General features: G+C 40.1%; 4 protein-coding genes across 4 annotated transcripts in view; all 4 read right to left on the bottom strand.

The window, feature by feature from the left end:
• sema5a (sema domain, seven thrombospondin repeats (type 1 and type 1-like), transmembrane domain (TM) and short cytoplasmic domain, (semaphorin) 5A) overlaps window positions 1–13,306 on the bottom strand; it is a 145,860-nt gene extending 132,554 nt beyond the window's left edge. Inside the window, exon 1 of the mRNA XM_080515431.1 lies at window positions 12,919–13,306. The gene's annotated coding sequence lies outside the window, so the exon portion shown is untranslated. The remainder of the gene's footprint in view (window positions 1–12,918) is intronic.
• Window positions 13,307–33,805: 20,499 nt separating this feature from the next.
• Window positions 33,806–46,299, bottom strand: LOC308143784 (uncharacterized protein). The gene is made up of 5 exons (XM_080514701.1): window positions 45,986–46,299; window positions 44,636–44,738; window positions 44,368–44,527; window positions 39,081–39,213; window positions 33,806–36,480 (listed from the first exon to the last, which is right to left on the bottom strand). Exons 2-5 carry the CDS (start codon window positions 44,653–44,655, stop codon window positions 36,260–36,262), a joined length of 534 nt encoding a protein of 177 aa, XP_080370827.1. The 5' UTR covers window positions 44,656–44,738; window positions 45,986–46,299; the 3' UTR covers window positions 33,806–36,259.
• A 293-nt stretch (window positions 46,300–46,592) lies between these two features.
• timm21 (translocase of inner mitochondrial membrane 21) lies at window positions 46,593–50,121 on the bottom strand. The gene is made up of 6 exons (XM_080514703.1): window positions 49,759–50,121; window positions 49,278–49,340; window positions 49,071–49,168; window positions 48,862–48,935; window positions 47,773–47,878; window positions 46,593–47,430 (listed from the first exon to the last, which is right to left on the bottom strand). Exons 1-6 carry the CDS (start codon window positions 50,027–50,029, stop codon window positions 47,308–47,310), a joined length of 735 nt encoding a protein of 244 aa, XP_080370829.1. The 5' UTR covers window positions 50,030–50,121; the 3' UTR covers window positions 46,593–47,307.
• A 5,429-nt stretch (window positions 50,122–55,550) lies between these two features.
• Window positions 55,551–135,216, bottom strand: neto1l (neuropilin (NRP) and tolloid (TLL)-like 1, like; the record flags this gene model as incomplete). Its single annotated transcript, XM_080514687.1, has 11 exons — window positions 55,551–55,611; window positions 56,527–57,154; window positions 61,018–61,131; window positions 67,854–67,999; window positions 69,694–69,776; window positions 76,507–76,634; window positions 76,914–76,955; window positions 133,017–133,265; window positions 134,201–134,335; window positions 134,421–134,477; window positions 135,189–135,216. The coding sequence occupies 11 exons, from the start codon at window positions 135,214–135,216 to the stop codon at window positions 55,551–55,553; spliced, it is 1,671 nt and encodes a 556-aa protein (XP_080370813.1).
• Between the last annotated feature and the right edge of the window lie 8,963 nt (window positions 135,217–144,179).

Here is a 144,179-nt window from a genome sequence, read left to right as displayed (position 1 = left end):
CCATAGACTGACTGGTAGTGTGTTTAATATAAATTGCAGCAATATGATTGTAAAGGTCCATCAGTGTGTGACGTGCTGGGAGACAATAAATACAATCTCCACTCCTGACACAAAGGACACACTGTGAAATAAACTACTTCTGACAAAAAAAACAAAAAAAAACCATAAAATAATAACCACCTTTAACAACTCGGGCTTTAAGGTATAGAAAAAATGCTACAAAGGAGGATGCTGAAATAGAGTGAGAAGAGCCCTGAAGTGCTCTGTTTGTGACATGCTTTTACCCGGACTCATTCAGGAAAACAACCACTATTGTAAAGGGGGAATTACCTGTAAAAACTTCCCCTCTGCTACCACATCCTTCAAACCATAGAGCGTCTGGATGTGGGCCTCATTCTGGAAGCAGCGTGTAAATAAACATAAACAGCACTAGGTGTAAACGAGCCTTGCGTAGAGGGGGGAAAATAAGGTGGGTGAGTCGTCTCTTCAGCTGGCCCAGACTGTTAATGCCTGCACTTTTGCTATTAGACGGGACCTCCTGGCTGCCTCATACAATTACGCTATTCTTCTGGGGCTGTGAGTGTAGGTGTCTGCGTTGTGGAGGTGATAAAACAGCAGAAAGCACATAAATAATGACTTAATGATCCCCTCCACCCTGAGCCATAATGATGACGATGGAGTTTTCCATCCCGGGACACTAGTGGGGGCGGGAGGAGCAATCCACATGTGGCCTGCAGGTGTGCTTCACTTTCTAACCCAACAAGTCACCGAGGCTATGTCCACCCAAACGTTGTTAATCCTTTCAGTTTCTCACGATCGCTCCACATCCAGCTTTCAATTTATGCTTCCCCGTGCGAGCATTTATCGTGTTGCGAGTAGAAATATGTATCTCTTTCTTTTTTCAAGAGACTAATACAGCTGGGGTGTCTGCATTATTCATCCCTACAAGTTCTTCAGTACAGGGAGAGTCAGAGCGAGTGTGTGTGTGTGTGTGTGTGTGTGTGTGTGTGCGTGCGTGCGTGCGTAAATGTGGAAGAAAAGAAAAAGAGAGACAGGTAATTTTGAGTGACGGGCTGCGTGGAACCGAATTAAGACGTGCAGCTAAATTATAGCTCTGTCACTGAGGCAGAAATAACAGTATGGTTTTACGTAATTGTTTCTTTAGGTCCGTACAACCACTGCAGCTTTATAACAATAGCGGCAAATCATGAGATTATACTCTGTAATTAACATCCCTTACCTCCTTACCGATAATCATGCTGTGAGGCTAAATACGGATGCATATGTGTTGGAAACCTTTGAGTGCTTTGAGCTGAAGGTGTTATTAATTGTTTTGCCAAACACTTAATTGACTTTTGCAACTCCTGGAAAAGCAACAGCAAAAACTCTGAATGTCACTGATTCCCGCATTCAGAGATGAAAAAGAAAATTAAGTGGCAACAAAATGACTGTGATCGAGTAATTGCAATAATTGCTTCAGGTAAGAATGGATAAACCACAGATATGGAGAGAAAAGTCACACACAGAGCATGCACGCACAGAAATACTGAAAATATACTTCAAAAGTTTTTAAAAGCAGGTCAGGAAGAAACATAGAACTGGGAAGAGAAAGTCTTTATTATGAAAAAATGAGGTCTGGTGTTGTGGAGTGGTAGTCATTATGGGTGTGGAGAAGACAATTATAGGTTATAGTGCCTTTTTTTTTTTTTTTTTAACTTCGACTGATACATCTTATTGTGTGCAGACAAGACCGACTACTGCTGCTGTTGTTTTATATCTATAATACCAAAAACTGCCCATAAATTAAAAATAAGGGTTTTTAAGTGTCCTTGAGAAAGTTATGGCATCCAACCCTGCTGCACCCCAACCTTTCCATGTATATATATATAATATATATATATATATATATATATATATATAAAAGCCAAGTGAAAAGGGTTATTTCCCTCTGAGGATGAATATAGTATTATCTGACCATTATGGTTTCCAGAGCAGAGTGAAGAGGAGGATGTTGGGAGTTGCAATGGAGATGAAGAGGAAGAAAAAAAAAGTGATTACCTCAGAGAACAACCTTTGCATCTCTAGCTGTAAATGTAAAGTTTCTGTAACACCCACAAAGACATTAGAAAAACCTGGGAAAAAAAAACAAAAAAAAAACGAAACAATCTTTACATGCACAATTACCTCCTGAGTATCAGCTGCTTGATGGTCTCTAGCAGCAGTTTCCGCTACACATTGTGCAATGCAACTCCTTTTCGTGTGCTTTTCTAAAGTCAATAAAAAGATGTCGACCCTGCAGGAAAGAGTCCCCTTTTGGCCTTAACTGTTGCAGTGAAGGGAGTACTTTTCTACCCAGAGAGCCTTTGGGGAACAGCGTGGAGCACAAAATAGATCAGGATGCTCGGCGGCCCCAGCTTCATAAGGGCAGAGGTCTATTTTTAATGACAACAAGAGCACGGTAACAAAGTGTTGTGGTAGGGCAAGTCCAGAGGAAATTTATCCTCTGCGTAGGAGTTCCCTCGCTCACTGCGCCGGTCTGAAGAGTTCTGCAGAGGCTTAAGTCAAAAACAACTGCTAAGATTGCCTGAATCCATTTTATCCTCCATTTAAAATGACATGCCACAGCTGATCCCAGCTTATCCCCATTAAAAGAAAGCCAACCCCCTGCTATGTCGTGATAAACCATGAAACTGTGTTTACGTCCATGTTTGGATCTTTCTTAAATATCTGTTTGTAAGGGCAGCAGAAGAGTCGGGGTCGGGGTAAAGGTCAGGTCTGGGCAGACTGAGGTCAACAACCAGAAGACACATCTCTGAGAAAGTGAAACTAGATCCTTTCTTTTCATTGACTCTGCAGCCTCCTGACCTCCAGAGGTCTGACATAAGCACCTGGACAGCTTGTGAAATGAACTACAGAGCTATTATTTTTGCATTAAATCTGTACACAGGGTTATTTTGGTTGCTTCCTTTACTGGCTCCAGCTTCTTATTCTTAGGGATTTATTTTTTTATTTAATTTTCTTTGCCTCTGACAGCCACTGTTTCTCTGTGGAGTCTCAGCCTACATTGCATGATGCTGCAGGGCGTAAAACTCATCTCCTACGTACAACACTCACGCGCGCACGTACACACAAACACACACTCACCTGAAAATGTGTGTACTCTAGGATGTGTATTTTTCTGAGCTTTGGTGTTTCTTTGTATTTGAGTTCTCTTTTCTATGCAAGAGCAAGGAAGAAGAGGAAAATAACACATCCCTACGCAGAAAATGTTTATACAATCCACTTCAGTCCCAACGGGGCAGCTCGGCGGGAGAAGCGCAGGCAGAGAGTCAGCACAACTCTTCAACGTAACTCCTTTCTCCGGGGAACTCAGCAACACAATAGTGCCAGGGCAGGAGAATAGAAACATTTTCTTGTTTCATGAACAGCATAATCAGACCGCTATATTAACCAACCAAACACTATGTGGAAAAATGGTCACTCCTGGCAGAATTACTCCTTTGTCTTCTGCAGCAACCAATCTCTTTATCGGCGAAGCCCAGTACCTGGCCAGACTTAATGTTCTATAACAAAACATCTGTCAAAACCAAACTCCTGGTTGTACAATAGTCTTCAACTCCAAATGACCACTTCCTCTCATGCACAAGGCTCAAAAGAATTTTACTTCACTTGAGAATACTGTAAATCAACAAAATGAGGTGCTTAGTGCTGGCACACAGCCACACAGATGCTAACTGAGGGGTCATTCTTCTCAATAGTTTACTCAAGGAAGAATGAAATGTTGTTCAGAAGGAATAATAAGTGATTTGTTATTCGCTGCTAGCGGTTTAGATCAGACCACACATCCTGCGTGTGGTTCCACCTTTAGAAACTGAGGCAGCATTGTGTCTGTGGCTGTGGCGAGACTACACATTCACATCAGAGCCCAGCACAGACTGCTAAAGGGCATGACTCATGAGAGCTGCGTGTCTGCACAATGTGCAGCTTTTCATTGGTTTGGAAAATAATGGATGCATGTGAAAGGGCATTTTACCAAAGTGACTTTTGCTTTCTTGCTTCTTGTGGGCTCTCCACAGCCAATGAAATCACAGGCCTTTCAAAAACATGTTATTGCACTTGCTGCATTATTCATTCCCAGACACCAACACTGACGGACACCAGATACATTATGATGAGCATGGTGGTTTTCCTCCATCTAATGACTTCATATTGATGCTCAGATTTATGCATGCTTTCAGGAGAATATAAACTATGACAGAAAAATATTTCAAATGAATTTTCGTGTATAAAAAATAGGCAGAAGTGCTTCCTAATGATGCACAGGACTGCATCCACCTCTACTATAATTCACTATGCATTGTACTTCAGTGGATTAATAAAGGTAAGGGTAATGAAATGATGAAAAAGGCATCTACAATGACTGTGTTTATTGTAAATAAAGTAGCATAGCTTGATAGAGAATAGGTTCTTCCCAAATGATGCACTTGTGGTGAAGATCTGGGGAAGTTGACTCCATGGGGGGTAACAAGCTGTGGTGGCGTCTATGTAGTTTTTTTGAGGAGCGACAGAAGTAAATGTCTCTTTGAAATGGCCACAAACAAAAAGCCATAATGAAGCATCAGTTCTATAATCTGAGCGCTGTGATGTAAGCGACTCATGTTTATTCGTGTCCAATCTCAATTTGCAGTGTAGCTAAATGCAAACTGTTAAGTAAACATCGTCAAAGTACGATGCTATGTTAAGAGTAGAGTGGATCAGGGGTACAAAGTAGCATTAGAAAAAAAAAAGAATATCTGAAAGTTGAATGTGTGTAAATTAACTTCTAGTAGTCACAAACATTTCATTGTCAATGGGGAGTTTTTGAGGAGATTGTTGTGAATGAGCTAACTGAAGATGTTAACTTGAAGATTTGAGGATCTTTTTTTTTAGAAGCAAACAGTGCATGTCCCTTTCATTTCTGTTGAAAAAAGAAAAAAGAAAAAAAATTCTGAGCCTAACTTTCCTCTTCCTTCTTCTCATTTGTCTCTTTTCTGTCAGCCCTTTTCCCACCCTGTATCAGTCCTTCATCTTTTCCTCTCATGCTGCTTTTGCTGTCTTCTCTCCTCCCAGTCTTGTGCCGTCCTGTCTGCCTGTTTCTCTGTCTGTCCCCCTCGCAGGGCCTCCAACACTGACAGATGAATCCAGTCGTCTGACGCATCCGGAGAGCGACGAGCAGGACTGCTGCCCTTAGAGAGAAGCCCCACCTTGTACATTTAACAGTTCCCCTCACACCTGACCTATTCATCAGCTCATGTATCACCTCTTCTATCTTTCTCTCATCTGTTTTCATTCTTTTGCTTTTTATACTTCCATTCAGAAAACAGGCACCTCCCTTCTTTGTCTGCAGACCTCAAAATCTTATCTTTTCACCTCTATCAGTGTCGTCCAATCTCCCTTTCTCTCCTCATATCTCTCCTCTAATCTCCCTCTGTATCTCGCTTCCATTTTTTTTTCTTTACGCATGGCCAAACTACAAGAAGAGGGCTGCTTTATCTCTAAGATGTTATCTCGAACTTTCACATAAGGTCGCATAAAAAGAATAGTGCGCTCTGTAATTTTGTTTTCTCATTCATCTACAGAGGGAAGCATCCTCTCGCAACTTCAAGATTCTTTTTTCGAGGATATTTCTCTGATTAGCCCTTCGTAATGATTTCAAAGTAAAGATAAATGTTTTCATTTGCTGAAGATTAAAGGATTTTCTGTATTTAGATCCACTCACTGATCAAATTAGAGCTTCTCTGGCTGTTTTGCGGCGTTGCGATAGATGGAGCTCGGATAGTTCTAAACGCATCACATCAAAAGGGTTTCTTATCGTATAATGATATGCTCCACAAAGATAAGATGCAACGATGCAATTCCCATGAGGAGAAACAAAAAAGTCAAACCCAAGAGAGACTTAAACTGCATTACTACATCCTGCTGTTGTTAAAAAAAACAAACAAAAAACCCACGAAACAGTGCATGACATAAATAAATAGAGAAAAACTGCACCACCATGCACCTGCTTTAGTAATGGGTGGCTACTAATTTAGCTGAGACTATTCATAGCAGTGAAAGTCAAAAGTCTCACAGGAGGCAGTCCAGTTTCACTCTCACCTCAGATGTACAGGCTGCAGCCAGGAAGAAGAAACTCCAACAAAAAAGAAATATACGAGCCGAGTGCAGCTATCAAATGATCCTCTCATTCATGCTTCAAAGTCATTCATCTTCCAGAGAAATACAGCCGGGTGACAGTCCGGAGAGGAGGAAAGTGTGTGCTTCCTTCGATGTGTGTGTGCGCTTCAGCATGTGTGTTTTGATGACAACTCATGACTCATTTCACCCTTCAAATGGCCCCATGGCACTCAATCAGTCAACAAACAAAGACGAGCAGAGAGTCTTCACTCGTTCTTCCTCAAAGTCTCATTTTGAAATCCTCTTTGCACTTCTTTTCCCCTGACTCATTACACCTACCCAATCCGCTCCTCTCCTGCTTCCCTCAGCTTGCTCTTTTCTGTTAAAGCCACGACGTACCAATATGGAAAAAGTACAACCAAGTGCAAACTTAAATAAGTTTACAATAATCGCTTCTCCTGTTGGTACAAAAGTTTGGATCCATCTCTGTTTAACCTTTCAAACATCCTGTCGGTGTGATCCTTGGTGAAAAAGAGGCTTTTGGGATTATTTAATCGTGACCTAAATACGGTCTCGGTCTTCTTCCCGTTCTAGCATTGTGGTTAAAAGACAGATTCCTCTGCTATTTGAGAGGGTTTGAGGTTGCAGTTGGGAGAGGGGCAGAGCTAATGTAGTATATCCGCGCTGGCGACTGAAGGCTGGTTTCGAGCTGCTAATTCCCTGTGACGCGTGGACATGATGTTTTACTCAAACCACAGACATTCGTTCTTGGATAGAAGCACCATAAATAATGATGCATCCAGGATCGCATATCGCTTGCCAGCACTTCCCAGCCAAACTCTGAACTCAAATTATTTCCTACACCTGCCCCTTACGCTGTTTCTGCTGTTTTGCATGCTGTGTGGAATTACCACCGCTTCCACCGCCTGTTTTACATGGATACGTCTGATTAGAAATTTGTGTGCGTGTGAGTGTGTGTGTGTGTGTGTGTGTGTGTGTGTGTGTACATAATCCACTTCTACATAAGCACTGTAACCTTATATCATGTCTTTATTTTGTATGTGTATACCGGTACACAGCATGCGATTGCTGCCTGGATGGGGGTAGTGGTGGGTGTTGCACCCCTTTACGGTCTTTCGTCCCCCCCCCCCCCCATCTGCTCAATTATTTTTATCACAGGGGTGATAAAATCCTCTCCCTCCCCAACATAGTGAGTAAAGCGACTTTACCAGCTGACTGCACAAAACACATCGGAAAAAATCTCAGTAAAGCACGGCTGCCAATTCTCACGCGCTGAGAGTGAAACTCATCTCCAAACTCCCACGCCACATGGGTTTTGTCTCACACAGTTTAGTAATTTTTGGATGATGCCAGACTTTATAATGTATTTCACTTTAAAATATGTTGTTCTTAATTGCTATTGGGATCCATTGGCAAAAGATAACAATTTGCAAGTCAGAATCTTTCATTTTAACAAAACAACTCCTAGAAAATGTTCTTGTATAGAAAAGCTACTTTTGTGTTACAGTTAAGAAATTGCAATGTAACCTTTTTAGGATTTCATTTGATGGTTTACATTACAATTACATTGTTCCCTGTGAGAGGCCTTTCTGTGTGGAGCTTTGTTGTTTTCCTGATTGGGTTTCTGGTCTGGGTACTCCGGTTTCCACCAAAGGTTCAGCAACTTGTGTTTGAGATGACGTAGTGTTTTAAAGGCCCTGTTTCCACAACAACGTTTTAAGAGAAAACTCATGGTTTTCACCTTTTTGTTTCAGAAAATGTTTGCATTTACATGGAAATGTACGTTGTTTTCAGTGTTCCTGTTTTCAGTGAAGATGAAGATTATCTTTTTCAAAATGATAATTTTCATGTTGGGCCACTAGTGGATCCTGTTGGTTGATGTTGTAATAAAACCAGAAAGTTTTTGCAGCTTTTTACATGACTATGGAGTCAGAACATTTATCAGAAATGTTGCATTTTTCACCATTCCCATGGCATATTCAAAAAGATCCGCCTTGGAAGCTGTTGCCAGTGCCATTGTTGTGTAAATTGCACCCAAAATGCAACACATTTTAATTGGAAAATGCTGTTGTGTAAACAGGCTTAAAATTCCAAGGAGTGAATGTGAGTGTGCGTAGTTGCGTGTTTTAAGAGTGTGTCCTGCTGTTGCCTCCAGTCAGCTGGGATCGGCTCCCCCACCGCACAATCAATAACCAGCAGTAATTCTTTTATTTTTTTTCTTTCAAAAATCACAAAGTAGGGGGCAAAGTACAAATTGCTCTGTATGTTTTCACTTTTACTGAGCTCTTTCAAGTTGTGATGCGACATAAGCGACATTTATTGCAGAAAACACATTCAGAGTAAATGCCTTTCAGAATAACAGCGTCATCCTTTCACAGCTGACCTTGGTGATACGAAATGTAGCTCGGCTATGTCTGTACGGCAGCGGCGTAGCCATCAAGTAGGCTTTTGTGCAGCTAACAAAAGATGCTATGAACTTGCAATGTGCATCCCACTTTGGAGCTTTCGGCTGATCACTGAGGCAACCACTGTAACGCGTTGGCCTTTAAAGAGCAGAAGTGGTCTGGATGATAAACTTCATTTTGTCAACATTTATTACTTGCCTCGTGACAGACAAGCCTTCAAATCGCCTCCGGGAAATCTTGGAGTAGCCATAGCAACATTACACCATCTCCCTAAATGACTGACAATGGGTGAAATGAAAAGAAAACAATGTTTGCTTACACCCGGGCAACTTTCTCTTGTGTGTCAGGAGAGGTCAGAAAGGTGTGTGGACATGCAGCCTCTGGCACGAATGGCAAGAAGAGTAAATATTTTATACATTACTTGTAGATTTTACACTGTAAAAATGCTGATTTCTTTCACAAATCAACATGAGAATGTTTTTTATTTTTTTATCAACACATCAAAAAGCATTCATACCTGTAAGAATGTATATCTCTAACTGAAGACATGGTGAGATAATGACAGAATGTGATGAAAGTGAGAGCTGTGATTGGAACTAACAGCTTTCCTGTGCTTTATGTCATTCATTCAGCAAGAAGTATCATACAGATCCCACCATTATAAACTACATAAAATTCACTCAGGCTATGACTTTAAATATAACCAGTGTGGTAATATACAGGCTTTATCTTAACGTATTTGTCAGCCTTGTCTAAAGCTTTAATATAATAGTTTGCCAGGTTTTGATGCTCAGTCACAGAATGTAGTAGTTGCTTCAAATTGGACCATTTAGACTGAAATAAATATCAGTAAAACTCCTTCTTTGTAGGTTCCACATGTACGACTGCATTTGCAACACTCACAGCTTGGCAAAGAATAATTTTAAACTGACAATCACAGATTTCTACTCTATTTTCTGCCTGCAAAGAAAATACATTCTTTTGTGGCATAGAAAAAATAAATTCTGAGGATCTAATGAGCACTTCCTGAATATGTGGCAACGTTATATTGCATATTTTACTAATTGGTCTATTCTCTGCCCTGGATCATTAAATTATCGATGTGATTACGTGTGTGATTAGAGCAGAGCAAATACTTTTCCGATTTTGTAGTTTGTTTTTTCTGTAGTTTTTTTTTTTTTTATCATTATGTTTTTATTTTACTCTTGACTAATTGTGAAATTTGATAAAGTAGACATATCCATCGAGGCTATACAATAATAAAAAGAAAAACATATTGAATGAATGACATGTGGGATAGCTCCACTCTTGGATCTCCGACAGTCTTGAATTCATAGAAGTAATAAAGGATGAGATAATGGCCAAGTGGTTGTGATGTATAAATAGCCTGTGGTTGGGTGACGACGAAGCACAGCAGGAAGGAGAAACAAACCACTTCAGCTATTGTTTGAGTCTCCAAGTTTCCTTGCAGAAGAGCAATTTATCATCTACAGAGGAGAATTTGTAAAATCAGGGCTCCCATGCACTCCTTAGCCAATAAACCCAGATCTTTTGTGAGGCCGTGTGTACAGAGGCAAACTCTCCCAAAGCCCCATCTTGCTGGTGTCAGATAAATAAGTAACCAAAGGGTCTTAAAGAGCACCGAGGGGCCAGAGGGTAATGGCTGTTTAGTTTACACGTGCATGATAATGCCTTTCACTTTCACTCCTGACGGGGCTCGACCCCCGGGGGAACGTCGATTCACAAAGGTCGACAACAATGGCTCTGTCATTCAGCCGGTTTCCATGGCAACCACACCGCCCGCCGAGGCCACCGGGGGTCATTTTCATCACGGAGATCTCTTGGCTGGGACTAATTGCTGTGTTTGTGCTGGAGTTCTGTGTCAGCGCTTGGGCAAATTCCCAACAGGACACATTTATCAATCACGCTAATCATATGCTGCTCTGGACAAGATCTGTGGAGAGATTTTTGACTACAGGTTTTCTTGTATCTGCTGCTCACCTGTTAATGACGCTCTCATGACTAACTATTTATTAATGAATCTACTGGGTTTGGAGTGTGTTTACATTTCTATCATGTCTTCTGAAGTTTCAGATCACTTTCCCAAAGTCCATAAAGAGTTGTCTATATTTCACAATACCTTCAACTAGGAAAACGAACAGGTATCTGGCTCTCAATAACCACTTAATTTCAGCTTTAAAGCTCTTTTTCCAAAGTTTTCCTTCAGCAGTTCAGCTCCAATATGCCAATATTCCTTTTTGCCAAAAGGCATCGTGTCCCATGATTTCTTGATTCAGCACTTTGGCATCTTCACTATCACCCTTCTATTTTGTATTTCTTTTCTCCTCTCTTTTCTCTGGGGGATTTTAGTGGCTGACGTTTAATAAAAGGCCTGGACCCTGCGAGTCTGAAGTAATTCCACCATCTGGATTGGGGGTCACTTATTTCCAGTGGTAAGCACAGTGTGACAGTGCAGAAGAGCCACACCATCCTCGTGGGGCTCAGGCCGTGAGATCAGAAGAAGCTGACTGTGTTTATCAAAAAAGCAGCTTTCATGTCTCGAAAGCCAGTCGAACCAAAACAACTGCAAACCCCTTGAATACCAATGTAAAAGGGAAAAAGAAAAATCTACCCGCTCTGAGAACTTCTGATCAAATATTTGCATGTTGTCGAAGATGCTTCTCGCCTCTGGCTTAACAAAAACAACAGTGAAGGAGTGACTGTGTTAATAATCTTGTCCACTTAATCGTACACTAATCAGGTTGATCACAGTTGGAGATTAGCATTCATCCAAACTTGCTGCAAGGACACAGCCATGGGGAGAGGCTGTGAATTAATCAAGTACCTGAAACTCATTTATTATCTCCTCACAATCCATGTATTGCAAGGTTGGCACAGATAATCATGCTACAATTGTAGTAATTTAAATCTGCTTATTCTAATTATCTTTATTGTACTCAGTAACAAGTGCAGTGGAAACTGTCAATGTGGCTTTTAAGGAGGAGTTCTGGCTGCTCACAATTTGTTGGATAAGTGAAACTCACATTCAACTAAAGACAACAACTTTGGGGGTCATTTTAGGGGCGAAAACATCAAGGACCCCGCAAAGGAAGGACAAATCTGAAGTTTTGGGTTCAGCTGAACGGTTTCAAAAAAAGAGGAGTTATACAAAGAAATCTGTCTTTTGTTAAAGCATTAGATTTTACATTAGATTTTCTCCTGTTTGGGTCCTCTGGTTTGCAATGATTGTCACCCTCTTATCCCTCTCTCTCTTTCTGGCTGTACAGCTAAAAGTTCATGATCCCCTCTTACTACCCCTCATCAAATCTGCAGGGTGTGGATGAGCTTTCTATCTAATGTCACTTGTTTGCTGCGCTTTCTCTGCCATATCCTTTTATCTCCTCTAACTCCAACTGGTACAAGCAGAATGACGCTACTTCTGAGTCTGGATTTGCGGGTTTCTGCGAGTAAAAGGGAGTTTTTCCCACCGAAGGCAGGGTTTGCTCATGTGGAAACGTTGGATTTTGCCTTAATAATTTTGTTAAATATATTGTATAATGTAACTGGCAACATTTAAAGGCATCTATTTAAGATTTTAATTCTTCTTTGAAAATATTTCTGATTTCAGAAAACGTTATTAAACATGAATGTTTTAGCTGTTGTTTATTTTCTAAATAGTATGTTCAAGTTTTCAATCAGTTACACTAGAAAGAAATAAAAATAGACTCTACTCCAAAAAAATATTATATTTGGAAAAAAATGCTTAACCAGAAGCCAGAACAATGCACACATTTCCAAACTTGCACAATCACTGTGAAGCCACTGATAATTTCGATATTATACGCTAATTTCCACTAAATTACATTCATATTTTCTAAGCTTCTCTCATAATATACTTTCTGCACGAAATTCTGGAAAACTGATCTACTACAGGCAATAAAAAAATACTGTTAAGAGATATTACAAAGAGGAAAGAAATGTATTGCTCATAAAGATTTGACGAACGCCTCAAGGTACCCGGTGATGGTTGCACTCTGCCAGCACCACCAAGTGGCCACACATCGCAAATCAGCAGGCAAAAACTTCTAAAACTGACTATTTGCTATATTGGGCATTTTTTTCTGGAACAGTGCGGGCCTCTTGTTTGATGCTGAGATATTATGCAGCTTCTTTTTTTTAACGCATGATCACAAATGTATGTTTGCGTAAAATTGGGCACATTACAGCGCACGTGCCATAGATTTCTAATCAAACGCAAACAAATGAGAGAAATGGCTCCAGAAGTGAGTGACAAATCTAAATTATATTAATGTAAGTAATAATAACAGTTTGTTCTCACCAAGTGAGGTGTCCAACTCCCGTTCATCTAGCAAGGAGCGAAGCTGCGTGTCTTGTCCCGGAGAGAAGAAGTGGTGCGCAAATACACAAAATAAAAGATGAGCCGGGGATGAAATATCCTCGCGTCTGTTGTTGTCTCTCGCCTGCGTAAAACTCCCTTTGTCTCTTTGTAGAGATTCCTCCGTGCTCAGTTTCGTCCCTCCGGAGACCCGTGTGCTATTTCTGCCCCATGGAGAAGCGCTCTGTGCCGGTGGCTCCTCGGCGCACGGTCTGTAACCGGACACCGCACTGTCGCTTCGCCGCTGACAGTGTGCCTCCGCTCTTTTTGGGGTGGTGCGTAGAAAGAAAGATAGAAAAAAAATAAATAAAAAAGACACTTCACAAACAGAACTTTCCTTCAACTCAGTGACAGACAGGAGAGAGCCCGGACTGAGCTGCGGGCTGGTGATGCGTCCAGCGCGGCTCGCGCTCAGATACAGCTGCGCAGCGTGCGAGCTGCTGGGTTTTGAATGGCTCAGGACTGCGCCCCCACTTTGCGCGTTCGCTCCAGCGGCGAGCAGAGACGTGGCAGCGGCGCACAGCTGTCCTGCAGGTGGAGGAGAGGAGAGGAGAGGAGCCCACTGAGCGCCAGAGCTACAAGTGGGAAGAAAAACATTTTGGACAGCCTGAGCTGTGTTGACATCTTTGCCTTGATGGTGCTCCAGTCATCCCGGGGTGAAAAGTATCCAGAAGCTTACAGAGGGATCAGAATTCATTCTAGATGATGAAGAGAACTCGCAACCGAAAATTGTATTCATTGGTAGATAATCCTGGGTGTCTTAAACTATATTTAGACTTACGATTACATATAGGAAGATAGTGAAAAAGAGTAATTTGACTGAATTTGATTAGTTTACAGCGACAATTATTATATTTATTATTAGAAAATATATTAAAGGTATCACAGTGTTGCAGTTTCAGGAACACAGTTGTCCCATGGCAATAACAATGCCAGGTTTCACTTTTGAGGACTTTCTGTGTGAAATTTGCATGTTCTTCCTGTGCAGTGTTGGTAGAGCGGATTGTCTCTCAGTTGGAAGGTTACGGGTTTGATTCTCAATCACCAGTTCACAGGTCAAAGTGCCCATAAGCAAAACACTGAGCCCGAACTGCTTCCTATGGATGGACTGATTGCCTGAGCTCTCTCCATTGGTGTGTGAATGTGGGTGTGAATGGGTGAATGTGATCAACAGTGCAAAGCACTTTGGGGACAGCTCAAGTTGAAAGGTACGTAAATAAAATCCACAAAACACTAACAAAGCAAAAACAAAACAGGTAATAAAAGTAAATGGGTAAATTTAGGTTTACCCTGACTGTTGTTTTCTCAGTGATAGACTGGCAACTTCAGTACCCTGCCTTTTCCCATTGTCTGTTATCAGCTCCCCACAAATCTTAGGTGGATAAAGATCTAAACCGTATGAAAGATGGGTAACAGGAGAATAAGTCTGTGGATGCCACAAAACAGACTTTGTCATGTTTCCATGTTATAGCTAATCATTTTTAGTTTTTGTTGGGATTCATGGACAATAAAAAGTGACCCCAGGGGAGGTCCACCCTGCCACCCTTCATCCTTTTAAAACCATCTATATATTCCTTTATTGACAGATTGTAGATATGATGTCCTTTTCATCTCCAACCAGTAACATCTTATGGTATGCAATATATTTTAAGGACACTTCAACGAATGACAGGCAGAGATAATGTATGTTTTGAATGCTGTCACACATTTACATCAGAGCCCAGCTGTCCAATATTGTGGTTGAAGTGCTATTAAGCTGCTTTCCTCATGCAGCCAAAACCCCTTTTTCCATTCATCCTTATAGAAAGAGAACATATACCATGCCTGATATGCAGTAAGTGCTGGCATGAGGGAGAAACAGAAGAGAGGAAGCACAGCAGAGAATGACAGTACTGTGTTTCTGCAGCTTTGTGTATTTTATTCGTGACATCGTCAGTTCAATTACCTATTTATCCCCTGGTGAATGAGCGCAGGCTCTATCAAGCTGCGAAAGCCCAAAGTGCCGTACACAGCTTTAGGGCTGTGAGAGAAGGTATGTCTGTCTTTTTGACAGACACATAGTGGAGTCAACAACAGCCTGTTAATACGCCTCTTCATTAAGCAGGAACGTGCCTTGGTGAATGCCTCTGCTCCTGTATGCCCACATCTACATTCAAATCAGGTAATTTTCATAAAAAAAATGTCGCTACCCACGATGGGGAGGAAGTAAAGCTGAGATTTACATTTCAAGTGGCCTCCGTGCAAATCTGGGAACTGCGTGGGTAACCTTTTCCTTTCTCTTGCTGTGCAGGGACATGCAAAGAGAGCTGATCTGTTTCCTTAAAATATCATAACAGATTGGCTAAAGATAAAAAGGGAAATGGAGGTGCTCAATAAATATAAAGAAGAACCTTAGAGACACAATAAACTGCGTTGTGATGTTTGAAATAAGACTCAGTCAAGCAGCAATTCTAAAATATAAACTGCAGTTTCATCCATTAAAAGTGCTGTGACCTCCAGAACTTCTCTTTTTTTTTTTTTTTTCCTCCTCGCTTCAGGAATTTCAGACTCTCTTTCACTCTGCATGGTCTGCTCTCTCACACAATAGATGTTTTACTCCCTCACGGCCAAAAGCAAACCCACAGAGCTCCAGCTGAACTTCAGAGTGAGGCTTTAGCTGCATAAGCTGCACAGGGTGGGCCAATTTTATCACTTGAAACAAAGCAGTGTCTTTGGACAGGCCATCAGCCTCAGTGATGGATGGTTGTGACAACATTAGTTCATGACAGGAGTCCCAGTGCTGAATAAATGAAAACCAGGGCAGCATTCAGGTCTCCTCTGGTGTGTTTGTGGACATTTGTGCGACTACCTGTGAAGTTTCAAACAGAGTCTCCGTTATTTCCTCTCGCCATATAAAGATGACGGTGAAGTGAACTTGTGTCTGTCTGTAAATTGATTCATCTTGTAGCTTTTAGTAGAAATGGACTTTGAGTTTATTCAGTGCAGTGACCAACTACTATTTTCAAAGTAATGTCAAGATGAAAAAGACTGAAGGCCAGCTTTTATCAGTATAGAAAAATGGCTTTCCAGATGGGCCAAAGTAATCATTTGAGAATGTCCTCCTGCTCTCTTCATTTTATGTGAATTTGTAATAGATTGTGTGCATATTGGTATACAGCGGTGAAGGACGATACTATCAGCAGGCCAAGCACTTCCTCTGGTGCCAAACCTCGGTTGACTGCAGCCGAGTCCCCAAAATCCCTCTGTCAAATAGACCATCTGTCACACGGTTTCTCTACCGTTTCAAGTCCCCATTCTGCTCACACCTTGCAAACATGACCAGCCAACCAGACAACCACTGGGACATACAAAATGGACCCCCTCACAGACACATTAATGCTACATTTACACATACTGTGACCGTGACACTGGAACGCTCACGTGCTCACAGACACATTGCTGAATGACTGTGCAATGGAGTGACTCAGGTTAGGAATTTCACGGAGGTGGGAGTACAGGTGAGTGAGAGAATGGAAAGGTGTTTTGGTCATTTCCCAGAAGAGGAGCCAGCAAATTAAAGGGGGGACATGACTATGGAAAGATAGCAAAGGTGAGAGAGAAAGAGAGAAAAGCTGGCCAGCTGTGAAAGACTGCAGTCATTCTTCAATCTGAGCCCCATACCTGCCGACTCAATGAGCCATCCCACGCTGCAGCAGGGCCAAAGCCATGTGATTTCTCAGGCTTACTCAGCCTTACTGTGCCCCTGCAGCAGCAGCATCCAGGGCCTTGTAGTGCCAGGACTCCACAAAGTCTACTTCTCCGGACACGCTCCAGGACAGGACAGATTGGCAAATGATGCCGTAACTGTCACAGTGTCAGAGGAAGTATGTGAAGGTGTCAGACTCAGTAAAATTATTGAGAGGTTGGATTTTCTATAGGGTGCAAATTCATTCACTGAAGATTAGAAAAATAGTTTCTCTGACACTTTGACTAATTACACCCTGTTAATCATTCTGACCTCGTGCAAACCGCAGTATACTGAATTTTAACGTCTACACTTGCATCATTAATCCTACAGTTAGGCCAGAGAGCAACCTCGATTGGTTTACACTGTAGAGTGACTAGTTAACCTTAAACATATGTTTTAGGACTGTCGGAGGAACCAGAATATCTGGGAAAAAACTAATTCACAGAGGAAGAACACACTCGCTTCCAAACTTACAACAGCGTATGACCCTAACTAAACCGAATGAAACAGCGACTGTGTAACAACATAAACAATTTGTCTGTTATTGTGCTGGAGCTCCCGTTAATTGGTCGGGATGCATTCTCACCCGCATGTTGGGTCATGAACTATGTGTCAAGTCAGAAAGAATGAGAGCGTGAATCCAAGAGGTTAAAATGAGTTTTCTCCACAGGATGGCGGGACAGACACACTCCTCGTGCTGAGCGTGAAGAGCTCAATCATCCCAGAGTGACTCAAAGTTAAAACATGAATCCTCCACATGGTGAGGAGCAAGTTAAGGTTGACTGGACATCGGACAGCTGCCGATCGCCTCCACAGGACCTCAGGGAAGTTGCAGAAGAAAGTGGATGTCTGGAATTCTATTCTGTCCATGCTGCCACTGAAATAAAATATGGATGGATGGATGGATGGACCCAAGAGTGCTGACCTAAAAAAAAACAAGGAAATCAAACTTTTTCACAGTATCTATAATCAGGCTGTACATTTACTTTTTAATTTGCTTATGGATAAAAAGTGTTTGTCATATACTGTGCTTTACCATGCAGATGACAACTGAACTTCCACGAACAGCTTCACAAAAACTTTGGGAAGCCTGTTGGCTTTAATCTTGTTTTAAAGGAAGTGACACCTGGTAAAGTAGTCTGCTCTAAGCACTGAACGTTATACTGCCTGTTCACTTATAACATCATTATAAAAGTTTACTCTATCTGGATCTTATTCTTGTTGGTCTTTCCACTTTTCACCCAGCCGCAATATAAAGTAAAGGTATGATAGAGTGTGTAAGGAGCCTGATCCTTCTAAAGGTTGTGAATGAATGGACTGAGTGAAATAATGAAATGCAGCACCAGAGTCCAGGGGGGTCATCTTTCTCGCTTTCTGCCTAGATTCTGGCTGGCTGTATTTGTCTTTGTCCTCCCCTCTATGGCCCATGATGGATAGCAAAAAGAATATGGCTGATGGTGAAAGTTTTTTTTTTTTTTTCATCTGTTCTTCTTTTAATAGTGACTTCCTTTTTCCCACCGATCACCGTTAGCAAAGTGGCAAAGTTAAGGGCTGGAGAGATGAACTCTGTGAAATTCAATCATGGGAATTGAAGGTTTGGAGGCGTGAGGTCTTGGCCCCATGGGCAGTTTAGCGATTGCTTCAGATTAATTAATGTCACAATGGAGAGGGCGAGGCTGTAGAGAACAATTATGTATGTGACTGCTGGGCACGATGTTCGCCATTCATAGTAAAGAGTACCGTCTGGTGATTTCTGTCTCTCTGTTAGGAAGATATTTTATTCCCAGTCAGTAATTTTCAAAACCCAAAAGCAATTTAAGTGAAGATAGAGTAGGCAAAAGCTACCCATGGCTAAATGGATAGAAAAATAAAGCCACTTATGTAAGTACTCAAGGCCCATATAATCCAGAGAAGCCACAGTGGGGAAAACTACCGCCATCTCCTGTGCATTGTAATCTTCTGAAGGGAGGCTCAGAGTTAAAAGAGGAATTGTACTCAATTGATGAATTCAGATTTCATTTGTGAAGCCTGGAACCATGGAGCTGCCGCGTATGTCTGTAAAAAGCAAACATTTTACATTTCCTACAGGGTGTGGATTCAAGTGTAAAAAATATCTTTCAAAAGTGGATCTTCGACTACTGAAGCAGTGCGGCCAGCTTGAACTGCACTCCTGTCTGCAGAAAACTCATCCGACAGTCACAGCCTCTTCCTCACCTTTTCTGATGCATTTTTAATGGAGGTTTACATCGACTATGTCCCATCTCCTTTTAAGCAGACAAATAAAAAACACCCTGCTCATTTTGGCCACGGTGGACCACAGTAATTATTCACCAACACTGACCAAACTGTCTCAAGAAAAGTGGAGTAAAGCCTCCCATTTCTAACTCAACAGAAGCAATTTGTTTCTTTCAACGCCATCTTGTGTTTCAGGGTGACTTCGCTGGCCTCTCACGGTATGGTTCCGTCTCTTCTCTCAGAGCACACATCCCATCTGAGCCTGCAACTTCACTGACCGAGGGTGCAAGGATTGGGCGTGCTGATGTGAGACAGATGAACACCACATGTGCACAGCTATACATGTAAGACAAGGGGCGCTGGAATTGATGTGTCTTTGTGTTTCTGACAAAGACACACTACAACTTTGCATGGACAAGTGCATAAAGCTTGTGTATTTGCGTGACCTGTGATGCAGCTCAAGCAGAAGTGGACAGTAAAGCCAGCGCTGGTCTCTTTGGTGCAGAGCTCGATAAACTTTGATTTATGAGTGCATTTCAGGTCTGTAAATAAATTTGCAGAAACTAAGATGGTTTTCAGTTTGCTAGACTCATGCCTGCTCACAGATGAAGAAACTCAATAACTTTGGAAGAAATGTTTAATGTGAACTGAAATATGTATGTGGGGACACTTTCACCTCACAGCAAAATATATCTCTGACTCGATACTGGACTTGCGCATACATTGACTTTCTTTAGTTAATCTCCTTTTCTCCCACAGTGTAAAATCATGCACTATGGTGCACTAAGTTATCTGTTTGTGCATATTCGTTTATTATGTTAGTTTACACTGACTTTCACAAACTGCCCATCAAAACAGCTGAAATAACAAACAACACCTCCAACTCAAACCTGCATTAAGTGATAATAATCAAAATCATTACTGGGATATTATTGTTTCCTAATATTCTCAGTGGCAAAGCTCCAGCTTTTTACAGTTTTCTTTGTAATGAACCCGCAATATTGTAGAAGAACTCATTAGAAAGGAGGCACCATTGGAAATACAGACATCCATCATCTCTACACCTCTCCTGCAGGGGCCAGCTCCAAAGGACTGTAACATACTACTCGTGCTTCTCATGAGAAACGAGCTTTGTTGACAGGGGAAGGGGAGCACGGGTTATTGTTTTTGCCCCATGTTGGACAACTTAATTAATTTCAATTACTGGCAGGCCTCTGGTTTTCGGTGAGAAGCCAGAGCCGCGCCGTGTGGGAGGAGGTAGAGTCTAGTCTATATCTTTGCATTTATCAAAGAAGATAACTAGTTGATGAGTTTGCTGGGAGTGTGCTTAGCCAGACGTCTCTCTGACATTCTCTTCAGAGCTGCTCTGCCTACTGATGAAGAAAGTGAGCTTGAGAGAGTGTAACTATCTTCACGTGGCAGAGCTGAACACATAAGAGTGTCATTATGAGATGGAAGCACCTGCTTGTTTTGCTTGAGACCACTTGGAAAAACGTAAGAATCTCTTTTGCTTTCTCTTTGAACATGGCCTACCTCCAGAGTCCCTTTCACCTTTTCCCATATTGGAGCCAATGCTTTTGGACAAGATGAAAGCAAATGGCTGAGCACTTCAGTTAGGGCATGACAGACAAACAATATGGAGACTGCTCATGTGAAGTAAATGCCTCTAAAAGCAAGAATCCTAAGGCGAACAGCATTGCAAGAGGTTGTAATGGTGGAGAGGCTGCATGGTTTTACACAAAATTTAAAGCATGAACCTCATCACCAGCAAGGAAGTTCAATCCATCTTCGATACTGCTTGATTGAACTCAGGGTCGCTGGGTGCTCGAGACGATCCCAGCTGACTGCTGATGAAGGCAGGTTCCACCCCGGACAGATCACTGGTTCATTATAGGACAGATGCAGAAAGAAAGACAATCACACTGACATGCAGGCAATTTTAGATCGCCTATTACCTTCTATTGCATCTGTTGTGGGAGGAAACTAGAGTAACTGGAGAAAACCCATCACATCACAGCACGACGAGAACAAGCAAACTTTTTTGCAACCAGTCAGCCAAGCCCTGACCCAAACCGGAGATATTTGCACTGGAAAACAAGAGCGCTAACCTCTATAGCCCCCTCGCCAAGTGAGAGGTGTGACTGAGGTAGAGAAGGTAGAGAATTGCAAATATTCCCATTGCTGTATTTGAGTAGTATTCTGGAGTATCTGCAGTTTAGTATGTTTTCTGAACGTCACATTTTACTCATACCTGAGTACACTTTGGACTATGTAATGTACTTTGCATAGAAAATGCATAATTTTCATATGCATGATAGATTTGATAGAGTTTAATGTCTGATGTTGACAATGCAGTCAAATACAGTTAAAAAGTAATCAATACAATATCGTCTGAGAAAAGTACTTGGCGGCATAGAAGCTTTAAGTTGATTATCTTTCTAACAATAGTACTTTTTCTTGTTTTACTTACAGTAAAAAAAAAAACTACAATAATCTTTTCCCCATGGTTGTGACTGTGTTATGGTGGATATTAAAGGAGCCCAATTAATTCATTTGTGTCTATTAGTAAATGAGGACACACAGTTACATTGGATATTAAAAAAAATTTTTTTAAATAGAAGGCCATGGAAATGGAAGCAAACTGTTCTGTTTCAATTCTGAATCTTGAGACCTTTCTTTTTCTTTTTTTTTTTTTTTTATTAAAAGCAAATTTAAGTTCCAGTTATTCGAGCCATACATTATATATAGTTAGACATTTGTAGATTGCGGTTTGCCCTATAAATTCCTATTTCCCCGAGGGCTGTGAGATATAGTGGATGAAATTCACAAGGGAGTTTCCAATATATCTCAAAACACTTGCAGGAGCTTGCAATTTCCTTGTGTGAGTTGCGGGGTCTTTGAAACATTCCCTTCGAATTTATGTTTTTGGGTTGTTGGTTTTTTTCCCCCCAAAAAAACTCTTTTAGTCATTGCTGATGTCTGAAACCCATCTGGAACCCTTTTTTCAGTGTACTTTTCATGATTTAGAAAGTGCTGGAAAATAAAGATTTCAGCATGTCAGTTTGATCCTCATCCAGCAGCTTCTTCACTTCGGTTTGCTTGACGTCTGATGAAAAAAAAAATCATCACTGGAGTAGAGAGAAACCTCGTATTGATATTGTTGAGAATTCTGAATTGTCTTGCATAACTGTCCCACGACTCTAGCATGATAATAGTGCATCCATTGCAAGATAGTCACAAGAGCCAACACCCTAGATTTTGGTTTGGTTAATGTCGAACGAGTGTCGACTATGTACCTACATATTTTGAGCAACTATCACACCCCGCGCATGCATTTCACCACAGGTCTGTAGAACCCTGTTGTGACATACAAGAAGTACAAATTCAGAGTGATTACAAGTGAAATTTGTCACTATTTGATGTATTTTCCGCTTGAAGTTGTCCCAGTACCGTCAAATAGGGGTATTGAAGACGTTGTAGAAAAACAAACCCAGTTGGGAGTTTTCAGAGGCTGGCCCACAGTTCATCATTTAGTGGAAATAAATAACCAGAACTATTGGAGCTTCATTCAATGTGAGGTTATTTACAAACCTGTGTATCAGAGACAAAGTTTAGTTGTCAAGAACATGTTTGCTCTACAGTGAAAGTCAGAGAAGATAATATTGACATCTGTGGGCTCAATTCACATGATACCCAACTATCTGTGTAATACGCCATGAAAATCTAATGTTTGTTGTGTGTTGAGATACTTCAGGCTGCACAAAACAACATCGACAGACTGAGACACGCCCTCGATATGGCTGGAAGTGTCTAACATTTCAACCATCTCTTCACTTTTATAGTCAAATCTAATTTTGATCCTGGAGGGGGTTCAGTGGTATCAGTCAGTCAAGGTACCCATTGTGATTGACTGATTGGTATGTTAATGATGATGTTGCATCATTTTTGCAGCTCACACCGGCTCAACCAGATTTTATGTTGCAATATTCAAAATGACATCTTGAGCCGTTTTCCAGAACAACAACAGATTCAGCAGCAATTAGTCACACAACAGTTTCCTCAGCACCCAACAGTGTTCAAACCATAATGACAGTGGTCCCATATGCAGGATAGTTTCACTGATGCCAGGAGATAAATACCATTCTGGTCTCTTTAACAAGAGGTCACATAGCTTATGAACTTTCCAAAGATATCATATTTCCATATGAATCATGCAAGAGAAAGCTCAGTGAATATTACATGCTGTTTGCAACAGATTTAAAGGATTAAATATTTATTTTCTCGCGATTCATTATTAATTCAGGTGTTCATCAAATGTCTGGAAGAGTCAACAGGAGAAGTGAAGCCTTTCTCTGTTTTTCAATATATTTTGTGTGTGTGTGTGTGTGTGTGTGTGTGTGTGTGTGTGTGTGTGTGTGTGTGTGTGTGTGTGTGTGTGTGTGTGTGTGTGTGTGTGTGTGTGTGTGTGTGTGTGTGTGTTCTATGTTTATTTCTGTAGTTTGGAAAACTTAATTTGCGACAAGACTGCAGCAAAAATGCAGCACTAGAAAAGAGGACACCAGTGTTTAAGAGACTGAATCTGATCAAAACTGTGTGTATGTTGGGTTTTTTTTAAGCTGGCCTTAATTTGTTTTTACAGTATCTCCAGGGGTCAATAAAATAATGACAGAGCACTTTGACAATTCATGTGTACATTTTCTCATTCTATCCAACTTCGGGTTGTGGGGTGCTGAATCTGATCCTAGCTGACAAGTTAGAGTTACCTCAAATGCCTGTTTTTGGACAATGTTTATGGTCCATTTAATTCAATAGTGTATTTGTGAGTAATCTGGAGGTGGGAAAGGTACCATTGCCATTGCCTCCCACGTGGGTTCTTCGGGCTGTGCCTGATACGTGGGCCACCCTGTCAGCTCTCGCAATGCAGTCACTTTACTGGACTGTTGTGGTCAAGAGGGAGCTGTTTACTCGTCAGTCGACATGCCTACCCTCACTTATGGTCATGGCCAAAATAACGAGATTGCAGATGCAAGTGTGAAATATCTCTGCAGGGTGGAAGGCTTCATGCTTCACGAGAGAGTGAGGAGCTCAACCATCTGGGAGAGACTCAAAGTCCAGATACACCTCCTCATTGAGAGGAGCCAGTTGAGGTGGTCCAGGCATCCGATTAGTATGCCTCCTGGTCGCCTCCCAAGAGGTTTACCTGGCTCCTCTGACTGGGTGTAGACACCAAGGTTTATAGAGATTATATGATGCGGCTGACCATTCCCTCTCACCATTTCAGTTAAACGCATTTTTTGATTGCAACTATAAAGAACAAGTTATAATGACGTTAACAACAGAACAGAAAAAAATAACATCTGCATAACAAATATACTAATACAAATTTTCCCACTATTGGTTGATACACGACATGGTGACTGAATATATGCTTGTATGTCTATGGAGCAGCAAAATGCTAAATATATTTCAATCCTGTCCTTGAAAATCTTCCTCCAGGAAAGCCACTGATTTCCCGAGTGTGACCTCCTGGTTGGAACGGGCAGCAACAGGAATGAACAGCCCGGCAAAGCTTTGCGGAGCTTTGTCGAGCCAAGCGCACACTTCTCGCTCCAACAATGCATTCATTAGCATAATAGCTGCAGAGAGTCCCATCAATCCCTTAATTGATTGGTTAATTGCTCAGAATCCCTCAACTGTACTCCAATGACCAACTGGTGTCGCCTTAGGGATTGTGGGATTTGTGTCAACATTTCCCCATGTCATCTCATTCATTCCCTCTTCCTGCTACTTTTCTATAGAGCGTGAAGCATGAGATTGGATTTACAGTGTAATGGAATAAAGCACATTGTTTCTCATCTGAGAGAGAAAAGGATAAAAGAGAAAAGAGCAGATATAACCCCCAACTTGCCCAGCTGGAAGGTTGATCAAAGGCCTTGCATACAGGAAGGCAGATTTGCTTCTGCCTGTGTTTTTCCCCTCTTTCACTCCTTTGCTAAGTTTACTTTCCCCAAAACAGTGTTTTGGCTTCATTGTGATGTCGCTATCGATTTGCTTTGTTGTATTATGCTGACTTCGTGCAGGAGGAGTAGGAGTGAATTAAAGAGGTCATCAGGCGATCAAAGGCTCTGATATGACAGGTGCCGTGTGTTTTCAAGAATCCTGTAATGCAATTTGTGTAGAAAATAGACTTGATGAAATTCACACTCTGTGGTTCGTGTCATTGTTGAGGCAGAAATGATAAAGATTATTCAGCAATTCATGCCATCTAAATGCAAAACTTAATCAGGAGGAAAAAATTTGCTGCCATTTTTTTTCTGAGATCTACAGAAGGTCCATTTTTCTTTTTGACTCCTACCCTTTCATTTCTATTCTCTGACTTTCATCAGTGAATAGAGTGCCATTATCAGTTAATTAACTCTTATCTGCTCTGCTGTTACAATGATAACACTTTCCAATGCCACAGAATCATCTCCTGAAGTCACAATGTCGTGGCTACCATCTATTAGCAAAACTTTATTCATGTTTTCATACGTACAAGGTAAAGGGAATATTATTTGTTCCGGTTGAAACAATGAGATTGGAAGGTCAGGAACGATGTAATTAGTCGGGATCCTGATGAAACTGTCTCTGGCACTGGCACACACTCAATTTATGCTCTTGACTTTTCCGCAGCTCTTTATTGATGCAGAAGCTAATCGCTATCTAGTTATAGTGTACAGTACTTGGATGGAGCCTGCAGGTGCCTCGTTCATGAAATAATGTAATAATAACAATTGAAATTAGCATTTTAATTGGTTTGTAATGGGTAGCGCTTCTGTCCATACCAGTGTAAATGAGGCAGAGACTAAACGTAGTCTTTTATCTGCTTCTTTGTGTAAGAAAACACGGAGCAGTCCATCTAAACTCAAAAGGCTGGTGTACATCTAAGCAGACAGAAGAAGAAATAGTAAATGGACTTTACTTTTATCCTATAATCTCCTGAGCAGTCTCAATGTGCTTTCTACAATGTGTTACATTCACACAATCACACCGTCATGCAGGTTGCTCCCATTGAGACTGACATGAGGTTCAGTATCGGGCTCAAAAGCACATGGGGAGAAGCAAACTGCCAACATTGGGATTTTAAGATTTGATGCTACAGTCACTCTTCACATGGGCCTTTGTACAGACTGTTCAGACTCAATTAGGCTAAAGCAACCCCCCCCCCCCCCCCCCCCACACACACACACACACACACACACACACACACACACACACACACACACACACACACACACACTATGAGAGTATTTTACACCTAAAACAAGAAGATGATTTGCCTTAAAAAAAATAAAATGGTTCAGACTTGTTCATTTTGTGTCTTGCCTGTTTCCCTATGTTGGGATCGGCTTCAGCCCTCCGTGACCAGATTGTGATGAAAATATGTGGAAGGCTTCAAGAAGACATGAGGCAAAGAACAACTTCAGTTTGTCAGTTTGGTAACTTTAATTTTCAACATATTTACCCCAAATTGAATCTCTCTACATACATACAGTATGTTATTATAGAGTAGGGATAATAACTTCTATAATCCACCGAGGCTTGCAAAATGAACCACAGACTCAAAGCTTACACCCACATACTGTCTAATGCGATATTCTAAATATATGTAAAAGGGTCGTCCAAACAAAGGCAGGTGCTGACGAATCATATCGTTTCATCTAACATCTTATTAGACAAAACCTCACACATCAGCATAGTTGGCCAACATGTCACATCAAAGACGGCGTGGGAGTGGACCCGTCCATCCTAATTAGCATCTTAGAGCGCCGATCTGTGAGTGACCAGTGGGGCGCAACACACACACACACACACACACACACACACACACACACACACACACACACACACACACACACACACACACACACACACACACACACACACACACACACACACACACACACACACACACACACACACACACACACACACACACACACCTTTAGCACAACTCAGATTCCCTGCTGTTTTTATACACTTGATCCAAATATCCCTGGCAAACGAAGCACGGAAAATCTTGGCACATTTAAACTCATTAAAATACATGCAAGCTGATGTGTAAATGCTCACAACACAAAGCCCAGCTGTACTTCCGCGATATTCCAACACACACAAAATCCGGGGATATTCCTGGTGATGGTAGAACGAGCAGTCTTGGCAGATAAAGTTGAATTCTGCATAGTCAATGTGAACGACTTTGACTGCCTGTCATCTCCGGTGGACTCATACTTCAAGACTGTAAGTTGTTTCTCTGAAGGGGCTCCAGTTACTCAGCAAGTATAGTTTGGCTCAAACATCAGGATTCAATTAAAATGTAAATTCTCAGTAAGCTGATAAACGGGAACAACACTTCCTCTGGCGCCAGACAGGAGGTGTCATTTTACGCCGGGACTTGGATTTGGTTGTTTGGGACAGCAGGTGAGCAATGAGGCCCAGCAGGCAAATGGCGAAATTAACATAAGGTTGAAGGGCAGCAAGATTCAGACCATTCAGATGGGATTGACAGACTGGTCTGGTCTCTGCAGTTTCCTTCACTGCCTGTCTTGTTTCCTGTGCAAAACAAATCCTCGGCGTACGCTGCAGGTTTTTTCTGAGCTCTATTGACAGCTCCCAGAAAAACTCAATCTTGTCTGTACCTGCTCGTTTTTAGTTTTTCCACAAACTACACAAGTGAAGAGACACAGTTTGCAGGGAACTGACACACTTCTTCGACACTGTAGCTTCAGCAAAAAAAAATAAATAAAAAAGAAGCCAGCAATGCACATCACGTCAAATCCAATATGCTGAAGGGCAAATGCAACACTTTGGAACACTGAATCCTGATAAGAATTACTACTTCTGCAAGCCAGATAGATGTTTCCAAACAGTTTCTGCTCGAGCTCTCAGCTGATTTTTGACAGTGCTGAAGGTGCAGCAGTGGGCTAGATGAATGGATTGCTTCATGGGCCAATGCTAGAGAATGCTGCAGGTCCTCCAGGAGTGGAGGATTTCTAATTTTCACCTTTCATTGTTCAGATGAAGTCAGTGGTGGGTATAAGTCACAAACTCAGTTGCCTGGCTGACAACTTTCCATTTGGCGACATTTTCTGGGATTAAAAATGCAAAAACTCACCAGCTCCAGTTACCAACAAATTACCTCTGGGACTGCACATGCTTGCGTGAGTCTCTGCCATTTCGTGGGACCAAATAAGTACAGGAGCCATCAAAAACAGGCCGCAAAGGAAATTAATGATTATTATATCCAGTGGGTATAACAAATTCTTCAAATTAAACAACTTGACTGCCATGCCATTATCCCCTGACATATACGTGCTGACACCTGGTGCTCATCCCTCCTTCCCGACATTCAGAGGTCCACACTTATCCTGTCATCACGCAAACACAGGGGCAGGCATGTCACTGCCCTCGAGATTGTATCTGTGGTGGCCGGTGAAGGAGAGATGATGAACCTGCTTATCACACTTTCAACACTTGATAAAGATGAAAGCTGGTGCAGCCAGCAGTGTTTTAGGGTGCGGAGTGGAGCAGACGCACACTCTGAACACGCCTGAATCTTCGTCTGGGTTCACATCGCCTGCTTAGATAAAAGCAGAGTGTGTCTCCTTGTTCTAATCAGTGCCCTATTTACAACAACAACAACAACAAAAGCTGTAAGTAGCGTGAGCGGGCCCTCGCACACCCACGCATGTTGGCAGCCCATATTTTTGTGCCATAATTCATCCTGCTAGGTAAAACTATTGATTTTACATGGATTTTGTCAAAGTGGCGCTGTGGAGACCTTTTGCCCTGCCCATGTCTGAAACCAATAAAATAGATACACTTTAACAAGGCCTGATTCTTTTAGCCAGATTTCGTCTTCGTGAGGGCAAACCCTTGATTTTACATGAACTTTTCAACATTTCCAGGTGGCGCTGTGGGGCCAAGTTGCCCCGCCTACGTCTGACACCAATGAAATACATACATTTTAAAGAGGCCTGATTTATGTTCCAAATTTCATCCTCCTATGCCAAACCATTGATTTTTGAAGAATTTTTCAGGGTTTGTAGGTGGCGCTGTGGGTCCATTTTGCCCTGCCAGGCCATGTCTGAAAACATGTGATTTGATATTTTGCTCATGTCTTTTTCTTTAAATCGCTATTTCATTTTCTTGTTTTCCATTTACTGAAATTTCCATTCACCCACAATAATCGTGTATTCTTGAGACTATGTCAGTGCAGTATTAGACGGATGAACGGACAGATTGATATGGGCAGAGACAGAGCATGAGATCAGGTCAGAGAGAAATAAAGAAAAACAGACTAAAGGAAAAGGGTTGGCAGACTACTTTTTACCTCATCCATTGTAGTTGTAACGTCTCAGTTTCACATTCAAGCAACACCATTATTTTGTGGGAATAACAAGGCAGGAAAATACCTCTCAAACGGCTATTAGGTGTTGTGCTCTATTATGAAATCATCAATTATGCAATCTGAAATACAACCGGGAACAATATTAAATGCAGTAAAATGAAGTCGTGGAACAGAAAAAAAAATATTAGATAGTAATATTAGAAGTGAATTTATCTATGTTCCCAAAAAGCTAAAAGAATGATTTAGTTCCAAAATGACCTTAACTGGAGACAAAGTAGGTTACTGTCTGGACTCATGATCCAACCAGCTTCTATATAACTTAAAGCAAGTTCGGACAGGACAGACAAAAATATGACGATCATTCGACTGTGGAAGGAAAAACGCACGCACAGGAGGAACATGGAAAAAAAAAAAAAAAGCAAAAACCTCCAAGCCGGTCCTCAAACAGAGGTCAACCTGCTGTGAGGCGACAGTGCTAACCACTTCTCCACCGTGCATCTGAAATAATGTTTAAAAAAAAGATCAGCTAAGGTTGATATAAACTTTACGCCACTTGGTATCACCAAAACATTCTAATGAAAGCAGATCTTCATTGTTTTCTGTGTAGTGAAAAGATGTTCCAGCTGTAATTAACAACTTTAAAAAAGAAAAAAGAAAAAAGGACATTACCATAAAAAGCAACGAAGGTGTTCAGACTGAGAACGGAGGAAATCCGTTAGCTGTTAAATGACCTGAAAAACTCATTTGCGTCCCCTCTCTTGTGGCTGTTATGACACACTGCCGCTGCAGTGGGATGTGAGTTTGGATTTGAGGCGCGATGTGAATTCAAACTGTCTAAAATCACACTTTTGGTTGGACCCTACGGTAAGGGTATGCTCACATGAAACTTTTTTTTGAGGTGGTAAATCAATAACAGGAGTATTTCTGACATCTTATCTGTCCTCGGCCAGGTCTGGAACGTGCTTCAGAAGCTGTGGTTTTCCCCTCCATGGTTACTGCATCCATACATACCAGGCTGAGAGGCTTGTCACCTGATAGCCACAGCACCTCTTTTCACAGCTTGGATGTGTAATACATCTTTGACAGTCAGCAGTGGGTAATTGAGCCATCTATTCAGTTGCTCAAATGGCCTTCAAGACCTCAATAATCTTGAAAAGCGGCGGAGTGAATATCCTTGAGAATAGTGTTTTGGGCTATATCCATTATACAGATGTTTATACCAAGATGTAATGATTAGTAAAGCCGTAAACATGATGGATCGTTGCCCGTTTCCTAAAATGCAAAGATTTCCCCTGAAAGCATCAATTACTCAAAGCAAAACCAGTACGTGACAAACACATGGTGCTTATCTAACATTATTTACAACCAACACAAGACAGACTCTCAGCCATGAATATAAGAATCAATGAAAAAATAAACTGTATTTTTTTGTTGACAGATTTCAGTTGAGAAACATTTTATACACACCAACTGCTTCTGAAAATACATTTCCTTTTGCTGCATGTATCAGATTGGCATTAAATACTACGTTTCTTCTGACAAAAAAAAAAAGAGACTGTAATATAGAATGAATTCATTTTTCAATAACTCCAGCCAGGCTCATTTGTATGCAGCTTTGAGATGCAGCAGCTGAGAGGCTAAGATATAAAAAATGAATGTCCTTGAGCATACATTCCACAAGAGGGACTCAACAATTGATCTTGATCGAGCCCAATTATTTTTTCCATCAAAAGTGTAAAAGTTCGGAACAAAAGTCAATGCCATTTTCTGTCACTTAAATCTGTGATAAAAATGCATCAATCTGGACTGCGGTGATGTCAGCCAGCAGCACTGCTCCTTTGTTTGATACTAAGCAACAGGTGCAAGGGACGTTTGAGGAATAGCAGCCAATGGTGCAAGCCTGCTCTCTGGTGGCACGATACAGACTCACAGGTGTTTTTTAATTTTTTTTTTTTTTTATATCTCCATATCAAAACAGTGCTCATTTTGTCAAATTGAGGCTTGATTGCTTTAGGGGACAGTTATCATATCCCCTTGTCAAACCTTATGTGCAGACTGAGGCTTCAGATGTCGGGATAAAACAAATTAAGCATGTATCTTCGGAAATGAATCTTTTGCAAGAGTTAAATGTCTGCAAGTGTGCGTGCATCACTGTAGTGTGGCGCAGCAAGAAGACACTTTCATAGACGAGCATAAATTAGGAGTTACTCACACACAGACTCACAAAAATCAAATGCACATGATTTCAAATATGCCAGACTGCTGGGACATTTTATTGACTGCAGATGGACTTGAGAAGCCATGTTTTTATAGCAGTGGGAGTGTCCTCTATTAATAAGTGCCTGGCTCACACTGGAATCACTTGAAAAGGGATTTTTTTTTTAAACAGCATAAAAAGAGGATGCGATAACTTTTAAACAATTGTTTTGAGGGTTTTTATTGCTAAAAGACACTTTTTTTTTTAAAGCTAGTATCAGGATAATGAAAAACATATCTGTGAATAGGAGGGTGTACATGAGAGTAAGGCCAGCTGTGTTGAATAGCTTAGAGAGGATAGTGCTGAATTAAATCCATGAGGTTGAAGTGGAGGTGGCAGAGCTGAGGATGTTGATGTTTTCACTGGGAGTGAGCAGAATGGACAGCGTTAAGTAGGAGAACATTGAGGGTCACAGCTCATGTTGGAAGGAAAGGGAGAGAGAAAAGGTGTAGATTGGTTTGGTCAGGTATGTGAAAGAGATGATAGCTTTGTTGGGGAAAAAGATGCTGAGGCTGGAGCTGCCTGAAAGGAGAAGAACAGACGTGAGGAGGATCATGACTCACATTTTAGAAAACATGTGCTTTGAATGAACGAGTCATGATAACGATTCTCAAATGCCTGACATTTCTTTTGAAACACTTGTGTTGTAACACATGTGACACATGATCCAAAACTGCAGGGCGATGGTCCCTCTGGTCCTGGAAGTGCTTAGGTTGGACTGGGCGTGCGCTTCATTGTCATTTTGCAGGGGAATGAGGTGTGAAGAGGAACGTGTGAGGAGTCAGAGGGGGACAAAAGGCAGACATACTTGAAAACACGTAAACCTCTGAAACCAAAAAAAAAACAACCCCAAAACGTCACACCACTGATCCGTTTCACTCATGCCTTACTTGTTTTCACCAGGAATCGGTTAAAACCCAAAGGCTGTTTTGACACACACTCTGCATTCTGACAAATACAGCCGACCACTTCTAATGTTAATTATAGGTTCACCTATGATAGCCTCTTTACAGGCCCAACAGCTGGCCAGCATGAGAGAGGACCGGTTGGTCATATGTTTGAGCCTTCACATTGAGTAAACACTATGACACAGTCTCTTTGAGGAGGAAAGTAATCTCTTCTGAGACAAAACACAATGAAGAAGTGGTTATATCTGATGATCTGGATATGCTTAATAGACAAATTATTGTCTGTAAAGTGAGCATAGGTGTGAGAGGAAGACTTTGTTTCCCTCTGTCTCACTATGGTCTGTGATGGACTTACATGTCCAGGGGTGTACTCCCGCTACCATACGTTTACAAATGCTCCCAGCTCCCAGTGACTAAGTGCTCCACTGAATGGGGAAGGAAACTACAGCCCATGTAGAGTATCAATGGACATTGTGTGGGCACAAAAACCAAAGGAGTACAGAAATGAGACTTGCAGCAGTGCGCCCTGAGAGCGTGTGCCACCTACTCTAGTTTCCTTTACCAGCCTCGCACAATGCTTTCAATTGGCATTCAGCACATGAATACCCATTTATTTCTAACAAGGAGCCTCACTGACTCTATTATGCAACTGAACAAAAAATTAAGGATGACATAATTTATTCATGATAATAAATTTGTAATGAGAATATGATTACTAATCTATCCATACAGGAAAATAACATCCACCCTCTATTAATGCTCTTATCCAAGATGGAGTTACGGGGGGGCTTGAACTCATCCCAGGAGAAGAGTTCATCAGCATTAACTGGAAAAGTTTCGACTCAACAAAAACAAACAAAACATAAATGAAGAAATGTTTTCCTGTGCGAATGTGCTCGCCACTGCTGTACCGTACCTCCTCATCAGTAGCAGGAGCAATTTAAAGAGTTTCTACATCTAGATTTACAATTCTACCAAAGTTGTATAAAGCAACTCAGTTCCCTTGCATGCAAGACCAGTTGATTAATGTTGGAGAAAGTAATCCTTTCCTTCCTCAGGGGAGGTCGAGTTTTGCACATTCAGATGAGACACTGGCCCTGAACGACTGCTGGAATCCAGTAGAATGATCTCTACTACTTTTTTTTACGATAAGTAAGAAGTTCAGAATTGGTCATTTCAATTTCAAGAAAGTTTTTTTTTCTTTCTTTTACCTGCACTTTTACCTAGAAATAACCTGCCAGCGAGAGCTAACTTTGTGTATGTATTTATGCTTTTCTGCAGCAAACTGGTAAACACAAAGAGGATTCATGCAATATTATATAACAACAGTTTAATACAGAAGATGTATTTATCGCGATCCAGAAAAAAAAGAAGAAGTAATTCCCACCAATCCACAAAGCTACAAAGTGGAGATATTCTGATATGTTGACTACTGTAGGAATGAACAGGAAGTGAACAAACGGGACAAACAGTACAGAAGCAGCCTGTAACACTGTGGTCTGGGAAGTCCATCATCATCATCATCATCATGCCGCTGCTATGTTAGTGATGCGACTTCAAACTTACATTCGATTTGCTTCATGCAGCTTCTCTGCTGCGTCTCTCAGATTGTAAAACCACAGGGACAATTTGGTAAAAGGCATCAGTGACGGACGATTTGTCATCACAATATAAAGAATCACCATTAAAGCACAGCATATATAAACACCGCCCCGCCCCCCCCCCTTTTTTTTTTTCATACTCGTTATAAAACCCAGAAGACATTTATACAGCATTCAGTTCTCTCTCGCTCTCTCGTTTCCCCACATGGTTAGAAACAACACTGATTATAGCGCTGCTTAAACAAACGAGGGGAATGGATTAATTGGGTGCATCTTCTTACAGTGTTTTTTCCAGGTTATGTTCAATGCGATGAGAGAAAAAGCACATTAAAAAAAATTCCCAAAGGGGAAACTATACAATACAAAAAAAAAAAAAACAGAAAATTGGCCGACTTCTGCCAGCTGGTGGCAGATTAACAAAGATTACAAAGAACAGAAAATGTTGTTGTTGCATTTTTGGTTAGTCTTCATCTTGCAACTGTTATGGAAAATAAAAAAAAGCATGAATAACTGAGTTTTGTTTGACCGCAGAAGCCACATAAAATGCAAGTTCAGCTCAAGAGGAGTCTTTGCTCCTAGCCCTGAAAGGTTTTTTTCCACGATTGTTACTTTTTATTTATTTATTTTTTGTTTTTACAAGATTTAACCAAATCAAGCTAAATCTTAAAATGCAAGGCAACAAATCAGATTATCTCACAGCTGGAATTACTCCATAAAAAATATATAGTTTCAAAGCATCTTTAAGCAGCATCCAATTCCGGTGTTAATCGACATCATTTCTTGTCTGCTGTTCATTTATTTCATCCATTTGTTCCTTTACGGACGTCCGCACTCACTTCCATCCACAGATTGCGGCGTCTCGTGAATCGCTGAATGTCTCAGTAAACCCTCAACGCTATATTCAAACATAACCAGTTGCGATGATGGGTTAATTGTCCAAGACAATTAGTTCACCCATTATCACATTGTACTCAAGTGTAGTGAAAGTGATTCACTGAGTACTCTGCCTTAAGTTGAGCAAATTCATAATTGATAGCAAGGTGCCCCGGAATGTAATTAGATTGTTTACACTATAAATATCATATCCAAGCCAGAAACTGCAGTAATGAGGTCAAAACAAAGTCGATACACACGCTCGGTAAAGAGTGCTGGAGAAGTTTGCACTTCAACATTGAAGCGAGTTTTTGCAATCGAGGGAAGAAACTTTATATTTCAGACCTACGTTTCAATGCGAAATTACAAATTAGATATCCAAATAAATATCCAAGGGCTTTATACGGACCTATGAAATAAAAATTTGCACACAGTGTGAAAACATTATAGTTGAAATTGTGTTCAGTAACCACCAGATTCAATCTCATGCTGAATATTAAAAACCCTGAAAAGACGTGAAGGGAAGTGAAGCTGCCAAGAGGATTCGGCCACATTGAAGGAGCTGCAGTACATGATGGCAAGCGCTGAGTTTAGCAATTGATTTGAATTATTTTGATGGTCATAATAGCGGAGATACAAGAGGCCAAAAACTTGACTCCAATTGACATGATTATAAAGTGTTTTTTTGTTGTTTTTTTTAAATGATGTTGAAGAAGTTAAGATGAAATGTATTTTGCTTTAAATCCCCCACAACCGGCCCAATCTACATGGATGCGCAACACTTCGGCTCACTGTGCCATCTCAGACGTCACGCTGCAAACGGGCAGGAACAAAAACTGTCAACCCGACTAGTTTCCTCAATCCTGCTCCTAAAATTAATCTGCAGAAGGAAGTGGCTGCAGATGTACGGTAAGAGACAATTTCACATAATGTATTACATCTGAAAGTGTTTCTTTAATCAGTAGGTGACTGATTCTCTTGGAGCAGAGAGGTCAAGGTTGCCGTGGTAATCCATGCAGGGAGGCAGGCTCTGCCGTCCTGACTGAGGCACACAGGGGCCTGGTTGTCACCCCTTATTGCTAAGCTCACCAGATGACCATTTCTTTGACCAATAAAAAGTAGAAAAACTTGATACTTGAAAAAAAACAACAAAAAAAACCCCACCCCGATAAACACACACGCGCCGACATAAGCGCACACACAAAAACATGGTCTCGTGACGAGAGTCAGGCTGGCAACGATCACTGAGGTTGGATGTAGAAAGGCAGTGCATGGAAAAGGCAAACTGGCTGATTAAGTGGACCTGCTCTCGGACTGGCGCTCGCTGTGGCCGAGCGGGCCTTCTTGGTGACTGACCCGCGCTGGGGGAGAAGGGGTGTAAGGGGGCGGGGCCTCGTTTACGCTAATGGAGTCTCCTCCCTCCGATATAAGAGGAGTGTGATGGGACGTACGAGGGGCATCGGCTTCGTCGCCTTGAGCACACTCGCTGTAGGGAGGGGGCTTCAGATCGTCTTCTGGAAGGGAAGCAGAAAACAATCGGTTCTGTGAAGATGTCATTTCAGAGATAAACATAAATATTGGAAATCATGTAAAAATCTGTGAGGTCTATTTTTTTTCTTCTTCCAAATGCCCAGCAAAAACTTTCTCATAACCTTTCTCTTCTAGAACGGACATGTGGGATAAATCAATCAACCGGCAGTATGGGGAGATTGTCAAGGTCCTGCCAATGGAGCATTTAAGTCCAAGACGACAAGGAAATGAGAAGCTGTGTGATAAGTTGTGGGTAGCTATCCTAAATCACCTCTCAAATGGCATAGCAGACCTGGCACACAAAAGGTACTTTGAAATAAAGTGGCATCCCTGCAATTCGGTCTTGAAGGTACCATCTTTTTTCTGCCCAAACAATGCATTTTGTCATGTAACACCCATATTCTGAGAGCTTTTCCCCCCCACCTTTACCTCGTCTGTATGCGAGGACTTGTCAGGGTTGTATTTTCTGTAATGTTTGTTTTGTTTTCATGTTTGTCATAAAAGTTCATTTAGTTTATTAAAATATTGTTTAAAGCATATTATAATATCAAAATCTAAATTCATGCCTCTGTAATTTTTACATTCCTAATTTAAATTACTTTCTAATGCCATAATACCACAAGCACAATAATGTTTGATGAGTTTTCTCTCACATGATATTTTATGAACAACTGTGCATTTCTATGATGCTGTGAAAGGAAAAGCTTTTTTCAGAAACATCTGCAGACAAAGCAGTGGCTATATCCAATTTACAGCCTACTCGTTGTGAGTCAGCCACACATCAAATGATCAGTTTTATTTGCACAAAAGAATAGAGCCACAATGACATCAGCGACATGTTAGCAAATGAAAAGCGCCATCATGTTTGTATGGCTCCAAAATCAACCTTTACCGCCTTCATTTTTTCAGCACAATTATATTAGTTCTATTACAGCATCTCTGAAAACCCTGCTGATGTCTGCGCTAGGAAAAAGTATCCGATGTGCGGGCGAGATGTAAGCTGCAGCACTGTCTAATAACGTTAGTGGTAAAATGTCACCATTTCCATCGTCTATAACCACATCCTGCTGTCACAGCGAAGGTGCACTTCAGATCAAATAAGATGTCTTTTGCAAGCGAGAACGCTTTGAGACTTGACAAAGGCAGCAGCCACCTCAGTCTGTGCCCTTTTTATGAACCAATAAAGCAATATAAAGAAATAGCAGATCTCTCGATAGTCAATATAAATATTAGGAGGGCAGACCGTCTGGAGAGCACATCAAAAGAAAAAGAAAGAACATCTGATTGATTCAAGGTAGAACTCGAAATAAGAAAAGTGACAATATGAAATAAGGGCATTCAACAAGTGGAAAAGACCTAAAGCATGAGAAAATGGGCCAATGGTTTATGAACTTATAAAGAACCCATTTTCCCCCCTCACTATTTTTGCTACGAAGTGCATATGAGTTAACTCTCGCCTTAAGCATCACATGAGCTATAGATATAGGACTGTGGTATACCAACAGCCCCCCGAGGTGGAGGCTTTCATTTTGATTAAGGTCTGATATAATTTACTCTGACTTCATAAAGGAAACAAAGCAGCTTGTGTGCACATAAGCATGCATGTTAATGCGGTTAAAAAAAAGACACGAGAGACTAAATACGCCCCCCGCACTTGTAAACTGGGCTTCTTTCAACTTCCTTTCTGTTCAGAGCTCTGACGCAGAGTCAAAGTGCGTGTTCATCTCCTACGTTATGCACCTACACATCACTGCGAGAGCAGGTACAGAAATGCAGCAACGGAAACTCAAAGAGCTGTGATAGGTCAACGATACTCTCCGTCTTCTCAACATTTCTCACAAGCCTCCAGTCGACACTGTTCAGCAGAAGAGGAAGAGGCAGTTTGTTCTCTTCCCCTTTTCAGTAACATACAGGGGGGGAAAAAAAACCAAAGAATTTTCCCACACAGTTCCATGCACTACACCACACAACAAATGAACCTATGTAAATGCAACACCAGCAGAGTATTTACGAGCTCGATGAGCTGAACTTCCCTACCATTATGTCAAACACAGTGCAACTGAGGAGATGTAAAGCTTGACAGAATTCGTGTCAAGCTGTTGTGAAGTTGTCAGTACACCAGATGTGAAACGGAACTTTTAGAATCAGTGATATAAGAATTTACAAGTTAAGCTCTCGCATCAAATAAATGTCTGACATAAAACTCATTCATATTTGATGTTACATGGCAATATGGGAACACACAATGATTTGTTTTGGTTTTTGTTTGGACTCTGAATTAATTTCATCCAATCTGTCCAAGATGGTAGCCATGGGGAAAGGGCTGAAGTTAGAAAGGAAACCTAAACTGGAGATGCTCTCAAAAATCGACTGTGACAATTTGAGGTGTTCAACAGCCTGAAAGACCACTGACGTCAGGATTAGAGTGTTGACGGATCAGTGCGAGAACAACACATGTCTACGAAACATAAAGGCAGTTAGGGATGAACAAGTAAAAGAGGGAAAGTTAAGAGAAGGAAGTAGGCTTCCTGGCCCGGACTAAGATCAGTTTGATGAGTAACAAAGCAAAACGTGTTCGCGGTACCTCCAGAGACGGCCTCGTATGGGGGCGGCATGTCCAGGTGGGAAAAGGACGCAGCTGGCGGCAGGGCCGTGGAGGGCTCCTCTATGGACAGATCATCCTGGACACCATACCAACTCGGCCATACAGATGTTTGCTACAAAGAAAGCAAAATGTGCAGTGACTCAAAGATGATAATAATAACAACAATAATAATATATTTTAAATTGCCTTTGGAGCACCCAAGGTCAAAAACAAAATCAACATAATAAGAAAAAAAAACCTGGCAAAAAGGAAAGAAAAACAATATATACAGAAAAGCAGCAGCACAAAAAAAATGTGAACACACAGTTGTGCAAACACATACAAAAATTCAAATAAGAGAAATCTACAAAGTACACACAACTAACACTATTAAAATACCGACTTGGCTGGTTTTACTGTACACACATGGACATGACAGTTCTGCTGGTTGTACGACACTCGATTCCTGCATCTGCTCCTTTAAAAAAAACTTAATTCAGGCTATTTGCTTTAGGCCAATATAGGCAAACAAGTGTAAATACAACACGGAACAAACAAAAAGCAACGAGGGATGAGACGTGTGTTACCGTCAAGACGGACTGTCACACCCCTTTTTATGAGTTCCCGAACATCCAGTCAACCTCATGAGCTATTGACACAATCTCCGTCAAGCTCTCCGAGATGTTTGCTCGTCCATCGCAATAATAAAGTCGCAGTCCGTTTTTCATTTCGGCAGTATGAAATATTCAATTCTTTGAAAAAAAAAACTGATCTGAAGACATTGGAATAATGTCACATCAACGGAATGGCAAAATGATTTTGTAAATTTAATCCAATGGTTTGCAGGCTCTTTGTGTGCACACCTCTCGGATCACTTGGATGATCACAACTCCCTGAAAATGATGTAATCAAAAACATGACTCGAAAAAACAAAAAAAAAACAACCCAAAAACCTGGACGTTGCTTCGGTATTAATAGGCGGGTTGATGAATAATGCAACCCACACGGTGACAAGCACACATGGGCGCACTGACAAATCAGACTTAGTTTTGTCAACAGACGTGAGAGAAAAACTAGATGAAGACATGAACCATCTGGATTTTTCTCTGAGGCTCTGGGAAAACTCTGTGCTTTAATGAACAATCAGCTCCAAGTGGTGCCAAGTGCAGTGCGAGTGTCTCTTCCAGGTTGACGCACAGACAGTCGTCACCGACGCGTTCAACCCAGCATTGTTTACGTTGTTCAATAGAAAGCTCGTGAATGTGCAGGCCTTGAAATGAAGTGTTGGCGGATGTCTAATGGACACATTTCTATGTAGAAGCAAAACCCCACCCTCATGTCTGTGTCAGGGTCTGTTACTGTATTTCTAAACATTATTAGTAATTCTTTATGCCCACACAAATGTAACATGCACTTCAGAGCCACAGCATTAAGCAATCTAATTTACTTCGGCGTTTACACACGAGTACAATGACCTGCTTGCAGTTAAAGCGAGCATCAAAATGGAGAATAAAGGTGATTTCAGGGACTTTGAACGCCACGTGGTTTTGGTGCCAGATGACCCAGTTTGAGTATTTCACAAACTCTTCATCTATCAGAGGCCCAACAGGAGAACTTATCAGACTTAACAGAGAGCAGCAGAAGTTTCCCCACTAAACGTTTGCCATTTTTAAAACGATGACAAACATATAATCATTCAAATAAGTAAATGTTACAAGGCATAAAGTAGAAGATTTTTTTTAAGTGGTTTTTTGTTTGTTTCTGGAGTCGCCGTTTCTGCTGCTACACTCATCACTGGGTTGGAAATTGGTCAAAACAAGTTGGAAAAAGGGATGCAGCCTGCTGCGTATCAGTGGTTCACACAGATGGTGATGGTGTAATGATGTGGGAGATATTTTCTTGGCACACCATGGACCTTTTGTGTTGTTGCTGACCATGTCTATCCTTTAATGACCACGGTGTAACAAGTTTCCTATTGCTGCTTCCAGCAGGAGAACGCACTGTATTGCAAAGCTTCAATCATCCCAACGTGGTTTCTTGAAATATGATGACAATAGCTTTACAGGATTGAACAAGTCTCCACAGTTGCCAAGGATCCACGCAACAAATCAACTTTGGTGGAAAAATATATTCATATCATGGATGAGCAGCTGGAAAATCTACAGCGACTGTGAGAGGCGGACAATAGGAACGATGATCTCAAAGGACATCAACATTTTGTGGATGAAAGCAAAGCGTGTTCTAATCCAGCATGACCAATGTGCATCCGATGTGGCGGCAGGTGAGAGTATATGTCAAAAGGAATAGGAGACATTTTTTCCAACATCTTTCAGCAATTCCTTTCTGATCGTCTCCGTCTCACTTCACCTCCTGTCTTCTCCATGTCCACTTCCACTCATTCCATAAATCTTATCAAGTCGTTCCATTCTCTTCACGCTTGGCAGCTCCAGCTTCAATATATCTTGTAGTTCTCCTCAGCACATGTACAAAACATCTCAACCTGGCCTCTCGAGCTTTCTCTCTGATCTCTTCATTTTTAAGTCTGCCAATGCTTCTCACACCCCAAGACAAGCTCAGCGACGTTAGACAGGCCATTGTTACCATCATTGCCCATCGCAATGCTGTCTTGTGAGGCTTCCAGTTCACTCTTATCCCTCCGTCACATCAGCCCCGACCCTCATCTCCATTCACTCCAGCCTGCCTGCACTCTCTCCTTCACCTCTTTTGCACTTGACTCAACTATTCATTTCCTCCACTCGTTACTGAGTCACCTTTCCATTGCCTCCCCTCTTGTACACACACTGCTTGGCTTATATACATTTGTTCCACACCTGTATGGAATTTAAAAAAGTGCAGCCGTGTTGAACCGACGTGTTCAATGTGTCCCGACTGAAATGTTGCTAAACTTGCTCAGATAGACTTAGACATTGGCACAATGACTTGCATTGCACACGTCACTTTTAAAATTATACGCTAAGTTAGCTTTGTGGTGTAAAGAAGGCCCGTACAGATGGAGTGGATCAGCGAAGATCAACGTGATGACCTTGCAGACAGACGTCTTAATGAACTCTAATTTGCCATCTTGTTGTTGTGGATGTTGTATGAGATGATGAGGAATGAGGCCACACAGACAGAGCATGGCAAATTCAAGGTAATTACTGCAGCAATACCTGCAAATAGATTGTGAAGATACAGAACTGTGATATGTTTGAGCAAACTCAAACAGGATCCTTGAATCAAACACATGCTGTACTGTAAACATTACTGAAGTGTCTAGTTACCATCTTAAAACAAAAAAAAAGAAAAGCCAGAGAAGTAAGTGGACCGAAACCAATCAAAACAAAGTCTTGTATCCCATAAATTATTAACTATATTAATTTCTATTCACGACAATCTATCAAATGTTTTTTTTTTCCTCATGGTTATACTGGTAGCTGTGAATAAGTCAGTGCACAAGCAAGTGATACTACATCATTTGAGCCCAGGAGCCACATTGTCTTGGCATTTCACCAGAAAATGTTCAGGGTACCGGGTTATGGATGACCGGGCAGCCAACATGCTGCACATTCCATTAAAATCTAAACAGGGAGCATTATCCACTCAAAATGGCACAGGGGGCAAAGGGGAGAGAAAGAAACAAAAGAAGAAAAATGGAGGCAGAGTGCTGAGAAATGGGCTTAAGACTTGTGAAACAAGGAGACAGTTTTTAAGAAAAGAAAAAAAAAAAAAGAAGATAAAAAGTATACTTTAACCAGCTAAAAAGGATTGGGGTGTCGATTTATTACAAATGTAGCATTTAAAGTTATGAGAAAGGCGGCTTTAAGCTGGACTGTATCGTCTCCTCAAATCAGATAAATAGTTTGAAAAGCATACAGGATGTCACAACCGGTCCGGGGAAATCCAAGACCTTTTCAGCTGCACTACCCGATTAATATGGTTTCTTATAAATTGGGCATTTCCTGTTGCACAAATAGTCTAAAGAGAGATAAAAATATTACTGTCTGTGCCTCGTACATGGCGCTACCACAGCGACAGAAAATAGCTCAAAGTTTGCAGAAGAAAAGTTTAAATGGCACCTTTTGAAGCAGAAAAATGAGTTTCTACCTCTGACATTAATGCAGCACTTTTTGAACAAGCTCTGAAGCAGTAGATGAAATGGGCAGGAAAGAAACCCATTTTATATAATTCACTAAATATTTTGGGAAGGTTCTGAGTCATGGAGATTGCTTCCAGGTGTTTTAGAGGCAGTAAAGTTTAAAGACCCGGAGGGAAGCACAAATATGATGTTTGAATGTGTGGCTTAAGCTCGAAAACTGCAAAAAACTAATGATGAGAGGGAACATCACTATTCTGGATACATAATTGAAGACGATTACAAAATGACACTTACAAGGCATTTAAAGGGAGTAAAACAAATGTTGCATTTTAGTGCCTGCCAATTCCTAAATGAGTACGAACTGCACGTGCTAAGAGCCTGCGAACTGAACAAAAAGATATCTATGAAGGTCATGCTCAGCTCAAACAAACCACAAACGTATCACAATCTCAAGCAAGTGAAGCTCCAGAAGAGGCTGTGGTTCTCCTCTATATATTTCATGACTTACATGAGACGAGTTAATCAAGTCGATACTGACATTTCTTTGGGAAACACAAGGCTACTTCAGATCTCCCAAAATAAAGACGACCTTGAAAAAAGGGACACATTGGCGCCTGTAAAACCAGACGTCCGTGCCTTCTTGTCTCTGGTTCTTACTTGCGATATTTGCACAGCAAAGTACTCACATGCATGGAAAGAATTTTACAAGAAATAACGGTGCACTCACAGCGTTGCCCACGTGTGACCTGCAATGCCCGACCTGTGTCAGTGAGGTCAAACACAACGGAAAGACACAAGCTCCGGCAAACCATAGAGCTGAATGCATCAAGACACGACCACAAAGTTATTCACTATGTTAGTAAAAGTGAAACGTAGCCTACTAGAGTAAATGTGAAGGACTAAAAATCAGACGCAAAAACTCCCCACCAAAAAAACCCCCAAAAAACACAGCACAGCCATGACCTGACTCAACTGTCTCTTTTCACTCAGGGTAACACCAACAAGTCTCCCAGCTAACGTAAAGAGACCTTCTTAATAACAAAAGCCCTTGAATCTGTGTACACTCATGCGCAACAATAATAAAGATATACCCTGGAGGGAAAAAACCACTTCAGCAGCTGACAGCCACATTATACATTACGGATGCAAGACACTTTAGTGTTTTTGGTGCATGCAGGGATCAGCACTTACGCTCTGTCTCTCACACATCTGATGAAGATAGGCCCTTCCTCCTACAATCACTATCTGGGCATTGCGTGGGTTGCTCAGGTATGCTGCCAGCTGCCTCTGTCTTGACCGGTACCAGCACACATAGAAGAATATCTTTATGATGATGAAGATGATGACAACTCTGTAAAGGGGGGAGGACAATAAAAATTAGATGAAACCATGAGATTGTGCATTGGTTTAAAACAACTCATACAAGAGGTTGCAATTTTGAAACTTGAGTTATACTCACATGTACCAGTACAGCTCCATTTCTATGAGATGTCAGTCACTGGGAAGAGAGTCTCATAGCTAAGGAATAACTTCTTGATTCCTGGCCAAAAACACAGCTTCACCTAAAAACAGAAAATAGTTCCCATCAACAATATATTTTACAATGCTTTTAATCATTACTCATTTAAACAAATTAAAGAACAGACAAATGTCTTAAATGAAGCAATATAAACTCTTGAATGTTGCATATCGGACATGAGAAGCACACACTCCATTTTAGGTTTTAACATTCACATCTACAAATAAATGCCACTCACTGAGATGTAAGATTGGACAGAACAGTGCATGTGTGTCACACACAGGTTTCTATGTATGGTTGTTTTCTGAGTTTGAGCGTATTGCTAATTAGCTGTGGGCTGAGAATGAACTTGAAACATTTCTGTCTCTATAATTCCTTGGGAGTAAAAGCAAGAGTAGCATGCTCTTTGCAACCGGCAGCTATTATAAACTGTAAAGACTGTATTATTCCTATTGGAAGACATACATTTTCATGGAATGTATTTAATAGAAAATTGCCAGCAACAATAAGGGTCACTTCACTGTTTCACAAATCTGCCAAGTTCTGGCTTATTATATAATAAGAGACATGTGATCATTAAGAAGAGCTGTTACAAAGTTGTTATTTTCCTGAACTTTGTGAATATAGTATCTATTTGGTATTGATGGTTTCTGACTGAATGCTTTCGATTTATTTAATGTGTTTCGTTCAGTTCTTTTCCTTGTTAACCCTGAATCATATGACCCCACTTGGGCTAACCTTGCGTCATTTCAGCTTTGTTTCTGTTAAGTAGTAAACATTTGTATCAATCAAAAACAATAAATAAATGAATACTATAAATGAAATCAAGTTCCCCTTTAAAACTTCAACGTAAACCTCCAGAGAATGTTGGGTATGTGACACTCAGGGAGAGAGATTCATCTTGAAATTGTATGATGGTTTTTAAAGTACTTTTTCAAAAGAAAAAAAAAGACGCAAATTGCTAATAAAACTCTTTAATCTAGCCTCGATCTAGCCACGACTTGATCCAACTTCTTAGTAGTTGGGCGCAGCAATGTTGTGAAAAACAGAATAAATATGAAGGCAGATCAAATGAACAAAGAATAGGAATATTGTGTGGAAATCGTTTTGGAAACACTAATTATCTTATTCTGATTCAGACAATATTTCGGAGCACTGAACCATCAGACCTCGAAAAAAAACCCACTTTCTCTAACTTAGAACAGATGGCAAGTAAAGCACGGCAGCAAATTCGTTATATTACCATCACGTTTCACATAAACAAATATAGCAAAGAGGTGGTGAACTTACTTATATGCGACAGAAGTGTGTTCTGGATTAGCTGGCCAGGTGATCCATTTCCCCCTTTTTTTTTACTCCAGGTGTCTGCTGAGGCTAGCTCGGCTAAGCTAACATGTAGCAGGCCACAACAACAAGAACCGCTACACCATTTACACCCGCCGCTAACTCGACACCAGCGATAGCGGGAAAGCTTTACCAACCCACCTTATTGGTATCGTATTCAACCTCAGTGGACAACCACTTAATGGGCTCCCCTCAGAGGTTACAATGAGGAAATAAGTAAAGCAGCCCTGGAGAGTTTTAGCAAACTGAGCTAGCTCATCTCTGTTGTTCACACAGTGGGCGGTGCTCATGGCTTGTGCTGCCTTCACGGGTAATTGTAAACATGGCGACTTCCTTCAACACAATTCAAAACGCGGCATGTCAGAGTTGAAATATAATAAAATCAATCAAACTTATGTTTTACTCATATCTCTCAAAAGCAAGGTTTACAAAAAAAAAACCCCAACTACGTTCGTTTTTCAGGTTTTTTTAATTAATTTATAATTTCCCGAGGGGTCCTGAAGATACCAAAAGTTCAAAAGACAATTTAAACAACCAAAATAAAGTACATCAATATTTTACGCATAAAATATGCATCAGAAAAATAAAACAAAACGCTAATTCAAGAAAAAAGTTCTTCCTAACATTCCATTTAAATCTAGTGTATTGAAAAATCTGGTTTCTTGATTAGATCAATCAAAGACATTTGATAAAAAAAATAAACATTAAAAATAGTTTCCCAAAGAGTCACAATTTATATTTTTATAAAACCAGTATGAAATGCATGACAAACGATCAACATTGCAATGGTTTGCTTCCATCTAGTGGACTTTGTATAGTAATGCACGACATTAATCCAAGAGTCAAACAAGCCTTGTGTATCCAGGAAAAAAAGTGTAGTCTATGAAAAAACTTTTAAAGCCAGAAAAATATGCCCCTCAACTAAAAGAAACTGAACAAACGACGACAGAAAACATCCTCAAATGATGGACAGATGCTGTTTCTAATTGAACGTGTTCCTCTGCAGATGACAAAAATGTATTTTTTATTGTCATTTATAATCATCCCCAATATTTTCCCAGTAAACAAACAAGCAAACAAAACCAATTTCAACCACAGAAGAGATAGAATTCACAAATTAACAGTTTATATGTCATTTGATTGCTGAGCACGACACTGTGGCTTCAAAGTCCATCTCAGCTATAATTGTTTCCACATGACATTGGGATGGAATTGAAATATTGTATTCCTCATTTGCTCAGTACTCCTGAAATGTATGGCAGGTGGTGTCACAGAAGAGAAACATCTGACAATCGTTTTGATCGGTTGTCTTCGACAACGATGCTCCTTCTGGGATAGATGTCCATCTCCACAAATATGTAACGAAACTCATATTTGCCAGTTTCGGGATTCTGTAAAATCAAACGATTGATTAACAGTCATCTCAATTTAACAGACAATGACACAGTAGCTTTTAAATCTGTATTTGCATTTTATTCCTGTTTATGTTTTTACTGAAACTGTGAAGCGCTTTGTGACCTTGGTCTGTGAAAGGCACTGTATAAATAAAGTTTACTTACTTACTTACTAGCTACATGGTATCTATGGCACACAAAGGTACTTATAGGTTTTAAAAATATTTCACATTTACGATGACTAAAATGGTTTTATTTGGACAAAGCTGCTTCAACGGGCATCTTGAATTTTCAATTATTGAAAAAAAATAAGCATTTTGAATTGGGACATATACTCACCTCCTTTGACTCTGAATGCACAATTCCTTTGAGGCCCGGCTCAGAGCCTTCAATGTAAAACTTAAGTCTCATGTGCTTCAGTCCGTCCTTCAGGTATTCCAAATGACTAAGGAATAAATAGACAAATAAATACACAAATCAGATTAAAAAAATCGATCATATCAACAACAGAGAATTACGCAACACAGGAAAGGAATGTTTGTGGTAATTCAGTAGCTACACAGGGCTGGCTTGTTACAGTAGTCAAAGGGAAGGGGATTGTGGCCTCTTCAAGCACTTTTTTCGTACCAAAAATGATTCAAACCAGGGAATGTAGTGATTACCAGTTACCTCATAGTGAGGGGGTCATCAGATCAAGTTTTAGGGGACTTTCTGAGTGGAATTTGTATGTTGTCCTTGTACTCCAGTTTCCACCCAGCATTTGAGACTGATTAGTGGTTCTTGATTGGCAGCAGCTTTAAATGCAAGTGTGTGTGGTTGTCTGTCTCTCTGTGTTCACCCTGTGAGGAATGGGTGACCCTTCCTGCACCAATACTCAAATGGTATCAGCTCTCAATCTCTGCAGTTAAATGAAGCAGTACTGAAGATAGACTGATGGGATTCAAATTGTCAATGTTTTAGATCAATGAGAAACAGTGACACTTAGTGGTAGAATTGAAGTATAGCCGTTGGTTCAGTGAACAATCTTAGGACATTTATGAAATAGAACCCGAGTAAAGCTGTGTGTTTGGTGGCATCAATGGTTGTCACTGATGCTACTTCTGTTTGTTTGTGCAATACCATGAACCTAAATGGTGGACAATATAATTAATGACAGGTTTTACTCACCAAAAGCAAGACAACGTTATAGATACCATATACAGTTTGGGAAATTAGCCAGAGATCACTCTAGCCATTTTGCTCCATTTGGGTACATTTACAGTTTTATTCTTTAACATGAGTTAAGGTGAGATTTCTTAGTAGCAGTTTAAGTTAAGAGTTTTAGCTATTTATTTGTCATTTGTAGTTAGGAACGACATGTGTTATGTCAATACACAGCACTTGAATGAACTGATACAAGCTGTTTGGCGATCTCTGCAAAGTGCTCACCTGACTTGCTGCCTCCTTCCTCGACGTGTCGTCTCGCCATAACACTTCAATGGCTCTCCAAATGCACCAATCACCTACATTTTAAATAAAAATAAATGTTGAAAAAAACCTTCTAGATTTGTACTTTCACATAGAATCCGTTACACAACAAGTTATACAGTTCCAAGAATATGTTTTTACATTAAAAACCCATTTCATGTCATTCTCACCTCTGGATGTGACTTGACTTTATCAAAAGCTTTACTGTAGACTTTATTTGGACTTGTGGAAGAGAACAGCTCCTGGAACACCACGTATAAAAGCGCCCCTAACAAACACAAAATGAGCACTCATATTTACTATTGGACTTGAGGAAATTATAAATGGGCAGGTTAGTAATGGCAGCTCTGTTCTTGAAATCTTCCAGCTAGACTCACCTGTCACTCCGAAACCAATGAGCACAACTATTAAGTAGGTGAAATCTTTGCCAGCTTCTTTCACTGCAAGGCAGAGATGGTTGTTATTGGACAGTCTGTCAACTGCAACAGCTTAACGACTAAATAAATAACACGCTTTTGGAAAGTCTTTTTTTTTTTAAAGGTTTCTTTCGGGACAATTTTGAAATCGTAGATTGATTGAGTTACTGAAATCATTTTTGACCTGATTTGTTTGATTAATGTATTTTATTACCTTCACAGTCATTAGATAGATAGATAGATAGATAGATAGATAGATAGATAGATAGATAGATAGATAGATAGATAGATAGATAGATAGATAGATAGATAGATAGATAGATAGATAGATAGATAGATAGATAGATAGATAGATAGGCATTAGATTTTATTTCAACTCAATGTTGCAGAGTTGCATTGCCAATAATGTCATTACGCAGTGAGGCGTGTTTGTTTTGCTCACCCTTTTGCGCCGCTGAAATCTTGGGGCTCCCACTTTGATACCTGGACACAGACTTGTCTCCCTCCTCGGGGCTGCTCTTCTGATTTCTGGCTGTGCAGTGCACCGAAAAGCCCCGCAGCCTGAGGACAGGTGAAGGAAGGGCCTCCCTGAAGAGCAGCCGTGGTGTGACCGCCCTGTTCGGACTCAGAGTGAGTTTACATGTGTGCACGGAGAGGACTGAGGCTGTGTGGAGTCTTCTGTGCAAGACTTTCAAAAGCTGCGTGTAAGCCATGACTGAAGCGGCACGAAAACGCAATACCTGCACTATCGAGCGGTACAAACGTGTAAAAGTCAGTTAATGACCTACATAAATACACAATATACGACACCAACCTAGTTTACAACAGGGCAGTGCGTCAAATCGTGTGCGCTTGTGAGGCGCATGGTTATGACGTCATGCGCTGTAAAAGCGCACCCGTTTTATTATAAGTGTGGATTTCGATACAAATAGACCAAAATATGAAACGTTAATTGATTACGTTGTGTATGTACCTGCATGCCCTATTTCAACTCTATCATTAAAGAGAAAAACTGAATTTGTACGTGAAACATAAATGTATTGGAGTGCATTTCAAAAGTTTGCTTTTAATTCAGTAAACAAGTAATTTTTTTTAAATTGCACTTCTAAATCGAAATCAGACTGTTTTGCCACTTTTGCATGTTTGTAGTATTCAACACAATTCTTTTATTACCTGTTCTTTATTAAGAATATGATATAGTTTACCGTGATCCGTTAAGATGGTGTCAATAGTTACAAAGAACTTTCAAACATGCACATTTGTGCATTTGAACACAGATGTTTTAAATTTTTATCTTAATCAAGAATTTAAGTATTTGTATAGGCTTTTCCAAAATCGGTTTGAAGTAATGAGTATTTAATGAAAAAAACTGTTTGAGGTTCTGTATTTTTATACCACCAGACATGGTTTAATTTCCAAATTGAAAAGATACCTTTTAAAATTGTACTAAAACCCATTCCCATATTGTTGCTGATCCCATTCAGGGTGGTATTTGATGTAACCTGCACAGAACACAGGGGATATCAGTGACTTGTTTTGTTCAAAATCTGGTAAACCCCCCTTAAAAACAACTTTTAAAAAAATGTTAAGAAAACTTAATTTATCGGTTTTCTATGTACAATATGTTTTTGAAGTCTGGCATCACTTTCAGCCTTTTCCATCAATATGGTAAAATGTTCATTTCATCACAGAAAACTTGAATACCTTTATAAATTCATGTAATCAAACATTAAGCGATATGCAATCTCAATGTAGAAAGCTTATATTTTATATTTGTCTATTTGTGATGCTATTGTTATTTGCCATGATCTTAAACAGCTGTAAAAACATCACACATAGAAATGAGATGGAAATAAAACTTTACATTACACAAAACACTGTGAGAAAGACAGTGACACTACATAATGCTCTCTTGTATTTCTTCCCATGTCTATTTCCCCTCTGTCAATTAGTTAGCATCCCGAATCTAATTCAAACATTCCCAGAAGCAGTACTGATGACGAGATAATAGAACAGAAAATTAGATCACAATAAAATCAGTAAACATTAGTTTATTGAAAACATTCGGTCCAGCATTATCTTAATGTGTTATCAAATGAAAATGCAAATGGTTGAAAAGAACACCACAATGTAATGTGATATGACAAGGAGGAAGACAGAAAAACAAGTACATTAAAGCATTAGAAAAATGACATTAAACAAAGGTTAGTTGATGAGCCAGTAGAATCATGTTTGCACCCAATAATGCTGTTTAACATCACTTTATTTCATACATCCTGTTTGGTTGTTTTCTCACCCGGTCCTTTCAGTTAGTGTTTTGATACAAAAAACAACCTGATACTCTACTGTAAAGACATGACATCGAAATAGGAACTATGAGAAATCAACTGCTGAAATATGCAGTTCCGTCATTTGATCATCACATGTAAATGATTTAAAAAACCTGATTTTCTTTTTCTTTTCTCCACAAACATCTTTACATTAAAGGTACCGTACCCCCCCCCTCCCCCCCACACCCAAAACAAACAAAAAAAAAAAAAAAAACCCAACAAACCCCCCCCCCCCCAAAAAAACCCAAAACCCTTCAGTCCTGTGTCTGAAATTATTGGAACTCCATGGCTCATCAATCCCAGCCAGGAAAATACACCTCTGTAGTCCAAAGCAAAGGAGAAAAAAAAAAGAAGACTAGATGCATACATCATAAACCTTTTTTTTTTCTTTTAAATAGAAATTCCTCATCACAACACTCTACATTTGTAAAGTTGCTGATGGCAACAGTTCAATCAAGATGCACATGGGAGAGAAGAAACCTCAGCTCCGAATGCTGTCAAACTCGGCAAGATGCAGTTGCAGAGTGATGCATCTGTCTGATGTATCTGCAGAGAAATGAAAACACTATTACTTCAGGTCCGCTGTGGGCCCTGCGCTCTTATCCGGATCTGCCTGGGCTGCGTGCGATTGGATTGATTCAGACTTACTTAATTAGTAGGGTGTCCACCTCCATCTACAAATTGGCAGATGAGTTTGTGACTTTGTGTGAAGGTTTAGTTAAGAGAGAGTGAAGAAGAGAGAGACAGAAGGCAAAAGAGCAATGAGTATATGTGGCAGCTGTGCTCCGCATTCTTCTAAAACGAGCGTTTCGTGAAACGGAGACAACACGTGTACAGAAAAGAAAACGTCTTTTATTGAGAATTTTGCAGGTATATATGTCTGCGTATGACTGTGCATATGGAAGAAAAAGAGTGAAGCAGTAAATAATACACACAACACTGAACACAGAAAAAAAAATGCACACACAGATGAAAAATACCAATAAAACTGTAAGAGTAACTATAAAACAATAGACAATGATAGAGTGTAAGATAAGGAATATTCAGGAACATGTGATTATAATGTGTTGGCGTCTTTGTGCTCAGAGGTGCTGATCCCTCACTTTCCACACAACGCAGACAGTCATTGCTACTTACATCGATCAGCCATAACATTATGACCACCGATGGGTCACGTGAATACCACTGACTTTCTCTGTCATCAAATCACCTGCTGTTCGGTAGCATGCACTAATGCAGGAAAAAGCACTAAAAGCAGGAACATTTTCTGAAAATTGATGTGATGGCTAATCGATCAATTCAGAGCATCTCAAAAACTGCGGCTCTTGGTGGGTGTTTCCATTCTGCAGCGACATCTGTTAAAAGAGATTCAAGGATGAAAAACCAGTTAAGCAGTAACAAGGTCACATGTGGGGAATGACGGCCCGTGTTATTGTTATTGAAAATAAGCTGCTGTCGCCCTAATTTCTGCAGACATGTTAATGTCAGTTTATTTTTGGGAACCAAAAATAGACCTACGTAATATTAGGTGGTTGGTCTTAATGCTATGGCTGGTCAGTGTATACAAAACAGACTGTCAACCGTGGATGGTATTAGAATTCAAAGCTGTCCCTTCACATCTGCAGTTTATGTGCAATAAATGCAATTTGGAGTAAAAGAAATATTGTTTAACTTTATTGAAAAATTAAACAAGTTTAAAATTATTAAATTGTTCTGCTTCATGAAACATACACTTTTGGTTTGGATATCCCACTGAAGTGTATCAGATGCAACAAACAGAGCATTAAAATAATCTTTAATTGTGAGATATTGATGATGTATGTGTGTGTGTGTGTGTGTGTGTGTGTGTGTCATGTTTGAGGAGAAACGAAACAAAAATGGGAGAAAATGTGAAGACTAACTGTTATTTTATCTTATAAAGCATCAGTAAAATCAGCCCTGAAAGGTAATTTGAGTAATTGTAAAAACTGTCATTGCTTGAGTTTGCTTTCGTAAAAAAGTCTGTTTTAATACAAAGATATTAAGCTCAGACGGTAAAAGAGAGTTAGAAGTCAAACAGACCTGTTTGCCAAAAAAGGCAAGCACGCTGTTAAAATAAAAATGCCTGTCAAAAAGTTAGTCATCATATTCAAAAGGGAGTTTTAAGTTTAAAAGAATGAGTTGGAAATTTAGTTGCATAATGCTCCTTAATGGTTTAGCTACGCAACAACATGCAATGCAATTAATTAACTTTGAAGAAGCTTTTAAGAACCACATCTTATGCTCATGACTAATGCATTAGTAGATGGGAGGCTTTTATTTTTAATATTGGTATTAGTGTTTTAATGGAAATAGAAGAAGCATGCACAAGCCATACAACTTGGCCTTGAATTGTTATGTAAATAAAAAACACTTCTGTTTACTCCAACAGAAGTAAAATCAATTTAGTTAGTAATTAGTGGCAATTAATTCCAATTTACTGCAAAATAAATAATCACTAGATTTGACAAACTGCAAGAGTCTATAGTTTGCTACTAAAATCATATGTTTGCTACAAAACTGAGAAACACATGCTACAAAAAAAACAAACAACAACCTGAAGATGTAAGGTCACATTAATTTTGTTATTAGTGGAGAATCTATGATAATGATAGATATGTTTCTAGTGTCCACACTTCAACCACGGATATCATGGAGGTCCACATCGTAAGTAGAGCACAGAGCTGACTCATTTACAAAACCTTCTCACTTCACAGCATTGACGCTGGAGTATTTTCATAGAGTCCTTTGTGTTCATGTGTGCACATGAATACACAATCAGTATCCTTTCACCAAAGCGTCCCTTCATCATCATCATCATCATCATCAGCATCATGCTGGTGTAAATCTCCGCTCCGCTTTTTCATATGTCAGTGATGCCCGTTCGTACTGATCCAGGATTGCACTATTCTCAAGAAGTCTACATGATGGAGACAATGCAACATAATGTAGAATATAAGCAGACACACACAGTTCAGGACAGCACATTTTTCACACTCAAAGACAAAACAATGGGTAGCACTTTATGTGACTGCTCCATTCCATGCAGGCATGAAGCTGCAGGCATCACATTGTATACCTCTGTCCTGCTTAATTAATTGATTTTTTTTATACCAAAGTCCGCTTTAAATTATCAAGACAATATCAAAAAATTACAAAAGTGATCATAATACAAATCTGTGAATCTCATTTGTTAATCTGTATTGTGCTTTTTGCACCTTCAAGAATGCATACAATTGGAGCATATACACATGAAATGTTACACACAGGCAAAAAACACTTTATAATTACGTAACCAAACATGAAATCAAATACTACAACTGACAAAGATCATGCAAATCTACAGTGGACATCTGAATAAGTGTGTGATCAGTAAAGATGATGTTTATTTGACTGTAGGCAAATATGCTGCAGTCATTTCTGTCCTTTTATGTGGACTGGACATCACTCATTTTCTTTACATTATCCATTTAAATGATTAGCTGTAGTCCTACTAGGAGAAATGTGGAAGTGTTAGACATATCAACTGATAACAGCCTCAATTAAAGATGATTAAACAAGTCCATGCCAATGAATATCCACTGAGTGATATAATGTATGTCTTCACAGGAAGAGGACATACAATCAATCTGCATCACAAAAAGTTCAAACAAGATCACGAAGAAGGCAAGATGGCCGCAAGCAAGTAAACCATCTTGGTGGAAATGAACAATTAAAGAAAAAAACAAAATCATAAATATATGAAGAATAAATCTGTGCAAAAATCACAGAAAAGGGAAAAAAAAGAACTCACATAAAAAATATACTGACTGGGCAAATGATGACTACACAACAACATATAGAGATGTTGATTGTTGGATAAGGGTGCTTACCTTGAGATTGTCTCTTAGACCCTAGTTGTGTTGTACTCTGATTCATGTTTGCTCAATGAGCCAATGAGGCAGAACCTGAAATGTCATGGCTCTTTCATTTAATATCAAACTCCTTTTGCATAGAGAGGTCAGAATGCATAATGTGCTGTACGTAAAAGCAATAAACTTCATTAGCGCGTTGATAGCTTTTAACTGCCTTGCATGCAGACTTGTAGAAAAATAACACAGTTAAGGATCGGCAAAGTGGTGCGTCGAAAGTGCATGCACGTAAATTCTGCGTTTTAAAAGTGTTCTCTGCAAAAATGTGCTCCGATATTGTCACGTTGACTTTTTTTTGTAAACATGTACGGTTGCTTCTCAAGCAATCAAGGTGCAAATAGACAGTGAAATAGTTTTTTTTTTGTTATAGAAAATGTTCATGCCACAATGTTCAGCTACTGTTCATAGAATATCGGTCAAACATTTTCAGTATCACAGTTATAAATACATATTCTCTTCTAACGATTTGCATTCATGTCAATAAAATAAGTCATCTCTATGAGGCACCAATTCAAGCCCTTGTGTTAACAGTCAAAACTGGCCTGTCACAGGATTAACAACTGCTAAAAAAGAGGTCTGGATGAGCTTAAAGATCTGTCACAAACCTCAGAGAACAGCAGAGTTTATCGCAGCTGAGCTACAATTCACCATATATAGAAAGCGAGCTGGGGGATATTTGTTCAAATACTTGCATGCGAGACGGAGACGTGTTTTTCTGTTGTAATTTAGCCCTTTGTGGAATTGATTAAATGGTACAAAAAACAGGGAATAACAAGGATCAATGCAAAAATGAAGGTTATTGTAATCTTAAAAAAATAATGTGAGCAAGAACAAAGCTAAAATAAGAGGAACACAAAAAGAAATGTAAATATCCCACACACATTTCAAACATCCCCACTGTTAACTCGTGAGTTGCTGTTTCGCCCTCATCAGAAATCAATGGATACTGACCGCTGTACTGCCTTTTCGTGGCGTGAAAGCCGGTGGCTGGTGGTGGGAACTTCTTCCAGGTCGTCGTCCAGGTCGCATCCATTGTCCGCTGCTTCTTGTGAGTAGCTGTGCTTCATGACCAGGATGCTCCTGCGGTTTCCCGCCGATGGCAGCAAAGGCCGTACCGCCATGGGCGGCTGCGGAAGGTCTGTGAGCAGAGTGGCGGCCGCCGCATCGCGGGCGCTCAAGTTCCCGCGGCTCCCGCGTCCACTGAGAGACAGCTGGGATATGTGTGCGGAGCCGGGGTTGGAGGAGGAGCCACAGTGGTGGTCGTGGACGCAGCGTGAGGAGGCACGGCGGAGGGCATGGTAGTTCTCAAAGTCCTCCGCCAAGTCGACTAAATCTGCTGAGGCTGCTGTGGGTGTGGTGGCACTCCGTAAAGTACACAGCTCGTAGTGCGGGGGTTCAAAGACCTCCTGGAACATGGTGGGGTCAAAGTCCTCGCGCCGCAAGATGTACTTTTTGCGTGGCTGCTTGATCTGGACGATGACGGAGACGATGAGGAGGATGAGGACAATGCAGCAGGTCACACCAATGATGGTCCCATTTGTGTTGTTCAGGTTGTCGAGGATGTTGGTTTTCCTTTTCTCTGCACAAAAACAGAGATGTGGCAGAACAAACAGATAATTTAACCAACTACAAAGAGTGAACAATGTGAAAGCAGATCCAGACTAAATGCTACCACTTTCAGATTGAGCCATTACCCTTAACGCTCACACATTGGAGTTAGAAGAGGTACACTTTACTCACTCATTGCGTTGTTTGTTCTGAAACACAAACATTTTGTTTTACCGTTTGATTTTTCCTCAGTCTTATCATGACTTCATGAATGAAATGATAATTTTCGTACTTGCTGCTCAAGCTGTAATGTGGTTCAGGTCATAAAAAAAGGAACTGCAAGTTCCAATATTACATTTAACAGTGGCCAAAGTTGTTAATTCAGGTATGAAACTACTATTCAGGAAAGAAAATGTTTAGGATACAAACTGACCAGTACTCATACATTCAGGCCAGGTTCCCTACTTTGCAAATGAAACATTTAAAATATCAACACCTTCAATATGTCATATTGGATTTATTTTTTTTGTGTAATATTGGAAGTGTATCTGAGATTTTACTGAAGCTGATTAGTTTGAGAGACCCTGAAATGTATTGAGTGTATAATACATCATAAAGTTACATTAGTCAAAACACCTTGTGTTCATGAATAAAAGCAATAATTAGAGTGTAAAAATGGTATTTTAGTTAAATATGCAGGATTCAGGGTGTGAGGTACAAAATATTTGTGCAAATGAACAAAAAGAACACAAACGTTCGTAAACATGTGGAAGAAACAGATGATGATTGTGTCTGACACTCAAAACAACACCACTGATTTGACACCTTTGCGATCATGAATTTGAAATATTGGTCGTGTGCTCCACATCATGCAAAATATTGAGAGGCGTTCATAATAATAGATTCATGTACAACACAGTGAGAATTATAACGGCTGAACATGTTCATGTTGTTTAAGCTCGTGCTCGTTTTTCACATATTTGAAAACGAGGCGTAAACGTCTCGGCATTAAGCAGAGATCCTGCTGTTATTGTGGTGAGATGCATTTATAGTTATGTGCAGACTTTATTATGATATATGTTCTATGCTGCACTGCTTCTGCTCTTCACATCTTTTCTGAAACTCTACTGTTGGTCACTTTTTTGTGACAGGTCCCAGATGCCTTTTGCTCATTTTAGCCAAAATCAGATTTCCTGTAATGCTCTGATATGTTGGAGAATTCCCTCCAACACATCCAATTCCAATGCCAATACAAACTATGCCATTTGCAGCAGATTGTTTTCATGTAAACAGAATAATGCATACAAAACCTGAATTGCGCAAATCCTGTTTGCACGTGATGTCACTAATAATGTTAGTTAATCACCCACAAAACTGAAATTATGTATGCTAATTGAAAGTATAAACCTTCATTTTGCGTGACTATTCAGATCTGCCTTATCATAAAAAATACAATTAAAACCAAATATTTTAATAACATGTGCCCTTCCATTAAGATATAATGAAACTGCATAAAATGTGTATTTTTCCAGCTGACAAAACTCAACATTAGTTGATAAAAACCTGCCCTCTTTCAAATTTAAAGGAATATTTAATTTGTATTTTGGAAATATTTCATCCAATTAATCCAAAATCAGATGTGTTTAGTGTTAGAGTGGGAATGTGAGCATACCCACAAGATCAGGCATTTTCTCTGGAGCAGCCCAAAGGGAGAGAAATCGTGCCTCATGTGCGAAGAAATGCCCTAACAAATGGACCTTATCATGTACAAGATTAAGGCCGTGACTTCTATTAGCCACCAAACAGATGGACACTCAGGTCACGCTGAGTCAAAGCCATACTCTATTTATCACAGGAGAATCTCCAAAGAACTGTACCGACAAACAGTGTGCATCCAGCCAATCAGAGAGGAGATCTGTGACATTTAGACACCGGATGAAGTCATCCTGCAGCTTCAGTGACAGTAAATGGTTACATTTAGACGTGCAGAGGAGAAAGGAATGAAACTTGACATTTTACCACTAACGAGGACAAATGTGGGCACCGTGCATTACTAGAGAGGCGCACGAGAGGAAGACAGAGCAGCACACTGGGGAACATGGCCTCTTCTTGCTGAGTTCTGCACAATTTCAAAATCAAATTGTTGGGTGGAAAGGTATCTTCATCTATGTGAGAGATAGTTCATGCAGCAATTTCCCTAATTGGGGCCATCTGTCAGCGGCTCTGCTTAAAGCTTCGAAGAGTAATGGTGCACAAACACAATACACAAGCTTATTTTCTGTACAATTCATCTGTTTGAGAGTGAATTCTTTGTTTTAAAACTCACAGAACAGAATTGAACTCACACAATAACTAATTAAAAAAAACAATAGTATTTTCAAGTAAAACTAACATCTTCGCTGACCGGTGCCATGGTGTAACGATTAAAAAACCCCAACAAATTGTCATGTGGGAGTTTTACACAGTTTGTAGAGGAGTCTTCAGAGTGAGAGGACGCCTAAGCTTTTTTTTTTGTTTTTTAATTTTCAGCACAAAATAGTCGTTTTTGGATGAATGTTGGCCCAAATGTTTTTTTTCAGATTCTATTCTATTCTATTCATCTGTCGTAAATATCAAACGTCCATTGCACTTTCACTAAAATCACTACTAAAATGTGCTTTTAGAACAATATTGGCTTTTATCTCCCATTTGCACCCTTTTATCATAACCTTTTCACAAAAATAATAAAAAGAATTCTGCTGATACCCAGAATTTCTCCTGCTGTGGACTTGAAGCTCCCTGGTCTCACAGTACTTTGAAAACCACTGGTAAAAATGACATCCTACCTGTTTTGCAATATCGTTACAGGCAAGGAAATTTCAAAGAACACATGGTTTGATAACAAGGAATACGACCCAGCAAATTATAATTATTTGGATGTAGACTTAAACGCACATGTTTATGTGAGAGAGTATCATTTTGAAGTGACAGTGATGTAGTTGACCGTAGCAGGATGCACAGGATCAGCGAATGGCTCAAGCTGCTTCTACATTCAGAGAGGAGTTAAGAGGCTGAGGCACAGGAAAAGCAAGAAGTGTCAGTATCTCAAAATCAGGGAGCGCAAGGGACTGTTTCTGCCTCAAGGCATGTAAACAGGGTTAAAAAAAAAACAAAAAACCCAAAATAAATAAATTAAAAAAATATATAATAAAAGACACTTTCAACAAGCTTTTCTACAAGTTTGCTCTTCTGAGGCATACATTTAAACCAAATGTGTTAATTTGACAATACATTTGAAAGTTTATATCCATTACCTCTTACCTCTTATCAGGTCTTACCTGATATTATCATATCAATATTATCATAATGTAAAACAAGTTTTAGATCTTAGCGTGACAGTGTGGAAGTGCCAAACTGAGATGTTTTTAAACTCAAAGAAATTATCACACTGTACATTGAGGAAACCCTGAGTATTTGGAATACACATTTTATTTTCTGTTGATAAAACATTCAAATAATTATATTTATGTATTCAGAAATATTCAAAGTGAAAGGAGGAGTAGACTGAGGAACAGGAAATATTCAATATAGTTGGATTTCTTTTTTTTTTTTTTTTTAGGAGACCAAACTATATTTTATTATATAAAATGCCTGGAGGGGATTTTCAGCTTGTACACAGTTACGGCATCACTCGCATTAGAAAATTCAATAATTCAACAATTCTTCGGTGTCATAAATAACAATTACATTCCCAGTTTTTGCTCTCTGTCACTCTCCATGGTGCTGAAACTTTCAACCACAGTATCTGTCCATGTATGAAGATGCAAATGCGTTTTGAACTTGCATAAATGCAGTAGCAGTACCACCATGGCTACAAATGCGGTGCGATTACTGAATTTACATGCAGCAGCTCACCTTTACATTGGTTCTCGTCCCAGGGATAGACACAGTTCTGCATACCATTGCACACCAGTGTGTTGTTTATGCACATGTTACTGTGACAGAAGAAGGCATCTGCATCACAAGGAGCTGAAAAATAGAGAGCACAGAGTCACGCTGCTGAGCCTACCATCATTTAAAGTGCAGGGACTTAAGACATACTGTACTGTGGTTCTGTTGTTAATCAGAGCACTCAGTTTTATTTGCCCACAGAAAGACATTATGTCCAACAAGTGGAAATGTGAGGGAAACGCATTCAAACAATTGCTGAGGCAGCATGTGGATGTGAATGAATTTCTTAGAGAGTGTGTGTTCTGTATTAGTGCATGTGTCTGGAGAGACAGGCATAACATTTCACAGTCCTCTGCACACAAACCCTGGAGCAAATGTTTTTTTTTAATTTTATGGCAGATGTTTGTTTACAGCACGCAACTCTTGCCAGTCAAATTTCAGCAAAGACATGATTGGGTGTGATACCTGCCCATCCAACGAACACCGACTGCCTGAGACACAGCACTGTCGATGTTTTCACCTTCCTATGATGATAGTGAGAAGCAGAGCCATCCGTCATTGGGACATGCTCGTAAAATCAGCGTGGGAACGCTACCGCCTCCGTCGTCATATATCTGTATCAGTGGAGCTATAGAATTTAAAGCCAAGGTGCCCTTGCTCCCAACAACCAATCATACTAATGCATGAGCTAGCTGAATGATCAATTCATTGCTCTCGACTGTCAGTCACAGTGAGGAATAGTGGCACAGCAAGCTAAAACTACTATTTAGCTGATCCCAGTAATTAGGCTGAATCGCGAGTCAGCGGTTTTGGTATTGAGGCAACCAAGTTATCCAAGTGCAGTGAAAATGCACTGAGATTTTCAATTAAGAAAACATCTAATAAAATATATCCAATATATCTGTAAAAGTAGTTTTTGTCATTATTTATTTCCTGAAGGCTAACAAAATCTTGTTTGGTACCTGCGTTAAATTGCCAACTATAGTGTTCATTATGGATATTTTAGGAATAAAGATTTTGTACTGAAACCCAGAACTAGTCAGTAAAAAGTATTCTAAAATAGACAAATGTAGCAATGTTGATGGTCTTGATGAAGTCCTTTTTTCTACTGTATTGGTCAATTCTCATCCGTGTAAGACCTATGCAGGTGATGTATGGCTGCCAGATCATGGACTGGTTTCTATACAAAATGACAGATTTGCATCTGCAGGAATTGACATCATAGGAGATACAAACTGATAATTGGATCTCGGAACCGATTTCCAAGTCAGTCTTCAGAAAATCGACATTATCCTGACATATGATTTTGGCGCATACAGTATAATCTCACGTTGGATCACGGAAGTCTTGAGCAAATTCCTGCCGACTACGAGAAAGAGAAAATAGGTTAGCAATCCACCACATCCACACCTATGATCAATTTAGAGTCACCAATGAACCTCAAACATGTTTTTGGACTGCAGGAGGAAAATCCACACATGCTTAAGGAGACCCACACAAACTTCATACAGAAATACCTTCGAGCCTGGGATTGAATTGAGCTAAAAATTACATTATTATTTACTATGAAAAGAGATTGCTAACACTTATTATAAGAACCAACACCAAGTATATAAATAGTCACACTGAAAAATAAATGACCAGCAGGACGTTCCAGATGAACCAAGGCTTTAAAACTTACTTCCTGACAGACAACATCCTGAGACTAAACTCATCAGTTCTGAATGTTGCTGTGTGCAGTGCAACGGTCAGCATAAACAATGTTTTTTTTGACTTCTTTACTGCTTTGTACATAGATCCATCTTCTAGACTGTTTTTCGGTATGATGCGCGGTATCACACTCAGAAAATCTTGGAGTCCGTACTGTTGTCTGAAGTCTGAGCCTCGGAGGCATCAGTAAAATGTGTGACATCTGTATAAAGTTTGTTACCGACTTAGGATTGTAAATGCACTAAAGTGTAAGTAATTTCACTGCAACGTGCAGTAAAGAAAAGGAATAATAGTCCCTTTCCTTGCACTTCTTGAGTAACCCAACTTTCAGTTAAATTGTACAACTACACAAATTAAAGCCATCAGTTATGCAGACGATTCACGATGAACATGGTTTACTAGGTGGAAGGTAAAAGTTACTCATTTGCTGCTGACATGGCAACACAATGGATGGCTCCGTTTAGTTTCTGGCTGCAGAGAAGACATCCATCCACAGTCTCTTGCAGGTTCTTCATCGTCTCTCTCTTTATCTCTCACTTTCTTCCCACTATTCCACAACACTGGTGCTGGTACTAAAACGACTTGCCAGTGGTATGGCAGAGCTGGGGACGATTTGACAGTGTTACCACTATGATGTATGGCTGTTTTCATCCCAGCTCTCATCCCAAGTGAATAATAACACACCAAATTAGAGCTCTCTCTCTCTCTCTCTCTCTCTCTGCCAGCATTTCCTGAGTCATATTGGCTCTCTGTGTTTTCTAACACTCTCCTTCCAATTTTCTCTTCCACCTGTTATTTTCTTTTGCGATATCTGCCAAAACTGTAATTTTTTTGTAAGCAGCCACCAGAGGGAGCCCACACCTTCTGATTGTGCCGATGAATCTCCTCGCCTTCAGCGCTCACCACAGGGTGAGAGAAGACCTTTATCAGAGGGCAATGCGCACTAATTTCCTGCAAAATTAATTTGAAGACGTTCTGAAATAAAAGTGGCCTTTTGCCCACACAAAAGTGTTCACAACCACTGCTGGAGGCATAAATGAACTTCAAAATGAGAGGTGGAGGTGGAAACAGAAGGGGGGGGGGGGTTCCTGCAGAGTAGTACTCCAAGAGCAAAAAGGTTTCTGCAGTGTGTGTGTGTGTGTGTGTGTGTGTGTGTGTGTGTGTGTGTGTGTGTGTGTGTGTGTGTGTGTGTGTGTGTGTGTGTGTGTGTGTGTGTGTTGTTGGTGGTTTCTACAGGGGTACTTAAGCCATTTTGTGAGAAGATGCTAAAAGTTCTGGTTAATCTGCATGTTTTCTTTTTCACAGTTTTAGTGCTCAGGCCAAAAAATATGTAATTGCTCCTTTTCTAAGATTCAAACTGAACAGATTCCACAATGTTTCTATTCTATTTTGAATAGCTGCAACATTTTCATCTGCTGTCAATATGATCTAAATGTTAAGAAAATAGACAATAAATGCATGGCCTCTGTTATACATATGGTTCGTGGTTTGATTTCTTTTAAAGCTTTAATATAGGTCTTTAATTTCTTTGTAAAGCACTGTGAATTGCCCTGTGTTTGTATGGTGTTCTATAGATTAATTTACCCTATCTCCCATATACATTGCGAGTCTCAGAGTATGGACAGTTCATCTCAAGTTGTCCAATCTTTCTCATCTTTCACTATTTGCAAATTACAGAAAAAGATCGATCTTTTATTCTTAGTCAAAATTCAGTTGACCTTAAAGCTTGTTCATGATAAATGTGTTATGTTAATGTGGATATAGATCATACTCAGTGGGCTCACAATTGTTCTGTTAGCAAATGAACTAAATTACATTTACTTTTAGGAGCAAACTCAATCATATCCTGGTTATGGATAGAGCTCTCTGTTGATCCATTCATCAGTCCGTCCATCAGTCAACACATCCATCCATCCATCTATCAATTTATTCTCATGCAAGTGGCTAAATTATTCAACAATCTTCTAAATGTACCCATCCTAATTGTATACCAACTATTTCATCAAGTGCATAGAAATGACACAATCAGATCTACAACCAGGCAAAATTTCACACGACCGAATTAGCCTCAATGCATTTTGCCTCAAATCTTTCTTGCATACAATGAAGAAGCTTTGCAAGAAACCACAAGTGATGTATGTAGTGAAGCCAGAGCAACTTTCCATTTGCAACCCCAGAGACGTGTTTTCAGATGAGGCGTAACAATGCTGACAGCTGAGATGACGCACAAGCACATTTATCACCGAAAACATAATTGCTTCTTTGGCAAAGATAGCTTTCGCTTTCTTACATCTCATATTTGTAATTGTACACTGTGGCTCTGCACAGCAGGACCGTGAGTGTCTGTACGCATAGGACCAATATCTGTGGAATCAGCAGGTGTAAATGTGACACAGATGACAAAGGTTGATGTTTGCATTTGGGGGAAAATATGCAATTCCCGATGGAGCAACTCTTTGAAAGGCTGTAAATGGTTCTCTCAGAAATGTTGGCTTCACTCGGTCCCAGCACCAGGGAACAATCACGGGAAGGTCTTGCTTCATGGGCAGGGAACACTTATCTTTAAAAAAACTGCTTTATAAGCTGCAAGCTATGGCTGTTAACAGACTCACGTGCACTTGAAATTGTTACACAACATCTTCTTACGCTAGCATGGGAATTACACTTATTAAAGTATTTCTGAAGCATGCGGTGCATAAAGAACCTCTACTTCTATGTCACCCTTCACCCTTTTTTTTGTATTCCCAATAGATCAGCACAATATTGGTCATTTTGGTCTTGTTTGTTTTTTTTAGTTGAATGTGCAGGCGTTAATACTTTGAGTAAATGTCTCATGGCAGAGTTCAATGATTAATGATTGGGTAAAATTAGCCTATACATGCACTAAAAACAAGCGTGTGTTTGGTTATCTGTAAGAAATTTGAACCGATTGGGTTAATCCACATTTCCGATCCCTGTCAATGGTTTTCTACATGAACCCTGGTTTACCCACAATACAAAATGCATTTTTTGGGGTGAATTGCTGTCATAATCAATGAGAACTGTGAGTGAGTGTGTGTGGTTGTCTGGATTACTTTGTAATGTACTGGTGAGATTGTCCAGGGTAGAAATTGTCCTTACTTGAGATTGTCCTTACTTGAGATTGTCCTTACTTAAGATTGTCCTTACTTGAGATTGTCCTTACTTCACCCATAGTTAGCTGTAACTCGGTCCAACATCTTGAAGATACTGTATTCTAGTTAATATTACTTAAATTAGTACCTACTGAATATATTTGAAACATCAAACTAATTACAGTAATGTTATTATTTTATACTGAATTATCTTTTCAACAGCCACATCCAAACCTTTGGGCAACTTTACAAATTTACTCTTAAAACACATGCATTTAGATTAAGGTATTAACCCAAACAACCTGGGGATAACCCCTACATCTAAAGGGAGAACATGCAAACTCTAAAGAGAAAGATCCAAAATCCACAACGATTTTATTACTATGAATGAGACTTCTAGCTTCTAAACCATCATGTGGTCAATTCAAATATTTGATCAATCAAACGCTTGCTTCAGTTCATTGACTGACTCTTATTCAAATATTATGCTATTTCAAAAGTTCAATTAAGAAAAGGATAGAAACATTATTAGACTGTAAAAAAAAAATTATCTACAGATTACATTCACAGTGAAGCTACATTTTAAAATGAGCCACGTGTTTCCGTTTGTGAGACTGTGGAAGCCGATCACTGCACTGCATTACCTGCTCCCGGGAGCTGCGCTGCATCTGTAACCTGCACTGTTGACAGGCTTGCTGCAGTGCTGCTGAGCGGTGGTGGATGCTGCTCGAAAGGCTGAGGTCTAACTGGGGATCGCCTGAGTGACTTGGGCAGTGGTGTTGCCCCGGCAACAGGACATCCTGGCTCTGCTTGGTGAAAAGGCCCGACAATGAGGGACGCCGACTTCACAACATAAACAACTCCGCTGCTACTGCGGTCGCTTATACTGATGAAGCTAGGTACGAAACGATGTTATCGCTCCAATAAACACACTACAACTAGTGTAGGCAGGAGCAGCAAGCGCTGTAAAGATCATCAACCAATAGTGCTTCAGGAAGCTTTTTTTGTGACGCATGACCTCATAAAATACATTTTAAACACACTTTTGCTTGGCTTCTTGATAAACACTTGAACAGACACATTTAATAAAATTCTTAAGTTTCAATAATCTAATAGGGTATCTACTTGGACATATTCAGTTGTTTGAAGCTTCTGTCACATCTGTCCATAAAGTCTTAAATTTCCGAAGATCAGTTATTCAAAGACGTGCACATATGCAGGTTCACATGTGGACTCTTGTTTGTACTGCATGCAAATCAAAGCAGCTGAATGTTATCGGCATAATGTGTGCACACAAGGTTTACACCTGCTTTATTCAGACAACGAACACAAAGAATGCCCTCTGCAGCCTCTGTCAAACTACAAGCTCCATAAATTAGAAGCCTGTGAATGATGAAGAGGAACTGCATTTGTGTGTATGTGTTTTAATCTCTCCCAGGTGTTTGGCTCAAAGAAAGCGGCTCGATGCAAACATACTGTAGTTCATCCTGATATTCTATTGGCACGGGCTCAGTCTCACCATTTACCTTCATCTTTTTAGCTCTGTACAAAAAAGGACTTCGCCAGTGCCGATGCCTCACTGGTGGCAACACTGCTGCAAACTGGAGCTCCAATCTGCTCGTACTGTCACATTCAGAATCACCCCACAGGCAACATTTCCTATAATGAAAATCATGTTCCTTGGTTTCCTGCTCGCTGCAGTTTAAATGGTCATAAAACTAAATGGAAACCTCTGACTGCACCTTTGCTGCGATCTGCTTCTGATATAACTTGCCATAAACGTGGCCACTCTGCCTCTATCGTCCATTAATGGCTGCCACTAAAGACGAACCCTGTTTTATTCTGGCATCAGTGTCGCTTTCATAGAGTGGTGGGCTGATGAATAAGGCAAATTGGTTTCCCTCAGTGGGCGGGTCATATTGCAATAAACAGTGGCATTGTAAAGCACATGGGCATACGCGGGGAGTCTCGCCTTACGTTCTTGGTAGGTTGTGAAAAGGATGCGAAAGCGGCTTTTGCGGCTGGCCTCGTCCGCCCACATACGGATGACTCCCATCGTGGAAACCAGCATGATGTCGTTGGCCACCGTGGAGCAGAACTTGCTCTTCAGGTCTTCCACTGAACTGAGATGAGACAGGATGAGATAAGAATGCATATTTTATTATCAATTACTGTGAGCATTCACTGTGCATCTCAATAACCCATGCTAGTGAGCCACGGTCTGTTATCGTGTGATCTCAACTAATTATTCTGCAGACTATAAACAAGACTGTTGAGCTTATATTTGTTTTCATGTATGTCGCAGATAATGATTCAATTATAACCTTATCTCAAAGCATCAAATATATTTTACTTTAATTAGAATTTGAATATCTCTTTATCTTGAGATTAAAGATAAGTTATTTATATTAACAGACTTGAGATAAGCATGTAAAAGTGGGGAAACATGCTCGCTAATGGTCAGACAAGAAGATCAATATCACTTTCATATCTGACCTTAAAATGTGGAGCTACAGCCAGCATGTAGTTGGTTCAGATCTTTATGAGAACCGAAAGCTGCGGGGAAGAACTAACATGCTTTTATCCACCTACGAACACAAAGTTCAACAAACAGGGCATCTCTAATTGTGAGTAAAAGAATTGAAAGAGGTGTGGTGTTTAGACCAGGGGTGTCAATTTTAGTTTCGAGCGTCTAAACAGTGAAACCTCACAGTCATACTAGTAATGACTTTGAATGTTTTCTGTTGAAGTGGATGAAGCTATGAGGCTATAACTTTAAAAAAAACAAAAAACAATGTCTGTATTCACAAGACCACATTTTTACAAAAATATGAACTTCCTGAAAGTTACAATGTAGAATAAATGCACTTTTAACATTATGACATTGTGTATGGTGCCTCCTGGTGCAAAGTATGCTGAAATATATCTTGCCTTTGATATTTTGTTGCAAAGGGAGACGCAACAAATAATTAAGCTTTGAATTTGGCCGAAATCCCATCTGCCAGTGTGTTTCTCTTTTATGTTGGCGAATGCCTTTCACATCTTATGGAACATGACCTCTGCAGCATTCAGCTTGCATGCTTACACTAGCTTGCCTTCATAGCATGGCTTAATAGCAACAATATTTTCCAGGCATAAGGCAGCGAGTGTTTGCCGCTGGCAGCATGCCTTCTGCACTAACTGAAACAGAGCATCCTCGAGTGAACATATTCAGAAGAGTGGTTCGTGTTATTACTATAATTGCTATTTATTTTGTGAATTGCTTCTTTGTTATAATTATACTTTGCAGAATGAGAGTCTCGCAGGTCGGCTTTGAGCCTTATACTTGACACTTCTGGTTGAGACAGCATCTACAGTTCCAAGCCCCAGCAAAAAAAAAAAAAAATAAATAATAAAGGAAAATACATGAAACAAGTATTGGCAAATTGTGGGCAGTGCTGTGTAAAATTTTCATTTGGAGACAATGACTTTTTATACAATTTAGTGGAAGAGTGTGAAAGACGAGGCTGAAATGGTTTGGTCATAAATGCTGGAGATATAATTCAAGAAAAGGATGCAGAAGAGAAAGGGCTTAGGAAGTAGGTGATCCTCTGTGGGAAAATGCAGTTTCAAAAGCAAAGAGTGGTCACAGAAAATGTGGATTTTTTTTTTTTTTTTTTTTTTGCAGTATTTTTCACAACAGCCTAAAAACCTTTGCTGGTACAATGTCTACTCTGACATGGCCTGACTATATTCTGCTTGTGAGTTGTTATTTCAGGCTGTATGTGTGGTTAGACATGCAGGAAAGAAATGTTAGAATAATAGTAAAACTTCACACCTGCCACCATCATACACCGCCACAAAGTTCCGCTTGCACTCGTTGGAATTTGCCATCTCATAGTCGAGAAATCGCAAGTAGATCTGTCCAAAGCACACAAGCAGCGAGGAAGAGAGAAATAAAGGGAGAGAAAAAAGGAGAAAAGAAATCATGTGAAAATCAAAGGACACAACCGCACCACGAGGTGCACAAAACGTGTCAGAAAAGAGATTTCAGCTCCTTCCTATTATTGCTTGTGCATCTTACTCATTATCGCAGCAGTTGTGTAATGAAATAAGACCAACAGACTGCAGCTAGTACAAAGTCATTACACATGCATATCAAATGAGCACTCAAAGACAGACAGTCTATTCGCTTTAAACTCATTATACATATCTGCTGAGATAAAGCATTACACTAAAACCTACAACCTTGTTAAACTTTAAGGAGACCTTGGACATTTTGCCACCAGCTTTCAATTTTCAAGGGAGAGAAAATGTTATAGTCTTACTTTGATATTAAACGTACTCTGAGACCAATGGACTCCGAATGTATTCAGGGCGTATGAGACTTACCTCATGTCCAAGTTATCATTGGGAAAACTACATTATTATCCTAACAATCCCTTGTAGGGTGAAATATCCACCGTGCTATCCACCATGACTTCTCACAGTAGCCATTTCACACTTCCCGATTGTGTGCGCATCACTGTCACTCATTCATCAAGCCGAGATCATCCAATCACAGCTATGGTTCTGGTCCACTGCGCACAGCACTCGCCATCATTACGGTTAATGAGCGGGCCGCTCCCGAACTGTGACAGCGAAATGTGACGCTTTAAATGCCTGAAGACGAAGGCTGCAGATGGAGCAGGATAATGGACCTTGCGATGTCAACTCGGCTTCACCAACATGACAACTGAAATGGATTGTAGGGGGCAAACAAGCTGGGAAGCTCCTCTGAGGTCTCGCTTGGGTGTCAATAATCTTCTGATTAAAAAATAAAAGAAGAAAAAAAATCTTCATATCCAACCAGTGTGGACTGCACTGTCTTCATCATATGCTGAGACAGCAGATTAAAAACATACCAGCCATGATATTAGACACTTCAATGTAACAATCAAGTACAACAACTGCTTACAGATTTTAAATTTTTACCAATGTTGAGCTCTGCTCGAGACAATTAGAGGCTTTTGATACTCTGATCATCTTATGCATCTTAATGGGAGTAACAAAAACACTAGAAACACCTATTATAATAATACAGTCAAGTGAATTTCCGATGCACCATTAAGTTAAATTAAAACCTCTCTAATGAAGCCAAACTTATTGGAAACCTGTAGGTCTGAATCGTATTAAATTGTACAAAAAAACCTAAAGAAGTGTAGTTTGTCAACCTCAAGCTTAATGCTGTTTTTAGGTATAATACATCAGAGATACTTTGTATTAAAATAAGTGTGCATGTGACACTACATGGAGTGCAGACTTATATTAATATCAGTGGTTTCATTTCTGGAGAGATCACAGGAGATATATTTTAATAGACACATTTCCAGTACATTGCCTTTAAATATAAAATCAGCGTTGTGAGAGAAAGATAATTTGACACTGTAGTAAAACCAAAATAATATCCTGGTCATTTCCTTTTTTACTGAGTACAAAGAAGGTATACCAGGAGGATGATGACTCCTTTACATGGGGCAAATTGCCAAAAATGTCAAATCAAATGTTGATTTGTTAAGGTTGGAATCAAGGTTAAGGTTATGTTCTCCAAGCCAAATGTGTCTCCATTTGTTTCAAGATTCAAGAGGCAAATAATTGAAAAAAGCACAAAATCTGCATGTTAATTAAGACACTTTGCCCAGTGATTCATCGTCAGCAAGCATTAGGAAAATTTCAACCCACAGACCAAAGAACGCACTGAATGCAGTCGTCTGTAACCAATGAAAGTTATACCAGTCAGGGGAAACTAATTGCAAATGCAAAATATTGTTTACCGTTAGGCATGACGTTCACATATTGAGCATATGAGATATGATGCAAGAACTTTATAGAGCTTTTTAAATCCAGAGATGGAAGCAAGCATGCCACTGAGTCAAAATATGTTTATAGATATGGTAGATTTCCTGATGTAAAGTAGATCAACATCTACAGGATTGTTTATCACAAAATAGAGTACAATAATACCTGAGAGCTGTCGTTTAATTTTTTTTTCTTATTGCCTCCCAGAATTCCTTGAAGAAATGTTCCCGACCCTTTACAATTTCTGATTTGCCAAAAACATTATGGTTAAAGTATAAATCAAATTAACAGAATAATCAAGTAAAGTTGAGAGGTGCTGCATTGTATGTATCCTTAATGATTACAACCAATCTCCCATCCACTTTACCTGCTTTTTGCTAAACACACTGTACAAAACCTGCAAAAAATACTTTTCTTCCAAGAAATGCAGATGTATTTATGTATCATCATCATTGTTATGCAATTGTACTGTTATTGTAGATGTTATTACTACAATGTCTTAAGTATCTTATGACACTGTCAGCAAGTTATTACATTACATTACAGGCTTTATTACATTTAAAATGGCCAAATTGATCACATAATTTGAAGGTAGTATGTTATTGTATGTTACATGGTGAAAATATAATATTGACAGCCAAAGCCGTCTGATGCCCCAACTAACTTTTCTTTTTCCAAGAACAAACACATCAGATGACACCAATACATACTGTAAGCCATATGTCCCAGATTTATTAATGCCTTTTGCTTGGAACTTTTCTCTTCTTAGAATAAGACTACCAAACAGAAATCTTAGAAGAGTGTTGGGACGTGTTTCAATTTCTGTGATGTCCATGCCATGCATGGTCTTATTAAACCCAACAGTGATGAAAGACAAAAGTAACATTTGCTACATACATGTTTCTGTGTGGTAAAAGATAACAACCTCACAGGCTTGGATATTCTTGTGTTTTTCAGTGTCGGAGGCTGCTCTCCTTTCCTTTTCACTGCTATACATCCAGCTGAGACTGCACATCAAGAAATGATCATTGACATTCTTCTTGTTTGTAATATCTTTGATCAAGCTGTTGCATGCACTAAATCATTGTCTGACAGATGCAGTTATTGTTTGCTCTGACAGGATGGTGAAGAAAAAGGCCTCATTATGTGACAAATACACACCAGAAACTGACAAATAAACAAATAAAAGCCTTTGATGTGATTTTTTCCACCCCTGCAGATCTTTTAGGTGGATTCTAACTGACCAATGATGAAAAACAAAAGGAATCGGAGCACAGATACCATCACAAAATGAAATGACGGCAATGGATCAGATAGATACAATCACCAATTTGTAAGGTGAGAGATTGGCTTCAGCAAGAAAATAGGCTGCGTCTTCATTGATTGCAGCAGCCCAATAATGGCACAGAATCCATCACTGACCGAGGAAAAATATGTTCTCTTCATAGCGAAAAGGTACCTGTAAGAGTGCTTGCTGTTCATTACAGTCAGAATGAATGCCTATATTTTGACCATTATCCTCATGAAAAGATGCAGAGGGTGTTAAGACAGTGCAAGGCAGGTGTGGTGGAAAAGTCCAGGCTGTGTAAAACAGACAGGACACAAATAGTCTGTAGAAGACACAGTAACTGATGAGGCAACTGGAAATAATCCTCCCGTCACCTGAATCTGCACAGCTGTCCAAATAAAAATACCTGGAAGACATTCTACATGGGAAGAAATAAAAGAACGACTACAGTTGACAGTTTGTAAACCAAGAGCCGAATATCTCTTTATACGCCATTATTACTGCGAGTTAATTTTATTTTGCGCACACACACACACACACACACACACACACACACACACACACACACACACACACACACACACACACACACACACACACACACACACACACACACACACACACACACACACACACACACACACACACACAGAGAGACAGAGACAGAGACAGAGGTATCTGACAGGTAAAGCCTCTAACTGACTGGACACCGATTGCACAGTGAGTTTTTTATCATTTTTGATGTTAGTAAAATCCAATTAATTTGTATTTTTCAAAGGTAATTTTTCTCAAATCCATCCAAAGCTGAAGCTGAAATTAAAAAAAAAAATAAAAAAGACACATGCTGGTGTGAAGTAATAGCGTCATTGCATTAAAATTGGTGCAGTGCTGTCACTTCTGGCAACAACACATGGCCATTATTGCTCGCCTTGCAGGTATGTTTTTCAGTCAGTCTCCCTTTCCCTTACCTTTAACACCATCCCTCTCTCTGCCATCTGGCTTTTCACCCCTAAACTCAGTCCCTATACATTTAGATGCTTGATAAAATGCATTATTAAGTATATCTTCCCCCATCCCCTCTTTTTCTTGTTCTTCCTCCTCCTATGTACCCCCCCCCCTTCTCTCTGGAGTGCTCCGGTGCAGTCTAATTAGAGCCTCCGGTATAGGATGTCATTATCTCTCTGCTGTCTCTGGCACATTGGCTACAGTGCAGCACTGTATCAGCATAGGGAAATGAACGCCCTGCCCTGCCCTGCATACAGTGCAACCACAAGCATGCACATACACAATAATAGGTGGGTGGTCGAGGCATTCTCTCCATCTTATGTGTGTTACTGCAGAAACATTAGCACGCATGCATGTGTTTCAGAAACTGGCTGAAAGTGACAAACTACAGCAGATAAATCGAGTTACTGTAGGTTTTATATATTTCATGTGTAACTGAGTGTGAACAGTTGTAGCAAAGGTGAGAGCTTCAGGACTGGATATCTGTGAAGATAGATTTGTGCTGAAATTTTTATTTGCTGCCCTGTCCATCAGTGCCAATGATTGTCAGCTTTTGGCCCAAAACTTGCCCTGTGAGGTACTTCTGCAGGGCAAAATGTGACACTTACTCAAACCAAGTAAAATACATCATACTGCCAGACCTGCTTGCTTGCTCTGCTGCTCATTCATGTACACGCCCTTCCTTCGCTATGCACACAGACACACGCGCATGAGATGCACACAGAACGGACTTATGGTTGTCTTTGGTGACACGTCTGCAGTTATACCAACATCAGCATTGTAACATCTAACTGAGGCCAGTGGTGCACTTTTTTAGATTTTGTGGCTTTAGATGATAAAGTCGTTGATTCTGAAGGTCATTTTTAGACGTAAGCAAGGGCATTAGCAGGAAATACATAACTTAAAGAATATTCCAGATAAGAGCAACTGCTGTGTCCATGAATCACAGTTGCACCAATGCTATCAGCTGGTTATATCGCAAGCCCGTGTGTGTGTGTGTGTGTGTGTGTGTCTATACAGTGCAACAGCCTGCAGCTCAGTATGAAAAACCAGTGTGAAAACTACTATGAGCCTAATCACAGTTTTCATCAGGGACAACCACGGCTTAATAGTTTCCCTAATGTGCACTGTATAACTCTAAAAAGATCTCTGCAGTGGCCACAAAAGAAGAATAACATCACCCAAATGCAACAAGAATCGAATTAGAGAAACAAATAGTGACATGGTAAGGCTGGTTTATTTCACTCTGCGGAAAAACACAGGATCGCATGCATTTATAAAAATGCAAACCCCACTAGAAGAAGTTATATGGTATTACATGCTTTCCAAATCATCACTATTTTCATACATCCAATCATGTGTTGTAGAAGGCCTGAACAAAAGACAAAAGACAGAAGCAGCGATAACAGCTTTCAAAAGGTGTCGTAACAGAAAAGACTTGTCCCTTTAACCACAACATCCACAGGTGTAATATGCTAAATGTGAATAAACCTTTCAGCTCCCTTAAAATTCAGACCTCATAATACTCCCTGTCCTTGAAAGAATTGTTGTAGTCATAAAAGTCGAGGTAGAAATGTAGCGCCGTTCCATTAAATCAACCCCTGCAAATGTACCCAGAAATAGGGCCCACACTGTTTGAGCAGCAGATTTACTGCCGTCATGGACTGGACTTTATATGTGCCAATAGAATCATGCCATATGGACTCACACCACAGGATGTGGCATCTGTAAAATGTGGCTCTTCCCTGCACCGCTGCGCTTTCCCCAGGAAACCTTTAATTCCATAGCATTGATGCGGCACAGGTAGCTGTGGTAGCTACGGCCATGTGTCTGCTGAGCACAAATGTTGAGAGAGAAAGTGCACACTGTGTCTTCATATGTAAATGCATAAAGAGATTATACGCCGAACTTTGGCAGAGAAAAACAAATACGGGCTGTTACACACCTCTGGGTCAAACTGCATGGCAACACCATTTCATCAGCGCTGAGGCTCCCAACCTCTCTCTGTCTGTCCAGTCTACCTTTCGTGACACCGCATGTGCTTCTCCTTCCATCCCCCAGCCCTCTTGGCAACAGCGCGCTGATTAAAAAAAATGGCCCTGACCCCAAGTAAACCCTTCTGCCTATCTGTCTGACCCTAGTGGGGGAACAAGTCACCCCGCAGCCACACCGCTCACATCAGGATACTGCTGACAGCTGCAGACAAACCTATATGAAATATCAAAGCTTCCTGATGCAACCTCTGATCTCACGCTATCAGTGGAGAATTACTGAATGGGAGCAGCTCATTAAGAGGGAAAAATCCTTGCTATCTGAATACATGCTGAACATTTCACAAGGAATAGTAATGAAGACACAACAGTGTTTGTCAGCTTAACAACGGTGCTTTGATGTGTTGTGCTGTCATCAAACCAAATGATGGGAACATAATTCCATTTCCATTTTTCCCCCCATCATTTGACATTTCAGAATTTGACTTTAAATCAAATTCACAGTTGAAAGCGACTTTATGTCACTAACCTTGGAGCGCGGTGGAGCATGGATGTACCATTTACAGTCTACGGCTTCAGTGGCGCCAGCCTTCCCGTCTCTGGTGATCTGATGAGACTCAACGATACCTTCTGGACCAACCATGTCATACTGACAGGCTGAAACACACACATAAGCATTAATACATACAGACAATTGCATGCACGCCGATGGACACACGTGTGCAATTCAAGCAAACAAATGTGAACTTACAAAAATCACATACATGCACCTGCAAACATTAGACAACCAATGCATGAAGTAACAGAAAAGAAACAGTATAACTCGGCTTTACTGAAACATACGACTGTGGTGGAGAAATTAGAGGATGTAAAAGCAAGTGAGACAGAAAGAGAGAAAGGAGGAAACAGACAGAAACAGTGAGGGAGTATACCTACAGGGCAGAGGTGGGGGTACTCCCAAATCTGCAAAGTCTGGATCTGAGGAGAGAGCAGAAGAGGAATGGGGGGGTGGGGGCATCCATTTTTAATGCATGATCACAAAATCAGAATCCGCACAGAGGCAAATACAAACAGGTGCAACAATGTGTTGAGGAAACTCCTACAGAGACGATATGCCATTGCCCTATCTCCTGAATTAATTTTGTATTTATAAAAACATCTCTGCTTTCTTTGGCTTGAGTAGTCTAAAACTGGTGGTCAAAGGTCACAGACTCCTGAATGTGAGATTATTAACAGAAAACCTCCAATTATAACTTTTTGAAGACCTATGAGCTGCAGAATCCTCAAACCCCCTTATTAATCTCACAATTCATATCTAAAGAAATGTTTCATATCAGCAGGACTAATTACTCTCTATATCCACAAACACAAATGTCCATAAAATTGGAAGAAGTTCAAGACAGTAGTGCTTTGCACAAAATAAAATGCATCAATATAACAATGCTAAGCAGTGATGAGGCTTTTGTGTCAATGCTGAAACAACAAATGTGAGAGTATGGTAACTTACAGTTGTGGGGGAACATGACAAGTCAATAAACACGAAGATTAAAGTTTTAATTAAAGTATATCAGCTGTTGTCAAGGCAGCATGTCCAGTCACAGTGGCCTGGCACTTATCACATAGTAGAATTATAGTCATTCTGTGGTGATTGGTTTTTCTACTTTGAGTCCGTGTTTTTGGATTGTGGAAGGAAACCAGATTGCCTGGAGAAAACTCATGCATGCACAGGAAGAAAATACAAAGTCCACAGAAAGGCCCAGCCCTGTCTCAAACCGCCACCTATGATGCATCCCCGTGAGCAGAAGATTTGGAATGACCACAGGGGTCAGTTTGCCTCTCTTTGTCATATAATATATGACATAAAATATATACATAGTCAGTATACATCCCCGTCTTCATTGTCTGCATCAAAACATAAAATTGACCTGAATCGTAGGCACAAAAGCCTTTGCAGACAAATTTGCATAATCAGGGTCAATTCGCATGCACTTTAGGTTCTCATGGGGTACATTCAATATTTCAATCAATCACATTTGCAGCTGTGCTTTACAGTAATTTGGTGTAATTACATTTTGCCTAATAACACCAGACACATTTCCCTAGTTCAAAGGAGTGGTGACAGCTACTGATATGGTTTAAAACAAAGATAGCTGTTGTTTTTGGGAGTCATAACAGCCAGTCCAATTATACAGGCATGATAGGGTCACTGTTGTGCCAGTGTTTACTGACAGTGCAGATGACACTGAATGTCTCAAAAACAATACAGCAGGGATAATGTTTCTTGGACTGACCTATTAAATGAGTAAAAACTCCTCTGAGCGCAAGTTTAAGTCTTATCCGTGTGGCAGCGTCGGAACAAAACAGAACTGCATGAGGATTAGCAGAGACAAATGGGAAAGCAAAAACACTAAAAATGTCCAATCCAAAGGTTTTACAGAATTTTAGCAGACCACTGGAGACTATAAATGTAATCCTTAACCAAACGTATAAACTCAGTCGATAGAAATAATGATGACAAATCCAAACAAAGGCAGCGTGTTTTGTGAGTTAAATACAATAAAGAAATAAAGAAAGCATCTGATAAAGTTTTCAAAGTCAGCTCAAGGCAAAAGTCGTTTTTTGCTGCATAACATTGCATTAAATTACATCAACAAGCCTGGCCCGCTGAGGTGCGCTACCTCCTCCCATTAGTGCAACATCACAGTCTCTTTTTTTATTTGTTATCCCCAAAGATTGTATGTCAATCTTCAGATGACTTCATACAAGACAGATATTGACTCTTGAACATTTTTGAAGTGTGTGTGTGTGTGTGGGTGTGTGTGTGTGTGTACAACCTTTAATGCCTTTGAAACAATCACATGTTAATATTGAGCATATATAGCTAAAGCAAAAAACAACCCATAATGTCCATTGCAATGAGCTCATTCAAATCTGTACTGTCTCACAAATCAATAACAGAAAAAGACATTTTTATGAAAAGCTTTGAAGTAGCCACAGGAAAGCTATTTTTCTGAGCCAGCATTCAACTATAACGGCCCCACGTGTCACCTTGTCACCCCACTGTGACATACAACATTGTCCTTGATGTGAAAACTTCCCCCGCATTAAATACATTCCTGCTGATTCCATTTATACATTTTATATTCCCCTCAACTGAAAAAGCAGTCATGCTTTCAAAGATATGCCGTTAGCTGTGATCTCCCGGCTGCATTCATTTGAGGACAGAGCCAGTGGAAATAGGAAACACAAAAAAAAGGCTTCACATTAAATCTGATTGTTCCCTGCCAAATCCAGACATGGCGACCACTGACTGAGCTCCGTGAGGAAAATGAGGTCTGATTGCGCAGTGTGAACACCTTGCCTAAATGCCCTCTGCCCCCCCCTTTTTTTTGTCTGTATGTATGTGCTAATTTTTCTGTCTAGACATGAGTCAGAGCTTGAATGTGTTTACACCTGACATACAGGACACAAGAGCCCAGTGAGCATGACATGTACCCGGGTGACTTCATACCGAATGAAAAAACCCTCAGCAAAAACAGAAAAAAAGTGAATGAAATAGTCAATGAGGGAGCAGGGAGGGGGCATTCAGTGTGTTTGATGATGACACCTGCAGGATGCAACCTCTAATCAAAGGAGAGAGATCCTTGGCCTAATTTCAGCTCATTCCTGTGGGGATTCAAAGGAAAAAGAAAAGAAAAAGAAAGAGAAGAGACCTGGTTGAGTACTTGTGACAAATCTAGTAAGGCTGCAGAAAAACCTGGTCTCATTGGTGCTTTAAACCCCGTCCGGGACGGTAAAGCATTCATGTGAACACAAGAGCAGCCAGGAAATGAGCTTAGAGAGCACTCAAAACTTCCTCCTGAGGCTTTTACTACACTTCCCTCCTGATTAATTGTTGCTTTCAACTATGACTCGAATGATTCAATCTATAAAAAGCTGAATGGGGAATACCATGCAATTTCTGGTCTTGGACAGTCAACAACTTTTCTTCTTCTTCTGTTTTTTGTCTTTTGGGAGGTGGTGGAGCGGGGAGGGGGCATTGCTTTGCTCTTTTGGCCACTTTCCAAATAGAGGTTGGTACAAGGGCCCCGCACTTCTACAAAATAAGCGAGTTTTCGTTTTGTTCAGAAGATGAACACGAGTGTTTACAAGAACTCCTTCTCCATCGATTTCCTACTGTAGTGGATCAAAACTAAAAATGCTTAAGAATGACTTGTGTTGTTGCTGCACATTTGAGTGAGAAAAGATACTCGACTGGCATAATCATTATACATATTTCAGTAGATTTCACACAGAGTTTGATCTTGACTAATTAATTAGTTTGTAGTTTGAAAATGCCAGAATAATATTAAAACATGAAGTCCCAATTCATTTTGTATGTTTTTGCTGCCAATTATTAAACCCTCTTGAGATATTTAATTAGCTAAATAGTAAAACCAAGAAAAACCTGGTTTAACATCTGAAAAGTGAGAACCAATGGCGTTATTTGACATTCTGGCTTGAAATAAACAGTTTTAGCAATAATTCCCTCAGGTTTCAGGGTTTTCTTTCTGGTTTGAAAAAAAGGGAAAGAAGAAAGCATAGATGGGAGATGGTTAATTATAATGGTTAGTGAAAAATATCTCCACCAATAGGAAAAAATTTTTTTCAAATAGCATGCTTCTGACCAAAGCAAAAAAAAAGACAAAATTTGACATATTCTAACCAACGGGTGTACAATCATGGCGGGAGTGAGGGATGCGGTGAAATCCCCACCGAGACTGAAGTGTTTTTTTTTCCTTACAAAGGACAAAAATCATTCCTTAAGCGTGAAAGCTGTGACAGAGCAGTAACAGTTATGCAATGATATACACATTATATTTTAAGCAACACTCCAAACAAGAGATGTGCATTTAATGTTCAATGTAAAAAAAAAAAAAAAAACACTTTCACACTAGCGCTTGCTTCATTTATTGTACAATTACTCCAAAAGCCACTCTTTTCTTTATTCATATCTACACTCTCTTTGAAAATCTCTTCAGGTGAGTGTAGTGGGCAGTTAGGCAGATGGGATCTGGACAAGCATAAAGGATGAGAAAATCAAAGTAGAAGACAGTTAATGAAACAGTGACCTTCAGGTCATATATGCTAGTTGCTCCAGAGATTTATTAGTTGAACTCAGTTCCCCCATCCCCCATCCCCACAGCACAAGGCCAAAGAAAAATACATGCATGCATGGAGATGCGCACACACACACACACACACACACACACACACACACACACACACACACACACACACACACACACACACACACACACACACACACACACACACACACACACACACACACACACACACACACACACACACACACACACACACACACACGCTCATGCACATTTGATACAGGCTGACATGGCAACAAAGGTCTGGGTAAGAGACTGTTCTGCCTGTAAATGCCTCATGTGCAACCCTTGACCTTTTCAGACTTCAGCTACAGAATTTCAATCAGGTGGGTCCCGTTCCTCGCATCATCCATCACATCCTCTCCTTCACTGTCCTGCCTGATTAATCGATCTGGTCTTTTACATGGATTGATAAAATGATTGAGGAGCTGTATAAGGACTCAAGTGTACTCTTTCCATGCCGATGATTTAACCCTGTTATTTATACAATGGTAGCCTGGGATCAACCATACTAATAATGCTTTATTGCACATGGGGTGTAAAATTTCCGAAGCATCACTGGGTGTTGTTTCAGTTAAGATAAAGACACGCACGCTCATACCAGTGTGCACAAAGATCAACATTTTAAAATGAAAATTACCATTGTGCTTCTCCTTGGTTTCTGCTCAGTGCACAGCATTACATTAATGCTTTTGCAGAAGCGAACTTAATGTAGAGCAGATCCACACAAGGCCAAACCCTCTCCCATCTTAAAGAGTGTAATCTTCTGGAGCTTACTGTATGTACACTTTATGGCATTAAAATGGTCACTTTTAAGCCTGTGACAGACTTTAGGTTGCCCTACATGTGGTCATCACACACATTCTGGGCTACTTGTAGAGAGTAATGCCTCCAACACAAATCCTCACCAAATGACCAACTAAACCTTGAACAGGAAGGTGTACATGTATGCATGGAACATACAGTACGTACAATACAGTGAATCTACATAGAGAGCAGAAAGCTATGATGAGGCCATGAAATATGTGTCAAGATACATAGTTTAGATATTTTAGGTACTTCATTAAGTGCAACAAATACAAACACATAGGTTGATGATGTGTTTTCATATTTGTTGTTCCAAATAACAGTGCTTCTTTTTCTTTCCCCATAATTCACAGGCAGGCATCCAGTGCAGTAGGACACCATGTGATTGACCTTATATCTTGACACACAGAGCATAAATGAACTATGCGTGGAAACATACATGTATCACAGCTCAAAAATGGAAACAATGGGAGAAACGTGATGATTTGTATTTTGAAATGCTTGATAGGGAAAATGCTCACCAGATAATTTGCATGCAAGCAAGCAAGCATGTACTTACAGTGCTTCAGATAAAAATGGTGATACAGTTCAGGCTGTAATGTGAAACCATGTGTGTGATAGGTATGACATGAATGATTTTCTAATATGAAATGATCGCTCATAATTCTCAATTGTACTTATCCCCACTTCCTGCAATAAAAGGTATGATCTCATGTTTGTATGATCTGATCCATTCACTGTGGCCATCTTCTATACAAAAAAAAACCGAGACTCAGTGGCAGGGAGACCTTGGGGAAAAGATTTTGGGAAAGTGGGAAAGTCACGTGTACTACTCTTACTGGTCTCTCACTGATGTTTTAAAAATCTACAGAGCGCTTGAATTACTGTATTATTGCTATGGCGAATTAACTGAGCTGCTTTGGTCAGTCTAATGACCGATTCTTTCATTACAATCAGCTTAAGGTACATCATTTGGTTGGAAGTTAAATCGTAGCACATATAATTTCAGTTTGAGCCATTACTGTAAGACATTATATGAGAGAGTAAATGTTCCACTGCACACACTCCCATTGAGAGGGACACACTTTTCAGCAGTCTTGTCAGAAGGAAATGAACAAGAAGCAGCACCAAAACAGCCAAGTAAAAATCACCCAGCATGCAGTTAGCAACTGGCAGGTGTTAAACAGGTAAGTAAAGTTATAGTCAGGACAAGAAATAATTACCCCAAGTAACCCTGCTACAGTAATGATGATAACAAATATACTGCTCTTTGGGTATTCAGTCTCAGCCAAATCTATGTAAGCGAAACCTTTCAGCAAGATGGCAATTCCAAAATATGGAACACAAACTAAGCAAACAAAGAAGCTCTTCAGGGTGAAGAGGGGGAATATCCTCTGCTGGCTTTGTCAGACTGCAAATCTCAAGCCATGTGAGTTGCTTTTCTCTTGCAGAGGACCAGGCTGAAAGAACAGGGACCCCCACAGCAAGTAAGAGCTCAGAGCATCTGCAGCGAAAGACTGGAAATGCATCAGCAGGGGAGGATACAAAGTGTCTGATGAGGTCTGTAGGTTTTAGAGCTCAGGCTGTGACTGAAGTGTCTTTCACAAAATGTCATATAAGATGATTGTGCTTGACTTCATGTTACTTTTGAACAATTCAACTTTGGACCCTTGCAAAAAGGCAAAAGACTTGCACCGCCCACACAGTTCTTTCTATACAGACACAGTCCTTCTCATATCTAAGAGGCTTGGCAGTGAAATGCTGTGTTCAGTGTTGTATTTCTAGCTGAATGTGCTCAAGCACCAAGCCTGTAGAACAAAAAACGGACTTGCGCAAATACATACAGTTTGGAGTGTATGCCTTCAGAAGCAAACACCCACAGTTTGTAAATGCCAGCAAAAATGTGCTACAATTCTTCTAAAACTTGGGGAACAGTGTGACAGTGACACTGGAATGGACTTAATGTTTTGTTTTTTTTTCTGTCTAAATAATTAAGACATGATGAAGAATAGGGCTGCGTGATATGTATCGCACATTTATAGGATATCAGTAATACACATAATTGCAAAAGACTGAGTAAACCGCAATAAATGATGATTCCAAGCAAGCCGCATGTATTATCTACAAACAATAAATCACAAAATTCTGGTTGACTGTGATTTATCGCGATTGAAGTTGTGCCATCAGCCAAACTAATTAATTGAGTTATTTGACAGTCCTAATTATTTCGTACCTGGCGGCCACGGGGCAGAAGTCAGAAGCATGAAAATCGATGGAAAAAACAAAACACACACTCTTGCTCAGTGGCAGCTGGTGTAAAAAGACAAGACATTGTTATTATGAAGAACAAAGTACCCATAAAATATATGTTTTAAAGGTTTATCCACAAATATCATGCAATAATCAAACAACATCACCGCATATCAAATGCTCAAACCACCTATTAAACTGGATAATCTCATAATGTTGCTCTTCATAATACAGGCACAGCAAAATGTCCTTTTAATGAGACTCAATATGTCTCAATTGGAACTAAACATGAAGCTTCATTGCTACATATCCCTTCGGTATTTTGCAGCTGCATCCTACATTTGTAAAACGACGTAGCAATGAGCTTTTCATTACCAGTGCAGGGCAATAATCCAGAACCTGGACATGCAGGAGGCAGACACACACATACGCAGACATACAGCCCACACACAAAAACTCAATTTCCCAGTGGCCTCATTTCCTCTCCGCTGCTCAGTGGTGACATTTAAATAAGCATCTGATTAATAATCTCTGCTAAAGTGGTTGATCGAGTTAATGAATGGCTGCCATTAATCACACCAAGCACAGCTAAGGGTGCCGTTTGAGAGACAAAAAGAGGAAGAGGAGGGAAAAAGGAAATAAAAAGAGAGTCAGAGGTGGAAAAGTAAAGATTGCCTACAGTTTGACCACTTCAAGCTTGTTCAATAAAAACAGCTCTGGCAGAGGTGACTTCGTCTGGCATGCTCTCGCAGGTTTGTATTTGAAGTGCAATTGTCGTCTGTGCAGTTAAACCTGCAGTGGGTTCCTAAACCAAATATACAAGTAACATACTGGACTGTTTGCCTGGACAAATGGCCATTGTATTAAAAAAAAACAAACAAACAACAACAAAAAAACCTTTTGATGAAATGGTGCTGTGAAGATTAGCCGTATAGCTAATACGCATTCGTTGGGGCTTTGTTGACCCTACGGATGACAACCCGGTTATACAGAACAGTGGCAGTGAAAAGGGGAGGCCACAGGATCTGCTGGGGACTGATAGGATTCACCTCACCCTGGGTGTCATAGCCAATGAGCTGGGTCTGTGCCCTAAACAGCGATTAGCACTCATGTGCACCCGGACGCCACGCCACACCACCAGCAGGACTCGCCACACGTCGGACATGCTCCGAAGAACTATACTGAGCTAGTCTGCAGAGGTTAATCGAGAATGAAAAGGAGTGTGTCTTGTGATTATGGTGCACAAAATGATATGACAGTTTTTTTTTTTTTTTCCCCGCCGTTCATCCCGAGAAGCTTAACTCACTGCTTTACATTCATACTGAAAGCCTGCCCTTGACCTCTGAATGTAAAATGTGGTCTGTGGGATGAGCTTGCCAACGTGGATATTCTCCCAAGGGGGGAAAGCTCCTGACTAATCTTCAACCTCACCTCCACCATCAATGGTTCAAGTGCCCTTGAGCAAAGTACTCAGCACCCTGTATGTTCTGGCAGTGCAGTTCAGTATCCTGAAATATCAGCAAAAAATAAATAAAAAACTGAGATCATCTGTCAGTGCATGGGGGACGAACTGTTCCAGCACTTTCAGAGGCATATAGATTACAAGAACTGAGTGATCTCCGCCCTTGTGTGTGAACTAATGATTCACATGATACATTATTGATCTCCATAAGGGAAGACGCTATAGAATAAAGCTTTTGAAGTGGATCCGGATACAGTGCCTTTTCAAGGATACCTCAGCAAAGCAAACATGACTCTCTGTGCCATCTAAACTGTTCTTTGAAAGTTGATTTCATTTTTTATACTACCCCCCACAGTCATGTCAGATGAGCTAAATGTCCTCTTATGATCTTCACCCATCATATTGCACTGCTTCACCCATTCATTTATCCATCCATCCATCCATCCAGTTGTATCAGGGTCACATGGAGTTGGCATCAGCGAACCAGGATTGAGTGAGTTGGTAGAGAGAGTTGATTCTCAATGCTGAAGTTGCAGGTTCGAACCCGGATCTGTTCATATGTCGAAGTGTCCTTGAGTAAGACATTGAACCCTTAACTTCTACCAGTGGATGAACTGAACGTTTTGCTTGGCAACCACACCCATTGGTGTGGGAATTTGTGTGTGAATGTGACAAATTTGTGAATTTATATTGCTTAAAAGTTGAATGGGAGTGGGATTGTCATCTTTCTGTGTTTGCCCTGTGCTGAACTGGGGACTTGTCGAGGATGTACCGATTGGCCAACAGTTCGATGGGATCAATTCCAACACCCCACAGACTTAGATTGAATAAAACAAAATGGATAATATATCATGAATATACACAAATGTATATCTATGGTTCAATAAATTGTTTTTGATCAGCTCTAACAAACATTTCATTCTTGTACTTTGAACTATTAAATGTATTAGCACTGGAAACAACAACTTTGAATTAATGAAGAATCTGCTATTGGTTCCTCGTTTCCACATCTTTCTAATACTTCAACACATCTCGTCTGATTGGTACACTCTGCAGTAGAATACACTCCTATAGCCTATATGCCACAGTAAATAAAAGTCTCCATCAAAACTTCTCCGTCATTCTTTGGAAGGACAGGAGGGAATTTGGCCACTGGGATGGAGTTTTCACTTCATTTTCCACCTTTATTCACAGTGATGGATTTGAGAAATCTGTTTACGAACGTGAGCGTGTGTGTGTGTGTGTGTGTGTGTGTGTGTGTGTGTATATTCCCCCATCTCTTCCATTGATCAAACTGTTAACAGCTCCCCTCCTTCTCGCCTCCTACCTTCCCTATGGAGTGCCCCTGGGAACCAGAGAGACAAGGACACAAAGCTGCCACTGAAGCAAGCAGCCTGCAAATAATGTCCCTCATCCAGCGTGCACGTGTGCACATGGGTGCATCTGTTGTTAAGTACTGGCATATTGCAGTGTTGTATCGTGTTTTCGTCTGGTTGCGCTGTTTAATCTTTCAGGTGCAGAGAACTTGTAACAATGCATCGTGATTCATAAAATGTATTTCCAAAGTAATGCAAAATGTTGGACTGCCTTCCAACATACTGCAAAACAACCCTTTGCAACTAGATTGTCAGGATTTATTCTGATTTAATGCTGTAAAATTGTCACAAAATGTGCAATCAGTGAGTTTTTCTGCCACCTTTTTGCTAGATGACTGACTTTCAAGATATAGCAGTTCTTCAGTCTTTCTGTGTGTTTTTGAGCTTAGGTTACAAATGTGCTTTGCTTTTGAATCTGTGTGTTGCCATAGGGACTAGTCTTGTGTAAGGGTAATAATAGCATGCATCTTTAATGTTGTACTGTTATATTGAAAAGTGTGCTTGTTGTTGAATCATATCAGTGGTGACAAGTTAAGAGTAAAATCATGACAAAGCTTAGTAGTAATATTTTATTTGGATTGAAATAAAGTCTATGTATATGGCTTTCTTGGGATGTATGTATATTTCCAGCTCAACTATGATGCGAGATCCAGACTCCTCATGAAGTCAACAACAGTGTTTCTCGGTTATTGTTAGAGAAACATTGAAGTTTTGATTCAATAATTGTGCTGTATCTCAAGTTGTTAAAGTTGAATTTAAAAACAGAGGTGTCCAAATGTACACATATCTCAAAAAAATATGTCACTCAATAGAAATAGTTTCTCCTATTTTTTTTTTTTTTTGAGGAGTTAACAAAATTAACAGGGTATGTTTGAAAAGTACTGGTCAGTACAAACAATATTATTTAAAACACAAATTATTCAGGAAGCTTGCAGTGAAGTAGCACTTCATATTTCCTTGCAGCTTTTACATAACGTGTGTTTTCAAAAGCATAATAACCCCTGATCTATTTAATTAAAACTTGTATTAACACTCAGAAGGATAATAGAGTTAAATTTCACACATAAAGTCTGATATTTTTTAGAAATTGGTGTGGTCCAATTAGAAGTTAACATTGAGCTGCCTTCCTATAACCTTATGATTAATAGGTGCATTAACAAATATAAAACAGCTGCATAACACTACAGTTGCTACAAACTTATTAAGATTGAAAGCAATTTGTATCTACTTTATATTTAGCCGAACTCCACATGAACTGGTTCATGAGGTGAAATGTTTTTGATGGATCTGTGAGTAAAAATGATCATCAATGAATGCATTTGCAAAAAGGTGAACTCATGTATGACCAGTTCAAAGAAGAAAAAAAAACACTCATTTGCAAAATTATGAAAAATTTTGCATCTAAGAGTTGATATATCTGCTCTTTGTGAGCTCCTCTTGTGCTGCTTTCCGTGGTCAGGAGCTCCAGGAGCTGACTGCCGTGAATGTTGCGTTCAGGTGCATCACATAAAGCTGATCTCTCTCTGTGTGTCTCTCTCTGTCTCCACGCTTCGCAGCAGGTGCACGATGCACAACACAGGGCTATGTGAGCAGGAATTTTCAGCACTATGAAAGACAGATTTGTGAGAATTGATGAAAATATGAGCAATCCCCATGCTCCGGCGGTGAAATTCCTGCCATGTTACAACATGGACACCTGCATACATAGTCATGTGCATCTTATATATGTTTTGTTTTTTTGGTTTTTTTTTTTACATTTTGTAGGTGCGGCTTATATTCAGGTGCACTGAAAATGTGGTTCTATGGTATGGCATTTTTTAGACAATCTATAATATGAACATGTGACACCATTAAGAGACAAATAGCCGAGAGAGTTAATTACTGTGATAATTGCAATCCAGACAGGCATTGTGAATATATAAGGGGAAATGTACACAGTATTGGCTTCACCTCTCAGAAGCTCAGAAGTGAACCAGAGTATATGATGATGAAGCTAATGAGAATTTCCCCCCCCCCCCACTTAGCTGATGTGTCTGAAAATATACCTTTTCAAAGGCTTAACTCCATATAGGATACATAAGAAAATGCAACATGATTGACTGCCTTGTTCTGCCAGACTGACAGTGATGTGTCATTTGGGTTATTTTAAGCAGAAAGGCGAGAAATCGCCCTGCCCAGAGGAGGGTATTCAGCATCCCCAGCACCACACTGCAGGTTTACTGTGCGTGCAGAGCCATCTGATGATGATCAAATCTTGTCTCTACAAAGTGCATATTTAGTTTTTCACATTGGCGCAGTCAAATGTGCAGCTGTATTGTGAGTGTGTGTTCATTGTGCAAGTTGTACTGGCGTGTGCTGGTGTGTACTGCAGTTGTGTGCCTGATGGCTCAGGCGGGAACCCGGTCCTGATGGAGCAGTCAGGTGTCCCAGGGCATCACAGGTGTTTCTATCTAAGTGACGCCCCAATGACAGACACATTCCATCCAGGTTCCATTTGGGCAACCATGCAATAAATCAACACAACATCGCCACTCTGCCACTCATTATGGCGCACGAGGCAGGCAGCAAGCGAGGGAGAAATACAGTGACACAAAGGGACAGAGCGAGGATCGTTCTGCTGATCTGCAAACAATGCCACCCCCCCCCCCCCCCCCTTTCTCCCACTCCTCCTTCCACCAAGAAAGGTAATTTGAGAGTCTGATTACTTTCTCGAGATAGTGTTTCATTTCACTGTCATGGAATTATGAGAGGTAGCAGACTCCTGTTTCAATTTCCAACTGCTGCTCTGCATCTGTTCCATGGGGACCCGGGAGGGGGGGAAATCAATGGCTCACAGCCATTCCTATACCAACAACAGGCCACAATTTGACCCAGTGGGCCGATAAGCTGCAGGCATACTCACTTTACCTACTAGCCAAAGCAAACACAAGGGGATCGCGCGGAGGTGCTGAACAAATTGTTTGCCGTAATGGCTCCGTATCAGTTACGGCAGCATAAGAGTAGAAATGATTGTGACGCAACACTGAAGGGAAATGAGCGTAAAAGAGTAAAAGCAGGAGATCACAGAGGAAGGAGGATTAAGAGAGAGAGGAATACACAGAGATTTTGTCTTCCAAATTTTCATTTACTTTTCTATCACTGGAGCAAATTGTTCAAAAGGATCATAATAGGATTTACAGCTGCATTACGTTTATTACACCAGCAGTGCAGCTGTCGCGCACAACAAGAGCTCTAAAAGGACCTGTTCATTAGATCAAAGCCAAAGGAATCGATAACACACATCTTTGGTAATGGTCACAACCAGAGACATGTATAAACGCAAGACTGTGCATTGGGCTGGTTGAGGTGGTCAATGAGCTCTGACTTCCGGTAGTGTTAAAACAACATTACCGAGCATGACAAGATAGTGGAGCTGGCTGTACAAGTCACTTTTCAAAGGGTTCATCTATCACATTTCATGTGTTAGTAAATTAAAAATAATCAGTAAAACCTTCCTGTATGTAACCTTGATAACATTTGTTAATTATAGTGTTTTATATTTAAGCACATTGAAGCTATTGTCATCATGGGCAAAACGAATAAACTGGCTTCTCCATAAATGCATCTTTTTTTTCTTTATGTAAAACATTTTTTAGGGCCCAAATGAAAGCACTATACTAGTATGATGTATTAATAATAATAATAATAATAATAATAATAATAAAGAAAACAGAGCTCAGGTATCAGGATCAGATCGGAAGTGAAAAAACGTGGATCGGTGGATCCCTAACTAGAAGTCAGCGCCTATTTGCCATGGCGGAGCCGGCAAGTAGCATTGGTTGCGTAGAGTTCATATAGGTCTATGGTCACAACTGTCCATGTTCACTTTGGGAACAAAATCCCTCCAACACATGAAGCGCAGCTGAGTATAGAAAGTAATAGTAATAGAAACAGGCAAAAGCATGGCAAGTGCAATTTATGGCAGTACAAAAATGTTCTTATTCTTTTTTTTTTTTACTAAGAACATGACAGGAAATGTATCATAATTGCAGATCGGTGTCTTCACACATTGAAAAAAGTAGGTAATGTAATCAGACATTGGCTTTGGAGTATGGCAGCTAACATCTACTTTAATAACTGTGAATATTACAGAAAACAAGAACTTTTGCTCCAGCAATACTACTACATACTTTGAATTAATTATGGAGACCTGCAGAAGAATCCTTTTGATAATACATGCTAAAGATTTTTACAATCAGTTATAAAGTTTAAAGAGTTTCTCTGCTGACTGTACACATCAAAGGGATTCATGGAGAGGCAACGTGTTATGTAATATGTTCTGTAGCTCTTGGGGAGCTTTGTCAAGTCTGAGAAATCCTGGTAATATCAGTCGCATCTCAAATATTCTTGGAAACTTTTTTTCAGGGGAGCAGTAAGTTATCAAATTGCACATTCAAAATGTATTATTCAGTGCGCGTGTGTGTGTGTGTGTGTGTGTGTGTGTGTGTGTGTGTGTGTGTGTGTGTGCGTGTGTGTGTGCATCTTCATATAAATTGGGAGTGAAAGTCAGAACAGTTTGGGCATATTTAAAATACGTTCTAACTGTATTTTTTGATCATATAGGGCACATGTATAAAAAGTAAAGATGGCAATGGCCTGGTGAATATTACAGTAAATTTGTAGTCCTCCAAAAGACAAAGAGCTACAACTTGCCAGAATCAAATTTATTAATAAATGAACCTGAGAATCTTAACTTGACCACTCAACCTCCAGCTTGTAAATACACTGTTAGTTGCCTATTTTGTGTCACACTTATCCAAAAAGAAAAACCTATATTTGTCAAACATAACTTTGATGCTTTTAACTGTTTTTAATCTTACAATCTTTCCAGCTCAAGTCTGCACTTGAGGAGGTTTCTAGAACAACTTTGTATGCCATCCCTGTGTAATTTGCAGTGGCGGACCGTCAGGGCCTTCAAGGCCTTCTTTGCAGGCCGAAGAAAAAGATCTGAATCACAGACTGATGTTGATTATATTTTGTCCATGAATACTTATTAAATAATTCCAAATGGCCATTGTGGTCAAGAGGTCACTGAACGCACCGCAGCACTACGAGCGCATGTCCAGTGCAATTTACTCGCGCTCACTACAAACACCATGGCAAGATTCAGGGTTCTATTATTTGCCATTAAATTATTTTACAGACCATGAAAAGCTGACGTTTGTCTCCCTCCTCGACCCCCAGAAGTTTCGGGAAAAGCAGCTGCTTTTTTATACAGCGGCAGCAGGAGAAGAGATGTGAACTTGGATTTTTTTTTTCATTCGTAAAGGTATTTATTCTTGCTACACAAGTATCTGTCTGTGATGCAAAGGCTTTTTATACAGTATTTCTGCATGGTAACATGGTTTTTGTAGCCATAAAAAAAGTTATTGAGGGTTGGATTGACTCAGACCGCAGTGAAGGCCTGAGTCTGAAATGCACGCCCCACCACTCGTATTTTGTGGATGTTGTGGATAGTTTAGTTCCACAGTCCGAAAACATGCATTTGAGGTCAATTGAAAACTCTAAATTTCCCATATGTGTGAATGTGACTGTCGATGAGAAAGACAAAGACACATGCTCTGTCTAAAGGCTGAAAATCCCTGAAACTACTAGAATCATTCATTTAAGCATCAGGACACAAATATGAATCCATTACTTACCCTGTGTTAGGGATTATTTCACTTTGCATGGCTGTCTGTGTAGATATAAATGGCATGCTACGGTCAACAGCGAGTTGCCAAGTTTGTGATCATCTTTGTGTGCTGGAAAGAGTAGACTCTTAATGGCTGCAAAAACATGCTTGTTTTTGCAGAAAACAATGCCATGGGGAACTGTGACAGTGAGTCCAAATGATGCAGCTGCCCCCAGGGAACACAAAGAAAACTAAAAAGTTGCTAAAATGCTTTAGAGCCGAGTGAAAACACAAATCTGTGAGTTCACCATGAGGATATGCCATATTACATCCCTGTTCATAATACGAGTGCCAAGTGCTTGGCTCTAAAATGCCACAGAAGCAACAGCAACGGAAAGAAGTATTATTCTCCATGTTATATGAAACTCACTCTATGATATCATGATTTCTTTTTATTCTGACCGACAGTAAATATACAATGGAAATGTTTGTGTATATGATGACATACAACACATACATGTTGTGCCAAAGAACAGTATAAACACAAAACTAGCCATACAACCGGATGCCATAGTTCATACATGGATTTCATCTGGGTGCTCCAGTTTGCTCCCACATTCCCAAAAACATGCACTGGGGGTCCCAGAGCAAGGAATTTCCAGAATGTCGTTTCGTGACACAACACATTGTGGCTGTTGCTATGAACTACAGCTGATAACAACAAATAGAAAGGCAGCACAAATGCTACACCAGTAAAAAAAGCAAAAAAAAAACAAAACTTGGAGACCAATATCATGCAGTTAAGGTTACCGTCATATCCAAGTTTAGAAAATCCATGTTGCACAATGTAGTAGCTGAAAAAACATATAATACTCCTAAGATGGCAGGAGCCTTTAAAATAAGATAACATGTGCAACTGCAGAAATTTAATGACAACAAATCTCCAATATTGGAGCTTCTCTGTGGTGAATGGCCATGAGTGACCAAGGTTCACAGATAGTTGTGAGGGATGAAAGGCTGGCCCGTGTAGACTGATACAACAGAGCTTGTGTAGCTTATTTTGCTGAAGAAGTTAATGCTCTGACAGGTGTCATAATACCAAGTGCACTACAGTTTGTAAAATATAGGGTTACATAGGGCCATAACGTTATGGCTCATCACTCTATATCACACTCCAAAAAATATCCCTGTCTATTGTTGCGTGCAACCTGGCTGATTCAAAGCTCACAGTTCAAAGCAGTATCCACATCGAGGAGCCTCAAAGTCACCTGAGCTCGCACTAAGTTCAAAAGCTCTACATGCTATACCATCAATTCCACCTTGCCTGAGAACTTTCCCCTACCTGAATAGATGTTGAGCCCGGTCTGGACCACATGGGGAATTTTTCCTCAGCAAGAACTTAAAACCCTCCACTGTCTTTATGCATTGTTACAACGAGCTGCTGGATGAGCCGCTTCTTATTATCCCCCGGCACCAGCCTTTGCAACAACAAAATCACAATAGGTAGCTGGGCCATGTGAGCAACACACTGAAAGATAAAGAGCGGCTGCAAGCGCCTGACATGCACAAGCCCGTGACTTCGATCTTCCTTTCTTTGACCTCTGTCTGCTAGGAACCGCCAGGTGTTAAATTGGCTGAATAAAAGGAAATATTCAGTATTGTGGGCCACCTGTGTTAAGTCTGACTGAGCCTGTCCCCACTGAGCCGGGAGGATAATCCTTGCAGGGCTGGTGTCCTATTACCCGGTATTGGAAACAACAGCTATGTGGGGACACATGAGGCCATTTTTGACCATCGTGTTCGTTCATTCCATATTTGATCAAAGTAAACTGGATTTATTTCCTTCGTTTGTACGGTGCTTTTACATAATCATTATTTCATGGACAATAAAGTTATGTTTGATCACTCTGAATTGGATTTAGTTGGATTCATTTCCTCTCTACAATGTTATGAGCTCATATTAAAAGTAATATACCAAGCTCATTGTTCCGGGTCTGAACTATGAGCTTCATCTTCCACTTCTTCTGTCTCGTTCTCTCAACATGTTGAAAACACTCAAGTCGGATACATTTCACAGCAAACCAACTCTGATTATGCATCAAGGACATAATGTGGAGATCATATTTACACCAGTCAGCAATTTATTGTTGGGGAAATTATTCAAAAAGTGAGTGACAGCACACTGCCTAATCCCATTGGCTGGAACACTCATTTTTAATGCATGTTATTTGGGGAACTTATTGTACAGTCTAGATTGTGTCACTCCTCCCAAAACGTCACATTAAGTATGAAATTGCATGAAATTGCCAGGTAACTAATCACCCAGAGTGGTTAAAGATAATGATGGCAAATATCCAGGCAGAGCACTTTCCTTGCAGCGTGGTGTATTTCCAAACCACGGCTGTTATATCCAAATAAGTAAATGCAATCAACAAAGGTTGAGGGGGAAAGCGTGGAGAGGAGGGTCACTCGCAGGGTGCGATTTGTTCGAGTTGGAGAAAAGGGTGCGGTTGGTGGCGAAAAACCCCTCTGGTCGACAAATCATCCTTTCTGCTGAGTTATTTTTACTGCAGGTGGGTATGAAATGGATCTCTTCCACATGCACATGGCCACTTCATCAGATCAGTCCAACAAAACAGAAAGAAAATGCCTCTAACACATTGAAATAAGTGCAAATGATTCTCAACTCGCATTCGCTTGCCCCACAGTAAGTAGTGCATTTTGGTTGAATGCCAGCTATTCTGAGCTCTCAAGATGATGTATAAACAGTAAATTACATTTGTTGACAGGTGATAGCTGGAAGTATTTACATTTAAAGTACAAGGTATAGTAAATCTCGATAATATTTATGATAGGCTTACATTTATTTTGTTTGCATTAACTTGTAAAGCTTTGTGTTTTAATGAAATTCTACAATCTTGCTGTCAAAACACCTTCCCTTCTGCTTTTATCACAAATCATCCTGGTGCAATAGTTACACGCTGATTGAAATTAAGTATCCATTCCCTCACTGAAGGCAGCGGTTTTACTCCACAGTTCCACTTGAAGGTAATGGACAGTGACGATGGTCTCAGACTCCATTTTACTGGCAATTTGGGACCAATGAGAAAACTGTATTACCTGAAATGGGAAGAGCGACTTGAGTGAAATTCTTCCTCTTGAATAGTTCAGTAATTTGACCTAACCTATTATTTACTTTTTATTTCTTTTTAAGGACAATTACCAGGATACCAGTTAGAAAAGAGAATGGGTCATGGAAGTTAGTGTGAAGAGGAAGAAAAGACAAATGACTCACTCTTGTTCCACCTTGCTGTGCATGACCATTGTCTATGGAGGCAAGTTCAGAGCTACAGCAAGCACTCCAGGATTCAGCTCTGCTATTATAGATTGACTTGGGGTGTTTGATGGTGTATGTGCAGAATGTTCACTGAGACCTCATTCGTGTAACGCAGAAACCTCGCCAAAGTCTCACCCCCCCAACCATTTGAGGAGAAAATCAATACCACTGACATGCCTGCATTTTATACGTAAAGCGAGCAGCGGCAGCGTGTTAGCTTAGCACAGCATAAACCTAAAATAACAATAGGAGTTGACAGGTTGGCTCCATCCAAAGTTAACAAAGTCTGTCAACAGGATGATTGACTGCTGGAAGGAGTTTCATATATTTACTCCTGGAAACAAGAAACTGAATGAGCCCATTTTCTCAAAATGTCAAAGTGTTTCTCAGAATGAACAGAAAAGACTCAGAATAGACTTTTGAGATTTACACGCCACAACTAAACAAGGTGTTAAATTCCTCCACTTTATCAAACAGACACAAATAGGCCCGCACGCATAAATACACCTCCGCTCCACTCAATGCAGTGACAGTTGATTAAGTCTCTGTTGGCACAGCAACAAATATCTGTATGCACAAAGAGCCACTGATGAACTATCAGCCAAAAGCCTGCCACATCACCCCGTGGCCATTTTCTCCTCACATCCTTCTGTCACCATCAACATACTATAGGGTGGCTTTTTTGAGTGTAACACCACATTTCATTATCCTGTCATCCCAGCACATGACTGATCACTATTCAGACTGACATATTAATTGAGATGGTGAGATATGAGGTTGTTATTCTCAACGTGGTCCATCAAATTGCAGTTAAAATATCCTGCAGGGGGACTAAAGGCATAAACTCAAATACACGCATGCATGCATGCAATCGTTACATTAGTCTGCATCCAATTATGAGGCTGCATGTGCACATTCAGGATTTGCATGTATCGCCTGCTTTGGCTGTCCAGATGTTCCATTTTGCAGTGCTGCGAGCTGTCATTGCTTTTATGACTGCACTGACATGCCTCCATATGGACATATCCTTAATGACAAGCTCATCATTTCAGTGAACAGAAGTCTCCGAAATGCCTTTTTAAAAGACTGGAGCGCTGCCAAATGTAACCACTGATGCACATTTGCATCAATTTCTGTTTAGTGTTGTCAGTTTATCGGTCTGATAAGCTCTTATATGATGAAATACAAATCTTTCAGTGAGTGAGTAAACAGTTTGTTTCCCCAGAAATGACATAACAGTGTTTTTGCTCCAGTGCAGGTTTGGTGTTGGCAAGAATACAGGTCAAGATTTTCCTTAAAGCTTCTTATGGTGCTTGGTGCTGTTGTGGACTCTGTAATCTGACCTCCACCTTAGTCCAGACTGACATACAGAATCTCCATAAAAATTAATGGGACATTTTCTCCAGAGCCGCATTGAAGTTGCATTTTTATGATTTTGTGTAAAATGTCACAGATATAAAACTGCAATAAAATGTTGCGATACACAGTGATTCACCTATTTCCATGTGTAAAGTTGATAGCAGTTGTCACTGATTGAAGTGAAGGGTACTCTTGCAATCCACGTTGAAACCCAAAAAAGAAAAAGGAAAACAAAGTGAAGTAGCAATTAAAATGACTTTCACAATCACAAATTGATCTTAACTTACAGAACTATCAACTGGCTGGAAAACATTTGGCCAAAGAGACTAATAAAGTAAATTTAAAGTAAAAAGCACAGTGCGCTGATGGCATAGAGAAAAAGACACTTCTTGAGACGGAAAGAGGTCAGTCTTATATAGGCCTTTTGAGGCAGAGGCCAGCTGACTCTTGTTTCCTGATGACTGTTCTCCAGCTAACCAGGGATCTGCAACACCAGCAAGATAGAGATGCAAGACACCTACAAGCGTTCTGCACTCCACCCTGGGGCCATCACAAAACCGAGACACTGAGGACTGAGGTAGCCTCCAGCCAAAACCAATAGAGAGCACACAAACTCGACAGAAAATGACCTTGAAATGGAATCAAACATGGATCTTATAATCTCTACATAAGCCGTTATCAGGCAGGCTGTAAAAGTTTTCCACAGCATATGAATGAAACATAGACTGTAGCTCTTGTGAAATTAGAGAAATACTGATATTGAATTAATGTTTCTGCAGGACGGTGATTATAGTATTTAGTCAAACATTTGCAATAATCTGGATAGTAACTTTAGAAAGCCAAGTAGGTAGAATTGTACCCTGGTGCTGATATCTTGAGTGATGAGGGAGCACAACCATCAGCATGAATCTATAATCATTCAGTACCAGTGGGCTCCGTGTGCAACTGCCCTTGAGGGCTAATCTATGTGTCCCCAGTGCTTAGGATGTCCATGAAATGCAGCAACACCAAGCAGGACAGTGTTGGAGATGAAGAGGGGAAAGGTTTTCTTGGACCATATTCATATCCTGTTCCATTCTTTCACGTCCACATTCAGTTGTTCCAATCTCTGATGCAAGCCACTGCATTCTCCCACCAGCACACCAATGAAATATCCGTGTCTTGGATGGATAAAAACAGATAAGTGTTACAATAGATATTGATACAATCACCTTTTGTTCCCCGCAGATATACTGAGATTGTAGAATTGTGGCAGCAGTCTTTTCAGACAAGACAGACATTTGTTTTGTCCTTAGAGCAATAATTTACTCCATATGGACGTCTTCGGACGGCCGGTGCTGCTTTCTAGCATCACCAGGCTTGAAGGCTGTTGTGTGTGGAGATTGCATGTTCTCTTTGTGCATGTGTGTATTATGTGATTCAGTTCCCTCCCACCGAGATCCAAATGTATGCTTGTCAGGTGTCACATCTCTGTGTTCTTTATTAAACTGTGGCTCATGTGAGTAGTTCTGTCAAATTGCTGTCAATGGATGAACTGAGCATCTTGCATGGCAGCTACCTCCACTAATGTGTAAATGTGTGCATTAATGGGTGAATGTGATTGCTACTGTGACGTGCCATGGGGGCAGTTAAATCAATAGAAAAGCACTATATAAGTGAACTCCATTATTTTTTCATCCACAATGTTGCAAAGAATGTTGGGTTTGGTTTTAATTAAAACATTTTTTTTAAAACAAGCGGAATTACATACTGTCACGAGACACCCTTTACATTTACACTGTGACGTAAAGTCACTTCTGCTTGCATAAAAGAAACCATTTGGAATAGAATAGAATAGAATAGAATAGAATAGAATAGAATAGAATATTAATCCCAGAGGGAAATTCTTTGCAATGTTGCTCCACACAAAATCAATAGAAATAACAGTAGAAAGTTAAAATAACAAGACATAATTACAATTAATTAAGTAATAATAAATTAAAAAAACAAAAACAATAATGTTTTTAAAAAACATTGACAAACCGCATAAACCAGGTTTATAACTTAACTTTAAAAAATACTATTTTTCATTTTCAGCAGTGGACTGCAGGCAGCTGCTAGAATCATTTGCATCTCAAAAATCAAACTGCATAGTCTACTTACAGAGGCGATAGTGTTCACAGGGAACCTAGTTTGTTTTTTTCAACACAAATAAATACGGGAAAAGATCCAAGTGCAAAACCTTTGACCAAGGTTCAGACACAGCAAATGCAGAGCGGCTGCATCTATTGCTGCATCTAAGTGCATATTTGTATTAAAACCAGCCCTGTTCTGTTTATGTGTACGTATGCATACTTGTGAGAAAGTGCAAGAAGAGAGATTACAGCTGTCAACATGTCAACCTTTGTCTTTCTTGTCAACCTCCCCCTGTTCATGCTTTCTATCCCATGGTGCAGAACAGAGACGGGTACGAAAAGCTACTCTTCACCTCTCGCTCCTCTTTCGTCTCTCTGCCTTTGCCCATCATGTTTGAGTTGCAAATGTCAGATATTCATTTCACTATTGCATGACACCCTGCCAACATTTTCACACGTCAAATTGACTGTCCGACATAGGCATCGTATCAGGCATTGTTAAACATCTGAGCTCCATGTCGTAAGGTTCATGTGCTTGACAAACAGCTTCAGTGTTGTTTCGTGGAGGTTTGGAGGGCTTGTTGTCTCAGTGCTCTGTTGTCACTGTGAAGGTCAAAGGTTAGCAGCATTGGACTCATGAGGACCATGGCATCAAGGAATCAAAGGCGCCGCTCTAAGGCCAAGAGGATTGCATCATTTTGAGATGTCACATATCTTGTTTGCATCAGGGATGTTGAGTGTTGCCCTGTGTCACACTTGATGGGTAACAATGCACATTCCACTTTTCCACTGACATATCATTTGTTTCTTGACAAGTCCCTCAGTAGATGTTGCACAGACTCCAAGTGTGGCTTTGCAAAGTTTGCTTTGTTTCAAACTACGTCAAATGTAGTCTGTTGCATGTGTGCAGTGTCCGTGCATGTTTTAATACTCCTGTCATCATCTGCAATATTGGGGTGCATAATTAGCCAGGCCTGTAAACTACTAACCCTGCCCACATCCATAGCAGATGCAATGAAGTGGCTTAAGATGTTCAAAAGAGGCAAAAGGAGCAGGAAAACCAGAGTAAATTATAGCTAGAATGAGTTTACGTCCTTGGGGGGGGGGGGGGGGGGGGGGGGAGGATGCAGTATTCTAGTTTATCACAACATTACAAGTCAGAGCACAGAATAAACAAGTCCAATGAAACTGCAGTTGTACTGGCTTTTTGAGGACAAATAAAAACATTGCATTTCATTCACTGGAACTGTTAGTTCATACACACAGGCAGCACTCCAAGAGAGCTGTTTAAATAAAAAAACAAAAAACAAAACACTTTCTTGAGCTGTAAAAACATTAAAATACTGCTTCATACTTAACATGTGACATTGCAAGCAGTCATGTTGAAAACTTGAAACTTGAAGCTCCTTTAAGTGCACAGTCAGGATAATGACCAGTGGTGGCTGGTGATAAATTTCCTTGGTGGGGCTCTTCATTATGATTCCATTTCAGCCAATGTTAACTTCATTTAAATACAGTACATTAATAAACCACATTACAACAATTCTGGATTGAGAGAGGCCCCCACTGAGGAAAAGTACTGTACTTTTAAACAGCCAGTGAATAGAGAGCACTTCTTTAGATGACTCTTTAAGGCCTCAGCAAGTTGCCAAAAAAACGCTTTTAATACTCCGTAAGACGCTGCCGAACTTGTTTTTGTACGAGCGCGACGTTTATCTGGTTTTAACTGTAGGAGCTGTCACAAGCTCAATATGATTACAATATGACTGAAAGTGATCGAGGTGGAACACGCATGTGCACTGCCGAAGGTTCAGCAGTGTGGCACCTACACAGTTTGGCCAGGACGGGTGGCCTTTAGATATGAGCTAATGGCTAACATGTGGCACTTACTCAGCTCCAGAAACAAATGTGGCATTGGCCAAGGTATGTGCTCGAGCGAATAGACGTTCCAGTTGTAATGCTGTTTCACGTGGGCCTTTGTTATTAGATGGTCAAAATTGTCTACTTTTATGAGCAAAACTTGGAGAAAATCAGCACAACAGAGACAAAAATTAGCTATGTTAGTATAGGTGTTTACCTATAAAACTCAACAGAGACTCACTAACCGAAAACACTGCTCAACATTACAATTACAGCCATATTCAAAAACTGTGCAAGGTATAGGATTGATTTCATATCGACAGCAGGCAAAGGTTGATTCAATATGTTAGGCTGCTGAATTCCTGGCCAAGACATAAAATCAAATGGATTTCTTTTTCACAGAAGACAATTGCCATTACACACAGAATCAACAGGCAGTGCAGATACAAAACACATGTGAAACGTGTCTAAAACTAAGAGGTAAAATCATGCATGATTATGCGTTTCTGATTGCTCCTTCCATGAACTTTCAGCGAGCCTACATCTTTCTGAATAGCTCAGAGTTCAACAGGATTAAATCTTTTGGTCCGCAACTCTCAGCAAGAGATGTTGGTTTCATTTGTAAGACATTTGCCTTTTGACTCAGTTGAGATGCTTCATGCTGTGAGATATACGACTCTGCTCGTGTCCAGTAAAGTTGAATAAAATCTGCAGAGCAGATTATGTGGGCAACATGGTTTCCAAATAACCTCTGGAACTCTGTGGTGGTAAAGCACTATCGTTCCTCTGCCATAAGTTCGTTTCTGGGTTTGCCTGTTGTCCCTGCATTCACGTCACCTTCCACCATGTAAGCAAGTTTTCCCAGGCCACAAATCAAATTGGGCTTCCTAAATTGATTGTGGAAATTGTGGAATAAGGAGGATAAAGTATATTCAATATTCAGTATATTCAGTGAAGGATTGGATCAATTGGATGAGGATTGTCCAACTCATTTGACTTCAGGTGCCAATACAGCTAAATGTAAACTAAAGTGAAGCAAACCAGTATAATTTCTTTCAAGAATCACTTCCAAATAAGAATGATATATTCACATTTGTAAAACAATTCAACTTTTGTGCAATGCTCTCTAGTGCAAAAAATGTCCTCATTTGATTTCCATACGTTCTCTGAAATCCACCGCATCTGAAAATACAACAAATTAATCTGTGACAAATTCACCAAACAGTGACTATTAATCAGACTAAAGCTGGCGAAAGCCTGTTGCCTCTGCTGTCACTCAGGATTTGCATCCTTCAGCATGCATGAGTTTCCAAATTCACCTTGAGAAAACAACTTGGATGCTCATGCTGCTGCAGTAGAAATAACATAGCTGGCTTTCACCACTGCATCGCTGTCATCTCAGCCACAGACAGTGCTGTCATGCAATGTTCAGTTCTGTGTCTCGGTGTTGGGTTGTTTCTGCTCTTCTCACTCAAACTATGCAGTCTCTCGTGGACACATTAATACCAGCAGTTACTCTAAACAATATATTTAGTTAATTGATATTGATTGCATATACTTTTGACAGACACAAATATTCTCCAGTAATTTGAGATATGCAATTAATCTTCTCCAATATGAAATTTAAAAAGTGCATACTTGTGTGACATACTTTGAATCATAGTCCTAAACTACTCAATCAATCATTGAGGTCTCTTAGTTTACAACACCGAGATGAACATAAATACTCACATGAGCCGCAGATTAATAAAGAACACAGAGATGTGACAAGGATATGAGTGCACCTTCAGTGCATAAAATTTTCATCAAGCAGTGGCACATATTTTAAATCAACAACTTTATATTAGTTTATTTATGAGTTTGCATTAAGAGCTTTATGGGGGCAGGTCTGAAAGCAGGGTTGCACTAGATTAGTATGCATGACTCAGCCTGAGTAATTGTTACACTGCATATGGTATGTATATCCTGTGGCTGTGTACATGAAGGTGCAGTAAATACTGGCAGTTTAGTACATAAGTTTACAGCGCGAGTGTCCATTAAATGGATCTCCAGCTCTGTTTGTAGCCACGGGGGAGACCAATAGTAGCCTGAATTTTAAGGGTTCCTCCCTGAGTTTGCTGAAAACACACAGTAGTACAACATCAACTGGAGAGATAACAGGGAAAACCATTTAGGGTTATTTACAACCTTCATTGCTGTGAGAAATAGAAGAATTTAACACTAACACAAGGTCTGTAGCTTGGTCAGGTTTAATATAGTTTCAACTGTGTGTGTGTGTGTGTGTGTGTGTGTGTGTGTGTGTGTGTGTGTGTGTGTGTGTGTGTGTGTGTGTGTGTGTGTGTGTGTGTGTGTGTGTGTGTGTGTGTGTGTGTGTGTGTGTGTGTTATATTGTATATGCATATATGTGCTTTATTATGATGTATTAATTAGCATGGACTGCAGAAAAAAAGGATCCATTTCTGTCAATTGAAAAAGCACATGGGTTAACTGCAAGGGAGGTATTTTCCTCTTTAGACCTTTTGGAATATTTTCAATTTCATGAATTCCAATTAGCCACATTTTCTTCTAACCATCATCAGAATTTCAAATACCTGACCAAATATTGGAAGTGGTTATTTCATGCCTCTGACTTTTTTTTCCACAATGACAATCCCACCGAGCTAAGAGTCTCAACCGTTTAAAATCAAGCCTATTTGTTTAAGTATGTGCTAGAATTTGATATAGCATTATATTATCATAACTTAAGGTGTCTCTGCTTTCATTGGTTGTAAAGCTAATGAGTGTGCTATAGACAGAGGTGGAACGTAACAAATTACATTTACTCATGTTACTGTAATTGAGTGGTTTGTGTATTTGTACTTTAAGTGGTTTTAATACATTTGCCAATTCATTCAGTTGATCTTGTAGCTGTGGCTCCCCTGTTTAATTTGGAGTGTAACGTCACGATATGATGTATTACTGCTTTGTTTCATGCAGTTTGTGGCAGAACTTTTCATTTGCTCATAGTTGGGAGTTCCCTTGTTTTTTAAACAAGTGTGGCAATGAGAGTAAAACACCCGCAAAAAAATTTGGGTCTGAAGGGGTTAAAGCTTTCTCCAACCTCGTTTATCAGCAGTGATGGCAGTTCTTTTTCTCGAATATTAAACGCAGCTTTAAGGAAGGATAAGGCCTACTTGGCAGGATACACTCGCCTGCCACCAGCACAATAAGAAGGCAATAGGACGCTAGCCAAGCACTAGCTCGCAGCACTAGCTGTAAGGGTCTAAGCGGTGGGGAAGCTGTACCACAACATAGCTTTTGCGACGTGTCTGCCAGATTCCAACATGAATAAATAAACGCAGCAAGATCTGTCCAATTTTCCCTCAGCCCCAAGGCTTTAAACCAGAATACTTCTGACACCTGCTATGATCATTCATTATCCTTTCCTCACATGCATTATTTCACATGCGCCAAGTTAAAAATAGTTCTATCTATTTTTGATGGATGCCAATGAAAGAGTGAAATGAAACCCACTTGTGCTTGACACAGCTCGCGGTGCCAGATCAGGAGATTACTGCTGGTTAAGCTGTTCCGACTGTGGTTCCCACAACCAAATTACTCAACAGGTCACAGTTCACTTGTTAGAAAACAAGGAGGACTTCTTTGATTAAGACATAATTTACTTCCCGATCATCAGTCAAATTCAGCAAAATACCTTTCTTGTTAAACTTGGACTTAAATGAAAGGGATCAGCATAAAGTGATGTTGCAGGATTAAAATGTGGTGACTAAATACACAAACAGTAATATAGAGACCTCTGTTCTCAGTCTGGATGGATTTTGTAAAAGGCAGTGGTTGAAATGCTAAATTCAATATGTATTAATTAAGAGTCATTTAGAGTTCATTCTATTTCCCCCGCTTATTAAACCAATGGCAAAAAGCATAATAATAAATAAATAAATAAATAAATAAAAACTTTCACCCTTCAGCTGTCCAACAGACTCTCCAGGTCAAGGCCTACCTGTGTGCTATATATTATAAAACAAAAAGACACATACATACAAAAAATTGTGTCAGGATGGTTGAGCTGAATAGAACACAAAAATGTAAGACAACACGCAGTCCAGACGCAACTTCCTGAACAGAGTAAGCACGACACCGGAGCCAGGATGTGCTCGTCAAGAGCACATGGTGGAATATTTGTCAGCAGGACCACTGAGACAAAGTGTGCTCTGGTCAGAAGTACTCAACTTTAGGTAATATCACCTACATATTCTATAGAGACAGATGGGGCAAAGGAAAATATGAGCAGTAAAACACGTTATTAATGTTATTTCCCTCAAGCATGAACTAATCTGTTATTCTATTGCAATGTTTTTTTGTTTTGTTTTTACCTCACAATGTTGTTCTCTTGTTGAGAATGGATAGAAGATGTCATAAACGTAGGAAGATCAATATGGTTTTTCCAGATGTGTTTTTAACACACGCACACAGACACACACAAAACTACTTTCATTACCACCACAAAGCTGGTGCAACAAACCAATCCCTTAAATCTGATTTGAACCTTTTATCTATTTTTCAATATGTTTTTCTTTTTATTCATTTTTCAGCAGGAGAGGTGTTTGACTTTTTTTCTTTTTACTGAAAGAATAATAACACATTGTACTATATTTTACTCAGTTGGTCAAACGGGTTGTTTACAATCCTCAGGTTAGTGGCTTGATGGTCCATATTGCCCCGTCTTTGTGTCGAAGTGGCCTTGGGCGAGACAATGAACCCCCCAAGTTTGGTCTGTGGAGGAACTCGCATGGCAGCTGTAGCAACTGGATTGTGAATGATTGAATGCCTGGCCGGGTGAACTCACAATCTGAAGTGCTTCAAGACTGACAAAGTGGTAAAACCACGCTATATCCACCTATCTCTTTGAAATTAATATGCTGGATAAAATAGCTTTGTGTTTACTTGAAATAAGAAAGATGTGGTCATCACGATGACAACTAAAATAAATGTAATTTCTTTCCAAGGATTATATTGTGTTCTACATCAAAATGAAATTTGACAATCAAACACCAGGACCATGGTGGAAAAGGAAGGCAAGCATTACACCGGCTCAGTAAATCATCCAGTATGACACAGTCAGTGATTTGCCCAGCATGGTGCTCAGAGACAGAGGCCAGGCTGAACCTGTCCACCTCAAAAATGACACGAATAACAGGCTGACACACTAAGGCTGACACGGGCAAGGAAATTTTGTTCCCAGCTGTCGAGAAATGGAGAAAAGGCGAAGGAGTGTTTTGGAGTGGAAAAAGTGTCGGAGAAAAAGGCGCAATGTGGGGAAAACTGCAGGGGTTGGGGAGCAGGGGGAAAGTGAAAGAATACAGCTTATTAAGTGGTATCGAGGAATAAGGGGAAAGCCAGCGATGGGGGATGGACTAAACAGTGTCTGACAGAAGCAGTGAGAGGTGGAGGAAAAAGAGAAACGTGAAGAACTGCACGCTGTCTACGTCCAGAGGAGAGAAGCCGGTGATTAGTAGTGATGTGATGACTTGAAGTGTGGCTGTGTGTATTTGTGCGGTTGTGGCTGCATGGGGCTGCTGATGAAGGATAGCTTTGGCGCAAGAACCCAGCCACCAGCCAAGTGGTTTAGTACCATCCTGGGAGAAAGGGCATCTGTCTCAGCAAAATCGAGAGGCGCAATCAATAACTATACAGTTAAGGTGTGCGTGCACTCTTGTGTGCCGTGCATGTGTGTCTCTCCTGCATCGGCCATTTCGGTTGCGCATCCTGTGCGGCGGCACTTCAACAGCAAATATGACACAAGATTGACGTGGATTTGTGGATAAGAATGTAATTTTTAGCTCCGCTAGCAGCCTAGCTCTGGGGATGGCAGTGCTGGTCTGTTTGCCAGTAGATATTATGGTTGGAAAACTTTTGGCACCTGACACTGTATCACTGTTTACAAAAGATGCGTCAATCCAGCTCCCGGAGAGCCACAGCCCTGCCTGTTTTCAATGCGTTCCTGCTCCAATGCACCTAAATCGAATGAATGTGTCATCGCAGAGCGCTGAAGTCACTTATTAGAACAAGCAGGAGTACAGCAGTACAGCTTAGGAAAGTGTCAATAAAAAGAACAAACATTTACAATCAAGAAATCAGTAGATAGATCGAGTGATCAATATATATCACTGATCATGCAACCCTAATTCTTTTCAGACATATAGGAAACAAAGCTTTGTTCACCTCAAATCAAGGTTTGGCATTTTAGTGCTGACATCCATTTCTACCTACTGGTATAAATATCCAACAGCTATTTGCGTTTGCTTTTCATTAACTATGAAAAACTGAAATTTACTCAACACCAATACATCAACTCAAATATGATTTTGTATGGACACCAAAATCCAAAGGTTCTATAATCTAGCCAGCAAATTCAGCATGCAAATCAAAATCGACGGAGTTAATTAAGCTCTGAGACTAATGTGAATGTTTGAGAATGTGTCTCTGTCCAGTCCAACTATAAAATTGAAAGCATCTTGGAAAGATTTGGATCCTCAGCTGTTCAGACACTTTGTCTTTAGCTCTGGATTAAAGCTTGTGACACGCGTCAGTTACTTATCGTTGTGTGCCGATAACAAAAGACTTACAGATAACGGCAAAGCTGGCAGCAGTGGAAGGGACACTATCGTTCAGTGAGGTAAAGGCACATTTGGACAGGCTGGGATAGGAACTACAAAAAAAAAACACTGTCAGATATCTGAAAGGCATAAATATGAGGGGTTTCAGGGAATAAAAAGTTATCTGAAGTGGAGTCACCTCAACATTGTATGACACTGCCGTCAACGTCAAGAGTACATTTAGTGCTAATTAGATGACATTAGAATACTAACAAGCTCAGCTAAGATGACAGGCAGGTAAATCGTGTTGAGCACATCATAACACTCTCTACACAGAGGCAATGTCCTAAAAATATGCTTCAGGATTTCTTTTCCAAGGCATAAATATGCTTTTCTCAATTCCCTTATGCGCAAGCCACACAAACAAAACAAACTATCTTTACTGAATGAACGGCAGTATATTTGTTCTGTAGTATTACAGAGATACGAAAGCTCAGCTACAAGCCTTCAGTGTGGCTATATTAACAGCGAGCAGGAAATCATTTCACTGATTGGAGCAGATTGTATGGCTTCTGTTTGATTTGAGCCAAAGCTGAAACACATGGTCAACATGGTCTCTTTATCTCATTTCTAAACTCTGCTTTACCAGCATACAAGCATCCAAGAAAGAAGGTGCTGAAACCTATCTGTGTAACAGAATGGAGCTATAATCCACTTCTACTTGGAGTCCAAGCCTCAAGAAAAATGCATAAATTAGTCGTAAGGAAGTACGGCGGTTGAGACAAACTCACTATAAAGTTCAAAGCGAAGCATGGCAAGCTTAATGCAAATATTTGTTTCTGTGATCTGTGAGGAATGCAACGTAGCAATTAACATAATGGATTTCAACCCCTGACATGGGTTTATTGAGCATGGAATCATTGTTTTTCATTCCATGCAGTTTTATTCATTAATGCAAGGAAACATTACTGTGCATGACTTTTCAAATGGAGAGTCCAACACACGCACTCACGGATTCATGATGGATTTAAGTGTGTCCACAGCTATGAAGAAGATGAATACATATATACTGTATATATGCTGCACTTAAATCTATATGTAGCCTTTGAAGTCTGATAAAAATGGGAAGACACACTCTGATCTCCCAGAGAGAATAACCCTGTTGGTCAGATTCGCTGTAATCAAAAGGACTGTCTGTTTCTCAATGCGAGTCAGGGGGAATTAAGACCCCTGAATGAGAAATCAAATCACACAGCATTTCCTTTCATCTCGTCTTGAATCAATTGGATGTCATAAAGTATGTTGGGGCAAACCTCACAGCATTCTGGACGGGTGCTTCTCGATTCTTTCACACAGTTTCAAACAGAAAAGAGCTTCTTGCGACACCTGTGAGCCAACTCCCCCAACATGTCGGGTTTATTCATGGTCACATTGACAAGCCGGGATTAGACCTTCACAGACTATCTGTCCTAACAATGCAAACATTTCCGTCATCCAATTTAGTCAATTTAGGCTCTCCACTGCCTGGGTGTTTGATGGATGCCCAGAGTAGTTGGCAGTGGAGTGGAGAGCACGCTTTGATGTTAAGGCCCAGACTGTTAGAGTATTCAGGTTGACTTTGATAAACCCCATTAGAGTGCTGTTATCTCCCCCTCTCTCTCGCTCCCTCTTTCTCACAAACACTTACAGGCTATGAGCCTCAGAGGGATGGTTTTTGAGGGCGAAAATACAAGGTTGCTTTGACGTAGCGTAAAAAACCTGGGGTAATGATTGAAGAAGTGGGTAACCGAGAAGATTACAGACAGGGAAGACAAACTGAATAAGATGATTGAGATGGAGTGAGGGGACGAAAATCAGATAATGCCAAAGGGATGTGTTACAAAAGATATACAGACATATGAAACTTCAGGCTTTAGTTGCATTAAAAGATGCATGTCCAAACAGTAGTAGAAAGTGCAAGTTAAGTGAGAATACATGCAAGGATGTAAAATTACGATCAGTTCAACCGAAAAAGAATTCTAAAATAACATCAATGATTAGTCAAGGAGTCCGACGGTGGTCGTATCCTACATGTACGTGACACCCTATTCACCACTATCTAAATTGAAAAGAGTATTTATACCAACTTAGGGATCAGAAGTTAATGGAAGCAGTCATGCATCAATTGGGTTACATAAAAATGTCCGTCAGAAAAGGGCAAGATAACTACATCCTTTTAAAAGATTTTTAATTTTCTCAAATTGACTTTATGTGCCTGATAGTGTGTGTGTGTGTGTGTGTGTGTGTGTGTGTGTGTGTGTGTGTGTGTGTGTGTGTGTGTGTGTGTGTGTGTGTGGCGGGGGGGTGGCTGTAGGCACATTACAGTGGGAGTTTTAATCAGACATCAGAACGGGTATTAACAGGGAAATGTGCTAAAAGGGTAGGATCAAATAAAGATCTCACTCCAATGTAATGAGACGCTGCTCTTTGGTATGCCGGCTAATTATGCAAGCCAAGTTACAGCACAGATTGCTCACAGTGGAGGGAAAAAAAAAAAGGTGAACTGACAAAGGTGGGAAAGTGATAAAGTGGTTACGAACTCATTGGCCCCCTGCTGTAATACATGCAGTGAGCACTTCAAAAGTCAGATCATTGGTTTACCAGTCCTGCCCTCATGTCAACTCTTTGGTGACTCAGTGTTTAATGCCACTCTTATAATCCCATCTGTTAGTTCAGGGGAAAAATAATATCTGTTGCTTCACACACCTAAACCTCAGGCAAACTGTTGCCTGCAGCTGATGAAATCCTGATTGCGTTTAATGAAATGGAAAACTGCGTGCCTATCTAGATTGGACTGAATACACCCAAAAGACCTACATAAGAAAATACAACTTTACACTTGTAAAAAACAGTTTGTTGCCATTTATCACAACTGAGTCACAAGTCAAACATGGCAATAGTGATCACTTTCTCAGTTCAAGTAGAACTTCAGACACAAGAAGTGTCTGTTGTTCTCTTGTAGAGGTAGTGTTATAGGAAAGAATCACCAGAAACACGCTGGATGATCAGCAATCATCTGACTGAGCCAGTCAAAGGTCAGGAGATTTGTGTAAGGAAACATGAGACTGTAAACTACATAAAACTGAATATAACCAGGAAATATCTCTGAAGCTTAGCAAATTCCAAGCAGAACTTCAAAATGATAACTTGTATTTATTTTCATTTGTTTCATAATTTTTATTTTTGAAATTTAAATGAATCTTTAAAAAAGGCTTTTTTTCTGTATAAAAGCTTTGTAAAACAGGGAGTCAGGTTATAATTAGCCTCTTCTTATTCATCTGCAGGACCACATTTAAGTGTGGAAGTCTAAAGAATGTAAAAAGTAAAGAACATTTTCTAATAAAACAATTTTTTTACAACTGAGTGTTTATCAAAGGCACTACTAGTAAAAGTAAAGATGACAAGCTATAAAAACAAATGTGTGTGGCTATAAAATAAACATTAATGTAAAAACCAACAGAAAATGACCTTATCTTGTCTTATGTACACACCAAACTGATGTTAATCTGTTATTGTGAAACAAAAGAAGTTTCTTCCCTTGAACGCTTGGCAACGTTACAGAACAAGTCAAATGAATTGTGTATACTACCATTAAGTGTATAAGTAACAAATATCTAGGCTTCTTTCATGGATGGTGTTTATCCCTGAATCAGAAAATTTACATGCATCCTGAAATGTACCCAGAAAATATAATTTATTTATTTTACATTTATCTTGCTCTATGCTATAACGTCTTTTGCAACAAGTCATCCAAGGAGATTAAAAGAAGTACCAAGCCAGTTTTAATGAGATAAAAACATTTGATATGTGTATTCAAATGCAAGGAGAAAAAGTAAAAAGCTAACGGATGCATAGAAAAACCTACTTTAATACAGTAAGGATGTATTTGCGCCACCTCTGGGATTGCTTGGCCTTGACACTGGGAGCTGCAATGTTGCTCAATGTTGTTTTAAATCATGAGTATACTTACAGCCACTTGTACAGTTGATGCTAAACTGACTAATAAAGCTCTTCACATCTGCTTAAAACACGCCCCACTGAAAGCATAAGCAGAGAGTATCATCATTATTTGTTTGGGAGTATGCTTTTAGCGGAGGCTGGTTCCAATATACATCCGAAATTACTATCTTCATCACTGTAAATCACATTACTGTAATGCTGCTGCAATTACTCCTCCTGCTGGGAGAGGGCATCTATGAGTGGGAAGTTATGGTTCCAACCTTCAAATAAAGCTTTATGAGGTGGTGTAGGAGAGGCATGGGAGGAAATGTTGCCACTACAGAGGTACAGTACAGTTTTAAAGTAGTGTTAGCCGGAAGCTTGGCTTGCAGGTACAATATCAACTCTTCCTGGAGTAGAATGCAACAGAAAAGATACATTTTTTCCTATAATTGAAACTTTGAAATTAATAATTGAAACTGCAAAACATCTAGTTAAACCTTTTTAGAGTATTCATTTAAATCTAAGCTCATAAATAAAGCATATGCAAACAAATACAGATTTTCAACTTTTTTAGAGGAAACCCCAAGTTTATCAACATCTTGTTATCAACAACCTGCCAGATCTGTTGGGAGTTATGATGTTTTTCTATTATGTAGCAACAAACAATGCAAAAGGTGACTCAAGGAATCCTCACATTTAGAGAAATGCAAGTAAAAAAGCACACATTTTCATGAACAAATAAATCCTTTGTTGAGTCAGCATCAGTACAGAGACGCTCAGATCTGAGTAGACCAAGGTTGTAGTAATTACAAGCAAAAAAATGGGAAAAATTGACTTTCAAACTTAAAAAAATATACATCAGAGTGTAGTTTAAGTCTCCAAATACAGCAAAAACATCCTGATAGCTGTTAATCAGGACAACTAGTTAATTCTGTAAATCCTTTTGGTTCTTCATCTTGAAATATAAACAAATTCAACACATGAAGACACACATAGTCTGATGTATTTTTAAAATCTACTTTGCTTTGTGAAGAAAAAAATTACAGGGAAAGAAATGAGAAAGAATACATAAATAGGACACATTTCAACATAAGCTGATTTTTTTAGGATTTCGTCATTTCATCAAAAATCAATTTGTTTTGAGGTGTGAGAACAAGCTGGGAAGCCAGCAGGTCTGGTTTATGTATTCCTCTATCGGGGGTCTCCAACCCTGGTCCTCGAGGGCACCTTTCTTTTATATCTCTCCCAGTTGCAACACACCTGATTGCAATGAGGGGCTTGTTATTGGGCTTTTTCACAACCTTGGTGATGACATCATCATTACACTCAGGTATGCTGAAGCAGGGAGAGAACTAAAACATGCAGGACAGGGGCTCTCGAGGACCAGGGTTGGAGACTCCTGCGGCATCTGTTTGAGAAAAAATATTGTATCCCAATTGTATCTCCCCTGCACACTGATTCAAGCTACTTCTCCAGCAAATAAAGGTCTTTTAAAGCCTACGTGAAGCAGAAACGTCACCTCTCATGCATTGAAAGGAATACATTTTGGTTGACTTGTTAATTTATTTTATTTCCAAAAAACTAGATATCACTTTCAACAGCTGACACATAACCAATAACTCGCATTAGAGGCACTCCCTTAGAAAAAAGGCTATAAAGGCTGAAGTATTTATAATGATTTGTATGTTATTTTTTCTGAATTGCATCATTACATTTATTATTTTGATATGTACTAACAGAAGAGGTTGTAATATACTGGTGAAACTTTGCATTTTTATAGAATTTATAACATTTTACTCCATTATTTCAAACAATTTACAGCTCAACTTAAATGTTCCCACTAATGCTTTTATCTGCTCCTTATTCATTGTGTGAATGAAAATGCATCCTTAATCAAACAGTTGCGAACAGAGAAAGCTGAAAAGAAAACAATTTCTATTATCTAAGGGTGACGATCACAATAAGCCAACACGCAGTGGTGCTGCACAGAAATCCACTGTCACTGTATTAAAAACGTTGTAAACAATGCATTAAATAAGTTGGTTGTTGAAGTCTATACAGTATGTTATAACTGAGCTCTAATGCAGGGGAACACATTGCTTTGGTGCACAATACAGTAGTTTATTTCCAGAGACATAGCAGTGGAGAAAAAAAAACCCACAACAACACAGTCAACTAAATACTCCCTCAGGCACAAGGAGCAAGAGGGGAAGCTGCTAGTTTCAGTCGATATGTGTGGCTACAGGGGAGAGACGGTAGCTTGCACCTCAGGTAACAAATGTTTGTTTCCGCACTAGACAAACAGCGGCAGCAAGTACGGTGGGGCAAAATATCAGTTTATCCAAATGTGTTGACAAAATAAGCATTTGAGAGGTAATTAACAGAAACAATTAGAAGCAGAGGTGTTAGTGTGTAGATAGCAAACACAAATTAAACACATCAATGTTCTATTCAAAATGATTTGACTTTGCTTGCACACACTTTGCACAGTGGTGTTGTAGACAACTCCATTAGTGAGACGAGGCCCAAAAAACAAACACAAAAAAAGTCTCTTTTTTTTTTTTCACCACAAATCAGCTTTTTGGATCAGACAAAAGTGCAAATTCACAGATGTTTAACAGACAGTGTGTCAAGAGATCCACCGCTAGGAGCTAAAACCTTCCTCCAGAGTTGGTGCCACAAGCAAATGAATATTTAAGCCACACCAAAGCCGTCCTCTCCACATACTCAATTTAAGCATTTTCACTGAGCTCTTTCAAACGCAATCTACGTTTCCACAAAGCCTTGCTCTTCAGGGGCCGAGCGCGATAAAATCAATGACTCAGACTTCCCTCCTGATCACAGTCAATCTGTCCTATAAGCTTGAAACACACAATGAGGGTCTTTTTTTTTTTTTAGGAGGGTTTAAATCTAATCTCATCTCTCACCCCTCCAGAGATTTATTTATTATTTTGTCTGATGTATGACCCTGTGACGCTGTTTTAGACCCTCTTACTTCGCTCTATGCTGTGGTGGCTTGAATGCAGGAGCTTGCGGTGTGCGGGTCACAGATGTATGATTACAAACAGAGGAAATTGTGTTTCATGCAGGATGGAATTGACATTTTCATGCAGTGTGTCGGAGGTGCAATACATCTCAAACAGCAGACTCACGGAAGTTACAGACATGTAACTCAAGACGACAACAAACTCTCCTTTTCTGATGTGACTCACTAATACAGCAAACCTACACATAAATATCTTCCGCCATCGTAAGAACGAGACAGAGTTACAGAGGCACGGACATCTATCAAGTAAATCAGAAGGTAAAGTTGGCAGAAGAAATATAGTGTTGCCCAGAGGGTTACAAAATTTTTAAGACGAGCTCCAGAGATTCAACCTCATCTTTTCTAATTTAAGAAAAGGAAAATTATATTCTACCGGCACTCAGTTATCTGGGGAAAAGACAGTGATTTCAATCTTACTTGAATTTCACATCCCACCAGAAAAAAGAAAAAAACTGGTCCAAAAGGATTATGCCTGAATATTTAAGATTGTACAATGTGCAATGTTAAGTGTTTTTTTTTTTTTTTTAATCAAATTTGGGTAAAATGTATGCAGCAATGTATGAATATAATATACTTTCCTTTACCCTTGTGAAGGAAATGTGCCTATTTTTACTGGCAGCGCACAAACCAAGAATCAGCGTCACCCTTTACAAACAAACGGGAGTGCGAAATGAAAAGGATTTTTTGATGTGAGGGTTCAGATGTAGCCGCTCGGTGGAGGTCCAGAGTGGATGTCTGTGTTTGTGTGCCGGGATTAGGAGCAGCATACAGATTTGAGCAGTTTCCCTGCAGCTAAAATCCAGATTGACTCGACTCTCGGATGAGACGTGGCCTGTCCGTACAAAAAGACACAGGAATAAGAGCTCACATTGCTTGCATGTGTGCAACCTTAAACATGTGTAAGGAGCAGGCTTTGTATGTCTTACACTCTTCCATCATTGCTCCCCATAGAACATACTGGCGAGAAAAAAAAGGGGGCGGTGGTGGTGGTGACATAATTTCCATGTATTCTTTTTACAAAAAGAAAATGAAGAAAAAAAAGCCATTATGAGTATAAAAATATCTGATTATAAAGAACTGACTGATAACACTAAGCCTTCAAACGGCACTCGATTATTAAAATTGACAGATTTTTAGGTTCAAAATCTCTTTACAATTGAATAATTCAATCTCTGAAAATCATGTCGATAAATTTTGTCACCTACTATTCAGTTCTACTGTCCTGCAGTGCTTTGTGTTTTTTCTAACCAAAGTTGCTAAATACATTGCCTCACATTTATTTTGTTACAGCCTGATTCCAAAATGGATGGAATTATTCTTGTCCCTTAAAAATACTTCACAAAACACACCATAATGACAAAAAAGAAAACGTTTTCTTGTTATGGTTACAAATGTATTTAAAATAAGAAAAAAAAAGGATGTACATTTACATAAGTATTTACAGCCTTTGCTGTGAAGCTCAAAAGCGAGTTGAGGTGCTTCTCGTTTCCACTGATCACACAGCTTGATTGCCGTCAACCTGTGGAAACTTCCGTTGATTGTACATGATTTGAAATGCCACACAGCTGTCTCTATAACATTTACAATGTCATTGCACAAAGCAGGGATAAAATCAAAGGAATTTTCTGTAGACCTACAAAACAGGATTGTCTCAAGGCCCAAATATGAGTGCAGAACAATCCCTGCTGAAAATCCCAATGAGTACAGTGGTCTTCATCATCCATAAATAGAAGAAATTGAGAACCACTCTTCCTGGCTGGCCATTTAAAAAGAGCGATCAAGGGAGAAGTGCGGTAACCAACAAGCTGATGTTCACTGAGTCGGGGCTCCTGTGTTCCAGTGTGGAGAGAGGAGAACCTTTCAGAAGGACAATTATCACTGCAACAATCCACCAATAGGGCCTGTATGGTAAAGTGGCCACTCAAGACATGGCAGCGGTTTTGGAGTTTGCCAAAATGCACCTGAAGGATTCTCAGACCATGAGAAAGTAAATTCTCTGGTCTGATGAGACAAAATTGAGCTCTATGGTGTGAATTCCAGGCATCACGTCTGGAGGAAACCAGGGCCTGCTTGCCACCGGGCCAATACCATCCCTCCAGTAAAGCAAGGTGGTGGCAGTACCATATTGTGGGCATGTTTTTGAAAGGGAACTGGGAGACTTGTCATTATAGAGGGAAAGATGAATGCAGCAAAGTACGGAGACATCCTGGATGAAAACTTGCTCCAGAGCATTATTGGCCTTAGTATCCTTTAACTTTACATTGTATGAAATTAGATAACAGTAGGAGCAATAAGCAATCAGCCTACCCCTTTTTGGTTAAGTTTGTAGTTTAATAAATACCAGATCTTTTTTTGTCCCTTTTGTTCATTCGCTAGTAATTTAAGATATTTCCTTACTTGCTGAATCAGTCTGTATTCTGATTAACTGAAATAAATTGGGAAAGACCAATTGATAAAAAAAACAACAACAACAACAACAAGAAAAAAACAGCTGGTGTCCATTCGTTCACACAACCTAAATAAAGTGATAATGGGAGGATATGGCATAGACAGACTTTATGCATAAATCACATTCAGCTTTACTGTCATCAGTGTGCAAGTGTTCATAATCCAATAGGATTAAATAAATCTAACAAGTGGATGTATAATCAACATTTTGATGAACGAAAGCTTTTTCCAAGATAATTTCATCCTTTCTGCAGCAGTTCAGGTATTTCATTATACAGAACAGACAAACAATCATAATGCATGCATGAAAGAAGATAACATCAGCAAGTTTCAATTTCAAACCTGAAGAAGTGAAGCCAAACAACCGTCTCTGTAATAAGCATTATCCACTTATGGTGCTTTGCATGCAAGATCAAACTCAACGCACGGACAGGAACTGTTGTGGCACTCCAAGCTGTTTCAAGGCTATTCATGAAGAAGCATGTGTGATTCTGTATGATGAAGAGTCATCTGTATGCATGTTTTGGCGCAGAGGCTTATTAGAAGCCACAAGGTAAAAGCCAATTGGCATCCTCTCCGAGATGGTGGCGAGAAAAGCCAGTGTCAGCTTAATGAATATTCAGATAGAAGCAGAGCCTTTAGGCGACATGGAGCAATCCCATTCTTTTATCAGTCTTCCTCATGGCATGGTCATAACCTATTCACAGCCATCCAAATCTTTCTCTGTATCGCTGAATCCCTCTTTTATTTCTTACATTTTTTCCCGTCTCTTGTTCCGCTTTGTCCGTTACTTCTATCACTCACATACACAGTATCTGCTGAAGTACAGCATTGCTCTTGCTCTTTCTCTGCCTCAGCTGTACATTTTACTGCCTAGGGGAATAATGAGAGCCAGCAGCAGTGGGTGGCCATGTGCGTCGCATTGTATAGGAGTGCTGTGATTAATCGAGCTTGCCAAATGGAAAATGAAATGCCAGCAAGGCCATGCTGTTCGGCAGCCAGTTAGCGTTTGTTTGAGAGCAAAACAGAGACGAACACATATGATCAACTTCCTGACTTTTCCAGGTCCCTGCTCTCGGCAATCGGCCAGGAAGACCCGAGTTGTTCACAAGAAGAAGATGGTCTTAATTGACTTGCTGGACTCCACAGATGTGCAGTCAGTGACGTGAGGAGGAAATAAAACGCTCTTGTAACCCCTGTGCGCCTCAATAATCATAGATGGATGAGCAATCTGTGCTTCAACAAGGATGAGGGAACCAACACCTTGCAGAGGATGTGCTTTTGTTTGCAGTTCTTTCAGCCGTTGTGACTCAAGGATTCAGAGTCACAAAGATGCTTTACACCTCAAGTAAAAAAGGCTGAAAGTAAACTGAAACCACTTCACCCGATGTCAACAAACTGTAAACCAAATGCCACTCACACCTAAAGGACAAGAGACAGTAAACATTCAGTTTTAACCTGGTCCTTCCTGTAAGAGCTGTTCAGCTGCCTACAGCCTCAGAGAACGGTTCCTCTGGGTGCAATAAATTGTCTTCATACAGACGGGGGGAAACGGGGAGAGGCAGGCGAACCAAGCTGGCCCTTTTATTTATATGAGGTTTATTTAGCGATGGTCTGCTTAAAAATTCTACAGTCGTGGCTATGAATGAGCTGCAAATCAAACACCAATTGAGTCATGACTCTAAACCAGTGCAGATTCACACACAAGTCTGTTCTTCATTAAATATAACATTTCTCCCAATATTGATAGATGGACCTGGGAAAGAATGGGATGAATAAAGCATGTTGAACTGAGAGTAGCCAGAGAGTTACAGTCATCTGTGAACCATAAACCACTTGTCACCCATTTTCTATAAGCCTATCACATAGTAATGATATGCATTAAACCTCCAATGCAGTCCCAACAGTACACAGCATGGTCTGTGCGGTGTATGACCCCAGTTCAACTGTAATTTCATGAAATGTACCATCAACTCATGTCATTGTTATTCCTTATAAGGAAGCATTATATATATTGGTTTGGTGGTCTGCTTGAATCCGTAAATGTTTTTTTCATTGTGAAATGCCGTGAGGATTACCAGCATTGCACATCTCATAATCCCATCATGCGCTTGCCCTCCTCTATTGTTATACGTTGACATCATTCTCCCTGCAGCAAAACAAACGCGTCCCATTACCCATTAGTTTCCCCTGATGCCAAATGTAATTTTGGTCCTTTTGGAATCAGACATTTGCTCTTAGATGATAAGCTAGGAATGTAGAGTCCCGGCCGGTGCCAAAAACAGGATGTAAGAAAATGAGGGAGCACAGCGTGAATAATGAAAGCAACATTTATCATTCATACGTCTTTTGAGACTGTTATTAGACATTTCATCCCAGCATGTTAATACACCAGCTCCCCGAGGAAGTATCTTTCTGATGAGGAGATGAAAACAAAAGTAAAACCCGTCAAGCATGGAAAGCAATCTGCTCTGCGATGTCCTCTAAAATCAGAAGGCCAAATCAGGAGCGACGAGCAAACAAAACTCATTCACCTTCCAAAAATAAAAAGACCTTTTCAATCAATTCTGAAGAGTATAATTCTCTACGACGTTTTCAATGGGTTGAGGCCGCAATGTGTGCAGAGATAAAACACAGCTCAATCTCATTGCAGCCTAATACAGCATAATGGAGAGAGTCAGGCTCTCAGCATGACAGCTGAGGATCCAACACAGTGATAGGCTAATGAAACAAAGGGCCTTAGGCAAGCTGTTATGCCCACCGAGGAAAGGAAGCAAGAAAAAGTACTTACAACAATCCAGTTAATTTCCAATGCGAGCAAAGCCCATATGTATCATGTGTGCAATGTAGCAAACATGTGGCGAATACACGGTAGAGCCCGTTTTTGTGGACCGAGCACTGCATGGTTTGAAGAGGAGAGCTGCCAAGATCGTGTTGCATAAAGATGCATGGTCTACACAAATATGCACACATATTTCAGCATACTGTTTGCACACAAGGGTATTGGTCCATATGGTTTGTGTGTAGAGTAATGGGCACATATGCACACACAACGATTCACCTCCAATCCCCAAACAAGGCCACATCCAAACCCCCACACCCAGCATGGTTTACATTCCTGCCGACTTCAAGCTACAACAGAGCACTGCCCTGACCCCCACAGCATCTGCAGCTGAACAGCAGGTCTGGCTAACAGACTGCCACAGAGGATGGAGGCAGGAGGCAGGCTGAGCCACTGATTGATCTGCAGGGTAATTGGCTAGGAGCTGCAAAAAACATCCAGAGGACATAAATATCAGCTACCCTGCTGGATAGTGAGTTAAGTTCCACAAGAGCGATAAACTCTGACTGGTTGTCCCCTGAGTGAAGGCTCATTGTCTGATAAAGCTGGTGAACACTCTGTGCCGGGACTCCTGTCCTGAGCAGGAAGGAGAACGGTGTTATATCAAGAGCGAGAGACACGAGAGGAGACGAACGGGGCAGAAGAACAGAATGAAGTTCCAGTAACATCTAAAAAGTGATACAAGTGCAATTGAATCTGCTTTTGTAAAACCCTGTTTGGTTTTCAGTCTTTATGATGAAGTGACAAGTGAGAACTGCGGCTGGTGAGGTCCCAGCTGAACCACAGTTCAAGCTTGAGACGCTTCAGCTGTTCAGCTGGACAAAAAAAGCATCAGTCCCATGGAATGGTAAAGCAAAGTGTATCCAGATCCACATCTGCTGCACGGTCTGATCACAGAAAGTACGGTTAAAGTATAGGCAGGACTGTGAGCGCCGCATAAGGATGCAGGAATGTGACGTCATTACACAAGAGTAAGGGCAAGAGTAAACGCACAACACTCTTGCTATTACAAACACAGGACCAAACACAATGGAGGACTTAGCCGTTATGCTTTTGTCTTTGCTTGGTTCCCATTTTGCCTATTGTATATATTTTATTTTGTACGTTGCAAAGTAAAACTATTGATAATTTTATTGAATATGCATTTTTAGAACTGAATTAGATTTACTGAATGACACATTTGTGTATGATACGATATATACAGCTTACTTGCACAAGACCAGTTTTGCTTTTCTATTACCCATCAGTTGATAGTTGTCCAACAACTATCTTCCATTGTGAAAAAGCCTAGGAAATCTAACACTCAACCAAAAATCCAATTGGTGTGATGATGTGCATGATCTGAGCTGTGTTGAAAGCAGTGCATTTCCTTGCTCTGGGAGGTTGGGCTGATTCCCCCACTCTGAACTGCCTTATTTAACAAAAATAAATAAATTGTGCACACCGTATGTCAGTATATTAGACTATAATGCTTTCATGAGTGCTCTGTGAAACTGAGATAAACTCAGAGTAAGGGCAAATATTTGTTGATACCAAATATTCACTTAAATGCATTCAAAAAATGGGAGGAACAGGGCTCACCTGAGACAATAAAGATAATAGGAACTGTGAATGACAATGTTAAGATGGTGATGATGATGTTGTGAATGTTAATGATTCAAATAATTATGCAAAAAAAATTGCAATCAGGCAAATCGCGTAATAATTGCGATCAGGCCTTGTTAGAATTTAAATGCGCTCACCAAGTCACCGCTGAGATAATGAAAACATGGTGACATCACAGCGGGAATGTAGGATAAAGGCAAACTGCACAAGAATCAAGATGATTAGTAATGTTGTACACAAGAAGACAATTAAGAAAACCGCAGGAAACACACACAATTGTGTATTAAACAACTCAGAGTTCATTGTTTGAAGAACAACAAAAAATTGTCCATAAAGTTTGCTTAATCTGGGGTATTGTTTCAAACTCAATGATTTTACATTGTTCAACTTATTTTAGTGATAGTCATATTTCTATACGTCTCTTACATTTCTCATAACCATGGCTCCTTGACTATTGTGTGAAGAAATCAAAATCCAAGCCCAGTGATGAAATACTATTCTTGATGGTAGCACCTAGGACTTCTTCACGAAAATGAATCATGAACAAGATTCACCATTTCAGTACAGTCAAAAACACACCACACATTAATACTGAATAACTGCCAGATATTGAAGGTTTAAATTATCTTAACGAAAGACAAAAGTCCTCAGTCACTCAACTATTTTCTTTATAACTCTACATCCCTAAAAAGATAAAGAAATTCGCTGAATCTGGCGTCTGCATAGCTGTTGATAACTGGATAGAAGTAATCAACAGCCACAAGAGAAGGCAGGAGAGAAGAAAGCAGACAGTGTTAACGGGAAAGACAGAGGGATGAGTGAGAAGAGCGAGAGTACGACTGACCCCTTTCACAGCTGCGAGAGGTGTGCCTGAAATGTTAACTTGCGCCATCCATCTCGTTTTACTAAAACAGTGAGGAGAGAAGGGTGTCTTCAGCGGAGCTCGAAAGTACCGCCTGTCATTTCTCTTCACAATACATGGGCACAGGAGATTTCTTCTTGAAATGAGATTGTTGAGGTGTTGCCAGCCACAGCTCCAAAACCTACAAGGGGGAACTCCATGGGAAAACTGCACAGGAGACCTGATTCTCCGAAGACATTCTCTATGCCAAAGTCCTTTGGCTGATAATAGCACATAAGGGAAATGGAATGATACATGGGGAGGAATGTGAGTAATACACACCTACACATCTTCCCAATGGAGAAAAGAGTGAGCCACAACAATCAGAGGAACAGTAGGCAGCTCTGAATGAACATGCAGAAATCTCCCTGTGAATGTGACTTGCGCTGCAGGGAGCCCTAATGGCAATAAGCGCTGAAGCACAACATTGGAAGGAAGATCTTTTTTCTGTTTGTTTTGTGATTTATTAGGAGTGACTATAAGGAAACAGCTCATTCTGGGAGGCACAGCATAACCTCGGGGACACACACACACACACACACACACACACACACACACACACACACACACACACACACACACACACACACACACACACACACACACACACACACACACACACACACACACACACACACACACACACACACACACACACACACACACACACACACACACACACACACACACACACACCAGTGAAAGCACCACGGGAGATTTCTACTCATGGATTTCATCTACCTTTCCTCTGTCTTCTGTGAATCTGAAACCTTACCAGCGCCAGGCCCTGGAAAATGAAAATTTACTCCAACTGCCGCAGGTGCTGCACCAGCATGGGACAACGTTTTGACAATGTTTTTTATTGGATTTATGGGGAGAAGTATCAAAATGTAAAAGCTAGACTGAATTCTACAAGGTTTTCTACAGTGTTCACTATAGAAATCTGTTCAATCTGTGGTCCTGTCACACTCGACATTTTTAGGTTGACACAGTTGAGTTTCAGGGGCAGAGAGTGCAGCATGGTAGGCTTAATGTTCACATTGCACACACTTTGGCGCACACTGAAAAAGCTGTGAGTGGACCACATCGCCAGGCCAGTGCTCAATTAATGCATCAAATATCTTCACGAGCTCAAAAGGTGAACAGTGTATGGTGCCTTGTTCCTGGAGCAGTTCACATATAATGGAACTTGGTGAAGGAAAACACCATCAACGGAGGACAAACTGTAATGCTTCATATGGTTACACCATAAATATGCAACGATGAACTAAGCAGAACACTCATGTATATGCACAATTTAGTCAAAGATAAATATGTGTGAAACATTAATTCATGTGGGCCAAAACCAGGCCGCAAGTGGCTGCAATCCGGGCCACCCAACTGACAAGAAAAGAGAGAAAATTGCAAAGATAAGTATGCATTCTGTGGAGTAGCATACATAACACAACACTAAGACCCGAGCTGAGATGTTGGTGATGCTGCCATGAAAACTAGCATTCGCCTCAAAGTCATACTATCGGGTTGAATTTGTAAAAACAGGCATGAGTAAACATGTGAGATGCAACAATTAAAGATGTCGTTTGGACATTTAACTATATTTTGCATTATTAAAACAGGTTCTATGTTGATATTGCAGTAACTGCGAGTAGCCTGCTGATGGAAAATATAGACTTTCATCACATATACCCAAGAAGAAATTGGGCTGTATGTGTAGTGAACTACAATGAGTTTGAAACCACTGATCTAGATGGACTAATAAAACAAGAAGCGATGGCACAGGATATTAAGTCCACATGTGATATGTGATAATGTTGTCAAGTGTTATGATAATGATAGTCTTTGCGATAAAGACAAACACTTGACAATAGACGCTGGTAATGTCTTTGTTTTTGGAGATTAGTTAATCTAAATAACATGCCCTTTCCTGTGCCCACAATTCACACCAGAAGTGACTGGGAGCATTTTAATTTTTTTATCGTATGTGCATCACACTTTTTTGATTTAGGTATTTTTTCTTGACCTTTGGGTTTTAGACATCTGTTCTTTGCACAGCATGTTTGAAAGAAATATAGGGCAAGAAATTCATTATTTAATCGCACATTTGTGAATTAATCACAAATAATCATACCTTTCCTTTCATATTTAAAATGCTTTTGTATTGAATTTACAGAGCATGAAGGCACAGTGCATGGAGATAATTCTCATGGGTCAGTCTTTTGTGAGATCTGTATTATTTATCATTCTGCAACTGAATGTCATGCTCCTCACTAAAAAATAACGGTGGGTTGAAGCCATCCACTTTTTATTTATAGAAGCAACCTCCCAACACCTCCGGTCCGTAGTAATATAGAAATAGTTTACTACATCTGACCACAAGGCTATTAAAATGCTACAGTAACTATTTCTTACCATCTGTCTTTTTTTTGTCTATCAAAAAGTAAATGTCACAGCGTGGAGTGAAGTGAAATACAGCATGGAATATAAAATACAACCCAAATCCATTTCTTCCCCAGAAGAACCCAAGACTCATCTCTCTTCTTCTCTCTATTCACCTTCCTAAAACCTCAATCATTAATTTCAAGAAATAACACTAATAAATAATTTGCCTCCCTGTTAACAGTTTGGTGAATGTCAAAATGCAATTCAAACATTGAAATGTCGGCTGTTGCCTCCAGCTAATGCCTTTGGAGCCACATGTGAGGCCAGAAAGTTGCTGAACTTTCTGTCCATCCACAGCAACGGCGCCGCCTGCCACAGTCATTTCCTTCCAAGAGCAACGAGCCAATCTCTACGGTTCAATTTCCAATTTTCCAGTTTGAACCCATCTAGGTTCAATCTCATGACCCTGCCTTCTTTATGATAGGCCCATATATCCTGGTCCGGCAATAATCCTAAATGTCAGTTGATTCATTTCATTTCAAAATGATTCTTAGGCCATTTAGGGCTCCGTTGGTCTTTTAAGAGATTTGAATCAATCAGTGCCATTTCGATTAGCCATGGCCTGAATTAACTAACAGTAACATCTAAGATTTCTATTATTGTGGTCAGGAAATCTATGATTTGAACAATTTGGACTTTCAGATCTGTATTCGTTAGATGTTAGAGGAAATAGAGGGACAATCAGTCAAGTATTTTAAAAGAAAGCCTAAAAAAGAAATATTCCGTAAACTGAAACGACAAATCCAATGTCGGATGTCATTTTTCTTGAAGCATTAAAAAAAAAGGTATTTATTTTCCCCCAAAAAACCCTTCTGAGTCTGTGTACAGCCTGGTCCTGGCTCTGCAAATAGCCAATGATCAGAGTACTTGGAGGAAAAGGGGGGCGGCTCACAGCTTTTATTTGTTCTGGCTTTGGCTTAAGGTGCTGAAACAGCACTTAATCTACCAGTTCACAGGGGTCTAAGGTCACAGCACCCTGGGGCGGCCCGGATGACAGAAGGCTGCTCAAGTCCCTCAATAGCCTTGAAAAAACACATTCAGAGAAACATATGCACTACAGCTTCTTCACCGTATGATTTTCACTGCCACACTCAGCAATAGTATACAACATTATATAATACGACATTACTACAAGGCTGCCTGACACAATGTCAACACGTCTGCTGTGTCCCTGACCTCTTGTGTTGACGTGAGCATCAGGCGGATGACTCCATATTTGGAAAATAACAACCCCGGATTTCAAGACATGATAAAGGTCAGATATGTTTTTTACACTATACCTCAGATACATTTGCATCAAGCACAACACAGACAATGGCTCAACATGACACCTTCATATTTTGAAGTATTTCACAGCAGAAATAATTGTTCTGCTATGATTATAATTGAGCCAGCTAATGACAAAGACAGAAAAGGATCAAACAATTAAAAAAATGAACGCTACGCCAGCAAATATACAAAAGAGACAGTCCTGAGTCACTGGCCTGGGGCTTTTCTGTCTTTTCCTAAATGACAGGCTAATTTCTTATTCTTTTTTTGGATTCCTCTGCAGCGCAACATGGACTTGATATGTATGGACTTGATTTTGGAGTGAAATGTTGTGACCTCTGAAGTATACAAAAAAAAATCTCTACATGTTTCAAACTGGCATCATTATTATATCATCAGACCAGGCATAACTCATCTTAAGCCATTGACGCAGATATACTTTGGCTGTGACGTATCTGGGTGGAGCAGTGTTCAGTGCTCTTGCCTCACAATGAAAAAGTCATGAGTGCAAATACCAACTTTCTGGGTCAAGTTTGCATGTTGTGTGTGTGTGTATGTGTAGATTTTGTCAGAGTGTGTGTATTTGCCCTGTGATGGACTGGCAACCTGAGGCCATAGTTCGGTGGGATTGGCTCCAGCGCCCCGTGACCCTGCACAGAATTAAGCGGCATCGAAGATGGATGTATTAGGGTCTCAGGAAACAAACAGAACACCCGCACCACACAGTGCATCTTTTGAGACCTTTGGTATTATGTATGATTTAAGGAAAGGAATCACATTGTGATAAATAGGATACTTTAGAGGATTTTTATATCTAGTGTAAAGACAAGGGAGTATCAGCAATCTTACCTCCCACCTGAGAGCAGTAAAGCAAAAAACAATTATCAAAATGTTCAACTGCTCCATTAAGTCTACATTAACACAGACACAGATATGGAGCAATGTTTTTCTCCATGTGTTGCCCTTACATCCATTTCAAAAAAGTGCCTGTAATATTAACTTAAATTGTGTGTTTTTTTGGATGTCGTTTTAAAAACAGAGCAGATTTATATTATATACAGGATGACCCGCAGCATTTTGTAAATCATCAAAAACTCAATTCCTGCTTGTTGATTGTTGCTTTTAATGAGCATGGTTTAAATTAGCACCTGAAAATAACAATAAAGGCAGCGCGCTCACTGGCTTCTTTTGTTTCCAACGAGAAATTATGATTCCAATCAAGTTTACAACAACTTAAATTGCTTTATGTGTGTTTTTCTTTCTTTTTTAAAATTCTATATACTTTCGTGATCCCCTTCGGGAAAATGTTTCTCCACATCGTTGTTCATCCTTTGCTTCACATACTAGCAGCAGTGGGATGCCGCAGTGCAGTGGGGGCTACTGAGGATCAAGGGGGTAGCTCAGGGACCCACAGTGGAAACCTTTTCAACACGTCAACTCTTTATATTTTTATGAAAATGTAAAGCATATTAAAATATATAGAGTTGTATGAATTGTAACTGCAGATATCTGAGTGTATGGATGTAAAGACATTGATATTAAAACGTGTTGTTCAACTTAAAAATGAAAGAAATGACAAAGATGCAAATGGGTGGGATTAAATAAGATCCCACTTCTTTCTACCCCCTTTAGAACATGTAAAACGACACACTGAAAATGGATTGTGTCGTCTCTTCCACTTTGTTTCTTTCTGTTCCTTTTTTACAAGTTCGAAATAAAGATAAATGTAACCTGGTTTTGACCCTCCAAACGATTCTCTTACCCCTCGGCCACCACTGCCATGATTGTTTGGCACCACCCAATCAGCACACAAATAGGACTTCTTATTACAGCATCCACACCTTAAAGACCACAAGGCAACGGGTTACTAGTTTGGAGCAGTGATTGGAGCAACCTACAGCAGAGTGCACAAAACACAGAAAACTTTGAGGAATTAAAAGAAACAAAAGGACCTAAAACAACTAAAATTGCTTTATTTCTTGAAAGTTCATACTTTTGCGTCTTTGTGATATGAAGAAAGCAGAATACACTTCTGACAGGCTGTCAGTCCATCACAGAGGTTATACACATTCATACACACTGGCCAGAACATTAGGAAAGCTTTTCTGGTAGCAGGTTGGACCCACGTTTACCATCAGAGCTCCCGTGACTCTTTGTGTCATAGATTCAACCAGGTGCTGAAAATGTCGTTTAGAGATGTCTCCCTCCATATTGACGTGAACGTATTGCCCATTTGCTGCAGAGTTGTTGTCGATTGAACATCCATGATGTGAATCTCCTTTGCTACTACATCCCTATAGTGCACCTTTGGAATAACTGTGGTTATGATGGAGGTCTTTAGAGTCTCATGGACTCAATGTCGTGTTCAAAAAAAGATTTTGGGAGTTTTGCGACATGGTGCATTACCCTGCTGGAAGCAGTGATCAGAAGAAGGTACACTGCAGTCATAAAGGGCAACAAGGATAGACTGTGACGTTTTAACAAGGCTCAGTCTGTACTAAAGAGCCCAACATGTGCCAAGAATATCTCACCCACATCATTAAACCACCAGCCTGACCTGTTGATACGAAGCAGGATGGATCCATGCTTTCATGTTGTTTACCGCAAATTTTGACCCTACCATCAAAACGCTGCAGCAGAAATTAGACTCTTCAGAACAGGCAACACTTTTTCTAAGTCTGTGCCAACTTCAGCCTCAGCTTCCTGTTCTTAGAGTTGCACCAACTGTGGTCTTGTGTGGTTGTAGCCCATCAGGTTAAAGGTTCATGTGTTCACAGATGGTCCCTCTCCATCATCTCATACAATTAAAAAAAAAAAAAAAACTGGCCCAGCAAAACCCTGCTCAATGGAGAGTTTCTCTTTTTCAGATCATTCTCTGTAGACCCCAATAGATCGTTGACGATGCAAATCCCAGTAGGTCAGCAGTTTCTGAAATACTTAGACCAGTCCATCTGGTAGCAACAATCATACCAAATTTCTTTCCAATTTTTAACCCAGTTTGATTTAAGCAAGTCATTTTGACTATGTCAACATGCTGACAATAAGTTGATGCAGCACGATTATCTGATTAGCCATTTGCGTAAACAAGTAAACAGGTGCATCTGATGACGTGACTAGTGAGTATAAACTCACAACAATGAGCAATTTACCTAACTTTTTTTTTTTGGGCTGCTGGATGATTCAGGGGAAAAAAACCTAGGCAGGAACTGACTGAAAAGACGACTCATACAGAGGCCTTGTGAATTAACAAGGCTCACCACCGCTCGACTCTGCCTCGCTGTTTTACATATGATTCAGATATTTTGGCTAACTCCCTTCATGAAATTCATTGTCTTCCAATAAATGAGCTACAATGTCATTTGCTGCTCCGCTGCTGCCAGAGTTCTGTGATGCAGAAAGCGACCGACCACGAGGCGTCTGGGTGTAATTTCTTTGACGAACGTCACTGGGGAGGCCGGGTTCCTCTCATCACTGTTTTGTATGAATCTCTCGTGTCCATTTTCTCACTTCCTCTGATGTCACAGATATAATAGCGTGGCATCTGTGGACCTCAAGTGCACCTCAGTAGATAATTCGGCACTAGATATTGTGAGATTGCAGTCATTCACTGCCATTCACTGTACTAACTGAATTAGTCATCAAGAGCATACAGCTCTGAAAGGATACAGCCAGAATGAGAAGGAGTTTTTATTTCACCACTCATAGAAAGACTGAGGAAAAGGCGACAGCGAGCTGATTCATGTCACCTTTGTTGCCTTTTTTCACTCGCATTCATCCAAAGAGGGCTGTGTGAATTAGCATGGTTAGCAGAGCAGCTGCAGATGTAAGACACTATTCACACTGCCAGATTTCAGAGTATCAAGTTGAATGAATTCAAGACTTTTATCTTCTTTAATTATGTAAATCATATGCCACAGATATTTCTTATCAAGTCAAGAGGCAAAGCTTTTTTTCTTCCCTCTCAGCAAATTTTCACTGACTCCCAAGAGAAGTAGGAAGAAGAAACAATAATTGAATTGCACATTACAGGAAAGTGGTCTAGATTCTTCTGCTGTGACTATCGGGAAGGTTAAAAAAAACAAACAATCCTTGAAGTGTAGTCCTATTTTCCAGCATTTTTAGAAGTTATGGCTACAAAAGTAAGTGCATATAAATACTGTACATCAATATTTTCCAACATCAATAAGGAAAAACAGTTTCACAGACTCATTTCACTGTATTATATATTTGGTTGCAAAGTGTCAGACTTAAACTATACATGTAAAACACAAAACCTGATTACACCTATTGCTGAGGTTCATTAAAGCAGACTAACCCTACTTTCTGTAGATTCATTTTAAAAGTGTGCTATTAACAGTTTGGTGGCAATATTCAAGTATAACTTTGTCAGACAGCAAATTTATTTGTATGTTCACACAACTCACAGCCAAATTAACGATGTCCAGATATAAGTGAGTTAAAATATTCCAAAGTAATAGCAAGGTGCAAACTCAAATAAAGATGAATCAGCATGTTGTTTTTTTAATTGCTTTTTTATTTACCTTTGGCCAAAACTGCAAAAGGGCAGGGAGGGGGGGGGGGGGGGTGCATTTCCAGGAAATGTAACCCAAAGACAGCACATTATGCTCATTCTTATGATAAAAGGAAAAGAGAACAACATATTGTTCATCTCTCCTAATAAAATGTCTTTGAACCCACAAAAAGTCCTCCACTAACCTTTGTGTGGCTGTTTCTGCAATACACAGCATTGGGTGCCTGTGGTATTATTTCTGACTACTATTTGTGTAGGTGAAGTAAACTATCAAAAATAAACTGTTGGAGGAAAGCAGTACCCACCCCCCCCCTTAAAAAAAAAAACACTATCATGCAAACTCAACATAGAAGGACACTACAAGCTCAACCTTGAACCGTTTTTATTCAATATTATAAGACATATTTGGGATCCAGTGAAGTTTATACTTGAACCTCATAGATTGTCTAAAGTTAACTAGTGGCTGTGCAGGGTAATTACCACAGGCGACACACAAAGAATAATGGTTCTGTTTGTCTGAAAAAGTGAAAACGTGTATTGTATTTATTAACGTGAACAATTTGCATGTTATATTTCTGAACAAAGGCAGAGCAGTAACCATTTCCTCCTCTGTCCCATCTTTGTGTGAGGCAAAACTAACCATAGTCAGCAGCTTCATTTCTTCTTATCGGGTGTAATTCTCAGAAGAAGTGTCAGGGAGTGTACTTGGCAAAACTGTTGAACTATTCATTTCATGGTGGTTTAGGTAATATAAGCTCGAACGCCATTCATCATCCTATTACCTGGCAAATGTTTAGCTACTCGGTTGGCCTCGCTGCTGGAGAAATAACACATTCAGTATATCACAAGTGCACTTCTAAAGAGCAGAACTTTAAGTGAAGTTGATAGAGCAATTGATGTATGAAGCACAGCTGCAGGATGAGAGATTCATGCCTCAGCAGACGGCATCTCTGTAGCACAGAACATAACTACAACTGACACCCTCGAGAAATTTGTGTCAATTCATGTTTACTGTGCTTTGTTTTTTCTTCCCTTGCAGCTTCTTTCTGAAATGTATGTAAATATACTTGACAGTGTAACTTTCTGGAACTCTTACTGTGACTATGTAAGCGCCAATAGTACAGTGCAGCAGACGCCTGTATGCAATTTATCTAATATCTACCAAGCCAATGCATAAAATGTACTTTATTGCTTAGCTTATCTCGCTGCACCGCTTCACTGTAATTACCCATCAAGTGTTTTACCTTTCTGATGTCTCATACACAAAGTCATTACAGATAAACCCACAGGCTATATTCACCTCAAAGGCTTTCTCTTCATGACTGTGAATGAAATGTTAATGCACTGCACACATGTCCATCCAATAAACAATGACACATTCAAAAATCCAATGGGGAAATGCTCCATAAATTGCAAGTGGATATATAAAAAAAAAAAAAAAACTGGCATACCCTTCACAGTCCCTGGCACTGTGCCTTTTGAGCCTCAAACACACTGAAAACATTGACAGTATTATTAAACCCAGTCAAGTGTGGATGCAGGAATATTAAATCATTGCTGTGCGCTGATTCTTTGTCATCAATCCTTTCTTTGCGTCAGAAATAGGATCTCAGCCAAAAATGAGGCAAATTAAGAAGGTCAATGTTTTACACGGGGACGGTGTACAGATAAGTGAGTTTCTGGCGCTCAAAACTCGAAATACAAGGGAAAAAAATTAATACCAGGCTAACCAGCCACCAGAGTCCAGGCCAGTGACAGCATATTGCCTATGGAAATAGTGAGGGTGTGAAGACAGACAATCAATAAAACTGCAAGAAGGCTCCCACAAGGCCGAGCTCCCTGAATGATGTTTGTTATTCATTTGAAGCCCTGCTGTTAGAGCTAAAAAGGAGGAATATGCTTACAAAGGCAAAAATGAAGTGGCATAGGCAGGAAGGAGTAAAAACTGCAACCAAAAAGAAAGAAATGAATAGGGGGAAAAAAAATAAATCATACCTGCAGTGAAGTTGTAACTTGCTGAAAATCCCACCGCTTCCAGTTCACCGTCAGTCACAAATTTTATCCACAGATATCGGCCGCTACTCCTGATATCAGGCGGGCTGTTCTGGCCGCAGTAGCGTCCGATCATTGGGGAGAAGCCAAAGGGTCCATCCCGAACCTCGATATTGTCAAATTTACATTCCCAAGAGGACTCGATGGAATAATTCTCCTCAAAGTGTAGATCGATGCACTGCCTTGGGGGTGCTGGAAGACACAATGAAAATAATTACAAGACAGCACAAAGCATGGAGTAAAATATTAGTCATGCTCTCATTGATGACCGCTCAGCTTGTTTTATTAGCAGCACGCCCTCACATTCAATACACACCTCCTATCCTGGCTGTTAGTCAATTCATCTCAAAAACACCAGAGCTGTTAGTTCCGCATTGACTTTGCTAATATTCTAATCAGATTATGTGCACTGAGCAATCAAATATCATTTTGTCAGCATGACCAAATCAGACCGAGTCACCTGATGGTAAATAACCAATGCATCTAATCGCTAACTGAAGAGGCACTTTGATTTCCCCCTCAGGAGAGCCCCAGTAATGCTTTAGCTGTGAATAAATAACAAGAGTACCTTGTTCTTCATTATTTCTTCTTTTTAACTGGAGCTTGTGTTTAAACCTTTATCAGGCAAGTGACCATAATGAGTAATTTGTGCATCTCCACGTTTTTTGCTTATTTGTGCTTGAAAATGCTGTATTGCAGTGTGCTGTTTGGTCCATTTGCTCCAGCAAAGCATCTCCTATTATAAGTTAGTGCACCTGAGTGATGCATTTATCTTAAAAATAGAAAATAACATGTGAAATACAGTGCTTGAACATCAGCACCAGATACACAGAAAGCTACTACACATGAGATAATCTATTTTTTTAACATAGAACCAAGCACAATCTCTCTAAGGGTGATGCTTTTGTAAATACGAGTGCCTCTCTTAGTAGGAAATTTTAATGTGGCCAAAGCCCAATGGAAAACTCAAAATTGGCAAATAGGTATGATTTTTGTCAGTTTTACACCACCTTGCAGGAGATGTGTTTGTGTGATTGGCCTGTAATGGTGCACTTTTTATAACGACTTTAAAATCTCAAGTATAAAACTTACAGTCAACATATTTATTTGAGTACCAGGATGTTTACCTTCAAGGATGTAAACACACTCTGTGTCTGGGGGGTATTTGTTTGGGTAATTGGGAGAGGTGAAGATCCCTCCTTCTGATTCTTTCACCCACGTCCCACATTGACCTGCAGGTTTCACTCCAGAATTGTTTTTCACTAAAGGATATTACAAGAAAACAACAAGAAAAGTGATCAAAGCTTTGAAGGGAGGAGATGTTTAGGCTGCTGTGATAGATCTTACCTGCTGGATCCTTCTTTGTTGCCCCAGACAACCCAAGTATGAGCAGACTTGCAACAACTGTAAGCACAAAAAGATAGAGAGATATATTTTAAAGGGTGATGGTGACACAAGTACCTTTCTCATATGTCTCTAGGTGCGTGTATGAGGTTTGACTCAGCATTAAAACACATTCCTATTGTTGGGTTCCAGTAATATGATCATGTTAAACCTGTTCTCACTGTAACCTGAAAGACCCTCAACAAAATCTGCACAATACCAATGAAAGTGGTGACAAATGTCCCAATCACATCACAGTCAAGGGTATGGAGTACAACCCAGGCTGCATAATATCAATTACTCTTATTTATAGCTCTTATCGCCACAGGGTTCAGAAAAGCCTTCAAAAACAGGATTAAAAATCATTAAAATTGATTATATAAACATATAGATACCAGTTTTTGTTAATTAAACAAGTCTTTATGTGAATCAAAACTAGACTATAATTTAAAAAATATTCCAATTAAATAAAACTAAACTTAAGATAGTGACCTTCAACACTGAGTTTCCAGGTTGTGTGAAGCACTGCGTCACTCCATCACATCTGTTTTTCAATACAAATGGTTACTTGTGTCCGTGTTTTTAGTTTGATCTGTTGCTCTGATTTTTTTAGAGTCGCTCTAAACTGATTAAAGGATTATTATACCGCGTTTGCGTTCGGGTGGCGAGGCAGAGCAAGCAGGGCTTTGGAGCAAGTGTGTGCGCTTCAGCTGATGAATACGGATGTCTTACCGTGATGGAAGCTGTGCCCATGTACCATGTCTGTTCCTTTCACAAACGGCTTCAGACTCAACTAATTCCATTTAGATGTGGGGATACTTGAAGAGAGAAAAAAACACAGAGATGAGAGTTTCTGACTAATTCACACCGAGAAACCGCTCATGCCGCACAACCTTTTCGGTGGAAACAAAAAGAAAAAGAAAGATTCTCTCTATTATAGAATCTAAAGTGGAGGAGGGGGAAAAAATCCTTTCAGATGCGTCACAACAATTAGTCACCAGTTTCGTATAAAACAAGAAACAGTTCCAAACACTCGCCCGATTTCCATCCAAACGTTTCTAATGCCCTTTGGTGCTTTTGGTGCACTGAAAGGATTAATAGTCCCTTCATCAGCCCTTCTCTAATCGCTCCACCTTTGCGATCTTCTTTTGGAAAATATCGTGGACAGCCTTGTTTTGTCCTCTTAGGTCCCTTTATCAGGATAGGGGGTCCTTCTGGGCCACGTAAAACCGCGCAACACTCATCTCCGCCGCGTTTTCTTTACTCTTTTGCGGTGCGTAAAAACCTCCAGTGGGTAAAAAAAAAAAAAAAAAGGTGAAATCTTGAAGTGATCTGACGCGCTGTTCAGGTGAGGAAGAAGAAACAGCAGCCGGCGTTGTTGCGGATGTGTATCTCTGTCTTGGCTCCTGTCAACTGTAGAGTCCCCGCAGCCAGCGGGAGTTAATGTTTCTCCCTCCTGCTCGTGCTCATTCCGCGCAGACAACAGCCGTCCAATGCGCCACGAACCTTTGACGCACGCCTTGAAAACTTCTCCGAGACACGACTAAAGCCGCACACGCGCACGGTAGCGCAAACGTGTGCGTGTATGTGTGTGTTTGAACAATGAACCACCACGAGGTGCAATATTAATCTCACAGCTCGTGGATCCGCCGCCGCGCAATGTAAAATGGAAAGGTAAGCAGAAAAGACGGCGAAATCAGAATTGGAATAAACAAGTAAAAATAAATATCGCATATATGCGCTATCAGCGTGATCAAACATGAAAAAACAGGCAGAATGAAATAGGATGAAGAACTGCAGCAGAGTTATGCATAAACAAACAGACTCTCCTTCACTGGTTCAAACAATCAACTCTTAACCATTACAGAAAAAAATACCCACTGTTTGCTCTATTTGGGATGCACCCTCAAAGTAGACTAAACTAGATATACCCAAAGTCATCAGATTCTGCCCTTACCACACTATAGTCTCACTTTTCACAAGTTAAAATGATGTAGGCAGAGAAGCAGGTCTTTTATTTCTCTTTTCCTCATAAAAAGAAAGACAGCCCTATTACGTTCCTGAGGTGTGAGTGTCAGGATGTAACCGCACTGTGCTTCAGTGTGTAGCCGCTCTCACACCTGATGACAAAGCTGATCAGAAGGTGCCCAGGGACAATTCAGGGGCTCAGGCTCCCAAAATAGTGTTGGCACCCAGCGGACAATATCCATCTTCAGACACTCCTGCTGCAGAGGCAATCTTGGACTCTGGCCCTCTGTGCATATGTTAATGCTGCTGGTAAGGTGGTGGTGTTGGTGAGCACTTTCACCCCACAGTGAGAAAATGCTCAGTTACAGTCTTGGGTTTGGGGAATTTTTATGTGGGTTACCGCCAGGTTTTCTTGCTTTATTCAATCATCTAAAAAGATTAATTTGTGGTTAACTGGTGACTGTATATTGCAGGTGTAAATGTGGGTGTGTTTGATAATTGTGTCTATCCAGGTCGACCCTGCTCCTCATCAGCTGGGATCGGCTCCAGCATCCTGCAATCTTTGGTTGGATTTGCATGGTACAGAAGATAAATTGAAGTATTTTCTTTTATCCTGTCTTTTGCAACAAGCCAGTCTTGAGCATATCTTTGCATTTTCTGTTCCTTCCTGTTTAATTTTTGGGTGCGTAACCCATCCTCAGATTTCCAAGATAAAGACTTCTAATCTTCTCTCCCTGCCTCCTTTGTATATCCTATCCCTGAGATTGGCCTGCTACTCACTATTCCGTGCTGCGTTGGTTTTACAGCAGGTAGTGCAGATTTTGAAGGTGGCGCACTGACTTTGAGAATGCATGTGGGAGCGGGAACCCTCAGTACTCTTTTCAACTAACAGCCTCCTGCTAATCTGTTGTACAGAATGATTTAAATGGACTGGGGATGTGGACACACACACACACACACACACACACACACACACACACACACACACACACACACACACACACACACACACACACACACACACACACACACACAAAACCACCCGCACACAAGTACCGAGGCTTAGCCACTCACTTTCTTGGTACTGTACAATGAACTCTCATGGTGCCTGAAACCCTCAGCGTTTCCTGAAACTTGCTCTGCTTTCCCCCCGAATATTTCATAAACACAACAAAGATGTGGGGCTGAAGAGATTTTTAAATGTCATTTTCTTTGCAAAGGCAAAGCCTATTATAGATCTTACAGTCTGAAGGGATGTCAATAATATCTGCGCCAAAATACAAGGCAGCGCCCAAAGCTTGTTATTGATTAACAGTGGTGCTGGCTCGTCTGACAACTTTATAAGCACCAACACCACACATTTGTGATGGGTAAACTCGGAGATAAAGCAGCCCTGCTATATGAGAATTATTCAAATGAAGCTTATCTGGCCCACTGTATGCAACAGTAGCCCTGGTGAATTTAACAGCAGCTTTCAGTGGAGCTAAAAACTGTATCTGACTGAATAGTAGTGAAGCAGCAGGAGCATCTTTGAGAAAGAATTCACTCAACAGCAGTCTCGAATCTGCCATTTTTAATTAAGGAAGTCTATCATTCGGCCGGAGATAAGTATTGTGCTGTGTCGGCCTCACCTAAATTTGTAATTGTAATCAGTTTCTGGGGAAAGAGGACATCCAAGCCCGGAACCATACATTGCATTTGCTGCACACACAGAACTAAACAGGCAGAACAACAGAGTGATTCGTCACGCACGTTCTGCTCTGTTTGCTCTCTCCTTCCCAGTCAAATTTCACGTTTGCTCGTTGTCCAGACACAATGCAATTCCTGCATTTACAAAGAGCATACCAGCATCACACTTTTGCACTATTGCATGCAAAAGTAGTCACAAGGGGTGAAATAATTAGTTGCACATATTTAACAGTTATGCCTTGCTGCATGAGCTGATGAGCAAATTGGACTTTCACCTTCTACTTAGTGTCATTCTAATGACACTGCCAGAGCTGTTTCTTTTTGTCAGTCTAACAGGGGACAGCGCTAAAGCGGATAAACACTTAGGCTAATGCATCCTGCCCAGTGGGACCCAAATTAACCTTATTAGTGATGCATTGAGCAGTGTGTTGGCCTTAAAAAAAAAAAAAAAAAAAAAACACAATTTATTTGTCATTCGAGGCGCCTTGTAGTTCATTAAGCAGGACCCAGTTACAAGACAGGGTCGCTCTCAGCACGGGCGAATTTTGAGCTGCTCTTTATGCTACATTAACTGTCTGGGTCTCTGGTGATAGACTGCCTTTATCCTTGTCCTGCACCTGGAGCCAGTGGGAAAATAACTCCATCAAATGATAACCCGTAAACTACCTGTGGCTTTGGTTTTGTTGAGGTGCTTTTGTTTGTCTTTTAATCCAGCATTGCATTTCTCCCCCTGTATTGGAGCATTCTAAATTACACAAAATGTCTTAAAATGAGGTATAAAATATTTAAAGAAAATTAGTTAAAAAAAAAATAAATAAACATGCACAATGAGTGGAATGGACTTAATATTTTTTGCACTAATGTATACTCTATGTCAAAGAAAAAACTAATATATTGCAATATGTTAGTCTAATGCTCCATTTCTGGAATACTTAATTAGTGATTCATATGATACAGCATAGGAAGAAAGAAAAAAACATTTTAAAAGTCCACATTTTTTTATATATCCATTTAAGGCTCTGCAAATAACAGACATTATCACAAGAACAATGACATTAAAAAGTCATATTTGAAAAGTCAGAGGAAAAAGAAGCCAACAGTTTAAAAAAAAAAGGCACGACGGCTCAAAATTATGAATGAAACAACTGAAGTGAAAAAATGGGTTTTACCGAAAACTCTGATCACTGACTGGCCTCCTGATGATACATATTCTAACCTTTGGTCTGCCCTTCATTCTTTCTTGTATTTATATTTGACTCATGATTTTATTATCAGATTTGTATTATTACTGGTATTTATTTACCCGGTGATGTAGTTGTAGTTGCAATATTTATCTATTTATTTACTTGCACTACCTGCTCTATGCAACCTTTTAATTTAATTCAAGGTTGAAGCTATCCTATCCTGCAAGGCCAGTGAACACAAACAAAGACATGTCTGACCATCTGTGATGCCTGCGGTGAAGTGTTGCTTACATCGGTTGATGACTCCTCGTGATCTAATGTCACATTTCACATGACGATTGATTTCAGGCAAACTTTTTTCCCCAAGTGATTCCAAACGCTCGTCGCTAATTTTCCTTTGAACTGCTCCACATTCATCTCTCTCATGTCTGTTCAGTGCTGCTACTCATCTGTCAATCACTGTGGCTTTATCCATCCAGCAATTAATCTCAGCCCAAGAGGGGCAGCTGCACTGTCTATGAACTTAAATGTCTGATGGACTGCAGTGCATGGTCTGCAGATTTCTGCTCCAGTACTGAGCGGAGTTGTGAGTTTTCTTTTTTTCCCCCATTATTTCTAACACTGTTTTTCTGTGTGTCTTCAGCATCGTTTTTACTTGCACCCTCCCTTCCAGGCAATTATGTTTGTAAGAAGCAATGATGAGCTGTTTCACAGCGTCTGAGCTAACATACCCTCTGCAATCTGTTCTGTGTGTGAGGTCCCAAGCCCTTTGGTTTAACTGAGTGTGTAATTCGTCATTTGACCTCATTAGCCACTTGGTAGGGGGGGTGCCATGATCACTTTGGAGTGACACTCTGCGGGCAATAACACCAGTGGGGGAGTTCGAGTCACAAATGTCACACTGCTACCAAAACATTGATTTTTTTTCTCTCTTTTTTTGATCTTTGAGGATTGAAGCCAGAATAACTGCTGACATAGATACCACCCAACATTTCCTCCCATCACTCAAGTAAAGGGTCAGATATACAATCCTATGCCTATATTTAATGTTAAGTAATTAGAAATGCTGTTGTAGTGGGATGGATTACAGTAATATATAATGCTATTACGACATTTTTCTTAGTCTTTTGGCTACTGCCTTCATAGGTCAACATAGCAGATCATCAGTCTCCATCTTATCCTCTCTAGTGCCCTATCTACTATTACATCAAACATCTTCATGTCCACCTGAGCCACATCCATGAATCTTCTGAGGCCTTCCTCTTCTTCGCCTGCCTGGCAGCTCCGTCTCCAATGTCCTTTTCATCCACTATTTCTTCACACAAAACCATGTTAGCATACAGCCTCAATTGATTTGTATTTAAGCTATTTACAAAAACAAATAATACTTATTTTTTGATGTCAGAGGTTTTAGGTCACCAAAGGTTTGCCTTGTACTCTGACCAGACATCAGTCGACCAGACATATAAGAATCAAAAATGTCAGTGAGTCTGCTATCAAACAGCATGAGGCTGCTATCTTGTTTGCAATGATGCAATATACTGTGTACCTATTAGTCTCAACCTCATGGGCACTCTTATATTGTGCAGGTCCAATTTGTCCTGCCAAAGGATGAACTACACTTAACCTCCAAAAGGTATGTTGTGGTAACTGCCACCAAGATATTAACATCAAACCTCTGTTGTGCCACCTGCATCATTCAGCCTTGGATGATCATGGCCCTGTCACTGATTTGCCACTGCATTTAACTCGGGGAACTTGACAGCAAGACCTCCACAGGCCTATGTTTAGTCATAGCCCTCAAACATTCACCAGAACCATAAAACAACAACCATAAAATCATAATTAACTTAGTGCTGTAAAACTTAATCCTCCACACATGATGCTGCATGTCTTTGATGCAGCTCGGCTTTGTTTCTGTCGCAATCTATAAAACAGTGACCACAACCTGAATCTTCCTGCTTCTGAATGTCAGAATCTTTTCTTGGAAATATGCTTGAAAGTGCAAGACAATGGCCAAAATGGTAAAGATCTCAGTGTCAGCTGAAATATTTAGTTAAGGTCATTCAGTTCATAACCAGTGCAACATTTAAAGTGTTTTTTTATTCCCTCATCACCGACTGCAGAGGTGTAAAAACGTCCTCATCTCATGTTCACGGGGCCCCGCTGTAAGCTGGCATGGATGGAGCTCATTTCCGCTGAAATGCCAGGTAAGCTCCGTGTACTGGGGAGAGATGACCTTTTATATTTGCCCCACTGTTTGAACACAGACTGTGAGTGCTGAGACTGCCTCACCCTTAAACGTCTCTGCTTCATTTCCACATTGTCAGTCGCCACAGTGTTTGCACAAGGTCTATTTGCCATCAGTGATGCTGTGTTTGGAGAAATTTTAGGTGACAAATCAAGATTAGAAGAAATATATTTAGTTTTTTAAAATAAGAGTATAATTCTGGTAAGTTATAAATAAATATATGAGGGATAAATATTAGAAGCTGTTTTTTCCCCAGAAATTGCTTTGTCATCGACCTCACAGGTACTGTAACTACGGAAGCTGTGTGATGTGCCAAGGAGTACATTCCGACTTGTTCTCCTCATGCAGTCAAGTTGATGAAATATGACAAATTTAGCTTTCTCTGGGACACAACAACACTTATGTCTATATTCAAAGAAATAGATATTCATTGTTATATTTGGTCTACGCATTGTCTGAAAGGTAGAAATGACATTTGTATTCCTGCAAAATATAGTAATCAGTTCTAACACAAATGTACTGATTCAGACGCTGCATTTTTTCAAAGGATGTCATTGAAGGCCTATAACACCAGTTCAATGGTCTGTATAAGTGCAGCACACTAATTGTGTCCTCTGTTTCCAACATACAGAAAGACCTAACAGTTAGACTCCAAGATTTATAGTGCTGAGGAAATGGAAATTGAATAGGCAATATTCCGGGCTAGCATAAGTTCAGTGGGTGGCTGGTGAAGGTTGGTGCAAGGTTACAGGTTCCATCGACATGAGAGCAATGGAGGTCAAGCATTTTGCATGGCAGGCAGTGCCATTGGTGTGTAAGTGTGAAACACGTTGAGATGACTAAAGAGTAGAAAGTATAATTGTGAAGTCCAAGTCCATTGTCACCTTCACCTGGCATTCAGCCAAGGTACCTGGAAAAAAAACACTTTCAAGTATTAGATTTCAATACGAACACTGGTCACATTATACTATATGTGTAGATATATATTACAGACATACATCGTACTTCTCTTCATTGTTCAACATTTGTTTAGACAATGTTTCTCTTCAAACCTTGATTCACCACAATATCAATGCCAAAACATTTTGGACTCTTTCTGAAAATCAATGAAATCTGCAATACTTTGTGTTCTGCACTGGATCCATCCAATCTAGAATCTTTTCTCTTTCCTTGTCTGCCATCAGTAGATTCTGGTCATTGCCAGAAAGATAAAGACAAATCCTCCACTGCTTTTCCTCTGCTCTGGTCAACATCTCTGCAGTAGTTCTTTTGATTATCACCACAATCAATTGGTCCCTCCAGTCCAGTTATGTTCGATCGCCACTACTGTAAAAACCCAGTCTCACACCAGACGTTTTCACAGTTTACTGTCTCAAAGCAAACCTCCCATTCCTTTCAACGGCTCTATAGAAAGTTATTGACACACAACTTCATTATCACATCAAATTGAACCAACTGACCGAAAAGTTTCAGCACGGGTTCTGGCCAGCACACGGTACTGAAAGGGCTTTGATTCAAGTCACCAAAGGCCTTCTGATGACAGCAGACATTGGCTCACCATTGCCCCTCATCATACTCAATCAATTTTCAACTTTTGACAATGCTGATCACAACATGTCCCTCAACTGCCTCAGCCATGTGATGGGGCTCCATAAAACTGTTCTGGACTGGTTCCAGCTCTATTCCACAAACATGACTCAATATGTCTATCTCTGTGAGGCCATATCAAGTGCTCACACTGCCACCCATGGGGTCCTTCAAAGATCAGTACTTGGCCCCATATGTTTCATTCAATGCACCCTCTCCGTTGGCCAAGTTCTCTGCTACTATGGAATCTCCCTCCACTGCTACGTTAATGACAGTCAACTTTACATAAAAAATGCTCCAAATTCTTCTTCTGCTTCACTATTCACCTCACCTCTCTTTACACTCACCCTCTACCTGAAGACTATAAAGGCTTTGATGAACCACAACCTTCTGCAACTGAACAGCTCCAAAACTGATGGGGGACCAAAAGGTCCCCCCATCAGATCTGGTCATGTCCCATAACTTCGATAACCTTATCTGGTCAGAACATTCAGTCAGAACCATCTGTCATGCACGTTGGTGTCCAGTTGAAGCCCCACTTCTTATTTTACTCTCCCAATAAACACCTGTGCAAAACATAACTTTCTCATATCAAACACATTGCAAGCCTCCATCCATCAAACTGGAAACCCTGGACTACTGGAAATAACAGTTTTTCAACATTTCAAACAAACAAAACAAAATCAAAAAACAAAAGCTGGATTCCTGTCCCTGCAAGAATAAATTGTAACACAATACTGTAACATAATAATAATAATAATAATAATAATCATGCATTTCGTTTTTAGTGCGCTTTGTATTTGTGAATCTCAAGATGCTACAAACAATAATATCAATTTGGAAAAACAACAATATAAAACAGTTAAAACTGTAATAAATATCAATGACAGCTCTGGAAGTGAATTCCATAGGTGGGGAGCAGCAGAGCAGAAAGCCCGGTCACCCATGGTGGTGAGTTTAGTTGTTGAGAGGTGTGATGAAGCACTGAAGCGGAGGGAGCACGTTGTGGTGAGTGAGGTGAGCAGTGCCTGGAGGGCGACGACC

Source organism: Blennius ocellaris (assembly GCF_963422515.1).
Source record: "Blennius ocellaris genome assembly, chromosome: 19".
NCBI lineage: Eukaryota > Metazoa > Chordata > Actinopteri > Blenniiformes > Blenniidae > Blennius > Blennius ocellaris.
This window is presented reverse-complemented; position numbering and strand designations above follow the sequence as displayed.

Excerpts from the sequence above, each read along its gene's own strand:
- LOC308143784 (XM_080514701.1), bottom strand. The coding sequence starts at position 44,655 with ATGGAGCTGTACTGGTACAT. Across the intron at positions 39,214-44,367 it reads AGATGTGTGAGAGACAGAGC|CAAACATCTGTATGGCCGAG; the intron begins GTAAGTGCTGAT and ends CTTTCTTTGTAG. Across the intron at positions 36,481-39,080 it reads ATACGAGGCCGTCTCTGGAG|AAGACGATCTGAAGCCCCCT; the intron begins GTACCGCGAACA and ends CTTCCCTTCCAG.
- timm21 (XM_080514703.1), bottom strand. The coding sequence starts at position 50,029 with ATGGCTTACACGCAGCTTTTGAAAGTCTTGCACAGAAGACTCCACACA. Across the intron at positions 49,169-49,277 it reads CATTGGTTTCGGAGTGACAG|GGGCGCTTTTATACGTGGTG; the intron begins GTGAGTCTAGCT and ends TGTGTTTGTTAG. Across the intron at positions 47,879-48,861 it reads GGAAGGAGGCAGCAAGTCAG|TCATTTGGAATACCTGAAGG; the intron begins GTGAGCACTTTG and ends TTTATTCCTTAG.